The 144,179-nt window shown below is 45.5% G+C and overlaps 1 pseudogene; it reads right to left on the bottom strand.

The window, feature by feature from the left end:
- Positions 1 to 1,872: 1,872 nt before the first annotated feature.
- Positions 1,873 to 101,031, bottom strand: LOC134369995 (sortilin-related receptor-like; annotated as a pseudogene).
- Positions 101,032 to 144,179: the final 43,148 nt, after the last annotated feature.

The raw sequence follows: 144,179 nt of genomic DNA on the forward strand, positions 1-144,179 counted from the left end.
GGTGTGCCTGGCACTGGTACAGGGGGGTCCATACCCTAAATAACAGCTGTTTTGACTAATGCCATTCAGGCTTCCTGGAAAAAATTTCTCATCTCTGTCTCACATTCTTGAAAAAAAGTGGTCAAGTCCCAATGCTAAGACAGTGTGTATGCTGTCCTACCGCAGCTGAGAAGACACAGTGCTCTTGAGTGGGGAAAACTGGGTCACGCAAGCATTTGGGTGAGAAAAGAGACAGACTGGTCACTTAGTCACATTCTGCCTCTTGGAGAGTATGACTTCAATACGTTCTTGAATATTCAAGAACAATTTCTTGGTTGGGCTGAATGTGCATTTTCTTGCGTCTTTGCCTTTTCAAATTCTTGAATCTGGAGATCTTTCACAATTGCACATGGTGGCCAAGGAACATGTTGTAATACTGAATAATTTGTAGCTTTTTTTCTCTCTCTATGTGTACACAGATGCACGCACACACATACACACATGCCCTCTCTATAAGAATTAAAATCATTTCTATATATATAGTATCTTATACTCCCACACACTATTCTCTCTATAAGGATTAAAATAATTTTTGTACATATAGCATTTTATACATACTTACACGTCTAAACATAACAGGTATAAAGCACAATTCTATCTCTTTATATTAGCAACAAGACTGTGAATACTAAATTTGCATATCGAGTTATTTTTATTAAAACATTTAGTAAGATTTAATTAGTGAAAATAAATTTAAAATTTCAGCTCTGTGTAATTTTGATTTAAAATTCTGAAGCCATTTATTAAAACTTTGTCTTTTAATTTCAATAGATAATTTTGAATAGTTTAGAAGAAAAATATTTTTTGAAAACCCACGAAAATAATTTTACACTTGATCTTAGCCAAAAGGCTGAGAAGTTGATGAAAATAATTTTAGATTTTTACCTTCATTCAATTCATACTCTTGAGGAAAATAATTCAAATTCGTGGAATGCAATTAAGTTTTACTTTTTCATTAGTGTCAATGGAATACAATTCATGTTGAAAACTTTTTTCTTTAGCGGCTTTATAGAGGTATAATATACATACCATAAAATCCACACATTGTAAGGGTATGATTCACTGTGTTTTTAGCAAATGTTTACAGCTGTGCAACCATCAACACTATTCAGTTTTATAATGTTCCTATCACCACCAGAAAGATCCCTCACACCCATTTGCAATCAATCCCCTTCCCACCCCGGACCATGTACATTTTAGTATTTTTACCTTCTTAACATTCCCCAAATCTTGTATTGTCTTGAATGTTTTAAAACTATAGATAGAATCACACTTTTGAGATCTATGTGGATGCATGTAGCTTCAGTTCATTTTCACCACTGTTTAGCATTCCACGTATGAATCCCCCCTCCCACCATTTATTTGAGCTCCCATTGGGGACTTCAGGATGTCCCCGGCAGTTAACCATCTCATAACTGCTTCCTTGCACACCTGCCCAAGGTAGAATTACTGGGGCTTTGGCTTTGCGCATTTTCAACTTTGCATTTGCATCCCAAGGAGTAGTGGCTGTGGGTCCCCTTTGCTCCGTGTCCTTGCTAACACTCTGTATTGTCACACTTTCCAGTTTTTGCCAATCTGATAGGTGCAAAATCGTATCCCAAGTAGGTATTTGTTCACATTTCCCTATTTGCTGATGAGGTCGGGCAGCTTCTCACACCTTCCCTGGCCATTTGAGATTTTTCTTCTGTGAATTGCCTGTTCTGATCCTCTTCCTCTCCTTCAATATATTGGGTTATTTGCCTTCTATCGATTTGAAGGAGTTATTTATACATTCGGGACACTAATCCTTCTTTGACACAGGTGTTGTTCTTCAGCTGGTAGTCCTGAGGGCAGTCACACCACAGCTGGGCATCTGCAGCTTTTGCTGGTGTTGGCCTTGGGTGGCCACAGCAGGTGCATGGCCTGGCACACAGGCATTGCTTCCGGTGTTCTTCCCCTTGTAATAGCCCTGCGTGTCCATCAGCCCTGTGAGCTGGCCCGCCAGAATCTCCATCTGGGACCCACAGTATTTGGGAGCTTGGAATATGCTGAGCTGTGGCCAGTCATCCCAGTAGATTTTATTCTTAAAGATAGCAAAGGCATGGGGGTGTGGGATGCTGTTCAGGATGACTGAGTGCTGCTGGCCACTGAAAGTCATCCTGTCAATACAGTTCAGATAGTCACCGGGCCAGTGGATCCATGGGTCATTCACGGAGATGCCAGTGGGCCACTTCACATCCTCTGACACATAGTGGAGCCATCCATATTGCTTCGATAAATACCAGGCTTCTGGTCTCTCCAGTTGGTCCAGAATATCACCCCCACTTGAGGCATGAGAACTAGAGCCCTGGGCTGATAGAGCATAGAAGAACCGGTGATTGTGACTTGGAAGTCACCATCTGGAGCAGCTACCTCAGTCTTTTCAAAGCCAGCATCTACCCAGTAAAGTAACTGGCTGAGGGGCTCAAAGCTAAAGCTTCTACAGTCTCTAGGTCAGCACCAGGGACCTCCGCTTGCCCTGTACTCCCATTCAGACAGAGGTGCTGGATGACACCCAAGGCCAACTGGACCGAAAAGAGCAGCTGTGCCCATCGTCACAGTCCAGGGCCACTGCTGCCCACAGCCTGGTGAGAGGAAACGCTCAGTGGCTCCTGTGGCCAGGTCACAGCAGCAGATGGACTTCTGTGTGGCATAGAGGATGGATTCATTCTCTTCTGCCAGGGGACAGGAGACCTGTTCTCCTTCAGTCATGCTTCAAAACTTCCTCCACTACAAGTGTCCCCAGGAATCTTTCAGTATCCTCTAGTTTTCTGGAATGGGAGCCCCCAGGACAAGGCTTGGGAGGGGAGTATGACTTCCCAGAAAATTCTGGAAATGCAACACAAACCACTCATAACAAGCCTTCACTCATGATGAAGCCAATGTCACATTCATAGTCTTCCCAGGTGCAGGTGCAACTGGACACAACCCCTGGCCTGTCAAAGTCTTACCCATTAAAGCATGTTGCATGAGGTGTGTGTATGTGTCCTGCATTTGAAGACAGCCTTGTGACCTAGCAAACACTCATTCCCCTGCTCATCAGACACAGTCTGTTGTCATTCTCAGTGCAAGAATCCCCAAGGCATCTGTGGCATTGGCCTGGAAGGTCAGCCAGCCACGGATATTATCTTTGTTCAAGCCAAAGATGGAGAAGACCACACTCTTCTCACGGGGTTCTGTGACGAGGCCACATACAGTCACTGGTTTCTCAGAGGAGATGAGCGTCTCCCAGGTCTCCCCTGCATGGCACTGTATTTCAGCTTGGTGGTTTCTACACCCTGCACAATGACCAAGCTGACGTTCTCCACATGTATAGTACTGAGGTCCAGCCAGTGCCCCTCGCCACCTGGCTCCAGCACTGCTGGAGTTGTGCATGTTTGTCTTATTGGCCAAGTTCAATCCCGCTGAGCCAGAGACAACGATGACACCGGAGCTGATACTTGGCCAGGACAGGCATTCCTGGGGCTGGAGGCTGAGCAGCTGATGGAGGTGCAGCGCCACATGGAGGGACCAGACCTGGGAATGCTCATGATTGATTTTCTCTCCAAATACAGTGAAGGCTGGAACCTGAAGGAATTCCCAGGTACCCCCTTTGTCAAAGGTGACTACCGACCTCATGTTCTCCTCATTTATAGAACCATCAATCAGAGTAGCATAAACTCCTTGCAGGCCTTCCACTAATGATTCATTTGCAAAATACTTCTCTGAGGTGTCACTGCCCGTCTTTCCTGGGCTGTAGTAGAGTACATTTCCCAAGGGCAGGGACAATTTCAGCCCTTCTCCCTCTGAGATGTATAAATTGGTGCAGTTATTACTATGACTGACACACACAAACACCTGGTGCTCAAAGCCATCCTTGATGTAATGTTCATTAGTGGAATGTCTTGTGACAAACTGGGCTGCTTGTAGGGGTTTCTGGCCAAAGGAGACCCAGAGCTGGATGGAAGACAGCTGCTAACTGCCCAGCAAACAGATGCACCACCTTTGCAGCAAATACATTATTAGCCTCAGAGCTGGACGTCTTTTCGCTTTTTCAAGGACCACTTCCTGGTTTTCCTGGGAATGGAAGAAGTCTGTACTCTGGAAAAGTGTGGAGGAGCCAGAAGGTTCTGGCTGCTCCATGTAGATGATGTTTGGCTGGTCATAGGGATCAATCCCCAAGAAAAGAACTTCACATGTTTCTGAATCATGATCTAGGTCTGACCAAAATCATCTGGCTTCCATAGCTTCTTGTTGGGGTGAGACCTGTGGAAGCCCAGAAGAAGGGTGGAGGCTTTACTATGTAGGAGGAGGTCGGCTGCCTGGAATGGGATGAAAAAGCCTTGGATAGTGTTGCAGAAGTCAAATGTGATCCAGATGTACCGGACATAAGCATCTGCAAAGAGATATGGCTTGTCTGCAGGGCTGTGGCAGAACTGGGCGATCACAGCTTCACTGCTATTTCCCATGTCGAAGTTAAATTTCTCTGAAATTTTCTTGAGTGATTCTCCATGGTTGTAGGATGAGTATACATCATTGCTCTTGGGCCTTGCGAATGCCAGGCTCTCTAGGCCTAGGGCCACAATCACCAGCCCGGTGCACCATCATCTGATAGTGGGAGTCATTCAGATTCACCTGTCCATGCACCTTGATGGGCAGGGCTGCAGGGCTGCACCTGGTCTCCTCTTCACTGGCCTGGCAGTCCTGCACCATGAGGGAGCCAGGGGCTGGGGCTTCCAGACTTTGCAGAGAGCCTGGGGTGGCGGCAGTGCGACCAAGGTGAACAGGCAGTGTTGCGACTCCTTCCTGCTGATCCCTGTCTCCACGTTCCCATGAGCTCTACAGCAAGTGCCATGGGGCTCTTGGAGGTGGCTTCTACCCAATGTGAGACTCGCAGCAAATTTTAAAAATAATGAAGTGATTTTTGTCTAAGGCAAGGCAAGAAAATAATTTTTATGGAATCAATATAACATCTTATTAGTCATGTATGTATTTGTTTTATGGCCTTCCCAAATATTGCTGGCTCAGCAAGAGAATTCCAGACACAACATGATCATTATTAAATTCAGTCTTTGATATTTGGCCAACTTCCAGTCAGAAAACCATAGCTTTATGTAAACATATTTACTTTAACAATCTGTTAGCTGGATTTATATCTTTTAGGTATTTACACATGTGATATATGGACCACCATTTGCACCCTGTGCTTCTGACCTTTTGTCTGGACATCCTGGTCAAGCCTTCCTGTTGACATGTCTGTCTCTGGTGTATTGATTGGAGAAGTCCTTTTTCCACCTTGATATAATATAAATCTTTCACTGGTATTTTTTTCTGTTATTGTTATGGCTTTGTTTTATATACTGGAATCCTTAATCCATCTGGAATCCATTTTCGTTGAAGATGAAAAGTAAAGATTAAATCATATCTCCCAAACTCTCAGCAAATAGTACAAATATGACTTGCTGGAAAATCTTTCATTTCCTCATTAATTTGTAACTCTGCCTTTGTAATGTGTTATATTCACTTGTTGCATGTGCTGAGTGCTTTGTATTTTGTTTGATTGTTTCTGGGCCATCACCGTACTCTTTTGATTGTTGAGATTTTTTGTTTTTTGTTTTTTTGGTCTTTGTTGTTTTGTTTTGTTTCACAATATTTTTTAGTGTGGAATATACTAAAAAGCATATGTACTTTACAGGGCCTGGTTTTCCAAAGTCTTGCAGTTTCAAATATTGACCTTGTGGAGGACTGGAATTTTTCCTCAGGCTATAAGTCTCTGGTGTAAGATAAAGATTTGTGGCACAGCAAGGTTGCTGGCTCAAGGACAGACTAGTTACTGATTGTTATGTAAAGATACTGATAAATTGCTGTAAGAAGGAATGTTTGCTGAAATCAAGATTTTGTTAATGGATCACTTAATTGCCTTACTGGAATGTCATCTGGCTTGTTTCACTGAAAGTTACCAGCCTATATTGTTAAACTATAACCCCACCTATGTCTCTTCCTGTAACTTCCTGGTCTGGAAAATAAATGCAGGAAGAGAACCCCAATTCGGGGTTAATTTCCCAAGGAAGCAGTGCTTCTCGCTTGAGGGTTCCAGTGGGAAACTAACCACTTCCAGATCTCTCACTGCTCAGAAGCGATGGGCTTTGAGTAATCCTTTGTGTCTCCATCATCCAGGGGAAGTGGGGTGACAAATCTGTGGGGGGTGAAGCAGCACAAAGCAACACTTTAGGGTACATCCTGTCTCATTGTCTTTACTTTTCAAATATTTATCAGATATTCTTGAGAATATACTTTTCAGGTGTACTTTAGAATGTTTGGCAAGGTGAATACAGTTTTCTTCTTTGTTATAACAAGAACAAAATATTTGTGAAATTTTGGAAAAAAAAGAGAAAGTCATGCAACAGCTCATCTGCTGTTATAGCATTATTTTCAAAGTCTTTCAGGCTTTGGAGATCATGGCAATACATTTTTGCATATTTATGAGCTCTGTTCTGCTTTGCTTTCTAAGGAGAACCTGCTCAGGCACGCCAGGAATGTGTGTTGGGGATGGAGCCCTGCGCCTGGGGCTGAGGGACTTTAATCAGGTTGGCGAGGCTGGCCTTGGCCATGAAACTGCGGCAGTTAGGGCTCCAGGTGGGAAGGATACAGGAAGCCCACTCCGACTGCCCTGGCTGAGCAAGGACAGTTTCTCTGAGGAAACCACTAGCGAGAAAGTAGGTGATGTTGTGTTTCTAAGGACGGGTTTTGCTATGGCAGAGGCAAAAAAGGACAGTGTCCGGGAAGAGTCAGGAAGGGAAGCAGGCCTGAAACTAGAGACACAGGATGGGGCTCCCTCCCCCAAGAGGGAGTTTGGGAAGGAAGGAAGCCAGAGAGATTGGAAACTGTCGACAGAGGCCAAGACCAGGTCTATGGGCAGAGCAGGGGGGAGAAACCCTGCAGTATAGGGGTACCAGGGAACTTGGGGCTGCTGCTGTGCTGGGATCCCAAGTCTGAGGTGTATCAAGGTCTGTAGACCTAGTGGATCTTCCTGAGTCCTCACTGAGTGCTGGAATGTCATCCAAAAATCTTCGACCTATTATAGAATTCTTTTTTCCCAGTTGTCTCTGTCAGGCATTGGAGATTATGAAGACATATTTTAGCATATTGATGAGTTCCAGCCCTACTGGAAATATGCCATTTTTGAGGCAGGCTGCTTAGGACACTTTCAAGAGCCTGACTACAGAGCCTCTACCATGAAAACCAAGCTGGAAAGTCAGCGACATCCTGCCCAAGCCTTGCTCAGATGGTCCTTTCTTGGTGGAGCTGCTCACATACAGCACAAAGTTGGTGCAACTTTCTCAGCATCCGGTGGTTAAAGATATGAGAGTATGGATTTTAGAAAATGCTCCTGTCTGAACAGAACTAGCTACGTAATTTGCAGGCCCCTGGGCAGAAAACATTAAGAAGTTTGAGACAGCAAGAGCAGAGCATTGCACCTGGCCCAGGCTGTCTGAGCTCATGCCCATGAAGTCTCCAAAAGTGACTTGATGGTGTATGACATATACAAAAACAACACATTCCAAGGATTAGCTGTTTAACCTGCATAAGGAGAATCATAATTGTCCTGGGAAAAATGATTTGGCTCGAGAGTCTCAACACAAACAAGCTGAGAATATTTAGAAATCAGCATTGAGGGAGGTGGAAGATCATGTGAGAGAAACTGAAGAGTAGGGAGAAGGGAAAACGGGCCACCTACCCGAGTGCTTGTGGGGTGTACACCACGGCAGCCACACAGCAAGAGAAGAAGTATCAGTGACATGGACCAGAGTTAGTGACACCAACCAAATTACAGAGAGGACCAGAGGCAAGAGATGATACATGGTACAAGGAACGAAATACACAAAATACAGGAAGCAAGAGAAATACAGTTTGAAGTAATGAAAGAAAAGATTCAAATATTTAGACAGATAAAATCAGATTTCTAGAAATAAAAGTAAAGGAGTAACGACAACACCATCGTATTAGGGTAAAAGAAAGTAAAAAGTGAGAGAAAACAATATAAAATATTTTAAATAATAATATTAATAAATAAATAAACTTAAAATTTTTTTTAAATGATTGTAGTAGTTTTCTAGAGCTGTCTTGGTAAAGTACCACAGGCTGGGTGGCTTGAGCAAGAGGGACTTCTTCTCTCATATTTCTGCAGACCAGAAGTCACGTCAGCAGGCCTCGTGTGTGTGTGTGTGTGTGTGTGTGTGTGTGTGTGTGTGTTTTCACAGACTGGAACGTAGGCAAAGTAGCTAAATTGACCCTGAAATAAAGAGAAAGGTGTCCAGCTCACCCCAAGAGAATGTCACAGTTCGAGCAGGGAGGAGACGGGAAAGTGGAGAGTCACACCTGCCAGGTTTCAGAGAAAGCTTTGCAAGGGGCTTCTTGGGAGAGGACAAGGGCATTTTAGGAAGCAGTGGTCAGTTTTAGAGAGAGGTTAAGAATGACAGAGATGGGGAAAGAGGTTATTAAAGAAAGCTTGCTTCTCAGTGTTTGTTTACTGTCCCTGTGCATGTTTTGAGACACTGAATTATCGATCTGAATTCCTTTTGCCTTTTTGTGTCCTGGGGTGTGACTCCCTGCCACTCGGACGACTGAGGTGCTTCTTTATACCCATTATTTTCTCAGAGTTATTTATGTACCTACTGAACACCTCCTGGGGCAGGAGGTGGAGACAGTAGTCACTGTGAAGGGCATGGCCAGCTCTCGGGAGGGCGTCTTCTGGTGAGCATGTGTCGCATCGTGGGCAAAAGCCGAGTCCACGTTCCAGCTCTTACGTGCATCACCTCCAAACTGTTTCTTACTCTCAGCGCCTCTGACACCACATGTGTGGGGGCCACACCAACCAGTTCTCCTGTGCCAGCTGCTGTCCTACAACTTGATCCAGTTCTGACGCTGTCCACCCGCAGTTGGCACCAGCTGCCCGAGTCAAGGGCTCAGTCTCACAAGTCCGCCCCGCTTTCAGCTGACAATTGATCGCAAGTCCCAGGCCTCCCATACTTCTAACCCACCAGCTAGGAAGCGAGTGTTCCCAAGACCTCCTTAGGTTTGATAACTTGCTGAAATGGCTCACAGAACTCAGGAAAGTGCTTTACTTACTATTACTGGTTTATTATAAAAAATTCAACTCAGAAACAAGCAGGAGGAGGAGACACATGGGTGAGGAATGGGGCAGGGTGTGGAGCTGCTGTGCCCTCTCTGCCACCCCCTTCCACCTGCGTGTGTTCACCAAGCCAGAAGCTTAGGGGTTTAGAGTTTTTATGGAGGTTCCGTTATGTACGCACCAATGATTAAACCACTGGCCATTGATTAGTTCACCAAGCCAGAAGCTTAGGGGTTTAGAGTTTTTATGGAGGTTCCGTTATGTACGCACCAATGATTAAACCACTGGCCATTAACTCGATCCCCAGCCTCTCTCCTCTCCTTGGAGGTTGGAGGGTGGGGCTGAAAGTTCCCACTCTCTAGTCACATGGCCGGTTCCTCTGGTGACCAGACCCTATCTTGATGCTGACTAGGGATTCACCCAGAGTCACCTCATTAGCATAAACTCAGATAAGGTTAAAAGGGTTTACTATGAATAACAAGACCCTCCTATCCCCCATCATTCAGGAAATTCCCAGGGTTTTAGAAGCTCTATGTTGGAACAAAGACCAAACATATATTTCTTTTTATATCTCAGTATCGCATACCTAAGTGACTTTCTTCCATAAAGTTTTCAGATCTTCTCATCTCTTTTCCTCATTGTCATGAGGACAATTAATAGTATTGAATTATTATAATATCACTTATTAAGGTAACAAGTAATAACTCTCTAATGGGCTCCTCATCTCACATTACAGATGGTCAAGCTGAAACACGAGTTGTTACCATCTGGAGTGGGTAAAAAGGAGATGTCAAATACACAGGTTACTTATAACAGCTCTACACTGGCAGCTTCTAAAGTTCTTAGTCCATTCCTGAGTTCGCTTGGTGTGAAGTTGACTCTGTTTTCCCACAGGGGTGCTGTATCGTTGTGACCACTGTTATGGGTTCCACCTGAGCGGTTTCAACCTGGGAAACTCCAAACATTTAGTCTTGGCCAATTATTATTCATCTCACGATCTCAAACTTTCAAACATTGCCGATGATGTACCAAATGAGTTATAAGGACAAACTTGGGGTAGGACATAGGGTACATGATCTCTGGGTCACCAGGGTGTCCGTGGATGGTGAGACAGCCAGCTGCCACGGTGAAATGTCACTTAGCAAAGAAGATGTTGGTTTGTACATGAGATGGAAGGGACACGTGTTAACTTAGACACAAGGAAAGAGAGAAAAGGGAGCTACGTTTTTCAAAGAACGGAGATGGAGGACAGAGTGCAGGAATGGAAGAAAGAATTTCTGGCCTTCCTGGGCCATGGGACCTTGGGAAATTCACAATTTTCTAGACTCTGCTTTCTGCCTCTACTGCCTCTTCTCCAGCCACCTCTAATTCCAGGCTCTCATTTGGCCCTTCCAGAAGGAGAAATAAGAAACAGCTTAGGAAGCAGAATGAGCCTGCTCAGAGAGGGTAAGAACTTAATTATTAAACAAAAGGACTAGAATATATTTGAATGAATCATGAGGACAATATGTCCATTTTTATCTTACTAGAGTATTTGAAATTCAAGATCACTGGTGTTTATACAGCATGCATTGTATGTCCTAGTCAACTGTACCATTTGGAAAGATATGTGCTATCTAACTAGAGGCAGGTGCAGAAGTGGCTTATGATGGATCTGGAGTGTGCTTATCCCCTCCGTTCCCATGCCCCCCTGCTAGGAGTGGGGGTAGCTATACCTGCCTTCTAATCCTCTCAATTTGCCCACTGTGTAGAGTGGCCAGGAACAGTCCTTAGGGGATAACAATCTACAAACACCCATGGGTGATATCAGTCGGGGTGGACTGGGTATATATTTGTGAATGTTGTCAGAATCAGAATGGAGTCACTTATGTCAAACCCTAATAAAATGGAGCCAAGAGACCTTGAAGGAAGAATCCTCATGTGTATTTGCCTGAATACAAAAACTATCACAAGAGACTCTGCAAAACCATCTCTTGCGGTTAAGTTCACATCTATGAGGACATCTTTCCAGTAATAGCCAGTTCTTACCACAGCCTTGCAAGTGGTCTTACTAAACCAGAGCCTTGCAGTCAGGGCTGCTTCTATGAGGACCCTCCACCAGCAATGACCGGTACACATATCTCCACCTGTGATGAGCTCCTGAAACTAATGAACTTTTGTTTCAAAACAACCTGCATATACTTCTTTTTGCCTTTAAAAGTTTCCCCTCACCTCAGCCTCCCTGGATATGCCTATGGTCTGTCATAGCATATATATCCTGGATTATATTATCCCTCTGTTTATTCCTGAATAAGCTCATTTCTTTGGGGAGCCGCTCTCTCTGTTATTTTAGGTTGACATATCTGTTAAGCAATAAAGATTTTTTCTGACTCATATTTTTTTACCCTTACAAACAAACTTTTTTCTGTTATGATATTGCCAACATTTTTTATGGCTTCTTGTGGCAGCCAATGAAAGAAACTTTGAGTGTAATTGTCCTCATTGGAAAATATATGAAAAGTAAGGTAATTCTGACCCTCAGTGAATTCATTTAATTTTCTGCAATATCCAAATGTTTCCAAATCAGAGATCATTTCCAAAGATGCCTGGTGATTTCCATCTTATTGCATAGTGGAAATGAGAAGAGGATATTCAGAAAATAATTATATTTAACATAATGTTTCCTCAGCAAATGACTTTGCCGACAATTGCCATCTCTTTTTGGTACCACCTCCCAACCCACCAGTTTCCTTCTTCTCCATCTCATTGTTGGGGCTGCCTGTGAGGTCTGCAGATATTTCTCAGTAAGGACACCCACAGAATGTTCAAACTGGGCGGCTCCCAATAGTCAAGTCCATAACACTGGCAAAGGCTTTTGGAGTCATAGAAACAATCTGAAAACTTTGACCTAAGAACACTTACTTGACATGGCATTTCCCTAAGAACTTTTAGTTCTAAAAGAATTAGAAATGTTTCTAGGCAAAAGCCATTGGGATCACTGCAGAGAGAAGCAGGGTGGTGTTGGCATCAAACTCACAGGCTCTGGAGATAGACAGGACTAGGTCAAAGCTGGCATCACCACTGCTCAGCCACGTGACCCTTAACAGCTCATGCCACCACACCAAACCTATTTTTCTTCTTCAGAAGTAAAGATGATGAATGTTGAATATTGAACTGAATACTGGCTCATACGGGGATGAAATGGAATAGTACATCAGGCCTGGTACACAGCAATGACTCCGCAGAAGTGAGATGTAGTTGTGGTTGTTTTGGCTTTAAGGAAATAAGCCCATGCTCCCCCGGAGAGACTCAGTGGTCAGAGATTTGCCTTTCATCCATTGGTCTGCTGGTGGAGGGGACGGCAGAGTTGTAAGTGTTACACACCCGGCAAGAGCTCCTCTCCCCCAATTAGAATATCTCCAGCCTCCCAATCAGATGGGAGCTGTTGCAGACTGGCTCCTCCTTGCTTTGCGGGCCAGGCATTGATGTCCAGGGCTGAAGGGCAAAGATGCCTTCTGGTTAATTTGTCCACCACCATGAAGATGCTTTTACAGGCTGAATTGTGCCCTCCAAAATTTATATATTCAAGTCCCAGCTCCCAGTACCTCCAATGTGACTGTACTTGGAGACAGGATCTCTAAAGAAGTAAATTTAAGTTCAAATGAGGTTATTAGGGGGGGTCCTAGTCCGATAGGACTGCTGTTCTTGTCAGAAGATTAGGACACACGGAGAGACACTGGGGGCACACTCACACACAGGAAAGACCACGTGAGGACACAATGAGAAGACGGCCATCTGCAAGCAATGGACAGTGGCCTCAGAAGAAACCAACCCTGCTGACATCTTGATCTCAGATTTCTAGCCTCCAGAACTGTGAGACAATAAATCCATTGTTTAAGCCACCCAGTTTGCAGTATTCTGTTATGGCAGCCTGAGCCCACTAAGACAGGTGCCCTCCCACCTTGATGGAAGTCCTAGTGGTGACAGTGTTGGTGCCCCCAAACCCATGAATGAACAAACCTCTCCCCCAGAATGTTCTGCAGGGGTGGCAAGTCAACCATATGGGCTTTTTCAAACTGGGTCTTCTTCCTGGTTCCTTATCTCAGTTCAGTGCCCCCTCCAGCTTCAGTGGCTGCGCAGTAGAATCTCCTAAAGAGCTTTTGACAAAAGTAGCAATGCCCTTGCATCACCACTTAATTGCTCTGGATGGAGTCCCAGGTGGGCACTCAGGGTTGTGAGCCCCTGTCCAAATCATCCTGGCCTTCCTTTTCCTTCTTCCTGGCAGCAGGTGAGTGTTTTATCTGAACTCTCAGGACCATGGCATTGGCTTCTGGATGCATCTGCTTGTGTCTGGTGCCCACGTCTCTAAGCTGCCCCACAGAAGGGTCCTTCAAGCACCCAACTGTATTTCATATAATTTCCACCATTGACTCTTTTATGTTAATTTTGGGTCTGACAACTTATTTATCTTTCTTATTAGTATTAATAACATGTAGTTAATTTACTTTGTTTTTTCAGGTATGAATTTTTTTTACTGTACCTCTCTAGTCCTCCACATGGTACAGAACACAAGATAGGTCCTAATACTTATATGTTATATGGTTAGTTCAGAAATAAATGTGTTCCTAACTGTCATGGTCTCATCTCTCAGCTTGCTGTGTACCCCACAGAGGTCATCTAAACCCTAGTGTCATATGACACCATTGGGCAGTCCTTTCTAGTCCACAGAGCCCTTAGATGCATGTCAGGTTGAGCTAGAGTGATGCCAGCCTGGATGCTGTTTAACACTGCATAGACAATGCAGGGGTGGGGTGGTGGTGGGGGCACCCTATCATTTGGAGCAACCTCCCCCTCTCCCCGCCTTACCCTGAGTCTCCGTCCTCAGAGGGACTAACTCTTTCTTGTAGAGCAGCAGCGGCAGCTAAAAGTGGGGCAAGGTTCACCTGAGCACAAAACTGCACACAGCCTGGCTAATAATTTATGTAGAGTTTCTATTGCTCACAACCTGAATCCATTATTCAGCCTTAGAACAGGAATAAACTCTGCAAATGCTGCATGTGGGAGCGCATGCACAGCAACCCTGGGCTTCAGTCTTGACAATCACTGGGCCTACTGGAGCTCTAGAAAGAGAGCGACGCTTCATTTCTTCTGCCTGCAAGTCTATCCAGAGAGAACTCAGCCATGGCCTTGGGTGTTCGTCATACCAGAGCGCCGGGCTGCTGTTGGTCTTTAGACCTGGCTACCCTCAGGGGCACACAGCAGGGAGAACACAAGGCCAGTCCCCAGGGAGAGGCTTGGGTCGGCCCAGCCTCCTCGTTCCCCTGAAAGAGGAACTCTCAAATGCCAGTCCCACTTTCCTGTAAAATAATTATATGGATGCCATCTGCATACGAATGATAAGCCCCTTAGAAATTTTTTGTTTGGCTTTTCAGGTGATTGCATTCTGCTACTTATTGGGTAAAGTAGGCATGTTTTCTTCACTCTGACGTTGACCTCTATCAGATAAGTCACTGAGAAGAGGTCTATGCTCGCTTCTGCACCCCCAGTCATGGTTTTAGGGTCCTCATCCATAATCAGGCCTGCATTCTTGGTTGTAAAAGCTCGTCTTCATGACAACTCCTTGACTCTGGCTTCTGCCTCTGGTTCTTCTCCTTTCTGTGGTTCTTCTCCTTTCTGTGGTTCTTACATCCAAAATGGAACTGGCTTGGTCGTATGTCCAGGCTGGGAAGATTTTATCTCACTTAAAAAGTAACTTATTTAATGAAAAGAGGGCTGACTTTGACATCTCAAAATATGGGCTCAGGGACAACTCATGATGGAGCCACCCCAGTGGAGTCATTTTATGCCCTGGAGGGAAATGGGCAACAGGTAACTCAGACTATTGGCGCAGGAGTCAGATGGGATGGTGGGTGTGAAAGCCTTTGGCAAGATGTGTTCTTTACACTGATATCCAGAGCTGTACCCCACTGACATGCTCCAGGACACAGTGCTGGTTATTAAAATGTTGAGGTATTTCTGTACCAGTTTGTAAATAGTTCCCTTGCCAAGCCCCACACCCTTCCTACTCCCCAGGGCTCCCACAGTGCTGGCTGCCCGTCCTGGCTCTATTCCAGAGACTCACAATTTTCTGCCTTTGGCTCCAGGCAACATACATTTATTTTCAGCATTAACTAGAGCTTAACCCCAATGTTAAAAATTAGAAAATGCAGAAATTAAAGCTGGCCGCTTCAGGCAAATTCTCCCTCCCTCTTTCTGAAAGTATGAATTACTGCTTCTACCTTCTGGGTAAGACGAACTGAATATAATAGCCCTGATCTTGTTTGTTCCAATAGAATAGTTCACACGGCAGAGGAAGGCTAAATTATGCGTTTTGAAATCCCCTCAAGCTGCAATTCAAGAAATGTATAATTAAGCCCTGGCATTATCAAAGAGTAGAAAATATTTTTCTTCCAATTTTCGTATGGTTTAGAAACTACTAGAGGTTTTGATTTTTGTTGCAGCAGAATAGGTAACACATCACATCTCTAAGCACAACTGTTAAGTGGCGAACAAAGTCAACAAATGTGACCATGCCTCTGGCAGTGAGGACACATTCTCACAAATCTCGTGTGGTATGGATTGAAGATGGTCTCTCCTCCAAGGTAGCCCTTTGAATTTGTGACAGGTGCACAGCTTTTGAGCCACAGTGCCTGGAAAAGATGTAGTTCAGCCTTTGGACCCCTTCCTGGTGGAGGTAAGACTAGAACTGGCCGTGACAGTCATTAAGTTCATTGCCTTGGTGAGATCCCAGCACCTCCTTGAGGACTGTCTATATTTCTCTAAAGATAAAACTTTACTAAAAGGTGAAACCCTTTAAGGATGAACAGCTAAGAACTCAGGCCGAGTTACGGAGGAGGACCCTAAAATCATGACTGGGGGTGCATAAGGCGAGCATAGACCTCTTCTCAGTGACTTTCCTGATAGAGGTCAATATCAAAGAATAGAATCACAAGAAAAGCATATATTCTTATATCACTTAAATGCTATATTAGTTTCCTAGGGCTGCTGTAACAAATTGCCAAAAACCTGGGGGCTTAAAAACAACAGAATTTTATTCTTTCATAATTCTGTAGGTCAGAAGTCCAAAGTCAAGGTATCATCAGGGCACAGTTCCTCTGAAGGCTCTAGGGGAAAATCCTACCCTGCCTCTTCCAGCTTCTGGCAGCACCAGGTGTTCCTTGGCTGGTGGCAGCATCACTCCAGTCCCTCCCTGTGTCCTCACATAGTCATCTTCCCTGTGTCTCTGATCTCCTTCCTTCTCTTCTGTAAAAGGACACCTGTCATTTAGCGTGCACCTGTCATTGCATCTCATCTTGAGATCCTTAATTACATCTACAAAGACTCTTTTTCCAATTTAGGCCACATTCACAGGTACCGAGGGTTAGGACATGGACGTATATTTTGGTGGCCACAAATTAACAACTCAAGAAAAGTACCTAAGGGATTGATAACAATGGTTACTTACTTGGGGAGAGTGGTAGGAAAAGGGAAGACACAGGGGAGGGAAGGAGAATTTTGCCCCTATTTTATTTTTAATAAAATAATAATAATAACAATAATCTCCCTTACTTAAAGTATTGAGTCCAGTAAATCTGTCACTTATTAAATATTAAGCAAAGAAATCTAATTTGAAATGATAAAGCAGGGTATCGCCACTTATGGTGTCCAGTTAGATATTTAACATAAAGCCTAAAGACAAAATACATGAATTCTTAACCGTCATGATGAAACATATCAGCATTAAAATTTTTGAATAAAGGAAGGCGAAGGTCTTAAACATTGACATTCATTTTACATACTGCAAGCTACACAAAGTACCAGCAAAATAGCAAAATAAAATAGCGGCCTACTGATTTTTGTTACGACTCCCGTTGTTATTTATTCGGCAAGCATGTGATGTCTACGACGAGGCATCAGAAGTTGAAGCAGGAGGCCCTGAGAAGCCGTACTTTTCTTTTTTTATTTTTATTTATTTATTTATGTATTTATTTATTTGTGATGAATATTCATGAGATACAAAGCTAATTGTCACCACTCGTGCCCATGATGTGAGGGCCCAATTCATACTGGGGGCATACCCATGACCAGATATTACTCTTGTACCCCGTGTCCCCCACCCAATTATCCCCCAACCTTCCTCCCCTTCCCCTTTCCCCCCCACTCCACTTTGTAGCCCTAGGAATGTTCCCTCCCTCTGTAAGTCCAACACACCACTGTGGTCTTTCTTTCCTTCCTTCTTTCTCTCTTAGCTCCCACATATGAGTGAGCACATGAGGTATTTATCCCCCTGTGCTCTGCTTATTTCACTCAACATAAGATCCTCCAGGTTCATTAGATCCAGAACTTGTTTCAAATGCAGGAAGAAGTCAATGGACCATAAGAAACACATATGACCAAGGAAGCTTGACATGATACTTCCCCCATCAGCCAACCGCTTATGTCAAAAATGAGGACTTAGAGGAAAAGGGCAGAAGAGGAAAACCTTCTCCTTTGCTTTCAGTCCTTGTTTACTCATCAGTAAGCCAAAAGTAGAGCATGTTGGTAGAAAGTGTGCATATCAAGAAGTGAAATAAAAACAGTTGAGTTAATGTTTGCAGCATTTCCAATGTTCTGGTAAAAGTCAAATACATACTCATGTACGAGCTACGAAATGCAAATTGTGTGATTTTGGAAATTCTGCATGACTTAAATGCCCTTATCTTGCATTTAAAACCAGAATTGCACAATATAAAGTGAAATGGTAAAATTCATGCTAATAATTTAAAGTTTTCTTTCTTTAAAATGACATTAAATAGAAAATAAAAAAAAAGACCATAATTAGTCAAGAGAGAGATTGTGGAAGAAAGGGAAAAGCTTTATATGTTATTACATTTAATGGCCCTTTTCTCCAACTTTTTAAACAAGAAGAACCACATTTTAATTTTGCACTGGCAGCACAAATTGTATAGCTCCTCTGCAGGGAGCTGTATCAGAGTATTCCCATCAGTCTGTGGGGGGTGCATCCTCCTTTAGTCCAATCAGCTTGTGCACTGAGGGTCACATGACACAATGTTTGCAGGCCTCTGAATGAGGCTGGGGCAACTTCCTTAGGTAGTTCCCCTTAGAAGGGAAGGCAATTTTTTAAAGCAATAGTATTTTGACAGTCTCCCCCACCTGTCTTCCCCTGCACGGTGCTTGTTACACTGCTGGTGTACAATACCCTGCCAAGTGCGGGGTGTGATGTTTCCTCAGCCTGCTAAACTTCAGTGTGTTGTTTTTTAACTGCTTTTGAGAATGTAGCTATTAAAATAGGTGGCACCTCCCTTTTACTGGCCTACACTACACTATTCATACACCAGGATTTGCATTAATTAGAGGTAACCACTTATTTTGAGTAAAGGCAAAAAAATGAAATGATTTGAGGGTATTTAAGCATTTCAGGTGAAGCTCAGAGCAATGAATGATTTAAAAGATGATTTCCATGTAGTCTCTCGAAAGGAAGAAAAATGTATCTCAATGACATTTTAGGACTTCAGTTCTTTTTTTCTGTTTTGTCTTTGTTATTTAGACATGCAGACCTGTGAAATAATCCCCCTTCTCTTTCACAGACAGTAGGTTTTAACTTTGGTACCTTCTGAGCACACAGAATTGAAGCTGTGTAAAGCTTCCCTCTCTGGCTGTTTCCTGCTTTTGCTGCAGGAACATTCCTCTAACTGGGCAGTCATGAGGATCCCATTAGCATGCGCATGTCTGTGCATTTCCCAGGCTCCCTCATCCACACCCCTCTCCCCCGCCCCCCCCCCCCCCACCCCCCCCGCACTCTTCCCCCAACCAGAACGGCCATCAGGGACTACTGCTCCAATCCCAAATGCTAGTAACAGCGGAAAGCCCAAAGTTTGAAGGGAATGAGAGATTTCCCCTTCCACGAAGTCCCCCAGGAGCAGATTTTCTAGAAGATGCTATAAATCTCTTGATAACCCCTGTTCTTTTAGGGGAAAAGTGAAAACGTGGACTCATAAGTTGCAGTGGATTGAATTTGTGTACCCCAAAGTTCATGTATTAGAGACTTAACCCACACTGTGACAGTGTTAAGAGGGTGGGAAATCCTATTATGGTAATTGAAAGGTGGGGCCTTGAAGAAGTGATTACATTGTGAGGACCATGCCTTAGTAATGGAATAATAAGTTGATGGTTTAATAGTGGTCATGGGTGTGGTTCTAAGGGCTGTAAAAGGAGAGCACACGGGGAACTCTCTCTCTCTATGCTCTGTCATTCTGCCATGTGAGACACCTGTGTCACTGTCACCACTAACAAAGCATTCACCAGATGTATTCTCTGGACTTTGGGCTTCCCAGCCTCCAAACTGCAAGCAGTAAATTTTGTTTTCTTACAAATTACCCAGTTCCACGTATTTTTGTCATAAGCATCAGAAATAAACTCACACATAGGTCCTCCCCACCAGGTTCCACACAAAGCTGATGTTAGCATCTCTGCAAGTCCAGAAGGAGATTGGGTGACCTCTTTGGAAGCACAAGGTTTGCTTTCCCTGGATTTTCATTACTTGTTCTCAGCTCTTTGATGTGCCTCCAAGCACCTAGTTTGTGACATCATAATTGCTCACCCAGGACAAGTGCAGAGATCTGATTTCATATCATAAAATTCAGTGCACCTGGGTGCCACATAATAGCTCTACTGAGATGCGCATTACATCAGCTATGATTCATTCTTGTGAACTGGTTCTAGGCCAGAATCTGATAACACAAACCAAATACTTCAACTCTTAGAAGATGCTTAACTGGAAAAACCAAAAGAAATCTTTAGTTTTCCTCCCAGCTTTAGTCTACACCATATATGTATATATTCCAAATACTGCACATGACCTTTAAGGACAACAACAAAAACTCAGGGGAATAGGATCTAAAATATATTTTCTATGTTGAACTTGGATGGACTTCAGGGCCTTTAGCAAGCTGTGCCAAGCAGCATATGAAATCAGTGGGATAAGTTTGGATGCATATTAGCTGTGTGACCTTAAGGCAAATGACTCATGCTCTCTGAGCTGAAGTGCCATTATCTGTGAAATAAAGATAGCAATGCCTACCTCAAAGGATTGTTGTCAGGATTAAATTAAGTGATAAAAGCCCTGTGCATAGTGTCCAATAGAGGCTCAGTTCATGTTGGTCTTTTTCTCTTTTCCACCCATGGAAAATACTCATGTAGTGGATGGAGTAGTTTCTCCCCACCATACCTGGCAACCTCTCTCCCTGTGCAGCAGTTTAAGCTCGGTTGGGATTGGCTCCTCTGGGGTATTAGGGGCATGTCTTGATTGATTTCAGCCAATTACAATTATCCTGATCCTCCTCCTGTCAGAGAGATTGGTTCTGCTGACTGCTGGCCAAAATCTATCCACATATGTCTATCACCTGGCCACAGGTATTGGTTCATGGGTGACACAATCAGTGCAAAGATGAGCAATTTATTTTTCTCTATCTGGATGTGAGCTCTGGTTATTGTGGAAGTTGTCTTGTGACCTTAAGAAAAGCCTGCTGGAGGACAAAGCCAAGGACAAAAAGAACAGACAGAATCTCCAAGAAATGGGCAGAATCCCTGTTGGAATGAAGGCTGAGCAGGACTTTTCAGTTATATGACCCTTCTGCCACCCTCTAATATACCACCTACCTCTCTGAGCTTCCATAAGAAGAGCCAGTCATGGGCTCTTATCTCCATGTTTTTTGATCCTGAGCTACAACTAGGCAAGAATGCAGCTGAATCAGATAGGACCCATTCTAGCATTTTCACCACCTGAATCTTTTTCTAGTGGATTTCAAGACCACAAGCTTCACATTAGCTGCATGAGTGAAACTTCCACTATTAGATAACACTCAACTGAATATGGCTGCCTCTATTTTTACCTGCTGGTAGGAACCACAAATCAGAATGTTAAACCTCTCAAATCCCTTTAGACCATGAGAGTTGACACAACACTATCTAAATCATGCCATCTAGCCTGTCAGAGCCCACCACAGCAAATAGTCATAGACAATTAGCCTCAGAAAGGCCATATTTGTAGAAGACAGCTTTAAGCAGAATGCTAGCCTTAAAGAAGTCTTTTTGTAACCTAAGCTCACAGCATAGCTCATGGGAAAACGCTACAGGACTTAATGCTCAGGAAGAGCAGGATGACAAGAGCTAATCAGGAACTTGGTGAACTAACTATTCTTCCTTTGGACTCACAGCTGCCTGGGAACAAGATGGCATCCAACTTGTGGGAGCCAGTTAACACCCAAGCATCACAGAACTGGATGAAAGAGTTGCAATACTGGCCCTAACGTAAAGAAAGCCAAGAATCTGCAAAATTTCACACAGCGGCTTTCTGATGGGACTAACCTCCCCCTTTTGTTTCCCACACTCTTCCCTTTAAAAACCCTTTCTGAGGCTCTCAAGCCTCTGAGACAGTTTGCAGCCTAACTGTCTCCCAGGTTGCGCTTCCTGATGGTAGAGCTTCCAACCTTGCATCAACATCAGACTGTCAAGTCTTTTCTTCTGTGTGAAGGAGTGGCCATTCTTGGTTGCGAGATCAGTTAAGCAGACGATACATGTTAGAAATTTATTATTATTATTTATTATTTATTTATTTATTTATTTTTGATTACATATATTTATGGGGTACAGAGCTGACTATTAGTATTTGTGTTCAGATGTGATAATTAAATCAATATTATTAGCATGTTCATCATTACAAATCATAATTACTCTTTGCATCCCTTACCCAGTTACTCCCCACCCCTTCCCCCGCCCCATCCCCCTTTCCCACCTCTAGTAACTATAGGTCTGTTCTTTCCTTCTGAAAGTTCAACATTTTATTGTGTTCTCTCTCTCTCTCTCCCTCTCTCTCCTTCCTCCTCCCTCCCTCCTTCCCTCCTTCCCTCTGTCCCACTTATGAGTGGGGACATGCAGTATTTCTTTCTATGCCTGGCTTATTTCACTTAACATAATTTTCTCTAGTTCATCCATGTTGCTGCAAATGGCAGAACTTCATTCTTTCTTATGGCAAAGTAGCATTCCATTGTGTATATATACCATACTTTCCTTATCCAGTCATCCAGTGATGGACATTTAGGTTTGTTCCAAATCTTGGCTATCGTAAACAGAGCTGTGATAAATGTCGGAGTGCAGGTATCCCTTCGACATGATGATTTCCATTCCTTTGGATATATGCCCCAGTAGTGGGACTGTGGGATCATATGGAAGATCTATCTGTTGTTGTTTGAGGAATCTCCGTACTGTTTTCCATAATGGCTGCACCAATGTACAGTCCCACCAGCAGTGTAAGAGCGTTCCCCTTTCTCCACATCCTCGCCAGCATTTGTTATTCACATGTGAGAAATTCTTGTACCTAAAAATAATAGTCAAGGGTAGGAAAAAGATGAGGAAGTGGAAATGAGAGGAAAAAGACCCACAGTTCAAGACACCCCACATACACGTCATAAAGGATAGGACAAATGGAAAAGAAGCACTCAACAAACAGAAACCTTTTTGAGTTAAAGAAAGAATTGGACCTCTGGGCTGAAAAAGTTCATCAAAACAAGCAAAATTCATTAAAGAGCTCAACACCTAGACTTAGCTTTGTGGCACTTCCATATTTCAGGTGCACACACACACACACACACACACACACACACTCTCTCTCTCTCTCTCTCTCTCTCTCTCAACAAACAGGAAAAAAATAAACAAAAGCAACAACCACAGCAAAAACAAAAGCAAGTAAGGTAACCCCCAAAGAACCCCAAATCAGTTTGGCTTTAGACTTTTCCACAGAATCAAAACCCAGCAGGCAGCGAAGTTGTGTCCTTAAAACTTTGAGAGAAAATGATTGTGAAAAAAATTGTCTAGAGGATAAAGGTAAAAACATCCGGACAAGTAAGTTAAGAGAACAGCTCAATGTTAGAAATGTAGAGGGAAAAATCTCCTTAATTCTATTTCTTCACGGGTGCAAATTTCAAAGCACCTCTTACAAATAAAAATATTAGTCAAAAAAAAACATAAACACCAGAAAAGAGAAAAACGTAGTAAAACAGTGAAAATAATCTTTCCGTGTCAGATAGCACAGAGAGACGGCAATACTTTTCTTTTAAAGCAACTCAGGGACAATCCCTTTCTTTTTTCTGTTTGGCAGCTGACTGGCACTGGCATCCCAACTCTTGACCGTGGTTTGGTGTTATCAGCACGGTGCATCCAACCAAGTGAAAGAACCAGCAATCCATGACGGATTTTCGCATTCTGTTCAGAAGTAGTCTCAGGAAGCACCCCAATGCATCTCCTCCTTTCTGACATTCCCAGGGCACATCGGTGTTGCCAGGGCAGCGTCTGCACTTCTGCTTGGAGGGAAGCTCAGACCTCCTGATTCAGCAAACGCAATGTTTAACTGGGGAGTGCTGTCCTGCCGGAGAGCACTGAGAGAATCCCATCTGGGTCACCCTGCCTGTGATTCTGTTCCAAAACGGTACCCCAGTGAGAGGCAAGTGGTGATGGTTGAGAAGGGTGTTTTCAGAGCCCCCCCCCCCCCCCGGACCTGCTCAGCTGTCCTCTTTGTGCACCTCCCTCTCCCCTCCCAAGGTGCAGGCTACACCTGAAAATCTCTTTTGTTCGATGTGACCTAGACACCCGTTGAGCTTTTCAACCTCCATTCATTTTATTTCCACACGTGGGATCCACTTCATGCTCTCAATCTGACGCACCAAAATCCTACCCAGACTGGAAATACCTGCTGTGCTTGGTAACCACGCTGAGCGGGGGCCACCCCTGGGAGCTGCATCCTCCCTAGCCCACCTCCTTAACTTCTGGTTGTGAAACAAAGCTAGTTTGGGGACATGTTTTTCAAGGAAAAAGCCTCCACTTTTATTCTCAGAATCTTGGTGTGTTTTTTGGTGACAAAGAATTTCTACTTCATATCTAATTTCTCACATAGTTCGCAACTGGTGCATTTTCAGCTGGCTCAGCGCCTTCCTGCACCTGTCCTGAGGATCGTGTCAGTCCCTATCTCCTCAGAGCTACGCTTCTGCAGGGGGCCAGGCGCAGCCCCTGAGGGCTTTGTCCTGCTAAGTTTCACAGCTAATGCTGACCCTCCTGGGGGCACCCCAGGAACAGAGGCTCCCAGCCATGTGTCCTTACCCACCCTCCCTTCTTAGCGCAGCAGCTGGGCATTTTCTACTCCCACAGGGCTTGTCCTGGCCACCTCTGAGCTGCGCTCTGATTTTCTGAATACCGCTGTTTTCCCAACTCTTGGCCTCTGCTCTGACCCTGAACTCTCTTCTCTGCACCCTCTCAGGGAGACCTTCTGCCATATTCTGTGTATGGAGCCACTGTGACCTTACCACGCACCCTCCTACACCATTCAGGTCAGCCTACGATGAATTGGGTCCCTTACACCAGTTTGGACTGGACATGGCTTTGTTTTCTTTCCTGCGCTGGCTGTATTTTGAAGTCCCAGTGCCTACTGGCCAAACCTTGTCAGGCTGTCCTATCTGTTCTACCACTGACACTGAGGTCCAACCAGATGTCCCTTGAGGACCAGATTTGAGTCATTTCTGAAGATGGTCCATTGCCAGTGGTTTCAGGCATGTTTCTCTTTCTCTCTGACTGGCTGAATTCTCCAATACCTAGGCCATCTGCTAGATTATTCATCAGGAAGCGGGGTTACTGCTCAAGGTGATGGGCTCCAAGGGACCTCCCTTTGTCCTTTACTGAGGGAAACCACCTGCAGGAAGCCACACGTGGGTTCCAATCCTGAGTCTACTATCCAGAATGACCTTGGACGAGGTATGAAATGTCTTTGAGCTTCCATTTCCTCATCTGTAAGAGAAAAATAACAGCTCCACCTTCTGGGATTGTGAGAGTTAAATGGGGTCAAAGTGTAACAACACAGGAGAGTCAGTAAGTGTCACTTCTCTGTCTCCTTCTGCCATGGCCAAGGCGCACACATCCGGCTTTTCAGATATGGACCCAGAGATACTGTCCTCGGTTTTTAAACACAGTCAGAGAGACTGATGTAAAGCTGTTTTGTATTTTTAAAATATTGGTATTTATAAGAAAGAAATAATTACCTTAGTGAGTTTGGCAAGTATTATTTTTGTATTTTCTGAGATGTACCATTAATGTCGCTGTGGGTAATCCAAAATAAAAAATTACATACTTTAGAATTTCGTGTAATCAGATTCAGGAAGAAAGCAAACTCTGCTTTTTATGCCATTTTAAATGGGACATCGTGAGGTTTATCTAGGTGATTGATTGTGAAACATTTTGCAGCTCAAAAAGATGCAAAAACCAGTTACGTTTAACAGGAGGACACAAGGGGGGTCATCGAGACGTAGGGACCACATGGAAAACAATGTTTTTGAAATGTCATGGAGATGAAATCTGTGACCACCTAAACAAGAAAGAAGCATGGTAAACGAAGACGGATTTCTGTCTCTCGCTCTCAGAAGAGTCAGAAGATGGTCAATTTAAACTGGAAATAGGAATAGTTTCAGTGTAGACTCTAGCAAGCATTTCTTCATATCCTACAAGTAGAAAACAGCTCAGGCAGCACACCACCGTTCTCAGAGAGAAATCAGGCCCCAGAGGTTGACTTAACTCCCACGGAGTGACATCGCTGCCCCTGCACTGAGCGCGTCAAAGAGGTTTCCACACCAATTAGTCTCCCTGCCCCACAGCTCTGAAGCTTTGCTCTGATTATATTCTTTTAAAGAAAACTTTTTAAAGGAAGACTAGGTAAAGCTTGTGAAGGCAAAGCAACTGACAGAAAATGGGGGCAAATCCCTGCAGATTTGGAACAACCGAACAAAGGCAGAGTTCGAAGAGCCTCTGGCTCTAACCCACAAAACTCAGAGATAGAGGCAAAAGCCACAGAGTGAGCATCGACACTTTTTTTGGGTAGAGAAAACAGTGTTGTCTGCAGGGTCAAAGGGGAAAAAGATCATTAGAACTGCAGCCTTTTGTTGTTCTCGGTGCATTCTTCAAAAGACAATGCAACATAAAACAAGAGTCAGTATTAAAGAAGAGCTCCTGAGTCTCTGCTCCCTGGACTGTTGTCCTGGAAACACTGTATGGAACCACGTATGGAACCGGAGAAAGTTGAGCTCTCCTTCAGGGAAATGAGTTGGTCTGAGCTTTGTAATGAATTAACTACGAGAGGAATCATGAAGGCCTGAGATTGTCAGAATTTAGAATCCCTCCTGCTCAGGCCTCCATAAGCTGAGGGAATTGCTAAGCAGGAGCCTTCGTGTATTCAAACCAAGAGCAGCGATGTCCCCAAACCGTCCTTACCAGATCTGATGAACCGACTCAGGCCCTCCCACCAAGATTTATTATATCCAAGGCCATGAAAAGTTTAAAGTAAGATTAGAATTTCATAGAATCCTGAATAATTTCTTGAAGATTTTGTTTTGATTACACCTCTGTGAAATATCCAGTTTTTTCTCTTTCTACCAAATATTCTCCATCCAAACGGATTAGAAGGGCAAGTCTTGAGTTGATTGATAGACAGAGTTGATTTTAATTGCTTGGCAACACATCAGTGGATGTGGACAGGGAAAACTGTGTTTTCTGGAATCGGAGAAATAGGAAAATAGGACAAGGTCACCAGAAACAAGTTTTGACTCTTTTCTTCTCAGCAGTCGATCCAGGAGTGCAGCACACACGGAGCCAGCTACGCCAAGTTCAGTCAGGAGGAGAGTGAGCAACGTGTACTTGGCGTCTCCGGACAGCCTCCGGAGGGAGGTAAGCCAGCCGGGTCTGGGTCTGGGTCTCATGGAAGTGTGTCCGGACCACGGCTTCTGTGTACGTACAAACCCAGCGAGGAAGTTTTCATAGGTGGACACGTCTGTCTGTAGAATGAAGGCCACAGGGAAGTTGTCCTCCTGATTCAGGACTGTCTGTTTTAACCTTTCCTGAGTGCTCAGATGACCCTTCTGAGAATCTAATAAATGCTACGAACCGTTTTTCCTGAGGGGGGATATGCACATCCCAACACATAATATGTTGCAGATAATTTTGAAAGGATTCAGGTGTGCCCTGAAGTGATTCCAAGACTTCATGTAAGAATGACTAATAATAGCGTGACATTAGTATCATTCCCATTTTACAAATGGAACAAAACGATTTTGGCTATGTCTACATGCAGAGAATGAATGGACAAAATCTGTGAAATAAATGAAAACTATTGCTTTAGTATGCGTAATGCAAGCTGGACTGAATTTTTCCTGGCAGTTCATTGACTTGGCTTTGGAAGATGTAAGTCTAAGAACGGAGGAAGGCGTAGCTGCTGTCACTGGGACTGCCTGGACACGTTTGGTAAGAGCTGTTTTATGTCTTGAATGAGGAGAAATTAAAATCTAAACCTATTCTCTTAGAAACCCTATAACAGAAGAATATCAACAACAATCAAAAAGCACAGATGAATTTCAGATTAGGAAACGAATAAAACGTAATATATTCAAATAAACTACAGCAAGAGTAATTTTTGAAATGCTCCGTCACAGTTGTGAATGCAATCGTTAATCACTGTGGATACTTCATTAGTTTTGTACAAAAGTCAGGTGCTTCAGTGCACAGATCTCTCAGATAGTTTATGAACCAGTCAAGGTCTGTTCAATGTGCTTTGACAGAAAAGGGTTCAATTTGTGCCCCTCGGAAGCAATTTGTATCATAATTGGAAAGATACGATTCATTACAACTAAACCAGCCTTATAAATGTCCTACAGTTTACATTTACTGTGAATACCATTCCTAGTTTGTCTTAGCAGTCCTGGCTGGGGACTGTTGTTCTGACATAATTAAGAGTGTCCCATTTTGCTCTAAAAGGTGTCGTAGATAAATGATTTGGTCTTTTTACTAAGAGAGTAAGTGGGAAAGACTATTTCTAAATGGGTAGAATGTGGATTTATGTAACTAAAAAGGAATGATTTGGAGATGAACTTATTTTCTAAATATGTTCTTGCTGCTAATTTCTCAAGGGACCAGTACAGAAGAGCAATATTTAAGAATTGCCACCTTTCATGCACTTTTTGACTCAATTATGATACAATGATATTTTCTGTGTCATGTTCCTCATGCTCAAAACAGCGCAACTAGAAAGATTTCTAGAACAGGTATATTTTATATGGAATCATGGTCCTTTTTTGATAAGCTTCTTATATTAAACAAACCACAGAATTCTCCTGGTCCTTAAAATGTTTGATTAATAGATACATAGTAACACAGTTGAATTAATTACAGACATTATTTCAAGTCACAGCCCCCTCCCCCCAATCTTACAAGAGGAAAATCAGGAAAAACAAGCTATAAGAAGTGTGACTGCCCTGAGCCTGCTGTGCTAAGAGGCCTTATGTGGACCTGAGGGTGGCTGGCAGCCACGTGCAGCCCTGCTGCCTTCTTCGAACAGCCCCAGAGGCAGCTGACCCTCATTTTTTGCAGACTCTGTGTTTGCAAATTTAATGCTCACTAACATTTGTTTGTAACCCCAAATTAATACTTGCAGCACATTTTTTGTTGTATCTTTAAACATTTTAAAAAATTTTTTATTAGCATATTTATTGTTACAAATCATAGTTATTCTTTATGCCCCTTACCCAATCGCTCCCCTCCCCTCCACCTCTCCCCACAGATTTGCTCTCTCCATCTGATAGGTTAACTGTTCCTCTGTGGGTTTGTTGCCTGGATGATCTGTCCAGTACTGAGACAGGTGTGATCAAATCCTCCCCTGTTATTGTAAATCAGATGCTTCTTCTATTACGCTGGAGAGTGCTCTGGACCTATTCTTTTTTCTTTCTTTTTTTGGTCTCCACTGGTGCCTCTCCTTGTGTCAATACAGTTGAGAGTCTGGCTTGCCATGTGCATGGTGGCTGTGACCGCTGCTATAGAGACTAGTTGCCTTTGTGGCAGCCACGGCAATGGTGGTGACGATGGAGGGCTACCCACGTGGAAATGGTGATTTTGGTGTGCTCTTTATCTGCTTGTGGCTGGGTTCAGCTTCCCCCGGCTCCGTACCTCAGGACCCAGGTGGGGCCGCAGGGTGGTGTCATACTTGCAGCACTTTTGTAGTTATTCACGAACATATGCAGAGCGGCAAAAAATTGAGTCTCCCAATGTGCGTGTTCCAGCTGAGGTCAAACAAGGCGATGCTCTGCCTTCATGTTTCAGCTCTCAATACTACAAACAAGCGTCCTTTCTGCAATCTGTTGGGTGCCATGGTTTCTAAATCTTTGTGCTTTTTGTTGGTGATTTTGCTGTTTAAAGTGGCTTTCAAGTATAGTGCTGGTGTTCCTTGTGCCAGAAAGCTGTGGAGTCTTACGGAGAAGATAGTGTGCTAGAGAAGCTTTGTTCAGGCATGAGTTACAGGGCTGTCGTGGGCTGTGAGTTTAATGTTAATGAATCAACAATATGGTGCATCAAGGAAAAGGAAGAGGAAATTTGGCAATTTGTAAGTGAGGCCACTCTGCAAAGTGCTTAAGATCGTTAGTGCATCATGAAGCAATGGACAAGATGGAAAAATGGCTAAATTTGTGGATTTGTGAGATAATGACCAATAAAAAAAAAAAAGAGTAGCAGACAGCGTTGTGATGAGGCTGAGAGACAAAGAAACTTGTGCTCACGTGACCCAAGATCAGGAAAACAAACTTTTCTCAGCTAGCATTTTATTATAAAGCAAGCACTTCGTATAATCAATTCTTTTAAAGTAGTATATATTCAATAAGGTGTCTTTAAACAAAAACATGCAGAAAACAAAGCTGCACATTGATCAGATGACAGAAATGTGACCTGAAGCTCACGGGCAGCTGATCCTGAATTCCCCTGGGAGCGATGGCTCAGTCCTGGCTAGTTCGGTGCTCATGCAGTTCTAGGGAACGCACCTACTGCAAGTGACGAGCAGTGACCGTCAGCAACGCTGTCTCGTACCTTCCGGGCCGGTCCATCACCCGCAGGTACTGCTGAGCGACAGCAGTTGACACATGAGGACTGATGAGGAGTCTCCAAGCCCTGCCTGGAATTCTGACTCACAGAATCTGAGAGATTTCATCAAACGGTTGCTGTTTAATCCACTCTGTTTGGGGGATAGTTTGAGATGCAGCCACAGGTAATCAGAACAGAGTTTGGTACCAGCTGTGGTAACTTTGATAGATATTCTCTCTTTTGTTTCTAACTATTATATTGCAAAGTATTTGCAACAATTTACAGACGAGGAAGCTGAGATTTTGAGAATTTAACTAGTTCTAGCTCTCACAGTTCAGAAGTGGTGGAGTGTTGATTCAAACCCAGCACGGACTACTCAGGGCTCCCTCGCTGTCACACACTGTCTGCTGAGATGCCTACAGACAGCTGATTCCAATGCGACCATTTAATGCGGTAATGATTAGGCCACGTTTTCTCTGTCATGTCGTCAGGCTGTGTGGCTGTGATGATGAAGAAGACTGCAGAGTTGACCTGTTTCCGTAGGCTGGGAAGTGGAGATCCTTAGCAGCACCTTTGGTTCCCCGGGGACCACACGCCTGCTGAGCGCGGTGCACGTACGGAGCAGGAAGAGCTCTTGCAAGTTGGGCGCCCTGTCAGGTGGGAATTGCTTAGGCTTTGAAGGACAAGGATGGCTTGAGGCAGCTCCCGAGGACTGTGGGAACAGCCATGTAAAGACAGACCTGGAGAGAATGAAAATCGGGCTTTACTATACAACCATGTGCGGGGTCCTGGGCCACCACTGTGTCAGGGAAGAGACTGGCCATGTAGCTGTCTCCTGAGGGCTAGGCTGAGTTACTCCAGGTTATACAGAAAGGGAGTGTCTGCTCCTGGAGGGGCCCTGGGGTTTGGCTCCCAAATGCCCGAAGGGTACTTTCCTGGATGTGTGGTCCAAAGTATTGTGGAATTCCAGAGGCGATGCTGCTCAGTTAGGGTGGAAGGTGACGGAGTGGGTTTGGGCGTGCATTTGTTCATCATTCTGATTCCAGACAGAGGCAGAATGGAGGCTGGCTGAGCCATGGCAGATGACAGCCCTGTCCTGAGGTTGGCAGGTGAGGTGGGCAGAGTTGCATAGTGTCCTCACTGGGACACGCAGGTCCTGCGGGACAGTGCAGGATGGTGCACGTCTTCCAGCTTCCTGGTGCGGTGTGTGCCCCGGTGTATCCAGCTTCTGGGGAAGCCACTCAGTTATGTGGCGGGCATTCTGCTCTTGTCCTTTTATCACCCCCACCAGCACTCTAGGAGAGCTATTGTGGTTGGCAGAATAACGGACCCCCCAAAATGCCCACGTCCTAATCTGTGGAACTTGTGAATATGTTACCTGACTTGGCAAAGGGGAATTAAGGTTGCAGGTGGAATGAAGCCTGCTGATGAGCTGACCTTAAAACAGAGAGATTGTTCTGGATTATCTGGATAGGCCCAATGTAATCACAAGGGTCCTTCTAAGTAGCAGCAGCAGCAGCAGCAGCAGCAGCAGCAGCAGCAGCAGCAGCAGCAGCAGCAGCAGTCAGAGTAATACGTGGGAGTGGACTCAAGTGGCCACTGCTGGCTTTGACGATGGAGGAAGGACGACGAGCTGAGGAATGTGGGCAGCCTCTAGAAGCTGGAAGGGCCGAGGAAACGGTTTTCTTCTAGAACCTCCAGGAGGAGCGCAGCCCTGCTGAAATCCTGACTGTAGCCCAGTAAGACCCACATCAGACTTCTGACCTCCAGAATGATAAGTTTGGGGAGTTTTAAGTCGTCCTATTTGTGATAACTTATTACAGCAGTGATAGGAAACTGATACAGGTATTATTAGTCACACTTTAAAGATATTGAATGGAGACTTGGAGAAACTAAGTTGTCCAAATCAGCGACACTCATAAGCAGAAACAACAGAGCTGCCATTTGGTACTAGATCTGCACAACTGCAGAGTCTTCACCGTGCAACCCAGTGATGTTGGTTCTGCACCAGGAACTAGCATTGTTTTCTCACTCTTGGGAATTAGATCTGGCAAATGTCAGGGCTGCCCATGTGCACGGGAGCTAGAGGATTACCTCAGTCACTTGGGATGCATCCTGACAGGGACATTGTGTCATTGCCTCTAGACAGAGTCAGAAATAACTCAATATAAATGCAAAATGTGAGTTTTGGGGGGAAAGGATAAAATAATAATAGAATTCAACTCAACATTTTACAAAACTGCAAGGGTTGCATCTCACTTCAACCCGGCTTCTTGTCCCGGCAGTGCTGAGGCTGAGCTCAGATAACTGCTGAGCCAACGGTCATTAATATTCATGAGGTGTCAGAGCTTGCTGGGTGCTGCCACGTGGGCTCGCGGAGCACGATGTTCCAGGTTGGGCTGCTCTGCCCTCCCTCCACCACTGCATAAGCAGCGAGAGGATGCCCTGGCTTCAGCCTCTCATCAATCCGTATGCTAAGCTGGCATGAATACTTCCCCAAGGGGCCTCCTCTCTGATTACTGCGTTTTTCCCAAGTGCTACTTGAGGGAAAGGTCATGTGGACAGCTTTGTCAGCTTCCTTTTTTACAAAATGACCATATTTGTGTTTCAAACTGTGTTCTTTGTAGCCCAAGAAGCTCCCTGGAGGATTTCCAGCCCCAGCCAAGAGGCATGGGCTTGGGCTAGGCTTGGGGTTGGGCTGGGTGCGGACTCCTCCCCCATCCCCTCTTCCGTCAGAGTAACCCCACTTTCATCTGTTTTGTATTTTGAGCTTCTCCATGAGTTTTTATTTCAAGAAAGCCATTTGCTGCTTCAAAAGCTTGAGAATTGTTGATATAAAAATCTATGGTGGTGAAGCTCTATGCGAAATGTATTCAGATAATAAGTACAAGTATTTACTATTGCTGCACACGAGGCACTTTGCAGAGGCTGGCTGGTTAGCTCAGTTGGTTAGAGCACAGCCTTGTAACATCAGGCACTTTGCTGGTCCCTGGAGTGGAGCATTCGATAAAAGACACAAAGATTCCTGTCCTCAAGTTATCATTAGGGGAACATCTGGATGTTCCTGTGTTCTGTGCTTTCCTGGGCCCCCAAGACTCCAAGTTCAACTTGGTGTAATTTCCACGCTTAGAACAAGTGTCTTCGGTCCCCTTCCCATCCTTTGGTGCCGTTAGGCTGTCCACTCCCCAGTAATTCTTGGGGTCTCCAGGAGCTGTTCCACTTGTACCCTGGCCGCCTCCACCAGGCACTCAGCTGCTTCCTCGGCCCTCCCTGCTGTGGTGGTCCCAACTGCTGGGGGGTCTCCCATGAGAGCTCAGCAGAGGGCTGCTGTGAGAAGTGGTGGGAATGAAGCCCCTCTCTTGTTACTAAAGTGAAACACGACACTTTTCTTATGAGGACATCTCTTTCTGTCTTGGTTCCCCATCTTCTTTCACCAGGATTTTGGCCAGAATCCCTGGGCTGTATCAGGGTCATGTGGGCTGGACTCAAAGTCTTCATCCTCCGGCGACTAAGGCTTCGTTCTGGCCTGGCCTTGCCTGTCTGGCTCTCTTCCCTTGGGAAAATTCTCTCCCAATAAGAAGCTCATCTGCAATTCCTTCTCAGAATGGGCTTTTGCCAGATGTTCCCACCAGTTTGCTGGACAAGCCCTTTCCTGCCCCCATGTCACCAGTGAATTTAGCTTTTCCTCTCAATGCATCCCCTCCCTACATGAGTCTTTTGCTCTTAACCTAGTGGGGAGGTCTCTCTCCTCGCTTGGCCCAGATGCTCCCAAATGACATTGTCATTTATAAGACAGTCACTACCAAGAACCATGAGCAAATCCCAGAAGCTTCAGAAATCTTTCAGAAAGCATCTCTAGACCTGTGGACTGTGGGGGAAAGAGCTTTGCCTTCCATTTTTAGATGGAACTGAAAAAATTTACACACAGTAAGCAAACTAATCCCAACTGTCCACATCTCAGCAAGATCTTATTGAATTCAAATATACAATGTAATAGTCAAAAGTAATTCAATGTTTACCTGAGCTTCTCAGGGAACACTAAAGATGATCTAATCTTAATTCCTGACAATCATTTCCCCTGACAACAACCTCTGTATCCACCAGGTGTCTTAAACATTTTTATTGCATTTAAGAAGTACATTTCACATAAAACCCCAGGTTTCTTCCTGTCTTGAGAAGTTGGACCACTTGGCAACTCCAAGTCCCCAGGGCACAGTCAGCTGGGAGGGTTCCCTCGGACCAGCTCCCTTCCCCAGTTCACACAGCCCTGCTCGGCCCACCCACTCCTTTTCCTGTCCAGCCCCTGGAGGCTTCTGCATTTTCAAGCCCTGCCTTTATTGTAATGGTTTTGGAATAGCTTAAGTTATTTATAGAACTCCCATTTATTTCCTCTAGGCCACACACATTTTGACCCAAGTAAGAACTGTGTACCCAAACATTACAAAGTGGGAGGGAGGACTTTATTTATTTAGTAGATATAGTAGAAAAGAAGGCAAGAACACAGGTCACCAATTGCCTGCCTCACCTTCTAGTTCCATACACCAGCCCATGTGGCTGGTGATAGAAGTGACAGGGCTATGGGTTAGATGCATGCCCCAAAAGATGGAAAACTTGACTCCAGTGTCATAGTCTTAAGATGGTGGGACATTTTATTATGGTCACTGAAAGGTGGGGCCTTCGAGGGGTGATTAGATGTGAGGACTGTATCCCCATGAATGGATTAATCCATTGATGGTTTAATGGGAGGTCATGGGCGTGGTTCTGATGGTTTTAAAAGGAGAGTGAGTGAGCAAGTTAACTCTCTCTTGCTCAAGCCATTTGCCATGTGACACCCAATGTCACCACCCGCAAGAAGGCCCTCACCAGATGTGCTTCCTGGACTTTGGATTTCCCAGCCTCTGAAACTGTGAGAAATAAATTTTGTTTCTTTATAAATTACTCAGTTTCAGGAATTCTCTCATAAGAAACAGGAACAGACTAATGCAGACAGTGTTGCCCTTCTTGGACCAAGTCCTGGCTTTCCTGGACACCATTTCTCTTGCTTGGCTTGAGTCGTGGGTTTGTGCAGGGTCTCAAACACCATCAGACAATGGCAGCCCCCCCCCCACCGGCCCTCAAACTGGGTGCAGCCTTCTTGCAGTGCTTTGCTCGGTTCTGCTCCCCTGTGCAAGGCATTCTCTTTAAGTCCCTGCTCCAAGGTTGGCACAGGAGAAGCGAGCAGCTAAGCCCTTGTGGGCTTATTTCCTCCAAAGCTTCAAGTGAAAGTAGGCACTTAATTCCTTTTGGCTCAGTTGTTCTTTCCTATTTAGGGAGACACAATTTGTACAGTAAAATTCAAAACACTTCTGTGGTTAGGTTGTCCTGAACAGTATAAAATTATCTCTCATTAATTAAGCATCTTTTCTCCCCGTCCCCCCACCCCACCCCTATGGGCCTTGACTCAGGATAATTAAGCATCTTAAAACAAGAATTTATCCTTATCTAAACCATGAACACTTCAATATGATTTAAAATTTTTTAAAAAATTTTGAAATAACTATAGATTTACAAGAAGGGCAGAGTGGATTTGTGTACACTTCTCCCAGTCTCCCCCAATGGTAATATCTTATATATTTATGGTATAATATCAAAACCAGGAAATCAACACAGGCACAATTCACAGAACATTTTCAGATTTTATGAACTCATTTTTGTTTGTGTGTGGGGGAGGGGGTTCTAAACAATTTCATCCCATGTGTAGTTTTGTGTAGCCACCACCCCAATTAAGATGCAGAACTACTCCATCACTCCAGAGATCCCTTGTGCTGCCTGTTTACAGTCACATCATCCTCTCCTGCAACCTCTAGATTGTAAGTGAGATTATATAATATGGGCCCTTTTAGAGATTGTCTGTTTTCACTTGGCATAATTGTCTTGAGATCTCTCCAAGCTGTTGCATGTATCCACAGTTCATTTCTTTTCGTTGCTGAGTAATATTCCACTATATGGACATGCCACATGTATTTAACTCTTCACTTATTGAAGGACACTGGGGTTGTTTTCACTTTCTGCCTATTATGAATAAAGCTGCTATGGACATTCAAGTACAGGTTATTGCGTGGATATTCCAACATGACTTTTCTAATTTTCAGAAAAAAATACATTATTTTTTATAGGGAGATTTCCACAAAAAGACTGATCCTTGATTTATCTTTTACAACCCACCTTCCATCCCCCACTTACCCCTTCCCCAGTTAGATTTTATTGAGCACTTATTATAGGCAAAGTACTCTATGCACAGGGCTCAACAGATTCTACTTCATGAAGTTTACTTTCTAAACACACACACAAATAAGATAATACCAGGTAAGTGCTCTGGAGAAAATCAAACCAAGTAACGTGGTAGAGCATAGGGTCAGCAAGCAGTGGGATGGAGAATCCCAAGCAGACCTTCCTGAGAAGCCCTGTGTAATTCTCAGGCTGGGGTGTTCACAGCACTTCTCAAATTGTAATGTGCAAATGAGTCACTCCAGGATCGGGTTGAAATGCAGATTCTGATTTTCTTGGTGAGAAAGGGGCCAACATTCTGCATTTCCTACAGCTTCCAGGGGATGCTGAGGCCATGAGAGTCAGAGCTCTAAGCTTGCAGCGCTAGGTGTGAGATAGGAGATAAGGTATGAGATGAAGCCTCAGGAAACACACAGTACATTAATTGCGCCTGATGGTAATTTTTTGAATGTTATTAAACAAACATATATATAACATGGAATTGGATTCAGGGTTCCCATGAATTTTAGATATAAGTGAAGAGGCCTGGCTGCAGCTCCAGCCCCCAGGATGTGTGTTCACCCCTCTGTCTGTGGAACGCTTTCGTGGAAAATTCAGGAGGCATTGCCTCTGGGTGCTCACTCGTACACATGCCTGGGAAGCCTGGCCCTGGCCGCTGACCATGTGGCTTCACAGGGCGTGTCTCCTCCGAACCTGGCCCCTTCAGAAGACTATTCTAACAGCATGGCCAGAGCTCAGTGCACCTCTGAAGGCAGCTTGCTGTGGCTTTTGCCCTTGAAGCCTGAGGCACGTTTATTGAATCTCCTCTTTGGGTCAAATTTTCATCCTCTGAGGATCCAATTAGACTTTAAAGAGAGACTTGGCTTCTGAACCCTTTGTCTTCAGAAGGAATTCCCAGACCCCTTAGTAAGATTTGAACAATGAACACATTTTAGTTTAATATCCAGTTCTTGCCCAAGAGTTCGCTGTGGGCTCAGTGTTAGTTCACCCCACGCCCACACCTTCTCTGCCTTCTTTTTCCTTTGGGACCTCACTTGGGCAATCTGTGTGCCGGGGAAGGCTGTGCCAGTTGCATTCTTCACGCAGATGATATGGCCTGATGTGGTTGGGCATAGCCATGGGGAGGCCAGGACAAGGGCTTTGGGGGTGAAGGTAGGAGGCTTATTCTTTCCCCCAAAGTACCTGGAACTTGGTGGCGCAGAGAAAAAACCTGGCTCTTGGTCATCCACTTCCTTGCTATCGATAGCAAGGTCCAAATCCTCCTGTTCCTTACAGCAAAGAGAAGCGTTGGAAATGGGATCAGAGACCATGTCTGCAGCAGAGGATCCCCGGCAGCGGGAAGCCTGACACAAACCCAGATCCAGGCTGCCGAGGGTCATGGACCAGAAATAGCCAAGGTCTGCCTTGTAGCTGGTGGGTTCTGCACAGCATCCAGCAGGCAGGCCATGAGCAGTGGTGGCAGCTGGCCTCGCTCCTCTTTCCCAGCCTGGGACTCCGCAGGCCCCGGGGGTACGTGGAGGAGGTGCCATTTTGCATGAGGGTCTTTAGGCACAGAATGCTGGTGCTCAGGAGAAGCTGCGCTTGTCCCCTTCTTCCTGGGCATCCGGCTAAACTACACTTCCTAGGCTCTTGCAGGTGGGCTAAGATGGGCTGATGGAACTGGGGCAGAAGTATTGAACCCCACTTCCAAGCCTGGCCCACAAAATCTCCCGCAGAAGATTCTCTCCCCATGCCCTGAGGGCCTTGTAAGCCATGTGTTGAAGATGGCAGCACCTCCAAGAGGAGCAAGTTGAGTCCCTGAAGGAAGGTGTGGGACAGGGCCCCTTCCCCCATGTGTCTTCCCCAGTCTCTAAAGACTGAGCTTGAAAGAAACCAGCCTTGCTCCTTACACCAGTCAGCATTCCCGACCTACAGCCCTGGATGGCTTTCCTCTGAAGTTAAGGGACTGGATGGGCAGAAGCCAGCTGGAAACGCCACTGTCCACAGGCCTTCATGTTCCTCAGATCCCGGCTGCCCGTCATGCCCGCGTTCCTCCAGGCACAGGGCAAGGACGGTGCTCACGTGGTCTTAGGTGCTGTTTTCAGAGTATTTCCTCTATACGCCTCCCTGTTCTTCTCTTAAGAAAATTACAATTCTTAGCTGAATGTAAAAGTAATCCTTGTTCAGTGTAGAAAATGTGGGCCTTACATAGAATTAGAAAGAATAAAATGAAGATCATCTGTTACTTCCTTATTCAGAGGTGATCACAGGCAACAGCTGGTATATTTTTTTCCATTCTTGTACATATGCGTGTGTGCGCATTATGTGTGTGCTAGATAATGCACATTTATATATAATATCTCACATTATATTGTGAGCATTTTCTCATGTCATTAAAAAACTTGAAAGGATAGTTTTACGGGGGGAATAGCATTCACTTCATGTCTATATCCTAAACAAGCAAACTGTGCTGAGCATCTTTGTATACAGATCTTTACTAAAATCTCTGCCAGAGTCCCAAGATGCACCTTCAGGCTAGATTCCTAAGAGTGGAGTTGCTGGATGGCAGAATGTGATAGTTCCAAGTCTTTATGAACTGACAGCTGAACTACTTTCTGAGAGGTCATATGATTTACACTCTTACCATCTGAGTATGAGGAGATCCATCTCCAATCTCTCTAGAATTGAGAATACCTTTATTTAACTTTTTCTTTAGGGTACCTTATTGACACACTGCAATACAAATAAAAATCTCATTCTGAGCCACTGGTTCTTAATTTTCTTTGGGGCTGGGTATAGGTTCATTAAGATCTTGGAAAAAGAGATGAACTCTCAACTTTTCTTCATCCCCCGACCCTGCCCTCCATGCATGTATTCAGTGTTTAGAATGGATTAATGGGGGGGGGGGGTGTCTGGTGAGCAATGCTGAAGGGACAGTGATCATGGAAGAAGGAGACATGACTGAGTGACAGCAAGGGGTCCTGATGACCTTCTGGACCAAGCGAGGGGGAAAGGGAGAGAGAGGAGATGAGGATTACTCTTTGGGCTATGGGCATTTCTAATTATTATTATTATTATTTTTTAAGATGACCGGTAAGGGGATCTTAACCCTTGACTTGGTGTTGTCAGCACCGCGCTCAGCCAGTGAGTGAACCGGCCATCCCTACATAGGATCCGAACCCGTGGCCTTGGTGTTATCAGCACCGCACTCTCCCGAGTGAGCCACGGGCCGGCCCATGGGCATTTCTAATTATTATAAGCTGTTGGTTACTACTTAGCTCCAACCCTCACTGCCTCACTGGTTCTGCCCCAGAGTGATTTTCTTGCCTCCCTCCCCCTCTGTCCTTCAATGTATATTCATTGTTCTCGAGCCAGGCCTCAGGCTAAGTGTATGAATTCAACATTGTGTGCACCATCGTGGGGAAGAGGAGAAGCAGCAAACAAAGAAATAAAAAATGAATCACAGCTTCCACTCGTGGTAAACTGCAGTGAGGAGAGAGACTGGGTGCTAGAGAATGCTGAGGGGTGTGTTCGTTATCTGTGTCTGTGTAAGAGATCGCCCTGCATTTAGCAGCTTCAAACAACAACCACGGATTACCTCCATTTCTGTGATCAGGAATCTAGGAGCTGCTTCCCTGGGTGGCTCTGGCTCCAGGGCTCGCATGAGGCTTCAGTGTGGCCCTAACCTGGGCTGAGATCTCATCTTAAAGCTCCACGGGGGCTGAAAGATCCACTTCCAAGCTCCCGCATGGGGTTGCTGGGAAGCCTCAGATCCTCACGGGCTGTTGAGCTGAGGGCCTCGGTCCCTGCACTGTGTTGCTCCAAGGCCTCCTCAGTTCCTTAACATTTGAGACTCTCCACTGGGAAGCTCGCAACACAGCACCTGTCCTCTCTTAGAGCAAGTGATCCGACAGAGAGGAGGGCGAGAGACAGCGTGCCTCTGAGGTGGGAGCCATGGTGCTTCATGACCTGATCTCCGAGATGACATGCCGTCACTTCTGCTGTGTTCTGCCTACCGGGACTGAGTCTCCAAGTCCAGTTCATATTCAAGGAGAGGGACACCAAGCTCCATCTTTTGAAGCGAGAAATAGCAAAGGATTTGTGAGCAGATTTTAAAAACCACAATAAGGGGGAAGGAAAGGGTTGACATTACTTTGCAAAGAATGGTCCTATACAATTTTAAAGATATACTTCAAATATTATTTATAATTTATTGCAATAAACGTATACTCATCCAAAGCCCCCTAGTTAAAAGCCTTAAGGCAGATATGTTTCAGATTTCAGAATTTTTGAGATTTTAAAAAAAGCAATACATTGTACACAACATATGTTATATAAAAACCCCTAGTGAGTTCTGGGACTACAGTCTGTAATTAAATACATTAATATTTGTACAGTGAAACCTATGAATATTCATAACATGCAGGATAAACATAGGCTCTGAACAACCTCCTGTCAGTTAAGGTCAGATTTGCAGACAAATTTATGCCAAGCATAGGAAAAAACCTTTTCTTCCCAGAGCTTTTGAATTTTGCAAGTGCAGGTAGGGAGCTGTGGACCTTTATAAATCTCTCTATAACATACTCATCTAAAATAGAGTAGTTACCTTTTACTTGCTGTGGTCTGAATGTTTGCGTCCTTCCGAAATTCATATGTTGAAAACTAATCCCCAGTGTGATGTTATTTGGAGGTGAGCCTTTGGGACGCGATGAAATCATGAGGGTGGAGCCCTTATGCTGGGATTAATGCCCTGATAAAAGAGGCCCCAGGGAGCCGCCTTGGCCCTTCTCCCATGGGAGGAAACAGCGAGAAGGCCCCATCTATGAACCAGGAAGCAGGATCTCAGCAGACACCGAATCTACTGGCAACTTGATCTTGGACTTCCAGCCTCCAGAACTGTGAGAAATAAATTTCTGTTTATTAGCCTCAGTCTATGACATTCTGTTGCAGCAGCCTGAATAAACCAAGACATAAATTATTTCTTTATCAATGACCATGCAAAATGAATGAAATGGTTTTTAAAAATCCTAAGATCTCTCAGGAGATTATGGAAAGGGCTTGTTATTCTGAAGGTTGAACCTCCTGGGGTGGGGGCAGAGAACAGTGTGATGAGAGAGAGACACTGCAGAGATATCTGGCCCGAGATCTCTGGCCTCGATCCCAGACGTCATGGGGAGTTGCTGAAGAGTTTTGATCCCTGAATACAGAACAATGACTTCTGAACCAGCAGGGATGCATGGGAGAGTGAGAGTTTAATGAGCCACCTTACAGATTTCAGCACAAGCTCCATCCACGTCTTCTCTGTCAAAGCTGTGGCCAGCGCCACTGCCCTGCAGTAAGGCTGTCTTGCTCCTTGAGGGCTTCTGCTCTGCTCTCTCTGCAGTAAAGGAGTTGTTGCAATGGAGATCTCTTCACACAAGCCCCCCTCCCCTCATCTTCCATCTTTTAACTTTCAAAACATCTTCCCAGAGCAGAGACTTCCCCACATGGACCAGAAGAGGAAGGGATGGAAGCTGAGACAAGGCAGAGCCTGGGGGCAGTCAGGGGTGAGGAGACCGGGGAGGCAGGTGGTGGGTGTTGGGGGGATAGAAGGGTGGGAAGCCGTGAGGCGCCATGTGGGCTCTGGGTGTGGTGGGTGAGACAGAGAAAGGGCAGACACACCCCAACTTCATGCCAGGGAGAAGGAAGTTCTCGTAATCGGAGTGGCATCTTCCAGACTCCTGAGAGAAGCTGGACTTGGGTGCAGGACTCTGGGGTTAGACACACCGAGTGTGAAGAGCTGAGGGCCTCTGAGGGAAGAGGGGCCAAGTCACTTGGCAGTTATCATGATGCAAGCCCTGAACCAGGTCAAGTGGCTCCACTGTGGCATGTCCCTTCCATGGCTCAACTGCAGGACTTTGGTGAGGATCAAGGGAGATCTTGCTTAAAAAGAAGCCCAGCATAAGCAAAAGCTAGTTTTGTTGTGAGCTAAGCTGATTTCCAATCTTTCTTTGAATTGGAAAAGAAAGAAATCAAGGATGTGCTAGGGTGTGTCCTGGTGAGGCTGGGAGGGGACCCCCTGTGTCCCCGACGGGGGATTTTCCAAGTCTTTCAGAGAGAAAGGGGTGGGGAGGAACATGAGGAATCAAACCAGTGCGCCTTTCGCTAGCAGCTCTGGTGACAGGTTTACAGAGAAGTTGAAAAGTGGCAGGATAATTTATTGAGATGTTAATACATGTTTTGTTTTGCCTCTGCGAAAGGGTCAAGAGAAAGGAGACGCGTTCTTCTTTCCCCACTCTAGCCTGCTACCCTTTTCTGCCTTAAGTTCCAAAAATTCTGGACACCTTCAGCACCCAGGTCAGAGGTAAGAGGCTTTTGTTTTAGAAAAGAGTTGAGCTGAATGTCCCAGAGGTCGTGTGGGGCTCTGGAGACACAGGACATGGAAGGATGGGGCCAGCTGGCTTTACCCAAGATGGAGCCAAGCAGGTACCTTGCCTTGTTCCCCACAGTACGAGGGAGGCAGCTGGCATGTGGCTGGGTGATGCTCCTAAGGATGGCTGGACCCCGAGTTAGAACATCCCAGCCTGGATGAAGATCTCCTTGTCAATGCTTGAACACTGAGCCTGTCAGAGGTGACCAGTGGTCACGGGCATGAGAAGATCTGGACACAAGCTTCTGGATAATTGCAGTTCCACAGTTGACTCAGAAAAGGCTGCCATCGGATTTAACCTCAGCCCGGTACTGGGGACGAGGAGGAAATTGCACTTGATTTATAGAAATAGAAAACAAAGGCATGTCTTACATCCTGTGCACTACAGGACCCTTTACTCCCTTAGTCCCTGGGTAGCTAAGACCCGTTAGCATTCTGCATGGGCCATCTGCTTCCCTTTCCTCCTGAAGCCTCCTGAGCCTGTATTTGCCCCCTGGTTGTCATGTTCCAGAAGGAAACTTTAGTGGTTATGAAAGCAATAATCTTGAAACAGTGGGTACCAAAGTCCGGTGAGCCTGATTGCAGGAACGACTGCAGTTCTCCACGGCTCCCGTGTGCACAGCCTTTGCAGTGCGACCTTGCAGCCCTTCCTGTCAGGACTGGCATCTCCATCCCTGGCATCTGGACTGGCCTTGTCCCTTGCTCTAGGGTCAAATGCGACAGAAACGAAGGTGGGCTAGTTCTGAGTTAGGCTCAGGGGGCAGGGGGCGCTTCCAGTCTGTTTTGGAAAACTCCAACTACCACGAGAACAATCCAGCCTCGCCTGCTGGAGGATGAGATGCCACATGGAGGTAAGCAGAGGAGTCCCAGCCGAGGCCATCGGAGACCAATCAGCCCACAACTGATCTACCTGCTGACCACAGACACTCGAGCCAGTGTAGCTGAGATTAGCCCAGCCGGGTCCAACCACCCTAAAGACTCATGAACAGCAAACTGTTGTTTAATGTCATGAAGTTGTGGGTGGCTTGCTGTGACTGATACAGCTTGTATACCTGGGCCATCCTGAATTCTCCAGGCTTATGGCAGACAAGCCAGGTAGACACTCATTACACCTCAAAGCAGCTTGCTTTTTCATTATTTTTCTAAAATAAAATTTTTATAATCTGAAGTCTTCACGGTCCTCTGTAGAATTCTTCGCCACACTGCCTTCTATTTTAATAATATAAACTCCAGGATTCAGACGTACCAGATGCAACAATTGATGAACGTGTAAAACTCCACTGCCTTCATTTTCCAGATCTGAGTTGATCTATGATTCTCTTACAGAATTATAACCTCCATGTATTTATCCCAAAGGGAGCTTAAATCAGGTGCTTTGTTATCTGCGGTTCCCAGGGAAGCACACCGCCAGCCAGGTGCTTCGTAGATTTATGTTTCTCTGGCATCTGGTGCAACCGACAGTCAGAATTTCTAAATTAACACCCAAGATGTGCTCAAGGTAGCCTTAAGTTGCTTTCCTTTCTCTTTCTGTTTCTTCCCAGCAATAGCTCTGAGACGCTGGTCCATGCCTCCGTGAGGTTCAGGGCCATGCTGCGTGCCCGGCACTTGGTTCCCAACACATGGGTTTTTAGCTTTTCAATTATCAGTGAGGCAAGAGATATATTTTACCTTCGGCTCTTTGAATGTTAAATAAAACTAAACTGTGATCCTTCTGGTAAAGGAACAGGCTAATATTTCTGGGAAAAATATGAAACGTAAAGCAATGCACTGGATTTTTTTTCTTTTTTTGCAGCAGGACTAAAATGCTAAAGTAAACACTCTTGAATTTCTTTTTAATTTTTTTAATGCCTTTCTGTTTTATCTAGAAATGGAGGTTTAAGGGAAATGAAACAAAGTAACAAAATATACAGAGACAAGAGGAAAAGAAAACTCATTCCTTTGATTCCTCTCAGTAGCTTTAGAACTCAGGGCCCAGATCTCCTGCAAGACAGAGAGTAAGAACGGATGCTGTGAACCAGAAGAGGAAGAGAAAGAGAAGTGAACCAATGCTTACTGAATGGTATTATGTAGCAGAACAGGTTTCTGGGTTACAAATATTTTTCCAGCAGGACGCCAGGAAGCTAAATATCACTGACCACTGGGTTCAAACCAGATGATGCTATGGACTTTAAAACGAGGGCATGGTGGAATGCCAGCAGCTATGGTTTTGATATCTGGATCTCTACGGAAAAGGGAAGCATTGGGCCATGTTTAGAAGCCAGAGGCCTCCCACTAGGATGAAGAGGAGCAAGATTTGATGAAAACAGTAAAGTGAAATTGAAAACCCAAATAGTGAGTGGTAGTTCTGAGGTTTCCAAAGAATGCAAGTTAAAATTTCTGATGCTTATGAAAATATCTGTCCTTGGGATTGTTCTATATTTACACCACCACAGCCTGACCTGAAAGTGTGAGTCAGATTGCATTTCAAAGCACTTCCTTTCCAGAACATTCTTAGCAAAGGATAAAAGGAACAGGACAGAGCCCGCTGTGTAGAAGCTGAGTGAGCAAAGAGAGTGAATTAGCACTCCAAGGTCCTGGGCGAGCTGAAGAGAGGCCGCCATGGTCTGCGTGGGTGGAAGAAGTCCTTTAGGAATACAGCAAAGTTCACTTCCAAACCTGGCTAGTGTTGGAGCCTCCTATGGTGGTAACAGCAGGCAGCCCACCCATGCTGGAGCCAGCCAGGATGGAAAAGGAAGCGAAGACTGACTTTGGGCTAGGAACTCTGTTAAGTGCTTTTACATTTATAATCCTATTTAACCCTGAAAGGAAACCCTATCACATAGGGACTGTGCGAAGACTTAATGAATAAGACCCCAAAAGCGCAAGCAACAAAAATAAAAATAAATAATGGGACTATATCAAACTAAAAACTTCTGCACAGTAAATTAAACAATCAACAGAGTGGAAAGACAACCTACAGAGTGGGAGAAAATATTTGCAAATTATGCATCTGACAAGAGATTAATATCCAGAATATACAAGGAACTCAAACAACTACACAGTAAAAAAACAAATAAATAACCCAATTAAAAAATGGGCAAAACAGCTGAATAGAAATTTTTTGAAGGAAGACATACAAATGGCCAACAGGTACTTGAAAAAATGCTCAACATCACTAATTATCAGTGAAATGCAAATCAAAACCACACTGAGATATCATCTCACTCCAGTTAGACTGGCTATAATAAAAAAGACAGAGAATAACAAATACTGGTGAATATGTGGAGAAAGGGCAATTGTCCTACACTGTTGGGGGGACTGTAAATTAGCACAGCCACTATGGAAAACAGTATGGAGGTTTCCCAAACAACTACAGATAGATTTACCATTCAATCCAGTAACCCCACCACTGGGTATACACCCAAAGGAATGGAAATCATCATATCGAAGGGACCCCTGCACTCCCATGTTCATTGCAGCTCTATTTATAATAGCCAAGATATAGAAATAACCTAAATGTCAATCTGCGATGACTGGATAAGGAAAATGTGGTAAATACACAATGGAATACTACTCAGCCATGAAAAAGAATGAAATTCTGCCGTTCACAGCAACATGGATGATCTTGGAGAAATTATGGAAAGTGAAATAAGCCAGGCACAGAGGGAAAAATACTGCACGTCCACACGTGTAAGTGGGAGCTAAGAGAGAAAGAAGGAAGGAAAGACCACAGTGGTGCATTGGACTTACAGAGGGAGAGAAGAGAACTGAGGTTGCTGGGGTGGGGGGAGGGGGGATGCGGAGAGTGGTTGTGCAGAGAGGGGGTGGGTATGCTGACAGTATTGAAGCACTGTGAGGAAGGCTTATAGCAGGTGAAATGGGCAGAATACCAGTGTGCAGGTTCTGCCTCCAAATAGCTAACACTGCATTATTCACATTCAACAGAACCACCATTTATTCAACATCTACTATGTGCCAGGCACTGCACCAAGTGTTCTCATGTGCCTTTCTTGTTAATGCTCATGGCAAGCATGAGACAGTTATCATTACTTCTGTAAATGGAAGGGTTCAAGCTGAAGATCGGTGTTGGGATATGTGGAAGCAATTCATGTGTCTGGCAGAGATTTGAGTTACAGGACACCAAGATCTATTCCAGCCAGAGATTCCATGATCCAGCCATGACTGATGTGTGAATTCCACCCATCCCTCTCTGGGAGCAGGATTCTGTTCACCTCTCTCTGGACCTCTTTGCTCCCACCACAGCCCTAGTAGTAAAGCAGCTCTCAGTCCACAGAAAGCACAGAGTGTGTCTGGGAGAGTTGGCCAAAGGTCATGGATGAAGACTTTCCTTTATTTATTTATAAAATTTAAATAGGCAGTGTGCAAACCATGTGCATGATTCAGAAGATATAACAGGGGTACAAAGTAACTGTTAGGGTCCCTCCACTGACCCCAGACCCCACATCCCTGGTCCCTTCCCGAGTGGCAGTCACTGCTGTTATTTCTTGTATCACCTTCTGGAGGAAGTCCAAGCACACAGAATACATCCTAAGGACAACTGTCTTTAACCTCTCCCTTTGTATACCCAGAGACTACACACTTCCAGTTTTCCCCCTGCTCTGGTATTTTATGCTACATCTTAGAGCTCATAGCACATAAGGGCATATAGTCTGCTTCCTTCTTTTTTAAAGGCTGCATAGATTCCATTTTATGTGCCCTAATTTATTTGACTATTGCTTATTGAAGGATATTTATGTTGTTTACAATTTTTCCTAAAGCAAACAATGCTACAATGAATAGCCACAAGAATGCAATTGTATAGTAGATTCCTAGAAGAGAAATTGTTTTGTCAAAGGACATGAGAATTTTTCATTTTGACAGATCTTTCCAAATTGCTTCTCATAGAGATTGACATAGTTTAATCCCACTCCCCAGTGCTATTTGAATTAGGCTCCAGACTTCATATTCTGGCTCAAATATTTGGTAGTGGACTGGAAAAAGCACAGGTTGGTCCCAGTGGAATGAATCTGGGCAACTCCCCCGGCTCTGTGAACCTTGATTTCCACAGCCATAAAAAGTAAGACCAACCTGTCCAAGCAGCGTCACACCTCCTGCACAGACTGAGTTAGGAGGTGCTCGGGGTCGAGCTTCGTCCGCTCCAGACGTGTTCGGCATTATTTTGTCTTCTGTAAAGCTTAAGGGGTGTCCACTCAAGGCCAGCAGGAGGTTTTGTCCTCTCTTTCCCAAGCTACGTAGGTTCTGCTCTGTGGGAGTCACCACATGAGCATCAGAACCAGGTAAGTGGGCCCAGTAAGGAGTAACACTTTGGAAAGGACTAGAAATCATAGGTCGGACATCCCTCATAACCCCGCAGAGTGGCAAGCCCAAGGAAGCCAAAGCTGCCAGGGGCACCTTCCCTGCCCCCTGGACATACCTGGTGAGATACCACAATGTCACCTGCACTAAGTAATCAGTGAGGGGACCATTGAACCTATCTTGGCTGCCAGAAGACCACAGCAGAACCGGGAACCATAAGTTTCAGATTTTCATATTGGCCTTTTGGGGAGAAAGAGCAAGCTGAATTCTAATTTGATCATTCTTTTCAGAGTGCAGTTATTAGACGAGTGAGTGCTTGTTTCCTTGCAGATTTCACCCTAGTGTTACAAAAAACAGAGTGTAAATAGTTTTGTTTTTTTTAAAAAAGAATCATTGAATGACTTTCAGAAGTCAATATTTTTATATCTTCGTTTTAAAGATAACACACACTCATTATAAAAACTTCAGTCAGTAGAGAAGTGTGTCAAGTGTGAGATCCCCCAATCCCTTGCCCCCATCCCCAGACTCACCACCTACGTGTGATGGCAGGGAACAGTTAGGCATTCACCCTTTGAGGGACTTTTTTCTGTGCATATTTAAAACTATGTGTATACACATGTATATGACTATACATATAGAACTTTTTACAAAAATGGAACTGGTGCTGTGTAGCTTGCTGTTTTCACTAGATGCTGTCTTAATGTAGGTTGGTAGTTTCAGAAGCACAGCTCGCAGGACAAAGGACGTGGCGTCTGCATTCTGCTCGGTGCTGACCCTGCCTGTGCAGAGAACGGTGTGGACGCCTCCTGGATCTGAGCGAAGGATGTTTACTGCAGAGAACAGAAGAGAACTCAGGGGGCACGACAGCTGCCTTCTATCTGAAGGATTGTTAGAGGGAAGCACTACTGTTCCATTCCGGTGGCCCCTAGAGGGTAGTGACTGTCACCAGCTGATGGAAGCTTCAGGGAAGCGGAGATCAGCGCATCCTATGTGGCATCCTAAATGAGCCGGATTTTTGTTTTTTTTTTTTTAAAAGATGACCGGTAAGGGGATCTTAACCCTTGACTTGGTGTTGTGAGCACCACGCTCAGCCAGTGAGCGAACCGGCCATCCATATATGGGATCCGAACCCGGGGCCTTGGTGTTATCAGCACCGTACTCTCCCGAGTGAGCCACGGGCCGGCCCAGCTAAATGAGCCGGTTTTCAGTCAAACTGCCTGAGTTCTAATCTTGACTCTTACCTAGTAGCTGAATAAAGTCTGTGCCTCAGTTTCCTCATTTGTAAAATGGAGTAATCAAGCACCTATTCTGTGCTATTTCTGTGAAGATTAAATGAGATATTCCACGAAAGCTCTAGGAATAGGGTCTGGAGCAGAGTGAGCTCCACATGAACACACATCACATTGTAGTGCATTTGGTAGTGACCTATATGACCATGAGCTTTCTGGACACCGAAGGCCATATTACCTTTCAGTGCTCAAATGAGTCATTGTCTATGTCCCTCTCCAGTATGACTTTAGAAAATCTTGTCTTTCACTAGCTATCCCTCTCCATACATTTCTGGGAGGCATACCTGATTCTTAATCTGCCCAGCTCTTTCCTGTCACCTCAGTGGCTGCCTGGAACTGACCACTCTGCTCTCCTGGGTGGGCTGACCTTTGCTGAAGCAAAGGTGGCTTCCTCCAGGCTGAGTGGATCTTCCCTGCTCTGCTCCAGCAAGCATGAGCCCAGCCTTCTGGGAATCCCCTAGAGCACAGCCAGGAGCACACTGCATCAGTGAGTAAAACTCACACAGTGTGGGAAGGACCTTGGTTCCTGTGCCCAAACCAGAGGCTTGCTGGTTGCCTGTACGATGGTCATGGCTGATGTCCACTCGTGGGGCTGCATCTTGAGGTCTGGTGATGCCACCAAATCAAGTCTGGGTTCCTCACACTCTTTAAACAGTGATGACTTGCCTCAAAGTCCTGCACCTTGGCCAGATCCATCTCAGTTTTCCTGCTTCTCCAGCTCAGGCAATGGTGGGCTGGCAAATTCTCTCAAAAAAACAAAACAAAACAACCCAGAAAGTCATGATTTGTAGCTTTTGCCGATTTCTGTGGTGTAAATACTCCCACCACCGTCTATTTCAAGCTACCAACCGTTTAACAACTAGCCTGGAATATTCTTACACACTTGATTATTGGCTCTCGGAGGTACGCTGCGGGGCACAGGCTGGTGCAGCATGCCTCATGGCAGAACTGGTTCTGGCTGTGCTGTGGGGTGTTGATAAGCAGGAAGACAGGTAGCTAGGAGCTCACTTTGCACTGCAGAGAGTTTCTGTGGCAACTCCTGTCAAGTTTCAGAACTAGATTTCTGAGGTTGGATGAGCAGAAGGATCTAAACTATCTTTTCCTCTTCACTTTAATCTCCTGTGTCATTGCCACAATTCACACTGGCCCTTCTTTTTGTGTGTCTGTGAGAACACTTCCTTGAATGGACTTGAAAGCTCTAGTTTGGGGGTGAGAGATCAGCCACCAGGGCCAGTTTTCTAGAACTATCTATGCTCTTTTTATTTGCTGGCTATAAAAGAGAGAATCATGCCCCTTGACCTCCATAGGTATCTGTGACCATCACAAGTGCTCCTTTCATAAAGTCCTGTCTATATCTTATTATCAATCAGTTGCAATTTTGTTGAAGAGATAAACAATAACACAAGTCTTTGGAACTGAATACTGAGGACCATTTCTTGTTCTCACGCCTTCCCCTGTGAGAATCCACGTTAGCCACAAATCTGGGTTAAATTACTTCTCACCCAGGATTTTCAGTCTCCAAAAGAATAAAGAGCAACCTCAGGAGACAGACACATCTGCAGCCCTGTCAAAGGGTCACATTCCTTCTCCTCCCCGTCTGGGAGACAGCACTGCCATCCCCATGTCCCCCAGACAGACGCCAGATGCAGGGGAGTTTCCACTCCTTGGCTCCTCTTCCAAGCAAAGTGAGGAATTCTTGGAGCGTGAGTCATCTGTCCTGACTCCAGGCAGGACTGCAGGGCCTGGACCTCCTGGGCAGGAGGAAAGTGAGAGACAGCCGAGCCCGTGTTCTGTGTCTCTGAGAAGGGCTCCCAGCTGCCGCCCGTCTTCTCCAGCGTCCTGCCCACATTTTTTTTTTATCATTATGGTAAAACATATATAACAAAGTTTGCCATTTTAAGCATCTTTAAATATACAGTTCCATGGAATTAATTACATTCACAATGCTGTGTGACCATCACCTCTATTTCCAAAAGTCTTTCATCATCCTAAACATAAAGTCTGTTCTCATTAAGCAATAACTTCTCACTGTTCCTTCCCCCAGTTTCTAATCTACTTCTGTCTCTGGAATTTTTTTTTCTTTTTAATTTATTTTTTCTTAATCGACTCATAATAATTGTATATATTTATGGAGCACACTGTGACATTTGGGTACATTTATATGATGTGTTATGATCATATCAGGGTAAGTAGCGTATCTGTCATCTCAGACACTTGTCCTGCCTTTGTGTTGGGAGCACTCAAAATCCTTTCTAATAGCTACTTGAAGTAACACAGTTATTCGTTGTTGACTGTAGTCTCCCTGCAGTGCTGTAGAACACTAGATCTTGTTCCTTCCATCTTCTGCCTGCTTGTTTCTCACATGAGGGCTGTAGTTTTCAAAGTGAGACTAAAGACACGGGACCACGTATGAACCTTTAATGTAGAACCCAGGGTTGTCATGAGACCCAGGAGAAGAGGAGAAAAATCTGTCCCTCTTCTTTCTGCCCTGGTCAGAGCTGAGGGCCATGTCTGATAACAGGGCATGGCCCTGAGGGGGTACAGCTTGTATTTCAGTGAAAAATCTACCGTCCTGCAGAGTCACCAGGCAAACCCAGGGGCTCCAGAGAATGTTTTTGTAAAGGGGAGTGAGAAAATTTTGGCCCAGATTTCCCAAATGCAAATATTCCCCACTGGTAAAAAGAGCCCATTCAAGGACAAATCTCCTTCATTCCGAGTCGGAGGCAAATTACTACTCTTTGTGGTCACCAGACAGTAGTTCTGCCAGTTTGTTTTATAGCAGATATGTAATTTAGGAGGTGAATATGTGTTCTTCACTTTACCACCAGATTCTTTACACAGGACTGCATAGAATTTTTGAGGGTTTGCTTCAAGTTTATTAACTTCTTGGATGGCCAGAAAAGCCCACAATGTCCAAGTCACTGTCCACTGAGGTCAATCAGGAATAAAGGAATAACAGAGGCCTCTGGAATCCCCATCCACGTCTTGGGTGGCCTTTCCAACAAACTAAGTTCCGCAGAAGCCAGAGACTTAGGACATCAGTGCGGGCTTCTTTGTCACTTGGGTTTGGAAATGCTCCAGTGTATTTCTTTACTGCAAACCTACTCAGGACTTTGCATATGAAAATTTGCTTGTGAGGGTCCTGAAGCCAGTATGTTGCAAGTCCTGTCATCCTATTTGACTACGTAACCCTATGTGTTTGTGTCTATTCTTGCTGATCTTGTTGTGAGGAATAGGATTAGGTGGCTCACCCACCAATCATGATCCACAAACACAGCTGGTATTGTATGCAAGAAATGCTTTTCTGCAAAGCGTGCTTGTTTATTTTTATGCAGATCATTGAAACGCTGAATAACTCTCATATATCTGCTAACGGCATCTGAAGACCCCACCTGGAGAAGCCAGAAAACCCCAGAGAGGGATTCCTTTCCCACACTGTTTCCATTTCTCACCTGGGCTCCTGTCCCCCCAAGAAGCTGGTCAGGACATTGTCATATTCAACATCGTGCCATCCGCCACTACGACCCCTTCTGAGGAAGATACTACCTCATCTTCTTCCAAAGCCTGATTCTGTGTTAGCCTGGATTCTGTCAAACAAAGACAGTGGCAGAGTTTTGGTTTTGCTATAAAAATAAACATTGTGTTGCATAAGTGGTCCCAGGGTGCATGTCTGGTGTGCACTTTAAGCCAATGATCGGTGATCAGGAGGCTTGACCTAATTAGTTTATGAGAATCAGGCTTGGGTGTTCTTTCCCACAAATACCCTTTCCACTGCCTGGGGGCCTGTCACATCCTGGTTTTACCACTCTTATGGGGTTTTCTCACCATAGGCGCTAAGTGTGATAGGAGATTTGATGGCTCACAGAGCTGGTTTTTTAAAACAGGCACCCAGGTTAGGATTGTTGCACATATAATATGCTTCAGAAAGATTGTAAAATTATCCTTCCCTTGGTCATCTCTGGGAAATCATCTTCTGAAGGTCATTTTGAGGAATATAATCACAAAATGAATTAAAACAGCTCACCAAATGGCCCCCGGGATCAGAATCCACATGCATTTGTAATCCTGATGGACTCTTAGAGGCAGGTGTGGAGTCAAGTGCTGGTAATGTGTTCTGGATGGTTTATCTGGCTCTCCATGGCCGCGCATTGTTTGCTGGCAGAACTCTCAGCCCTTCCTACCATCAGTCTTCAGAGTGTGCATGTCTGTGTGAGTTAATCAAAGAATAGTGCAATGAACAGCATCTTTGGGGAATATACTTTAAGGGTTTTGACATAATTATTTGGCTTGGAATTGACTTGAATGGAAATTCCTCTGCCGAACGTGAGAAATTATACACTATGCATTTTTAATTCTACACTGCAATGGACAGTTAAGCCTCTTTGATAACGATTTGTGTAAAACTCACTATAACTGCTGCAATATTGGGTTTGCAGTACCCCATCTGCTAATGCTGGGGAGTATTTGAAAACACCACTAGCAAGGATCACAGCGGGACTGAGGTGGCTAGGGGTTGGGACCAGGAGTCACATGGACTCGGGCTGGGTCCTGGCCCTCTGTTTAGCAGCTGTTTGATCTTGAGCACTTTACTGAAGCTCCCTGAGTACCAGCCCCTTTGTCCGTGAAGTGAGGATGGCACTCATGCCAACCTCATTGTCTAAGCGTTTTTCATTGCCCCATCTCACAAATGGTTCTGTGCCTGGCGCTGGCCTCAGCTCGGGGAAATAGTGCAGAGGAAGCTTCTCACGAATATTCAGTGAATATTGGCTCTCACTCCCAAATCCTGAAAAGAAGGGACAGGTGCTCTTGTCTTGTAAATATCTTCCCTACCTCCTGGGGTTTTCTTGTCCCATTATAATTTCTGTAATAAAGAACTTCCACTGCGAGGAGGCGAAAGCTGCGAGATGCTGTCCTGAGAATTAGAGCCGTGACAAAGTGCTTTCAAATAGCATCCTGTAAGAGCACTGTGTGAGGGACAGTTCTGGGGCTTCTGCTCCGAGGGTTTGTGTGTTTCGTGCCCATCAGGCATGGCGCTTGCCAGAGCCCCTCTCCAAGGCCCCTCCTGAGGCTGCAAGAGTCCTGTAGACCTTGTGTAACCCCACACCGTGCAGCTGCCCTTCCAGCCCAGGAAAAAGGCTGCAGCCTGTGACCTAGGATGACTTTGGACACCAAATACAGATGCAAATCAGGAGAGGTGAGAACGTGTCCCACATTTGCTCACAATAAAGGAAAACTCTGATTTCAAAGCTGACTACCCCTAAAGCCCCTTGATTTTTCACCACACTTCAATGAGTTTTGGAAAATGCAAAGACGGGCCTGTAGTGCCATTTGTTCAAGGTGCGTAGGGGCTCATCTGTGTTCCTAGGAACCTAGGAGGCTTGAGGCTGGCTAGGAATGGAGGAGAAAGGGAGCCCCTCGGAAGCACCGGGCAGAAGCCAGGACCTAATACTGCAGCCGTAAGCAATGCCCTGTGTCAGGCCGCTGCCTCAGGTGGGCCACCATTGGCCTTGCAGTGAGGTGCTTTGAGGGACTGGGGAGGGAGGCTGGCAGGGGCTGCGTGGCTGAGTGCCAGGTTTAGGAGCAGCAGAGAGACAGGCGGGGGCTTGGGTGGCTTAACAGAGGAGAGATGCCTCCTCCCCACGAGGAGGGCAACCCTGGGGAGGGGTGTCCCAAGTCAAAGTGGAAATACAGTCGCTTGGGAATAGCCACATACATGGACACGCTCCTCTCCTCATTTATAATGGCCAACACTTAGAAGCTCTGGATGTCTAACAGTATTGGACTGGTTAACTAAATGTCAGCGTTTGGTAGTCGTGGTGTATAATGCAGTCATTAAAGACAATGGTTATGAAGACTGTGGAGCAACACGGGAGAGCTCATGGCATATGAACGAAAAGCAGGACATAGCATCTGTCATGCAGTATGATGGCAGCTAACAACATCCAGCAAGCTGTAATTGAGCACCTACTGTGTACCAGGGAAGGATGGGCTCTGGAAGCAACACAGAAGTGCTTGTTCTCTTTGAGAATGGGGTCCCCTGTGGGGTGATGAGGCAAACGAATGCACAATAAAAAATGATGGAAAATTTTAAATAAGTAGCCAAAAAGGTGCCTATGTAATGACAAAGTATCAGAGTTCTATGCAATATAAGAAAAGGGCACAGTGGGTGATGGAGTTTGGATGTATTGTCCCCTCCAAAACCCATGTAGAAATTTGATCCCCAATGTGGCAGTGTTGGAAACTGATTGAGTCATGGGGGCGGATCCCTCATGAATGGATTCATGCTCTCCCTGGGGGAGGGGGGAGTAGTGAGTGAGTTCTCGCTCTATTAGTTCCTGCGAGAGCTCGTTGCTTAAAAAGACCCTGGCACCTCCTCTCTCTCTTGCTTCCTCACACCATGTGATCTGCTTGTACTCACCGACTGCTACCACTTTCCGCCATGAGTAGAAGCAGCCTGAGGCCCATGCCAGAGACAGCTGTCCCAGAATCGTGAGCCAAATAAACCTCTGTTCTTTATAAATTACCCAGTCTCACGTATTCTGTTATAGCAACACAAAACGGACTAAAACAATCCCTGAACCTCACTCTTCCTCAGTTTCCTCATTTGTAAAATGGGGATGCCAGGAGCACCTACCTCCTAGCATGTTGTGAGGGCTGAATGAATTAATGTAGGAGCCAGTACTGGGGTAAGTGCTCAGTAATTCTTAGCTATCTTTCTTATTGTGCTGTTGTTTTTCCTAGTCTTGACATTTTTGATAATGTATTGATATTGCATGGATAATTATAATGTCTGAATATAAATAAAATAATTTTCAATGCATTAGTCTGGATCCTCCAAGGAGCAGAGGCCATGGCAGATGAAATGTGCAAGGATCATATGATGGAGCACACCACTGAGAGAAGACGGGGAGGGAGCTGAAGGGGTGGCATCAGACTGCAGTGCAGGTCTGACTGCCAAATAAAGGAGAAATATAATCACAGTCATCCCAGTAATGAGGGATTGGAGTCTGAACCATCATCGTCATAAAGAAACGTAAGAAAGGAGTGGATTCAAGAGATGGTGCAAAGAAAAATATTGACAAGGCCTCATGGGCGAGTGGAGAGCAAGAGAGAGGGCCGCTCCATACCTGGGAGCCTGAGGGGTCACAGTCCGCTGGGAGCGTTCCAGCCTGCTGTGCAGTCTAAAGAGAGTTTGGCAAGGCGGATGGGGTCCTCGGCCAAGGTGGCTGCGGGAGGAATCCTGGGTCTCCCAGCACTGGCTCTGTCTCTGTCTCTCTGCTGTACCCAGACATCGGTGGGAGCAGCCTGGGGGAAGGGTGGCCTCCAGCAAACCCTGCAATGGATTTCAGAGTGCAGCCACTGGGGTTCTTGGGGGTCTGCGAGGCACATCCTCATGGCCACCATACTTAGGTGATGCTAAATTGCTCTTGTCCCACAGTGAGAGACAGGCAGCACTCTGGAGCCAGACTGCCTGGGCTCTTGGATCCTTCAACTTACTGCTTTTGAGACTTTTGGAAAATGAGTAAACATCTCTGAACCTCAGTTTTCTCAGCTGTAAAACAGGGATAATTATGGTATTAGTCTCGAAGGGCTGTTGTGAGGATTAACTGAGTCAATAAATGTGGGATCATTCAGTAAAGGTTACGAAGATGTCTGCAGCTTGAGCTGCCCACATAAATAACAGCTCTCAGATGTTTCCTGCATGCCTGGCAGCATTCTAGGCAGGACAAGTCAGGAGGACAGCCATCTCACAGCTACTTATTGCATGAGGACAGCCATCTTACATCGTGAGGACAGCCATCTCATTGCATGAGGACAGCCATCTTACATCATGAGGACAGCCATCTCACAGCATGAGGACAGCCATCTCATTGCATGAGGACAGCCATCTTATATTGTGAGGACAGCCATCTCACAGCACGAGGACAGCCATCTTATTGCATTAGGACAGCCATCTCACAGCATGAGGACAGCCATCTTACATTGTGAGGACAGCCATCTTACATCATGAGGACAGCCATCTCATTGCATGAGGACAGCTATCTTACATCATGAGGACAGCCATCTCACAGCATGAGGACAGCCATCTTACATTGTGAGGACAGCCATCTTACATCATGAGGACAGCCATCTCATTGCATGAGGACAGCTATCTTACATTGTGCGGACAGCCAGCCTGAGGATAAATCCAGCACATGGAGAAGAGTGGAAGGGATGGCTAAGAAGCAGAATAAGAGCCTGAACTGCATTTCCCTCATGCGGGTCATTAAATTACATTAATTCTTCAATCCAAGTCGAGAGGGTTTCTGTTAATTGGATCATTGTAAAACCTGACAGATACAGCATAAGAAAAGGTACTCGGGGAGCCCCATTTCGTCTGAGGCTTCAGTGAGTGGCTGTGGTCACATTCCTGGCTGTGCAGGCAGCAGCTCTGGTTTCCTGGTTTCTTCGTTGACTCCATGCAGAGCTTTCCTGCCTCCGTCTCTGCTGAAGCTACCTCCATCCTTAGATGTTTTTTTCTAAGTTTTCACCTGCAGTCAGCACAGCAGACTTCTCCTGATCTTGTGGACTTTGAGCAGAAATAGCTCCATCCCCCACTTCTCTCCCAAAACACTTGCAATTGTGAAACCGGCGTGAAGGGAGTGACCTGAGCTGTTCATGCTGCAGCATCAACCTTCTGGCGAATGAAGCCATCATCCTTTCTGAGTTCCCAGGAATAAAACTCCCCTCTCTCTTGCTCTCCACTCAGTCGTGAGGTCCTGTCAATACTTGTATTTGCACTGTACATTTCTTTGTGACAGTGATGGTTCAGACTCTCATCTGTCACCACGCGGGTTATTGTGATTTTATCTTGAATTTCTACGAGTTTCACGTCCATGGAGATAACTTACGTGCCACTGCCTCATTGCCTCTATCTGCATAACCCAGGACTGCAGGCCACCCACAAGTCCCTTCCAAGAGTCAGGTGGTTTCAGTGAGTGAGTCATGTTCTTCTGTGTCGGTCTGTTCCTCCTACCTCATAGCACGCAGCTGTTGGCAATTCTTCACCCACAGCAGGTAAAGCTGTGTGACTAGAGGTGGCTCCACTGTGAGACTAATGAAACTGAGCTTTGCTTGCATGGAACCCTTCTAAGGTCCTGGAGGGATGCCAGCTTTACATTCACATGGTCGTATGTATTTGAAAATTTGCTAAACTAAGATATGTGAATGGCAGTAGTTAAGGCCATCGTCTCTCTCCACTTAGACTTCGCCTTTGCCACACTCCCTCCTGTCAGGTGGTGCTGGAGAGTCTATGGGTATGTTAGGGATCCTCTAAAGAAAAGTTGAGTTGTTGGGGATTCATTTAGTTTTTATTCAGTGGGGTATATATGTGTGCAGTTTGCAGTCAATTTCATGCAAAGTCAAATTATTCTTAGCAAGCTAGTAAACTCGTTAGTGGCAGAGATAGAACTCCCAACCTAGTTGAGTCTGATTTCAGTGATAATGACCTTAGTGTTCGCTTTCATGTGCTTAGGTCTGAAAACTGGCCTTTGGTTCCTTAACTTGAAGGATGACGGTCTGTCTCAGCCATGTGCCAGCATTTAGCACTACTGTCCATGGCCTTACTTGATCCCAGCAGTTTCTTCGCTCTGTCTTCCATCATTGCCCTGTTGTGACTACGTCCCATGGAACTGGACACCTCGCTGTTGCCAAACCGGTCATGATGAAGAACATGTTGTGATGCTCCTCCCTTAGCCTGAAATGGCCTTGTCCAGTCACATCCCCATGGGGTCTTACTCATGGCTTCCCGATTTGATGCAAAATGCCAACCTTGATGAAGATAACATAAACTCATTATCCAACACTACGGTGAAGACGTGACTGCAAGCCGCTTAACAAATGTCACCAATTCAGAGAATATTTACCATAAGTGATTAGACTAGAAACCTTGAAATGCCCCCAAATCTTTCTTACAAATCATAGAAAAATTCCCCCCAATGTGATAATCTTTCTGAAAATTTACATGAGATTATCGATAAAGATTTGTGAAGATGAAAGAAACTTTCGTAAACAACCCACATGAAAAAATAAACTTCCTTCAATCATGCTAGAACAAAGACTAAATTATCCCTTTTTTCTTTCTATAGAAAATGATATTATGAAGTTGTTGACAGATTAAAAGGCTGTGAGAGTATACAGCCAAAAATGTCTGGAAAAAAAGAGAATCATTATACAAGTGGGTCAGGTAGTTAATTAATAAAATATTGTTATTCTGGATTGTTGCAATGCTTGCCTTATTTATTAGTTGTTTAACAATTATAATTTATTATAATTTCCCTTCTCATTCAATATAAGTATTCACTTTCATATCTAATTATATTGTAATTTTGTATTCTTTTTCTGAAAGCAGGCCACTAATGAACCAGTGTCAGCCCCCACATGACCTGTAATCTCCTCTGTATGTGGCCCCTGGCGAGGTGCAGGAAGAGGGTGAACACTCTTCCCTAATCACATGTCACCTGGTTCCCTGGTGATTTAGCTGACAGCTGAGGCCAGCCCAGATCCCTGCAAAGGCCCTCGCAGGAGCAGCTCTTCTGGGTTCTGCATGCAGCCCCTGCTCCCTCATTCCTGGGGCCGGTCTGGGGGACAGAGATTTTGCTGCTCTCCTCTCTGGTCCCCCTTTCCAACTCCAGGTGCTTGAGCACAAAATCTCCTCCTGGAAGGATTCCTGTCTCTTACACAAACCCACTCCAGCCCACAGAGCCCAGTGTCCCTTGTCTCACGTGCCACAGCTGGCCCAATCGATGCCACTGTGCTGTTCAGTTTTAATGAGTTCTCCACCATTTCCTGTCCACCCGTCACCTACGGAGCACTGCAGCCAGATTCATTTTCCTAAAACACCATTGTTCATCCTCATCCTACCACGGGGTAGAGGTGGACAGGATCCTCACATACAAATAAAGTACATATTTTATTTGTTGTGCAATATTTCACTATGAGGATATAGCATAATTATTTTTGGTAACAGCTTTAGTGAGATATAATTCTTGTACCGTAGAGGTCACCCATTTGAAGTGTACAGCTCAGTGGTTTTCACAAGGTTGAGCAAGTCTCACCGCTATGTCAGAACGTTTTCATCACTCCGAAGAGAAACAGTGCTCTTTAGCTAGTCCTCCAACCCTCCCACTCCAGACCTAGGGGAGCACTGGCATAATTAATTTTTAAATACTTGCATTGCTGGTCATTTGGGTTGTTTTCGGTGTTTCACAATTATAAGCAATGCTCCCTAGGACACCTGTAAGGGAAGAACACATTTCCCCTCATATCCACCGTAGCTGTGGTAGCTGTCAGGTGGATTCCATAAATGGAAGCACCTGTGTCCTGCCAAGTCCCCTGCTGGAGCTGGTGTGCACAGGAGGGCCTGGAGAGGAATTTGGCTGCAGGATGGGAGTGAGTCCTGCAGTAATGTGAGAAACGTTTCCAGACTGGGGAGAAGGTGAACAGCGTTGAGGAAGCAAGATGGGAAAGGACGAAAAAACAAGCAGAGGATTCAGTGGACATTCTTCAATGGTATGGTGAGTTGGCCAAAGGATATTTTAAAAGCAGGAATGCCCGAGACAACTAAAAGTGAGTTGTGTGGCTATGATGCAGACCCTTTCCCACATAGTCCCCTTCCCACCCAGGCCAGTCTTCTGTGATGGCCCTTCTGTGACGTGCACTCGTGAATGCTAGGAAAGACGTGCGTGTGTGTGTGTGCACGCGCGCATGCACGCGCATGCATGTGTCAATGAGGAAGACCCTGAGTTTTCTTTCAGAGTGGACGCAATGGCAGTGAGGTGTGCAGAAGTAAAAACCCAAGGGCTGTGCCTACCATGAGAAGGGACGTCCCTGTAAAATCCACAAAGTCCTGGTGGGGCACAGAAGAGCCCAGGCAATACTGATGAGATCTCCAAGAGCAGCGACGCCCTGGGCGGCATCTGGATGACACATCTTCGTGAATAGATCGCTTCCTTCTAAAGATGCTGTTTCTGAAGGAACTTTCCCCAGGACTGAATCTATTGATCCAAAGTGAATCAAGAGTTTTGTAACTTTTGACATGTGAATGGTTTTTGCAAAGGGAATACTCCATGTCCAGGGCCACCAGCAGTATATATGTGCACAAGTTCTAGTGCATCAACTCCGGACACTTGCCCATTTAATAGTTAAAAATGGCTCCCAGTTTTGATTTAAATGTTGTGTCAGTCATGGACACCAGGATATTCTTTATTTCTAAGGTAGGAAATAGTTCTAAAGAACTATCACCCTCATACAAGGTCCCAGGAGAGTAAATTAGCAGAATTAAGTTGACAGATGTGGGTCTTAGACTCATGTTCATTTGTGAGTTTTTCACCTCTAATTCTTAGGTAAAATTCGGCCCAGATTGTCTGGAGAGAGATATTTGGAAGAGAGAAATGGTTTGGATGAGACTTTACTTTGACAGGTGATATAAAATGGTGCTTACGTCCAAGAGCATCAGGGTTGTTAGTGCTTCTGACAATGGCTTCCACTGCAGGAAATTACATACACTTTTAGAGAAAAAGGAAACAAATATTTCCACATATTCAAACATAAAGTCATTAACTAGAAAAGTGAAGAATGTCACAGATCTTTCTACACTTGATTTCATATTGTAGCTTTGCTTATAAGACAGTAACTTGGACTTAATCACATATTATGGCTTCTTCTTTCCAGAAAGTTCCTTTTAGAATGTAATAATTGCCTAAAGAAGAATTATGCTCTGAGCAGAACAGAGTCTGGCACATAGCAAGTGCTCAAGAAATTATTGGTAAATGAATAGATGACCGATGTAACCAAAAATCAAGACTAAAATCACTTCCCAAAGTCGGGGATGTACTTCTAAGTAAGTAATTTTGGTTATAGTCTCTTTGGCCCTTAAGAAAGACTTCTGAGTGTACATATTGTCTCTTCCTCAGTTCTAACACTGGGCTCCTTCTGCAGCCCAATTTGATGGTCTTCATCTAAGTAATGCCAATAACAAGAACTTTTGAAGAACCAGTTGAGAATAGAAATGCTTCTGTGTATGCAATGAGATCTCATTATTAATAAAACCTTATGTATAAATGCCTTTCAAAGACATCTAACTTATTCTGTAGCTGGGAGCAGATTCCATGTTCTGACACTGTCTTTTCAGGCCAGTGCTCCTGCTGTGTGGACCCCTTTAGCACAATTCATGTGAAGGTATCATGGAGGTATCATAATCTCTATGCACAAACTAATGTCAGCACATATTCATTTAAGTCCTCAGTTGTCAAACTAAAACATTTCCTCCTTTCAGGAGTGTTTTTCTCATCTGGATTCAATATAGATCTGCTTTTGCACAGCATCTGAGGAATAAGTCTGGACATCTGGAGGAGGAGGAAAGTAAGAGTAATGGCTGATCATTAAGTTGTGGTGTGGGAGTTGGGTTGGCCGAGGAATGGACACTACCTCTGTTTCACAGACACGGACGGTGACCCCTGTGGTCTGGCCAAGGAGCCACACACTTTTGGTGACTTCTTTGTTTATTCTTGGAGCTTAAATATGAGGCAAAAATGACTTCTTTGGCGAAGTCTAGATTTAATTAAACATGACTAATTCTAATTTTGGAATTGAGCTTGGACCTTTCTTCTAGTCATTGGTCCAAAGCAGTGCTCAAAGGGAAGGGAAGAGGCTTCCTTATGCTCAGCTCCCTCGTGCACACCAAGTGCAGCAGGCACAGAGGAGTTGGGGTGTCTGCACCAGATCAGTCAAGAAGTCCTCTGAACTGTGCAGCAGGGATCCTGCAGCAGGCGCGATCACACCTGAGCAACAGAAAAAAAGAAAAGGGAAAGCATTCAAAATCGCAAATATCTGAAGCCAGATTTCAGTTGAAATATATAAGTTAACATTATCAAGCAGGAAAATCAGGCCTTGGAAGGCCAGTTTTTGCTTCACACTTATTTGGTGGAATTTGGACTCTGGTAATGTTAAACATCATTGAACCTGCTGAATTTAATATTAAGACAAAGTGTGGTAGAGTAAAAGGACTCCCAGAGCTACTTGTTCATTCAGTCAGTCAGAAGACATTGACTGAACACCTTCCTATGAGCAAGGCACTTGGCTTTGTCATGGCAACCTGTCAGCCTTCAGACCCACAAGCTGAACATCATCATAAACGATATCATCACCATCATCATCATCATCACCAACATCATCCTCATCTCAACACCAACACCACCACTAACACCATCAAAATCACCAACGTCATCTCCATTTCAACACCATCACCAGTACCAACACCATCTCCATCTCAACACTATCACCAACACCAGTTCTATCACTAACACCATCAAAATCACCAACACTATCTCCATCTCAACAATGTCACCAACACCAACACCATCTCCATCTCAACACTAGCACCATCTTCCTCAGGAGCTCCAGGCTTTGTTCATACACTAACTCTTTTTATTTTCACTGCAACCCTGTGAAGCAGTAGTGTAGTCCTTATTTGTTTTTGATGGAAATGGAGGCTCAGAACAGTGACATTACTTGCCTGAGTGCCACACTAGTAAACCGGTGGAGTTAAATCAGTTCTTGACTTCCCCGGATTCTCAGTTTGCTGTGGGACGTATCTGGAGACCACAGCATGACAATGAGGATAAAACAACCTTGGTAATCATGTTTAATGTTTAGTAATAATACATTATGTTTATATTTTGAAGTACATTTACATTTACAACATCATTTAAGCATATAATAATCATTGTAAAATAACAGGGATGTATTATTATGGTCAAATTTAAAGCGTGCTTTGCTGAATATCAGTTCCGAAGCAAAATTGCAGTAAATTAAATATCTGACAGGACTTTTCCAAAATTAATCATTGAAGCATGATGTAGATACAGAAGTTATTCCAGGGCTGTTGGCCCATTCTGGATTAGTTTCCTCTTGGAAACTGTATGTCTAAAAAGCTAATCTGAAAGGTTTTTTATTCAATATGGCTAAAGGATTGGGATTTTGGCTGAATTGAAAATGTTTCCTCCCCACCTCCAACAAAGGATTATAAAAAGGCTTCCTGAATATTGGTTCAGTTAATTATTGATTGACCACGTCTTATGGGACACCGGACTGGACACTGTGGATACACTGTGGATACAGCTGCTGCCCCTGAGAGCTTGCCATCTGGTGAAAGAGGCAGATGCACAAGGAGAAATGTCCAACATGGGACAGGGCTGTGATGGCCGTGGCCCGAGAGTCCCATAGGCACATAGGAGGGCACGTAGCTCAGTTACCTTTTAACAGAGGGAAGCCGAGAAAGACTTCCAGGCTGAGGTGCCTCTGGAGCTGAGTCTTGAAGCATGAATAGGAGCTAACCAAGTAAACAGGGGGACCAGAGGAAGGATCCAGGCAGCATGAACAGCTCGAGACAACACTGCAGGTGGGGAAATAGCAGAGGGTGTACTGGGAGCCCTGGCAGCTCAGCACTGCTGGAGTGCATGGCAGCTTGTTTGCCTTGGATTTCCTGGTTTTGTCACAGAAAGCCCCACATCCTGGGAATCTCCTTGGTCCCGGGAATACTAGGTTGGGTGGTTACCCTAGGTGGCAAGGAATGAAGTTGGAAAGATAACCAGTGGCTAAATTATGAGGGTTTGTATGTCAAGTGAAAGCACGTTGGGGTTCATCCTGTGAGCGACAACCTTTCAATGAGAGATATTGCATGGCCACAGAGACTGATGGACACGAAAGAGACAGGTCTTACCAGAGGGGACGGGCAGGTCTCGTAATAAATATGGAGAGGAGGGGGCAGATGAGAAGACTGGGGGTTGGGGGGTAAAAGCAGTGGGATCTGGTGATTGAATGTGAGATGCCTGATTGGGACAATGATTTGGGTTGGGAAGAACAGGTGTATAGAAGGTTGATTAAACGATGATAGTTTGGTTTTGGAAATGTTGTGTCGAAGGCATCTGTGTGACCTTTGTGTGCTTACAAGTGCGACCGAGCAGCGTCAGCCACCTCCCCAGTGTGCCGGTTCCTGTCGCTCTTTTAGGTCCGATTCACCAGGAACTGGAACGATGTGAAATTTCATCTTAACAGCATTTCTTGAGAACCCACACTGAGCTAGGAATTATGTTTCGATGCAGGGGATACAACACTGAAAAGACACCATTTAAAATAGGGCTGAAAATTTCTCAGATTGGAAACATAATGCAATGATTAGATTAAAGCCTAATCTTTAAACCAACATTTTTCTAAAGGACTTCCTCCAGCGCAGAGCTCCTTGAATCCGTTTCCTTTTGTGAAGCTCAAATGCATAGGGTTTGTAGGAATTACACCACTGGGAGTAGGCTTGGGTTTTGGAAGGCATCTGGAGGACAGGCCCGGCGTTGGCATAGCTGGAGTGGGCTACAGGACACGCAGTCTATGAGCTGGGGTGTGGGAACAGACCTGGTGACTGAGCACACTCAGGTGCAAAGCTCTGCCCACCCTCAGCTAACTGGGACTCCATCCTGAGCCATGGAACTGACACTCAGACATTGGTCCGCGCCTGGCCATGAAGGAAGAAATCCAGGTAGTGCTCTACAAGGGGGACAGGGGTGTCATAGACTAGGAAACACAGCAGGTGGGTTTGGGCTACATAACTGAGGGAGAGAAGCAGACAGTAAGCCTGAAAGGCCACATGAGGGTAGATTTCTGGGCAGTGATGTCAGTGTCTGGGAGGGCGATGGCAGTTTCAGGCACCAGTCATGGGCTCTGCTCAGCTGTCACTGTCGCCTTCCAGGCACACATCTGTCGTTGGACTGAACAGGGCTTCAAGGAGGCAGTCCTTGCTTGACAGGTGACCAGGCAGCTCCAGCTTTGGGGATAAAGGGCTGGAAGTTCCAGCATCCAAGAAGCCGAGTGGCCCCCACGACTCCCCTGGGCTCTGTGACTGCTCTGCGTGCCCTCCTTATCTGCAGGGGCTACACTGGCTCTCACAGTGTCCCAAACCTCATGGCTGCTCCTTTTCTGCCACCAGCACCATGTGGGTCACTTGCGTAGGCTGCCAGGGACAGTTACCTAGTTCAAACTTATAAATGGATATTGTGGGAAGGGTACTGAGGTATCACACGTAACTGGGCCTGGGCCTCAAGTGACACTGCTGGAGCAGTCCTCTGCTCCTTATTGCTCATGGCAACCTCAATACTGCACCCTGGAGATGGGCTTGCTTCACCTGGTGGGGAGAGAGGCTGCTGTCTGCTCCCTGTAATCATGTCCTGCTCATCTTAGCTCCAGAACGACACGGGCCACTGTCTCCTTTTGATCCCAAGTCTCAGAGAGAGCTGTGATTGGCTCAGTTTGGGTCACAGGTCTACACTGGAATTATCAGCTGGGGCAGAGGGGTGGGTCTGCCAGTGAATGGCAGTGAACAGGTTTGAAATCAACAACTTTAAGATTTTACACACACACACACACACACACGCACACGCACACACAATTCTCTGTTAATTAAGGTTCCAGGTGGGTGGCCTGGATCCTGCGCGTTGGTTCCCTTTAAAGCCATCCTGGGAGGGGACGCACAGAGGAAGCCTGCTCTTGCCGCCCATCTTATTTTGAGCTTTATCATCATCATCATTATTAATTTGGTTAGTTTTTTTTTTATATATGAAAAGTGCTTTATTCACATGGAATAAAGTCGGTGAATTTGGACATCAATGAAAATCTAAACATTTCAAAGTTTTAAAGGAAACTTCACTTGGCAGACAGGAAGAAACTTTTTCTTTCTTAATGCAAAGAGTGGAGGTAAAGCTGGGGGGGATTTTTGCTGCAGGGAGTGGCAGGCGCTTTTGTTTACAGTAAATTCTAGGCAGGCATTTCTGGCAAAGCCGGATGCTAAACAAGAGCTTCTCGGCCTGTGGGTTTCCTCTTCCACTTTGTGATTGATGAAGAGACCGAGATGTGGAATCTTTGCCCACCAAGAATTGCTGTGACATTATTTATCAAAGGGAATACTTCAAATTCCAGGGACTTTGAATGCAAATTAAAGGGCATTTTTCCTCTTCTCCACCCAATAAATTTATGGTTCTATGTACACATCAAACTCTAATAAAACAGAGCTACTTGGGTGAACCAATTACTGTCCTGCAAATAAGGGAGAATGACTTTACTACCACGAATGCACACCAGAAAATCCCTCCCACAGTACAATCTGACATTTTATTTTTATTTTTTTTATTTGTAGGTTAAAGAAAAAAGGGTAAGTTCATTTTTCTAACTAGCCTAAACACAACCTTCTTTTTTCTTATTCCAGAGTCTACTCATAAAACATACACAATTCTCTAGCACCACTACCTTAAGCAAGGGAGCCCTGCAAATGACAAATGTGAACCCCAAATGAGGAGACTCAATGAAGTGAATATTTGGAATAAATTGAATAGTCTCCTAAAAATAGGCCTTTACTTTTCCAGTTATTTTTCAAGTATTTAAAACTCTAGAACTTTTAGATTTCTTTCTTTCTTGATCTTACTAAAGCATAACTGAGTATCCTTGTCCTGTTATTAATTTAGTTTCACAAAAATCTACTTTAGTAGTCTGCAATACTATAAAATATTTTAAACTAGCAATAGATGGGGGAAAAAATCCCAGTACAAATGCTAGGCAGGGAAGTAAGTTGAGGTCCAAAGAACCCCATATTAGAAATCAGAAGACGGAGATATTAAGGATTTTACTCTGAACAGGAACTTTCCTTCAAGGTGGGAGATTTCTGATTAAAGTTTTCAGATCCAAATGAGCTAGCTTTGTGACATTTTATCCTGTGGTTCACAGCTTTGCCTAAGGACACAAAAAGCTTAGGAACTTTTTGAAGGCATGCTTCCAAAGTGCAGGCCTGAGGTCTGTTCTACGTGTGGGGCTGTGTATTCCACCGTGTATCATGGCACCAAAGATATTTTTCCATCTGAAATTAAAAACAATTCTACCCTCATATTGCTTTAGCAGTAAAAGGGGAACCTCACTCCAAGTAAGTCCTAGACACCTAGCCTAAGGGCTAAGGGACTGCTTATCATCATCTACTTGGCCCTTCTGCTGGGGACTTGGAAGAGGAACCCAGTCTGGGTCAGAGCTGACAGCTTCAGAGCCAGAGGTGACACTCCAGAGGTAGCCTGAACATTTTAAAATATGCTAAAAAAAGCTGAAAAATGTGAGATTTTTTCTCCAAATGCCCTTAAAAACTTATTGACACATTGCCTTGTAAACAGTGTGAATTAAAAGTAAGGTATTTTTCTGATTTGCATAATAATACCTGTTTATTGTGTGAAATATTGGCAGATCCAGAAAAAATATAAAGAAGCAAATAAAATCACCAGAAATCTCAGCACCTGGTAGAATGCGTATTTCTCCTAGTGGCTGGTTTCTAGGCACTTGGGGGTAGAAGCACCTGCCCCAGCCCACGTGGATGGACTTGTGGTGGGGGCTCCTTTCACTTGTCACCTCCCTCCAGCCCAGTCTCCCTTGCTCTCCACATCACAGGGATCTTTGAGACCACCGTTTTCCCAGAGCCATTTCCTGTGAATTCTCATGGGTCCAGGTCTTTTTTCTTCTTCTGGTAAAGGATTCTGACCTTGCATAGCAAACTGAATTTTGATTTCCACATTTAAATGTCATAAAACTAATTTTAGGTGGGGTCAGTGAATACAGGATGGTTAAAGAGATGGATGTCAGATGCTGGCAGAATAGCCTGGATCCTAGGCAGCAGCCCCTGGGCTTGCTGAGCGACTGCTCCTCGCGCCTGTGCCTCACCTTGCTGATTTCTGTGGGGCATATTTATACCCCTGAAGCACCTTGGAAACGTCCGGAGGCTGCAGGAAAAGCAAAACAAAACAAAACCTAACTAAGCAAATACTCCAGAGGCTTCCTGCTCCGTGTCCCTGCCCCTCCCCCACTCATCTACAACAAAATTAATTTAATCATATCTGGAGTGGAGGTGAAATCAAATTTGCTCTTTAGTTCTGCCATTTGGGTAGACACCTTGTCAAGGGGACAGGAAAGAAGTATCTTGCCCTTTGAGAATTCAAGGGACTTTCCTGGCAAGCTGTATTTTCTCAGATCAGCAGTTAGTTGAAAAGAAAATTGTGTAGGGGTCTGAAAAGAGATAATAATTACTCCAAGGAGATCGGCTTCTACATGGCACAGTTAAAATCTTCCAAGAAACCCTGAGGTTGGATGTCCCAGAATTGAGTGGTGGCAGCTCAGGACAGACACCAAGGATCCTGCCTCTCCTTGCCTCTGTGTTCTGAGTTTCCTTGGCTGTAGGCTTAAAGCTCAGGCCTGTCCCCCAGGGTCACAGGACAGCTGCAGTAGCAGCTCTGGCACCTTCTCCTACCACCATGTGGAGCGGCAGAAAAGCACCTGCTCCTTCCTAGTTCTCTCTCTCTCTCTCTGTTAAAATTGTGATAAAATACATATAACACAAAACCCCCCATTTTAACCATTTTAAAGGTACAATTCAGTAGCATGTAGTACATGCACAACATTGTGCAACCACCACCATTATCCAGTTCCAGGACATTTTCATCTGCCTGAAAGAAAATCTCTACTCCTTAAGCAATCTCTCTCCATTCTTCCCCCCTCCTAGCCCACAGCAATCACTGATCTGTTTTCTGTCTCCACAGATTTGCCTTTTCTGGATATTTCATATAAACAGTCATATAGCGTGTGGGCTTTTGTGTCTGGCTTCTTTCACTTAGCATAATGTCTTAAAGTTCACCCGTGTTATAGCATGTATCATTCCTTTTTATGGCCAGGTAATATTCCATTGTATGGATATACCACCTTGTGTTTATCCTGGTTGTCTCTTTTTAAGAGCAACAAAGTCTTTCTCAGAGTCCCTGGCAGATTTGTGTCTCACCAGCCTGAATCTGAAGCTGGTGCCTAATCCAAAGACCAGCAGAGAGATGGGATTATGGGGGTGCTCTTTTACACTGCTGTTGGGGTTGCTGTCCCTTCCTTGGGCCCACGGTAGTCTGGAGGGAGCTCCCTGAGTAAAATTGGGAGTCTGCTGTCTGGAACGGGTGTGGGGAGTTGATTTGGTTGGGCAAGAAACAGCGGCTGGTACAGCATCCGCCTCTGAAGTTTATGACTTGCTTCCCTCGTATCCACAGCAACTATCATCAAATAGGTTATTAACATGGAGAGCTGACAAGGCTTCCAATGTGATGGATGTCATTTACCAAATGGCACACGAGGCCAACTCCTCAGAGGCAGAATTTACAAAAGGAAGTCTTAAAAACAAGTTTTACAATTTCTGCACTCCAACAGAAGGTGAGAAAAGAGATGTATGAAGAGACATGGAAGAAAACTGCTGTGTTTTGTGGTTGTCATGCACCCTGTCCTACCCGCGGTCCTCCTCCCATAACTGGGGAGGGGACAGGTCATGTGCAGGGACAGAGACTGCTCACAAGGCCACTCTGCTTTTTGAAATGTGTTCACTGCAGCTGGCAGATCCAGACGTCTGTGCCTGTGGGTGGGAGAAAGCCCCGGATCCTGTGGCTGCCGCTGCTGAGGCCAGGCTGGGGCTGAAGGGCACTCCCAGACGTGGTCAGGACGAGGAGCTCTGTGTTAATCACGTTTTTATTTTCTGTATTTTATGATACTCTGACATCTTGCAGAGTTGCTGACCTGGGGGCAACTGCCCCTCCCAGGCAGACTGATTCCTAGAGGTAGCGACTCCTCCCCTGCAAGCGTGCCTTCCATATGCAAACCAACCAACCCAAAGTTCTTACTTCCAGCCACCTCCTTTACCCATCTCCCCCACTGCAGACCAATACCCCGTGTCCTAATCACTCCAGGGCCAGGTACCAGCCGACTCAGAGCAACCTGTCCATCCTAGAGCCTGCTGAAGTTATTCCAACTAGCACATCCTAACCCTGCTTACCCTGCCTCACCCATTCCGTCCCATGAAAACCACAATGAGGCTCTTGGCCATGCTTTCTCCTGCTCCTTCTGCCTCCTGACCAGCCCTGGTGCATCCCTGTGGGCCCCTGTGGCATGGTGTGACCCCTCCTCTTGGGAACTGTGAATAACAAACTGTCATTCAGTGGCAGTCATCTCCTGATCTGTTGGCCTTACCATGCCTGAATAATAAAGCCTCATTTTATTTTATTTTACTTATTTATTTTTTTCCTTTTTCGTGACCGGCACTCAGCCAGTGAGTGCACCGGCCATTCCTATATAGGATCCGAACCTGCGGCCGCTGGGAGCGTCGCCGCGCTCCCAGCGCTGCACCCTCCCGAGTGCGCCACAGGCTCGGCCCTAAAGCCTCATTTTAAAACAAGCATGGAAAAGCTTCCTGAGGGCCTGATGTGGCCACACAGAAGAGACAATTGTGAGTCACCTTGAGTCCTGCCACCAAGAGGCCACTAAGAGGGTCAAAGGGGCTCCAGCAGCATGGGGAGTGGCAGATATCTGAAGGAGGAGTGAACACAGGAGTCAACCTGCTCATAACCCAGGTGTGTCTACCTGGATCACAGGAGCTGCAGGAGGAAGCAGCCCAGGAGACAGTCAGCCCTAGCTATGCACAGACCCAACAAAGACAGGGTCACCCTCCCTGCTCTGAGGATTTCTGCACAGGGTTGGTCCTTTCCTGGCATTCTTTCTATTTTAAGCATTTTGACCAGCAGAAGGTACTATGTCCTATGGGTGGCACTGCCTGGGGATGACTGGTCAACCTTCATTTAGTAATATTTCACAAGTGTGTCTGGATGTCCAGCAACTGAGGAAGTTTTTGTGTTTGTTTTTTACTGAATGACTCTTTCTGTTGCTCTAACTTGGCCTGGAGCATGAATAAACAAGTCCAGAGATCTTGGAAGTCGCTAGTGCGATCATCTCTTGTCACCAGTGAGGGGTAGAGGTCTTGGGGCTCCGAGGTTTCCCTGCTCACACAGCAGGACTCAGCCCTCTGCTTCCCAATCCAGTGCACTCTCAGCCTCTCAATGTCATCATGTAAGGAGAGTAAACATCGTTAGGTAATGGAGTAAAAATGATACGGTATGCATCATTGTGTTCCAGAACTTGGGACATCTAAAGCACTGGATGTATTTCGTTACAGGAATGAGAAAACAGTGACCAGCCTGTCCTCTCCTCCAGAATGTAAACTTCAAAACGGCAGCCACCGGATCTCTCAGGGGCCTTGTTACGTCCCTAGCCATGTGCCAGGCATGTTGTAGGTGTTGCAAGAAATGCTTATTCAAAGAAGGGATGAAGAGTGCTATGTTTGAGTATATGTGGCCTTCTAGAATTCATATGTTGAAACCTAATCACCAGGTGACAGTATTGAAAGGCAGGGCCTCTGGGAGGTGGGAAGGTCATGAGTTCCTCCTTCACGGATGGGATTAGCGCCCTTATAAAAGGGCTTGCGGGAGTGGGTCCCCCCTTTTCTGGCTTTCAGTCCCTTTTACCCTGTGAAGACACAGTTTTATTCCTTCTGGAGGACACAGCAACAGGGCACCATCCTGGAAGCAAACAGCAGCCCTCACCGGACACTGTAACTACGAGAAAATAAATTTCTTTTGTTTAGAAATTATCTAGTCTCAGGTATTTTGTTGCAGCAGCTCAAATGAACTAAGACAAAGGCAAATAATAACATGTTTGAAATCATTTTTTCTTTTACCTGTAAAGTTATTTCATGTCTGTGAAGGGATTCTGTCACTAGAAATTTTGTTTTAAAGTTAGTTTGGATTTTATAACATCATTTTATTATCCCTTCAAGAATATACCATGCTTGCATATTCTTGGGTATTTTTATACCTGCTTTCTAGACGTTTTAAAGTCATTTGCTGTGATTAACTGTTACCTTAAATACAAGAAGGAGGTGGGTGCTGGGGCATGTGGGTCAGGGAGCTTGTGTTGGGCCATGCCTGGCTACCCACCTGGTCCTGGAGCTCAGGCCTGAAGTGTGTGCATGTGTGTGAATATCTTCTAGGTGTGGGGTGCCTTTGTGGTTAATTTGGTTAATGTAGTAGGCAGAATTAAAGCCTCTCAAAGATTTCTATGTCCTAATCCCTGACCTGAGAATATGTAATGTCACATGGCAAAGGGGAATTAAAGTTGCAGGTGAAACTAAGGTTGCTATTCAGTTGATCTTGAAATAGGGAGATTTTCCTGGATTATCTGGGTGAGCCCAAAATAACCATCAGGGCCCCTCAATGTGGGAGCGGGTGGTGGGAGAGGCAGAGTCAGAGAAGGAGGGATGACAGGAGGAGTCACAGTGCTGAGCTGTAAGAACTCAGCCCAAAGTAGCTGGCTTCAAAGGTCTAAGGGGGCCATAAGCCAACGAAAGCAGGCAGCCTCTAGATCCTGAAAACGTCAAGGAAACGCATTCTCCCTTAGAGATGTCAGAAAGGAAACTGGCCCTGCTGACCCCTTGATTTTAGCCCAGTGAAACCAGTGCAGGACTTCTAACCTACAAAACTGTAAAGTAATGAATATGTTTATATCATTTTAAGCCACTAAGTTTCTGCTAATTTGTTACAGCAGCCTCAGGAAATTAACAAAGTCAATTTGGATTGAGAGTGAAACAGGCACTTCAAGTCCACAAACACAAGCAAAGATCGATGTGTAAACGCCAGAGTTGAAGCCCTCTATGGCCACTGAAGACGGTTGCACATGTCCAGACACTGGAAATATCTGGAACAGAATGCTGTATGTTACAGAGAGTCGTTACCTGTCATCCTCGTTTTGTCTGTAGAAAAGGTGAACCAGCCAGAATCTTATTATGTTAGGTCTTTCCCAGAGGATAAAGAAAACCTGAGAAAGTGTGGTTTAGAAATCTGAGATCCATGTCAATCACAACTTTTGTGTAAGTGGCATATCACTGCCTTTATCATTTGGATGTGATAGGGCTGTCAGCTAACGATGGGCAGGTGTGTGCGATACATTCTCTGCACTCTGAGAAGAGCATGCGGGTCCCCAAGTGTGCAGAGGCACATGCCAGCTCCTAGGGGCTTTCCCAGTTTGCTCACAATTTCTGTGAAATGAGAAGGAAATTCAGCATGAGGATTTTCCCAAGCTGCTGTAGGAAACCCTTGGCAAGAATGAAACTGTTTCTTCCTAAGTCTTGCACCGTTGGTCTTTGAAGTTTGTAACAATATGGATCACATGTTGAAAATGATCTATTATCAATCTGAGTTTTTAAAACTTTAATACATTTACCGTTTAGCTAAAGTTTTAAGAACATTCAACATTTTTGATTTTCTTTTTTTAAATTCAGTAACATGTTTTAGATAAGCTTAGTTGGCTCCAAGTCAAGCTTCGGCTGCCAATTTTCAGTGAGGCCAGTTTCCTAACCTCAGCTTTATTGATAAGGACAGTGAGGCCATCCTCAGCTCAAGGTTTTGCCCTGGGTGACAGGAGAGCACTTTATCAGCCTGCTGTGCTCGTTGCTTAGGAACTTGGAGTATTTAGACAAATAAACCACATCTCTCCCGAGCTTCCATTCATTATTTCTGAGGCCAGGACCCGGCTGGGGAAGGGTGCTTTGGGGCTGCCTCCAAGTCATGAAACTGTCCAAACAGGATTTCTCAGAAGTCCCGAGAGAGCCAGAGGGAAAAGTAAATAAACCACGTAATGCCCATCTATTTTCTTCCTCCACACGCATTCCAGATGATGAGAATCTCACTTGCTGGAAGGTGATTCTCATTTGTCAGACAAGCCAAACTTTATAAAAACCTGGTGACTTTTCTGAGCTCCACACAGGCTGAGCCGCGTAGCAGTTAGCGCAGCCAGCCGGGTTGCTCCTCCCGGGGTCCTGTGCCAAGGGAAGGCTCTGATCCAGGAGGGTCCCACTCATTCTGCATGTTGGTGCCATGCTCAGCCTTTGGGGACATGTTTAATGATGGTGGCGATGGCGGCAGGGTCTGTTCAGTAGCTGAGGGTAAAACCTGAACAGAGCAGGCTCCAGCTCTGATCTCTCAGAGGAAACAAATTATAAGCAAGTGAACGAGGCTCTGTATTAGATTAGGTGGTCGGGAGAGTTTGGATGGAGGGGAGGTGACATCTGAAGATACGAGAGGGAAGGGAGGGTGTGAGCAGAGTGTACGCCTGTGGGAAGAGGACACAGCCAGTGCAAAGGCCCTGGGGTGTGTGCGTGGGTTGGAGGACAGCAAGGGGTCAGCCTGGCTGCAGCAAGGCCAGGCACAGGGGAGGCATAAAGGACTTCAGATTGTGAGTCTGATGGGGAACCGTTGGAGCTTTTGAAGCCGTGTAGGGTTGTGATTGGATTCATGTTTTAAAGGGCTCCTAGTGGTTGCTGTTTGGAGAGAAGATTTGAGGAACGAGAGAAACCGAATGCAGCAAGGAGGAAACAAGAATCACTTGGGCAAGAGGAGGTGGAAACCCGACTGAGGAGACAGAGCAGGTGGTCAGCGATGGGCCAGTTCTGGTTCTGTTGCAAAGGTTGGAGGCTCAGGATTTGCTGAAGGGTGGATGTGAGGGGGGAGACAGAGAGGGAGACAGAGGTGGGGGAGAGAAAAGAAAAGGAGGAAGGGAGAAGACATGGAAGGAAGGAAAGGACTCCGAGGCTTTTGGCCCAGAACGTTGCAGAATCCTGGTGTCCATTTTCTGAAACGGACAGACTGACAGTGGGGAGGGTGGGCATGTGTGGGAGTGGGGGGTCGGGAGTCTGCTTTGCCATGTTTGCATGACATGCTTGTGAGCTGTCACGTAGCATCCACAAAGTCAGATGTGGAAGGACGTTTTCTAGCGCTGTTTCCAAGGCTCCTGGAAGTCTCTCATTTGCATGTGCTCTTTCCTGCTCCTGTCACCCATTCCAGGTGTGCCCAGAGACCACCAGCTGCCTCCTCACTCTTTCGCTGCCTCCTGGCTCACCTTTCCCCACCAGCTCCTCCTTCACTCTGCTGCCCAAATGATCTTTCAGAAACATGATTCTAATTGTGTTACTCCTGTCCCGTGATCCTCTGAGGCTCAATTCAACAACCTCTGGAATCAGGTTCTGACCCAGGGCCCCTGTCATCCTGGCCCATCCCTCACCCCTCTCTGCAAGTCACACTCCAGCAGTGCTCAGGAAGTACCATAATCATGATTAAAATAACACAGTTTCCTGAGTGTTCCTGTGTGCTCAGCTCTGCGCTGGGGACTTTTCATGGATTATCTCATTTAATGCTCAAACTCTATGAGGTAGTGAGTAGCAGCATTATTCCCACTTTTCAGTTGAGGAAATTGGCACTCAGAGAATTGACAATTAAGTAAATTTCTTAAGATCCCATGGCTTGTCAAAGACTATCAGGACTTGATCTCAGGCTCATTTGAAGTCCAGACCTCTTGACCTCCATGCTCTTGACCTCTGTACCTGTGATTCTTAGACCAGCAACACATGGGCACCCGTTAGAAATGCAAATTCTTGGGCCCCACCCCAGATCTCCAGAATGGGAAACCCCAGGGTGGAGCAACTTGGTCATGCAATGGCAAATGCTTTTCCCCATGTTGGCCTGGTGGACTCTGGACCTTCCCTCAAGACTCATCTCCCAGGTAAAGAGAAGTCTTCTCTGGTCCCTGACCCATGAGGAATCCCCTTTCCATGCTACCAGAGGATGCTGAGCATAGCTGTCTCCCAGGGCACATCAGCTGTATCCCAGTTGCTGCCTTATGGGTCTGTGTTCCCATGAGACTGTATGTTCCTGGAGGGTAAGTGTTGGTTGTGATTCTGCTTCCTGAATATAAAGCACTGATATTGTAAGAACCCTAATGCCTCAAGGGATCACACCCTGATCACATAAGCCCTTCTCGGCCGCACCCCATCATGGCGCTGGTTGCCCTTCTCTTCCGCATTCTCCTTCCCGCAGGCGTGAATCGCACGCCAATCAGCTCCCCCCCAAGCCCCATGCGGTATGCTAAACAGGGCTTGTATTTTAAACCAATCAGCTTTCCCTTAAAACCCTATATATATATGTGTGTGTGCTGCCTAATAAAACGAGCTCTCTCCAGTGGATGTCAACTGGTGTCGACTCATCCTTTTCAGATATAATTTTCTGAACCACCCATATTGACATTAATTATCTGTTGCCACAGTGGGGCTGGGTAACAAACAACCAGCAAGTCTCAGGAACATACAACAATAAACTTTAATCTTTGCTCAAGGGTCTGCATGTTGACTGGGCCATTCATTTGACTGAGCTTGGCTTAGCTTTGTGGCTCTGCTGCTCCACTGAGCTCTCTACCTTATTTGGGCCTCAACTGGGACAGCTGGGACGACTGAGCTTTGGTCCGTGAGGCCCCCCACATCCCTCCAACAGATAAGTGCAGGCTTGTTAGTATAGTGACGGCACAGGTCCCCATGAGCCTAAGCTCAGGACTGGCACAGTGTCACCTCTGACACATTCTATTGACCAGAGCCCACGTGGCCAGCCTAGATTCGAGGGCAGGGAATAGAACCCCTTTCTTGACAGGAGAGACTGCCAAGTCCCATTGCAAAGGGTGTGGATACCATATTTGCAATAAATTGACCAATTTGTGATAGAGGATAAGTGTTCAAAATACATATATTCTATTTTGTTTTTGAAAGAATGAATGAATGAATTTTCTCCATGGGCAGTGGAGAGAATTATTGTTTTGAAGATCTTTGGGGAAAAAACCCAACCAGGTACAGTTCAAATTTCATTAAATTGAAAATCTATATAAATCTCTCTTATTCGAGCAATGTCCAATAAAGTAGAATTCCAGCAAACAACAAGAAAGTGATTGGAAAAGCCATTTGGTGTTTGCTATTTGGAACCTCTGCTATGTACAAGTGTCAAAACCTTTTTTGGAAGTGGTTGTCTTAGGGACCGTGCTTTGGGAATGGCATTTGGAATATCTGAAAGAGGAGGTGACTCGATCTCGTGCTAGGTCCTGGGCAGGAAGGGAGGAACCTGAGCTCTCAGGAGGAGAGTCTGATCAGAATCTGAGGACGTGCAGTGGTTATTTCTTCATATGGGTGATTTGGTGGTGTCACCAGCACCAATGCTGGTTGTACTTGCAGGTGATTGTTTGGAACTAAGGGGGAACCCATTACTGCCAGGAGATGTTGGGTGGGGCAAGAGCAGAGGGAACTTCGTAAGAGCAGAGTCACGTGGTGGTGGTGGTGGTGTAGCAAGAATCCTCTGGAGCTAGGCAGCAGTGGGCCGCATCGTAAGCATCTCTTGCTGTCACTAGATACAGGGCTTGCTCCAGTGACTTAGTTGCTCTGAGCCTCCTCCACTAAGGGTCTACAACTATTCTTGCCCACCTGAAGTCTGGCCCAGGTGATTTTCTAAGTTTCTTCTTGCTCGAAGAGCAATGATTAATGCTTCTAGATTAAAGAGTAAATTTACAACAAATAGCCTCCTTCTTCCCAACAAAAACAAACAAACAAGGCTCTTAACACACTGGGCGGAAGCAAAACAACACATCTTTAGAATCTGGGTGGAGAAAAGCCGTCCTTAGCATGACACCGAGGCTAGCGTAATTGATATATAACTACATACGACTTAAAAAAAAACCAAACCAAAATAAAACAAGAACAACACAAAACGTCTGAATGGTAAGAGATGCCAAAAATATGTAAGGTGCATAAAAACTAGAGAAAATATTTGAAATGATAGGCAGATCAATGAGAAAAATAACAACCCAACTAAAAATTGGTAAGGACCATAGGAGAAAATTCACAAAAAAACCCCAAATGGACAATAAACTTATACAAAAAAATACCCAGTGTTACTGATAGTCAAATAAATGGAGCACTGGAACAGTGAGGTCCTTTTCACTTACGTAGGCAGTGACGCAGCAGGTGAGAACTTCTCGGGGTTGGGCAGGTGAGAAATGCAAACTCCCCTTCGTGGCCCGCCTGGGCTGCCTGTGCTCTTGTCTCAACCTTGGTGGAGAACTGGTGGTGCCTGTTCCCTGGCGTGGGCGGGAGGAAGAACCTCTGATTCCATCCACCGAGTGCCTGTTACAAGCCTTGAGGCCCAGCACCCATGAGCAGCACAGCCTCCCGGGCAATCGTGCGGCTCCTGGCTCCGGCTGGCCCTTTGCTTCCCATGCCCCTCACTATGCTGAAAGCCTTGTCATTCTTATACTTGGCAACAAAACCCGTTTCATGCCAATCCCACTGTTCTCTCATTCCTGGAGCTCCCTGCTTATTCTTTCATGAGGGGTCTTCAAAAAGTACTCGGAAACACTCCTATTACCTTCTAATTTCACTTTTCCATGAACCTTTTGAAGTACCCTCGAACCTTTCCTTCTCTGACTAGGCTTCAAGGAGTGAGAGACACGTTAGCAGGAATGTGAGCAGGACAGGAAGTGCCACAGAGTACAGGGGAGCTGAAGGATGCGTGGATAGAGAGGTCTCAGGAGGACCCGGACAGCGGAGGTGGGGTTCTGAGGTGCAGACAGGAAGAGCTTTCGGGGGTGGTACGTATCATGTTGACCGCCAGTGAGAGCAATAAAATGAAGCCCTACCTCTCATTTTCTCTCTGCCAACTCCTGTGTCCCTCCAACCCCCAATAGAGAAGCGTGGGGTGACTGGAGCCTCAGGAAGAGAGGAGGCTAGAGAGGCAACAGGGGAGGCCGGCCGGTGACCGCTCAGAGGATGGGGCGTGAAGATGCTACGTGATAGGTTCTGAACATAACCGGCGCCATTTTAGGAAAACCAACACAAAATGGCTACCAAGACTCCCTCTGACTCCTTTTGCCCCACTTCCTGCTGCCCATATTTCCCACTTCAGCGCACCCTCCACTCAACATGTCCCAAGTCAGCCAGAGCTTCTTGCACCCTCATAGTCTTACAAAAACCCTTCTACGTACCCACCCGCTGCAGCCCTCCATTTTGAGCGCAGCCTGGCAGATTTTCTTTTAATAAGGCTTGATGGGTACCCGGCCTTTCGGCTCACTTGCTTTCACTACAGACCAAACAGCCCGGAGTGCGAGGCCAGGCTGGGGTGGAGGATCCCTCCTCTTGACTAGACTGCTCGTGTTAGAAATTCAGTGCGGCGCAGGCCTCTGAGGAAAGGGAGAGCCTGGACATAACACACCTAGAGTTTCACTTGCCAGCTCTAGACAAGGAACCGCATCCAGAGCAGGCACAGCGCCCAGTAGGTTCTTAGTAAATGTGTGCTGGGTAAACGAGCGAGAGGCTGCCGCTGAGATGCATTCACACAGGTGCAGACGCAGCTATTGCCTGTCCCCTTACCGCCCCCGTCTTTTGGCTCCTGTGTTTCCGTGTGGCCTGTAGACTTCTAGCTGCCACCACTACACCTCTCCGCCCACTCTGCCCACACACTGGGTAGGCTGGAATGGAAGTGCCAGGGAAACCTCCACCCCACCCTGGCAGTGGGAGCTGGTGGATAAATGTCTGTGCCTTCGCATGGGATAAGCCCTTGGAATGATCCCAGCTGGCTCCCAGCGTTCCCCGGGGCATGAGGCCACAGTGGGCACGGTGGCAACTTACTTGATAGCAAATCCTTCGCTGGCCCATCCCTGTCTCACTTCTCCCTCCTGTGCCTTTGTTTCCACTATCACTTCCCAGATCCACTACTTGCACTTGAACATGTCTCTCTGACTCTACCTCCGGGGGAGCCCAGATAAAATGTCTTGTTGTCCTTAGGGGTCCCAGAGCTGGAAGAGCACCCCCAACAGCAGTGGCACAGCCGGGCGGGAAGCACATGAGCTGCGACGCACAGAGCCGGGGGCCAGAGACTTTATTTCCCTGCCTGAGAGTCTTCTTAGGGATTGTCCTACCTGGCTAATAATAAGACAATGTCTGCCACTCAGCACAGGGACTGCACACAGGAAGGGCTTAATGAAAAGGGATATTTCATTTTAGAACCTACTCAGATTGATGTAGGATGGGCAGAACATGCCATCACCGGTGTGACGTGAGAACGGGGACTCTGTTCCTCTCAGTCCTTGTGTTCCCAGTGCTTAGGACAGTGTCGGGAACAAAGTAGATGCAGGATGCGTGTTGAAGGAATGAAATTCAACCAACCAAAAGGCCGTGTGCTTTTTTCCTATCCAGCATTGTCATATTCTGTCATTTTGCTGTGTCTGTGCCTGAATTAACCATCAGTTCCACAACATGAGCATTTCTTACAGTCACAGGTCTCAGTGGCTCTGACCAAATCTTTGACCAGCTTTCATTGTAGAACTGATTCTGTGATTTACAAAACATCTGTTTCTACCAGTTTTTTAAAAATTATATTTGTAGTCTTTTGGACACTTTTAGTTTCATTCCCACGAAGGGCATGCACTTGTAGAGATAAATTCTAGAAACAGAATTCTTTTTCTAAAATTTATTCTAGAAATATTTATTGAGCAGCTGCTCTGTGTGGGGCAGTGTGCTTGGAACCACTTCACAAAGGCTGGGCCGGAGTGGCCCAGCTCCCCGCTGTCACGGAGCTTACAGTCTGTTAGTATGGAAGCCCCCTTATCCACAGGGATGCATTTCAGGACCCCATGGGTGCCCGAAACCACAGACAGTAGCAAATTCTATACGGGCTATGTTTTTTCCTGTACATACATACCTATGATAAAGTTTAATTTATAAATTAGGGACAGTAAGAGATTCACAGAAACAACTAATAATAAAATAGAACAATCATAACACTATACTGTAATAGAAGTTATGTGAATGTGGCTTCTTTCTCTCTCTCTAAATATCTTATTGTCCTGTACACACCTATTTTCACACTGAAGTTCTCTGTGGGTAACCGAAACTGCAGAAAGTGAAACTGTGAATGGGGGAGCTGCTGTACAGACAGACAAAGAATTGCCCCGTGGCAGCCAGACTCCAGGCTGGCCCCAGCGATCTGCATCTCCTGGCATTTGTGTCCTTGCAGAGGCCCCCACACTACGATACTGTGAAAATAGTGCTGGGCGACTTCTGAGGCTGGGTTCTAAACAGCTTTGCTGCTTTGCTGTTTCCATGCTGCTCTCTCCTGGCTCACTCGAGTCGGGGAGGCCAGGCTGTATCCTGAAGCACTGTGGAGAAGGCCACATGGCGAGGGGCTGAGGCCTCCCGCCTACAGCCTGCACCCACTTGTGGCCAGCTAGTGAGCTGTCCCGCCCCAGGCAAGCCTCCAGATGATGGCAGCCCTGGCCGGCTTGGCTGCACCCCCGTGAGTCATCCTGATCCAAGACCAGCTGGCCAAGCCACCTGCAAATTCCTTTTGCAAGTTTCTATGGGAAACTTTCCCATATTTTGTATAATATGCAAACGTTTCCCATAGAAACTATGTGAAGTAAGAGATGTTCATTACTGTTTTAAGCTGCTGAGTTTTAGGGTCATTTATTTCACAGCAGCAGCTAACTGATACACGTCCTAGTAACTAAGTAGGTAGACAATGAGAAGAGTGCTCTGAAGGAGAGGAATACAATCACACGAGAGGAAAGAATACAGGAAGCTGGCCCTGACATATGCCCTCGCAGGGACAGGGTTCTTACAGGGAATCTGATGGTCTCTGGGTGCCAGTCTTGACTGACCATCACTGAAGATCCTCCATGACAAGGAACCAATAATCAATATTCGCTCAGTGTTTTTAATCGAGGATGTGTGAAAATGACAAAATATTTTGTGGATAATGTACTGCACTGAGTTAAGAACCATACCCTGTATGTGAGCACGAGCCCGGACAGCAGCCAGGCAGACTATCCAGCGGGCCCCATTTCCTCTGCCCTGGGGCAAAGGGGGCTATCTGAGTGCAGAGCAGCTGGTTTTCACTTCTTCCAATTTCTGTTGATTGTTCTCTCTGTACCTCCCACTGTTCTTACCCCACAGAGACCGTGCTAAGAATATACCACCTTAAAAAAGTTTCCTTATAGCTCTTCGGGAATAGCTCTTAGTCTATGCTAATGCAATAGCTCAAAGTTGACTTTCAGTGGAAATCCGTCCACCTCTCCAGTCTGCCCTGCAGAAGTGCTGGCTGCCTGCTTGACTTTTTTTTTCCCCCCAGGCAAATGATTATAGCAGCTTTATGCATAAAAACAAAACAAAACAAGCAAACAACAACAACAAAGCTTTATTTGAACACTGTTTATTATTATACCTGCCAATAATTTCAAAATTCTAAGTTAAAATTGAGAAAATAATACTAAAAGTGGTTGAACAAAAATGTAGCAATTGTTTGTGAAGAGTGCCTTTGTACCTATCTGAAAGTGTTATTATCATCAGTTTTACAGAAATAGATAGATTTCTATTGTCTTCATATATATTTCTAAAATTACTCCTTATTCAACTGCGCATTATGAAATATCCTAGACTGACTTGTTTTTACCACATAATTTCTCTCTTTCATCTGAGTGATCTTTGTTAGGGTGTCTGTGTTTGTTGGGTCTGTTCATGCCCTTTAGGAAGAAGTTTCTCGAGTGGAGGTCCCAACTGAAAATGAACCCTTCTTCAACGTGGACCATGTGACCCACATAATGACTGCAACACTGCCCAAGAGCTGCAGCGCTGGCCTGTTACGGTGGCCCAGCACCACGCATATGGAAGTGTCCTGGCATACAGAAGGGGCCCAATAAATGTTGACTGCATGGCTGATGTTCAAGCATTTCATGCCCAGTATGGTGTAGGTCACCTGTATCTTTTCTCAAAACCTGCATTTAATGCAACAGTCAGCATATCTCTCAAATAATATTCAGCAAATGTTTAGTGAATCCCTACTGTACTCCAGGCACCGCTGGTGGTGAGGCTCCTGCCTGTTCTCAGTCTTCCCACCGACCACAGGAGAAGAACAATACCAACCTTTCAGGGGTGTTACGAAGAGCAGAGGGTGTGCCCATTAAGGTGCCTGGCACCTAGTGGGTGACCAGTCCCTACAGGTTATCTTAAATAACAGTCGTGCTGTCTGTCTGACTTGCATGAGTTGTTTGGTTTTCTGGCCACACAGGTCTGCTGGTGCCAGGTAAGTCTGAGCAGGAGACATCTTTAGATCCCTAATGACTGAAAGGAATAAAACAGGTGAACAAGCTGCACATGTGCTGTCCATGAGAGGATATTTTAGAAATCCTGGGGAGAACCTGGTACACGTTTGTGGGATTGGCTACATAACTGGCATGTCCCAGTGCAACAGAAACACAGGGCCCCTGGTTCAAACATGATTAAAAAGTTTCAGATGGCAACAGCGGAGCCTTAAACCAAGCATGGGCCCTTCTGAGCCGGAGACCTGCGAGCTGCACAGGACTTTGCTCCTCTGGGCATGAGCAGAGAGCTCAGGGTTTGCCCTGGATGGCCTCATCTGTGTGGGCTGGGCAGCAGTTATACGGGATCTTAGCATGACAGCCACTGAGTTTTGGGCTTTAAAATTTGAGTGGCTGGACCAGTCTATGACGACTCTGCCCTCTTCAAGCAACTTTATGATGATCCAGCCAGGTCCCTCCAAAAGGCTGGGCTGATCCCTGCGGCAGGCAGCCTGCCTGGCTGGTGAGCCAGGTGAATAGTCAGGGGGCAAGGGAAAAGGGGGCATGCTCTCACCTGCTTTCTCTATGGCTGGTCCTTAGTGGTCCCACCCCCTGCTGTTATCTTCAGTGGCTCATATAATGCCACCCCCTGCCTGGCTGCTGGTTCCCTAGGACAGCTGGGCTCTTATTAATCCCAGCTATCCCATTCTGAGCACTTGACAGAAAAGCCAAAAGATGTGTCAACCTCCTGAAAGAGGGGACCAGAGACGGCAACTCTGCCCCATCTCCACTACTGGGTTTGTGCCCAGCTTTGTCTGGAGGAACAGCAGGCAGCCAGGCCCCGCCTACCTGTCTGGGCCATATTCACGGCCCAGGCATGAAGTCACTTTGCTGTCTGGACCCAGGCCCAGTGGGTTTATGTACTGATCAGCAGTCACGAATGTTCGTTCATTTCACTGATATTGATTGGGCATCTACCAAGTGCCAGGCACTGTTTTAAGCCATGAAGATACAGTAGAGAACGGGAGAAGCCAAAGCATTTGTCCTAATGGAGCTTGATGGGGAGACCAACTATAAATAAAACAATAAGGACATTGCAATGATTCAGCTGGAAGAGCTGGGCTGATCTCCAAAGCAGGAAACATATAGGATGTTGGACGACAGTGAAGGAAGAAATAAAAATAAAGCGAGGACGGTGGTTGTAGGTGTTGGTGGGGAGGTAGAATTTTAAAGAAGCGTGGCTGGGAATGGGCTGTCTGGGGGATGGTGGAGTAGACCTGGAGGAATTGCAGGTGGATAGGACCTGGGTGCATGGTCGAGAGGCTATGCTTGGGAGCAGGTGTGACAGGTGACACAGAAGTGATGTGCTCTGTAGCCACAATCTCCCCATTTGGCCTGGGCACTGACCCTTGATTCTTGGGATCCATGATCCTACGGTGCTTGGAGTCTGCCCTACCGCTGGTCCCTCCAGGAGATAGTCCTAGCATCTTGAGAGCCCTTTGCAGGAAAGCTGTCCATGTTCAGGCCACAGGTTGAGATTTTGTAATTGATGGCTGGTGTTCCAGCGCTGCTGCTGTTGAGGGAAGGCTGGAGCAGATTTTGAAAGTCCAGATATTTTCAAGAATGGACCTTCAGGGGTGTACAATCTTGCGTATCAATAAGTGCAAAGAATGAAAGGAATCTTCCAAACCTTATCTGGCCCAGCTTTGCTCTGATAATGTCCTGACTGTTTGGTAGAGAAATGGGGCTTTCCTTTGTTGGCCATAGACTTGGCCTTGTAGAGACCAGGGTGTGTGGTCCTGCACCAGTAAAGCCTCCCAGCCTGACGACCATGGAGAGGCAGGTAAAGAACAGGGAAGGACACACCAGATTTCTGGGGACGTAGAGATCTATCTGTACTCATGCCTGGCGGAAGACCATTTGTAGAAAGGCAACATAGTCCACACCAGCTCTCCTAGTCTCCTCCTTTTTTTGAGAATGTCCCTCCCATTATAGGCTGGCCTTTGTATTAGCGAAGACTAGATTTGGCTACCTAGGACAGAGAAACCCAAGGAAAAGAGGTCTGACACAAGAGAGAAGTTTTTTACTCTCATGTAGACGCAGTTCAGAGGTAGCAAGTACAGCCTTAGCGTGGAGGCTCCATAGGTTTAAAGAGATGCAGCCTCCTTCCAAAGCCATATCCCTCTGCCACCTCTAGGATATGGCCAAAAATGGCAGCTGGACTTCCAACACATGTTCGTTGCAGGCTGCTCAAAGGAACAAGGGGTAAGAGCAAGCAAAAGTCACATTCCTGCGGTCTTTTGTGATTATTTTCTGAAAGCTGCCATTCAATGCTTCTGTTTTCATCTTGGTGGCCCGACTTTAGTCATGAGGGGTGGACCCTCACCCACACGGGGCAAGTAGCTTCTCTCTCCCAGGAACCTGAGACTGGGATTCAGAGGCACAGATCAGTCTCCTCAGGAAGGATGAACTGTGGGCAGGTGGGCTTCAGAGTAGGGTGTTGTCTCTCTTCCTGGGGAGACAGAGAAAGCTGGACTGTGGTGAAGAAAGAATGAGAAAGGGCAAAGGGAAAGGGGGAAGGAGCAGAGGGTGAGAGAGGAAAGTGACTGGAGGGGGGTGTTGATGTGTCTGCTAGTTTGAGAAAAAGCCTGACACTTCTGCAGGACTTCACTGTGAGGCCGCCCATCCTGTGGAAGCTTCCTGGGTGTAGTGGGTGGAATGGTGGCTACCAAAAAGATATATCTGTGTCCTAATCTCCAGAACTTGTGAATGTGACCTTATTTGGAAAGATTTTTTGCAGGTACAATTAAGCGAAGGATCTCAAGATGAGATCATGCTGGATTAACTAGGCGGGCCCTAAATCCGATGGCGATCGTCCTGATAAGAGAACAATTCAGAGGAGAAAGCCACGTGAAGACGAAGGCAGTGATTGGAGTGACACAGCCACAAGCCGAGGAATGCCTGAAGCCACCAGAAGCTGGAGAGACAAGAAGGACTCTCCCCTAGAGCCTTTGGAGATGAGCGTGACCCTGTGGACACCTTCATCTGGACTTCTGCCCTCTACGGTGAGAGAATAAATTTCTGTTGTTGTAGACCACTGAGTTCACGGTCCTTTGTAATGGTACCTCTAGGAAACTGATGCACCGTGTGTCTTGTTTCAGATACAGCATCTCTTCTATAAACTGGCATCTGGACGGTCCTGTTTTGGATGGTTAGGCCACTGCTGCCTGGTGGATGAGAAGCAGCTGTGGGTTATTGAAGGCCTGGGGATTTGATGCTATTTGTGCAAATCTTCTTTCCTCCTGTCACTCCTGGCCCAACTCCTTACCCAGAGGGGACACAGGGATTCAAAGAGGAAACCATGGGATCAAAGGGACAGAATCTGTGGCTGGTGTCTCTACATTCTCAGTTTGTTAGGTTCTATGTGCTCCTTTGGCTTTTCTAAATCCTGCGTTCAGGAGTCTTGGCTTCATTAACTGGTGGCTGAAGGAAGCACTCTGTCCCCAGGCTGCAGCTGTGCTGGGGGCCGGGGAGGTGGTGGCAGCTCTAGGACCGCACACTCCACCCTGCCTTCTGTAAGGCTCTGTTCTCTACTGAGGCTTCCTCGCTGGTCACAAGGCCTGAACTACTAAGACACCACGGGAAATGGAAGTCACTGTGGAGCTGGACCCTAGGTGTCCTCCTGTCCCTGGCCAGAGCTCGTCCTCGCTGGTGGAGCTGTGCTGCCTTTTGTGGGAGACCATCCCCACAGACTTCAGTCTCTGTTCTCAGGGGGCTACTGAATGTGCCTGAGGTGACTCCATGGCCCTGTCCGGTCCTCGAGTACTTTTTGTTAAGTTAGCAGAGCTGTGTGATGGGAACACTGTGCGGCACATCGGGAGTGATCTCAGACCTATGCTGTGATGGCTCAAGATGTGAGCTCCTCCAACTGTCAGCACAACTCTGGACCTCCTAAGAACCCACGCTGCTCTCTTCTTTTCCTCTCCTCTGGCCTGTGCACAAGCTGTCTGGTGCAGTGCTCCTTCCCCAGTGACAGTGTTGGCTCCATGAGGGCAGATGTCTCTTACTCTTGTTTTATCTCAAGCACCCAGCCTAGGGCCTGATGCAGTGAAGGTGCTCAATATGTGTTGGGTGAACTGGACAAAATGCCTTTGCATTCCCCAGGCCTACTAAGTACAGTGTCTCGTACATAGTAGGTGTGCAATAAATGCACATTATATCACACTGTCTTCTAGAAAGACTCTTATTGATGAAAATATAGCAGAGCACAATTGCTCCTTATCTAAGGGTCTCAGGTTTGGTTCCCCAGAACCTGAGCTAGAGATTTGTGTGCAGGAGGGATATTGGGGACTGCTCTTGGGGAGTGCTGGGAGCATGACTGGGCACAGGGAAAAGTTGGACTGCAATGCAGTTGTACCAGAGGCCTCACTGACCCTGCAGGAAGCTCTAGTCAGGCATGGTTGGTCAGAGTTGTTCTGAACAGACTCAAGGGGCTGATCCTAGTACTTTTGCATGGAGCAGTCATTGGATGCAGGCTGTGCCCAGGAAGGGTTGTGACCGTGAATGAGGTAGCTCCCTGTTGCTGAGCGTAATTGCCATAGAGGAACTCACTGGGGAATCCTCATCAGTCTTCACTCCTGCAACTGGGGAATGAGGCCTCGGTCCTGAAGGGGGATCTGTGTGTCACACGACAGCATCCACTACAGTCCACCCTTTGTGCCAAAGCTACATGTTTCATGTGATGACTTTGCCCAGTCTGAGAACAGCTCCTCCAGGATTTTGGTTTGTCTGGTTGTCAGAGGGGTCTTAGAAGAGGAAGGTGAGTGGGACAATTAATATCCATCTCTGCTGCAGCTGGTCTTGAAGTCTCAACTGATGCTCATAATGTCCCCCTTTTACTCCCACTCCAAAGTGCCCTGAGCTGGCACCTCTGTTTTTCTGTGTGGTTTACCTGGAGGGCTGACCAGGACCCTCACTCTGAGGAGTTGAGCCCTGGTCACCATGTCCTTCTTTGGCCATGTCTGCTGCACCTGCCCACTTGCCATTAAAACCTTTAGCTGAGTGTGGCCTCACTGTCCTTATTAATAAAGCTGAGGTTAGGAAACTGGCCTCACTGAAAATTGGCAGCCAAAGCTTCAGAGCCAACTAAGCTTGTCTAAAACATGTTATTGAATTTAGAAAAGAAAAGAAAAAACATATGTTTTTAAAACTTTAACTAAAAGGGAATTAGTTGGGCACCAAATGCATTCTTCCCTGAACCGACTGTGGAAGAGTAGCCATACCTCCTATTGATTATCACGGTCAATGCCATTATAATGACATTTTTTTTTTTTTTTTTTTTTTTTTTTGCCTGCTGTGTTCTTGACACGAGGAGCCTGAAATGATGGAGCCTAAAGTTTACAGAACTCTTGCCATGTCTGTGGTGGAAGCACTTTACCTCGGAGAACCGGGACCACTAGACCCATAGAGTCTAGTGGTGAGGACAGAAAAAGCATATTCCCCCAAGTGGGTCACTGAGAATAACGGTGAGAGGAGCCACTTCTACTTGTACCTGTTAGTTCCTGGAGCTACATAGTCTACCCACTGGGAACACAGTGTCACATGATACTTGTTGTTTAAGGGTAGATATTACATGCTGGAATATGGAGTCCCATCTTTGCAGGGTTTCATCTCCAAGATGGAACCTTGGCTTCACCTTAAAAAGGCCATTTTGCCACTCAGGCCAGGAGATCCTGGGTGGTTCCGTGTGTGAAAGGACCCGTGGGTCCTGTGGTCCTGTGCTCTGCTTTGCTTTCGTATGTGCCCCTTGATTCAGAGGGCTGCTCTGCGGTGTCTCATGCAGATCAAGCATTTCTAAGTCCTTAGATAGTGTTGACCAAGGCCTTACAAGCAAAGGTAAACTCACACCTAGAATACATGCCAATTTCAGTCAAGACAAATCATTGTGCTCTCCATGGTGTCAGGGTACATTTCAGTCAGCTTGCCCCCAGGTGGCTGTTTGGACTGAAATTGTGCCACACCAGGGGCTTAACGTTGGTTTCTTTGGCTGGCAGATTAGATATTTGGCTGTGGCAGAGCTAGATTAGCCTCGGTGAATGAGTGCCCCTGGCCATTGAGCCATGAACAGCCTCCATCCCTGCCACTGTGGCTCTGCCCTTCCTAAACCCACTGGGCCAGCACTGGGGTGGGTAGTGACAGAAGCTGCCCGAATCATTCTCTCTGCTTGGTTTTCTGTTCCTGCCCTATAGCAGGTGCTCTCTGGTGAGCGTGAGCTTGTGATCAAAAGGTCTTCACACTTTGTGTCCACTTCTGTAGGCCCATCCACATGCCTCTTTCCCAGACCTCCTGCCTCTAATCTTCTAGTCTTCCCAATTGAGTCCCCACCTTCCAGGCCACTGGTCATCCAGGTGAGCCATTTGCCAGCTTGTATACTCTCAGCTTGGGCATATTTCTTTCCACACGACGTGGGTGACCAGGAAGGCATTTATACATTTAGGATCTCCCCGCCACTGTAATTCAATCTTTAGAAACATGTCTCTCATATCAGCCAGTCATCTGAACAAGCTAGCCTCCAAAATGTTCTTTCAAAAAAGGGATCTGTGGTCAAAGACATTTGGAAAATCCTGAAATGCCAGGTCCCTCATGGAGATGTACAATTCACATTAGCATATCTACCATTCCAAGAAGTTCTAACATAGAGACCTTTTAAATACACCATTTTCCTTAACTTTTAATCATAGAAATCTCTCTCTCGCTTTCTTTTATTAAGAGAATCAACATATGCTGAAAACCACTACTTTTAATTAACCCCTATATTCCAGATTTAAAAACGCACATACTCCCAGGCAGGTTACCACATTATGTCTCATATTTTTGTGTGGATGGATTTAATTAACATTTTCTTTACAGACTGAGTGAGTTAAGCCAAAATAAAATTTCTGGTTGGTAGAGTAGGAGTAGGGGGCCTTCAGCTAGAGGAGGGAGAGCTATCCAAGATGAATTTCTCCCTGTTCACTGTTTCTCTTCCCTGACCCTCTGCCAGTCACTCTTTGTTTATTAAGAGCAGGCTCCACTGACGTTTGTGCAGTGGTGGCAAGTTGTAAGAAGACTTTTCTGAGGCTGAGATTAGCAGCAGAATTGATAGCAGTGCTGGAAATTGCAGCATACAGAACAGGACTCTAAATTATGGCCAGGGCTGTTAATAGGGAGGAAGATTCTTGCGGTGTAGGATCACCTTGGAGACTAATGGAGGCTGCAGTCTGGCCATCCTCTGCAAACTGGGGAGCTGGAGGGACCGTGAGAACAGGCGCTATCAGCCAGGTGTCGGCAATGGCGCAGCGTAGCTAGCAACTGGCATTGTGGTTACGGGGGCAAATGTGAGCCTCTGTCTGGCTTATGCATTGAGCTGATTAGCTGGGTCTCTTTGGTGGGGGCTGCCTCGTGGAATCCTCACTGAAATTGCTTGTTATAAGCACAAGCTTTTTGCACTGGTTACTATCTCCCCTTTATCTGAAAGAGAATGTTTACGACCTGAGGCTATACTAGATCTGCTTCATTAACATTGATAACCAGAAAATAAATCTATGCCTGCAGAAATGAGTAGTCCCCCCAAATGGTGACCAGATTTACATTTTAGTTTTGTTTAGTTTAGTTTAAAAAGAGGGAAAACTTTGGAAAGAATGTAGAGGGCAGAGTCTTATGTCTTAGAAATGCATGCTTTAGGGCATGGCTTGGACTGTACAACCACAAGCAGAGTAGGGTGCAAATAGTAAGCCAATGTGTATACACACACCAAGGCACAGAGACTCACGGGCTGATGCTACGTTCCACCTAATACTTAGCTATACATACCGTGCATACATATTAAAATCCTGTCTGGTCAGCAGCACAACACAGTGTTTCAATAGGTGTTAATGCTACTCTTTAAAGCCAAACCTCAGGCTGCCACAGAGAAGAGTGAAGTGCTTGATAGACACGGGAAGTAACTGAGACCTCTGTGCGGCAAGAACTCAGCACCTGATCTGCAAATTCTCTTCCCATGAAAACACACACACACACACACACATAACAGCGGCCCATCTCAGTGCTTCTGTCCCAGCCCGGAGTCCTGGAGCCAGGGGAGTGTGGAAAGCACCGTGGACAGCTCACCTTCTGCTGTCAGAACACTTAGGAGGAGAATAAGCTTTCTTCGATTCCTGTGCTGCACGTAGCAGCTTTAGGGACTGAAGAACCCAGAGCTGGAGGAATGTGTGCGATGGAGACTTTGGAGCTGTACTTAAATTGTGACTTCAAGCAGTTGAGAGATGGGGCAGTGGGGGAGGGAGGGAGAGAGAGATGGAGAGAGAGAGAGGGAGAGAGAGAGAGAGACAGAGAGAGAGAGACAGAGAGACGGAGAGACAGAGAGACGGAGAGACAGAGAGAGAGAGAGCACGTGCCCCCAAAACAGGGAAGGGGCTGTGATTTGTGTTAAATTCTTGAAGTGAAGAAATCCAGGTAACTGCGGGTCGCGGAAGGCTGTCATGATGTAAACAGAACCAGGAGGAGGAGTAAGGAGGAAAAATCTGCTCCAGAGAAGCAGGGCAGGGGGATTTCTTTAGTTGATAATCTGTCATTTGTTGTGGGCATTATCATACTTAGATGTTTCATATATACCCTTCATATCATACCAATCCTTTCTGCTATCTTGGCAAAATTTTGTGTTAAAAGAACTCCTTTGGGGAGCATTAATTAATAATATCGACCTTTTATTGAGCACTTACCAAGCACCACTGGGCTAAGCACACATCACAATGAATTCCCACAGCAACCCTGAAACTAGGCACCGTTCTGTCTAGTTTAGTTGAGAAAATGAAAGCTTAGGGAAGTTAAGAAATTGGCTCTTAGGGCTATGTACTGACAGAACTGGGAAACTGGGATTTGAACCCAGGCCTTTGGATAAGGGTGAGGGGTCTCACCGAGTGGTCCTGACTGGCAAGAAGAGCTGAGACTCAAGTTTCTAGAGCGGGCGAGCCAGGGAAGGAAGGTCCTTCCAAAGCAGAGCCTTCGTAAGTCTTTCCATTTGGGTTTTTCTCACCTTGCATGAATGTGGCGATGAGCTGGTGATTAGTGCTTTCAGAACTGTGCTGCTTCCAAAAATAGGAAGAAGTCGAGTCAGCAGTGATGGTGCAGTCTGCTTGTTTCAGTCAGGCGAGAACCTATTGTTCTGGAACAATGCATACTTAGGGAGATAATTCTGCACCAAACACAACGCCTGACTTTTAAAAGTTGTTGCAAGTGGTCTGACACAACCAACTTATATGACTCTATGGATCTTACAAAATGAAAATTTCAGTGCATAAATTCTAAAAGAAAGACCTTGGTTTCAGCTCTTTAATGATCCCCATTTGCTGACCAGCTTTTTAAGTCCAGTTTAATTGTAATTTCTGCCTTTGTTTCCCCTTTGAGTCATGCCCTGTTGCGTTCCCTTTGATACTGCAGGATAAATTAAGTGTCTTTGGATCACCAACTATTAAAATGGGTAATGACCACGTTAGGCTTGGAATATGTTTCTCCTCATAAGTGATCTATTTATTTCAAATTATAACTCCCTGTTTCCCAATTCATTTTCAACAAACTAATCAAATCCTGGTCAGCTCAAAGGTATGTGCAAACTCCAAGCATTCAGGAAAGAGAAATAACAAGATACTAATGAAACCTCGTTGTGTAATCAATCACTCCTGCGAGTTCCGGACCCGCGCTGGCGCTGCTGCAGCTCAGCAGGAGGTTCACCGTGACCCACGCTGGCGCTGCTGCAGCTCAGCAGGAGGTTCGCTGTGACCCGCGCTGGCGCTGCTGCAGCTCAGCAGGAGGTTCCCTGTGACCCGCGCTGGCGCTGCCTGCAGCTCAGCAGGAGGTTCGCTGTGACCCGCGCTGGCGCTGCTGCAGCTCAGCAGGAGGTTCACCGTGACCCGCGCTGGCGCTGCTGCAGCTCAGCAGGAGGTTCACCGTGACCCGCGCTGGCGCTGCTGCAGCTCAGCAGGAGGTTCACCGTGACCCGCGCTGGCGCTGCTGCAGCTCAGCAGGAGGTTCGCCGTGACCCGCGCTGGCGCTGCCTGCAGCTCAGCAGGAGGTTCGCCGTGACCCGCGCTGGCGCTGCTGCAGCTCAGCAGGAGGTTCGCCGTGACCCGCGCTGGCGCTGCTGCAGCTCAGCAGGAGGTTCGCTGTGACCCGCGCTGGCGCTGCCTGCAGCTCAGCAGGAGGTTCGCTGTGACCCGCGCTGGCGCTGCTGCAGCTCAGCAGGAGGTTCACCGTGACCCACGCTGGCGCTGCTGCAGCTCAGCAGGAGGTTCCCTGTGACCCACGCTGGCGCTGCTGCAGCTCAGCAGGAGGTTCACCGTGACCCACGCTGGCACTGCTGCAGCTCAGCAGGAGGTTCACCGTGACCCACGCTGGCGCTGCTGCAGCTCAGCAGGAGGTTCACCGTGACCCACGCTGGCACTGCTGCAGCTCAGCAGGAGGTTCACCGTGACCCACGCTGGCGCTGCTGCAGCTCAGCAGGAGGTTCACCGTGACCCACGCTGGCACTGCTGCAGCTCAGCAGGAGGTTCGCTGTGACCCGCGCTGGCGCTGCTGCAGCTCAGCAGGAGGTTCACTGTGTCATGTCCAGTGTTTACGTGCTTGTTTTCCCCATGAGACCCGGAGCCACTCCAGCGATGATGAGCTGTGTCTAGCACGTGGCCTGTCAGATGGTATGTGCTCCATCAGTCTTTGGCAAATGAAGCAGTGGATACAGCAAGCAGGACTGAATTATGAAGAAAGAAGAAAGAAGTAAATACAGGCCATGGGGGGCTCAACTTGATCGAACCAAAGGGTTTGAGGGATGAGGAAGATGAATGGACACACGCACAGACATGAGCTGGTATCGGAAGAGGCACTGACTTAAAAGAGAATTATGATCTCTCCAGAGAGAATTCCCCTAGACGACTTCACTCTCGGTTCCAGTATAATTCTGGGATAAATTACAACCACCATGAGCACATCAAAACACGAAGGCATTCATGATAAAAACCTCATGTTTCTGCAGCACTCTGGTTTTTGCAGCTCTCTTAGAGACATTTCGCTGGAGTGTCTTAAAATATGTTATTATTCCCTTCTGAGGATGAGGAAACTGAGACCAAGAGGGATTAGGAGGGAACCCCAAAGCCACCCGTTTAGTGGGTCAGGGTGCAGCTGGGACCACAACACAGGTCTGATGCTATTTTCACTGCCTGAGAAAACTGGGCACCCCCAGGGTCAGCCTCCCCACCCTGACAAGCATGAGAATGCAGGAGAGCATTGTTATTGAAATGCTCTAATGCTCTTTTTGGGAAAACCACTTTTGAAGGGCTTTGAAAGAGGAAAATTGATGGGGATAATTATGCTCCTTTCAATGCTCCCAGACATCTGTTGGGCTCGCGGATGTCGCGGCCCCCAGCAGCGTGTGTGGCAGTGTCTGGGGGCCCCGCTCAGCCAGAGGGAGCATCTGAGTCATTTTGCAGGTGGCTTGCCAGGGCTCTGCATGCTGTTGTCCACCTTTGTGGGCCCGAGCTCCCCCGAGATGAGATGTGTGCTAAAGGAGGTCAGCAGAGAGGCCTCCGCTGTCATTTTTTACTGCCATTGCCTTGTGTACCTCGAAGTGGTGTCACCCAGAAAAGCCACCCGTTTTCTTCCCACATGACTAAAAAGGGATTTTGGTAGCCGTCTCTTTTCAGGTTTTGCTTCGTAAAACGGATGCTCCCTTTTATGTCTCTCCAGTATCCCTGTGCTTTCTCCATCAGGATCTTACCTGAGCAGCTGAGCCATGTGTGAATTTTCTTCCCTTTCTCTCATCCTTTCTTGCTGCTTTTTCTGGGTTGTAAAGGAGCAACTAAAACAAAGTAAAATTGTAACATGTGCAAGTGGTCAGTTATTGAAATGTACAAAAGGGTGTTTGTGAAAAGCTAGGGTGGGTCTGTTCTGTGGGGCCAGAAGTTTACACCATCCAGGTCTCCTCCTTAAGGAAAAGAACACAACGAATGTCTTATTTTGGCAAATGTAACAAAAATAGATGTCCACATGAGCACATCACAAGGACCCCAGTCCCCCAACTGGGGCCTTGATATTGCTTGTATTGTGAGGGGCCCCTAAGCTTAAGTCTTCACAGTAAATTCTCCTTTGGGGAATAGGAGACCCTCCCACCCCACCCTCTGTCCCTAGTTACTCCCCATACAATCACTGTGGCCACTTTTCAATGCATCACTCCAGAAAAAGCCTGTGCATACACAAAGCAAATATCAGTTTTGACCAATTTTCAGTATTTTTAAGGGGCCTCATGCTGCAGGTGTTGTTTTCAGAGGCCTTGGTGGTGGGAGCAGGAGCTGCTGAGGCAGGGTGGCGGGCCACCAGGACCCCCAACACCCTTTCTACTACTCTGATGACCTGCAAGTCCTGGCAGAGTGACACAGAAGGGAACATATTGTGCAGGGACCTTGGAGTGTTGGCCATCCTGGGGGATAGATATAGACCAGGGGTCAGCGTCCTCACACAGGCACCTGCAGCAATGACAGAGAGAGGGGCCCTGATGCCTGTGGGAGGAGCCCTGCATCATGAGAGACCTGGGGGAATCTGGAGGAAGGTTTGGGATTGTGGGTTAGGGGCTGCCACCAGCAGGGAGGCCTTTGTCATCACATCTGAATTTCTGCTGCCAGGCTGACCAGGGCTTGGGAATTCAGGTTATAACATCAACCAGATGCTCTGTACTCTGACAGTCAAGACAGACAATCAGAATAAGGCTACTTCTTGATAGCTTATTAGCAAGAGCAGGCATCTGAAAGTCATGTACAAACTCCCTTCTCAGGGAAGTCTTGGGGAAAAGGGCGAGCCATTGGCGTGAAGGAAGAGACTCTGCAAGGGTGGAGCCAGGCCTCCCGGGGAGTCATGTCCCCCTGCCCCAAACCCCCATGGGGGCCAGGCCAGCCAGGGAGGAAGAAGCAAAGTCTCTTGCTCAGATTCTGACCGTGTTTGGAACTGAAGGTCCTCTGCAGACCAACTCCTATAGAAGTACCCAACCCTAGGGCTACGTTTTTAATATTTTATGTCTCTCCTTTGTTATGGGATGTCATTTGAATCAACAGAAGAAGGATCAGAAGGGAAAGGATCTTCAAAGGCAGCAGGCAGGCCGATTCCTCCCTCCACGGACGGACGTGGCACGATCATTAGCGTTTCAAGTCCCCAGTGGACGCTTCCTTCTCATTAGAGTTCAACTTTATGTCCCGTTTCTCCATTTAATCTCCTTCACACCTTGGTAGGCTTATTCTCAGTCACGTGAAGACCAGGGCTGAATATCATGTTAAGCTGTACCTTGACTTAATTGAAACTCAGACGTTGGCTGGATCAGGGAATATAACCACAGTGGGTTTGGGACCCCGAAGGAGAATTAGGAAGTGAATCAACACACTGATATGCTATTAAAAGGATTTATTTTTAAAAATATTCAAGAGGATGTGCCAGGTGTCCTTCTTTTTGTTTCTTACCCCTCCCCCCCGCCAGCCCCTCCCCCCACGCCTGCCCCTCCCCCCACGCCATCTGCTTGGCCGTCCCAGCAGTGCCGTCCACGCACGGCACACCCCCTTGACCCGGCCCGTGGCTCTGGGCTGGCTTATGATCCCGTGGGGGCAGAGGAAGGGGGTGTCCCCAGGACCCCTCAGGTGACCTGCAGCATTCTGCACTCTGGAGAACGGAGAGCACTGGGCTGTGTGTTGGCTGATGCTCTTCCAACTCCACCACCTGGGCATGGGCTTGGACACATGAGGCAATGTCCGTGCACTTCCTGTCAGCTTTGAGGGGTGACACTGCATTTTGGAGCATTTCACCCACAGCATCCAGTAAACTGGCCACTGCCGGGGTTCACTTCAGACATTAAATGACAGTGGGTTCGGTACATGGTGAAGCGCAGGTGAGCAGCTTTGCTTACATGTGTCGGTGCTGCTCCTGCCTCCCTGGGCATCCCTGACGGTGGGGAGGCCACCGGAGCAGGATGACCTGGCAGAATCCTGCATGCCCCCCATCATCTGTCGCTGACACACAGAATGGCCGTCCCCACGGCCGTGGGAACAGTAGAGCTGAGCTGTGGTGGTGGCTAATGTGGCACTCTATAAGCAACAAGGATCCATGGAAAGCTGACTTGCCCGTAGATGAGTGATATAATGAAATAATTAGGTTAGACAAAAATGCCCATGAGCGGGAGAGGACGAGACAGGGCTGACAGCTTGAATCAAGTTACTTCAAAAGACAAGAGCTGGAGACTCGAGAGCAAGCCTTAAAAAAGTCTGTAAGATGTGAGCCGAAGTAACTAGTGGAGATGGGTCATCTCTGCCACAGGAGCCCTGAGGAGGGACTGATGGCTGTCCCATGACTTATCCTGGGGAGGGGTCTTGGGTTCAGAGTGTATCACTGCAGGATCCTGCCCAGAGCAGCTAGGGGCAGATGGACCCATGAGCGGACTGCCTCTGCCACCTGAAGGGGGGACCACCTGACCCCGGGTGTGGCATCAAACGTGGGGCTCAGAGGTGAACAAGAGCCTCCATAGTAGATGGCACAGAAGGACAGGAGCCAAGAGACCAGGGCAGGCTCGGGAAGGGGTGTAGGAAGTGAGCAAAGACAAAGAATGGACCAGAGTGTCAGCCGGGAGCAGAGGTCTGGGGACTTTCTCTTGCTGAATGCTGGCCACGATGCTGGGGCTGCTCGGCTGGTCTGAATTCACTGGGAAGGGGCTTTGGCGGATTTGCCGACTCCAGTGCCTGCAGCTGAACGTGAGCGCAGGCAGAGAGGGCTGCCCTAGCCTGGTGTCAGGAGGACAGAAGGATGGGCGCAGTACGAGGGGCTCTACCCTTTGTTGCCCTTGAGGTTGTGGCTCAACATTGCCACCTCTTCCAATTTTTAAAGAGAAACCAGAAACCCAGGTTTCCAGGTGAAATCAAATAATGTTTAAATGTTGGCATTTAATCCAAGCGTTTTAATTTTTTAAAACAGTGTTGGAGAAGAGCACTCATCGTGACAGCACAGCTCAATGAATTTTTACCCATTGAATTGTTCCATGTTCTCAAGATCAAGATTAAGAAATAAGACATTTCCAGCATCTGGAAAGCCTTCCCCATGCTCGAACCCAGTCATCCCCATTCCTGCCGGGCGTGACCACCATCCTGCCTTCTACCACCACACGTGAGTTTTTCCTGTTTTTAAACCTTGTGTAAGTGGAATTGCTTGTGTCATTCGTGCCTGGCTTCTCTCACTTATCATTACGTTTGAGAAATTAATCCGTAACATAACATTTAGTTTGTCATTCAAATGTTAGAAATCATTGTACAGGCCAAAAGGGAAAAAAATTGTTTATGCATCTGAGTCTTCTTTGCAGGTCACCCGCTGGCCACTGCTTTCGTCTCAGTGTAGACTTTGGAGCAAGGTCAGGACGGGGAGGGCCATCCTGCAGTGCACACATGGTAATGTTGGTGACCTGCTTGGGGACAGGGGAAAAGAGCATTTGGCCCCAGCAGAAGATCACGAATGTCAGGGTTTTGGTGCTCATGACCACTCCCCAACATTTGAGGTTTAACATCAGCAAGGGCAAAGAAGCCAGGAGCCCAGTGTCACAGTTGTGGCAAATCAGACAAGAGGCATGACAAGTCTGGCCATACGAGGCAGTGAGGGTGATAATAATAACAGTAACAGTAGTAGTCATATCAATAGCTAACATTTGCATGTACTTAGCACAACAGGTCCTGTAAGGTTTTGTATATAGTAAACTCATTTAATCCTCGTAACCTTATGAGTAACCCCATTTTACAAACGAGGAACTGAGGCACAGTGGGATTGAGTAATTTGCCAAAGGTTACAGAGCTAGGAAAACTCAAACCCAGACGGTGTTGAGCTCTGTACTGCTTTATGATGAATGAAGTGGGTCTGGATACAGACCTGCTCTTCAGGCTGGGCTGACAGGAGAGGGTGAAACTCATGTGAGCCCAGCTCTGGCCTCTTGCTGATAGATGCTTTGTTGGGCTATCAGAGTAATTCAATGGGATCCTGAAAAATTTGCCCTTTGGGTGTATGTTAGAGGGCTGTTGTTCTTATTGAAAATCCCCCCTGTGGGTGGAACCACACTGGCTGGTGTCTACCGCTGTGGTACTGGAATCCCCGGTCTGTGCACAGAGGTCAGAGTGTGTTGGAGGAGCCAGGGGTGGGAGCTGCAGTGCGCCGTGTGATGGTGGTCAATGGTGGTCAGTCCGGAGCCCGCCTGGATCGGGGTGGACTCCGTCTTTGAATGGGCCTCATCCATCCCAGAAAACAAGTGCTTGGGGGTTACAAACCCTCCCAATGGGCTGTGGCCTCCTGATCTAAAATGTCCCAAGATGTATTCATCTGCCTCTCTGCTATGGGCTGAACGTTTGAGCTTCCCACACCCCTGCTATCAGAAGCTGAAACCAAACCTCCAAGGTAATAGTATTAGAAGGTGCGGCCTTTGGGAGGTGATGAGGTCGTGAGGGTGGAGCCCTCATGACTGGGACTAGAGCCCTTACAAAAGAGGCCAGAGAGCTCCCTTGTGCCTTCTACCACGTGAGGACAGGGAGCAATCACCGTCTATGAATCAGGAAGTGGCCCTCACCAGACATAGAATCTGCCCGCGCCTTGATCTTGGATTTCCAGCCTCCAGAACTGCGAGAAGTGAATGGCTGTTGTTTCCGAGCCACCAGTCTGTGCAGTTTAGTTCCAGCAGCCCGAGCTGACATCGCTCTGATGCTCCGCGGCGCACGCTCATCTTCCCTGGCTCTGCTCCTTAGTGAGCTTGTTCTTCAGCTCCTGGTCCTAACCAGGACCCTCTCCTGACAGCCCCATTAGGACAAGCTTCCCCGGCTCCCCTTTGGTACCATCGCTGGGACACCATGCTACCATTTGCTCTGTGAAGACAGCTCTGCTTCCAACCCTACCGGGGCCTCCTGAAGCCCTTTGACTCCTGCTCCAAGCTGGACCCGTCTCTCTTTGTCACCTTGGACTTTCTTCTGGTGAGCTATGGGTAGGATCTGTCTTTTTTCCTCAGTTTCCTTACTTGTCCTGCTGTAGAACATCCTCAAGAAATTTACTCAGAAAAGGTGCCTGGGAGAAAACGCCAGCCTCGTGGAAGCAGAGAGAGTAGGAAGACAGGAGACCCCCGGGCTGCCCTGCTCACCTGCCTCCTCTTCACCCTTTGGGGAAGGGAAAGGGAGACCACGCCCTTGTGCATTTAACTGGGACACCCTGGAAAAAGTCGCTCTGTGGGACCATCAGTGTTCTTGACTTTGATGAATGTAAATAAGCATTTCTTACTGGGGGTGAGGTAGAGTGAGGGCAGGGGACTCTGAGCTTCCCCCATAGCCAGTGAATCCTACAAGAGGCCAACATCGTGAGGATTAACATCACGACAGCATGTGAGATGGCTCGGGGACATCAGTGTGTACCACAGGGCCGAGGGCAGAGTGAGGGAAAATGCTGTCAGGTTGGGGAGCAGGAGAGGAGCCCCCCCCAGAAGCAGTGACGGGATGGTCAAAGGGACGAGGGGTGGAGAGCGTGGCTGTGACGAACCAAGGAGGGGAGGATCTCAGGGGGAAGCAGGGGATCAGGGGTGAAGGCGATTGTCGGTGACTGTTGGGGGCTTTTCCTGGGGAGGGAAGAGAGTGTTGGTCACACTTGGTTTGCCTCTAACTCTTTTTTGCCCACATGAGGCACTTTTACCACCCTTTGTAGTCTCGTCTTTTTCTATCTACTAAACCGGGTGCTGTTCTCCCTTTGTCTCTGTCCTGGAGTGTTTTGCCTTCACCTTTCCCTAGCTGACACACGGAAGGTACCGAGTGTTGATCTTTCTCCATCACCAGAGAGCACCCCATCTTCTCATCCCTAAGTCCACCAGCCACCTGCCCCGGAGCCCTGCTCACGATGCTATAGCAGTTCCTGGGGGGCCCTAACAAAGTACTGCAAACCGGGGGGCTTCAAACAAGAGGAATTTATGCTCTCACAGATCTGGTGGCCAGAAATCCAAAGTCAAGATGCTGGCAGAGGCACTCCCTCTCTGGGGGCCCTAGAGAAGAACATGGTCTGTGCCTCTGTGTGGCTGGCAATCCTTAGCACTCCCTGGCCTGCACATGCGTCTCTCCAGCCTCTGCTCCATTGTCACATGGCCTTCTCCTTTCTTGTATCTACTTGTCTTCACATGGCCTCATAAGGACACCAGTTATATTGCATTAAGGTCTACCCTACTTAAGTATGACCTCATCTTAAACATCTGCAAAAACCCTATTTCCAAATAAGGTCACATTCACGGGTACTGGGAGTTAGGAATTTAACACATCTTTTTAGGGGACACGATTCAATCCACAGCAGACACCTCTCTCGTTCAAGTGGGTGAAGTGTCCCTGCTCCTGTCTGCAGCCAACCCCTCTCATCCACTGCACCCCTCCATCTTCACTTCTCAAGATATTTCTTCTTGCGATTATCCCATGTCTCCCGTCTATTGGATCATTTCCACCTAAATGAAAACATGCTATAATATCTCTCATCCTAAAAGAAAGTGAAAGACATCATAAAGCTACTTAAATCTTATATTCTCACTCCAGGTTCTGCCCCAGTTTTTTGCTCCTCTTTATTCTCTTACTCCTCAAAAGTGTTGTCTTCTTTCTTATTGTACATTCTCTTCTTAAATCACACTAACTTGCCATTTCACTGAAACCACTGTTATAAAGCATGAAGTCTTTTTGAGAAAACAGAAGACTGCATGTCTTGGTTTGCCTGTTACGATCTTGACTTATGGTTTCTGACTCTGGCTTAATTAATTGTGACTCCCTTCTCTCTCAAAACAGTCCCAGTTTGTATGATGACTTATGTGGTCACCCCACTGTTGACCCACATTGCCAAACCAAATGGTCATTTTTAGCCCTCATCTTACTTGACCTCTCAAGAAAATGTGACCCAATTCATTACCCCCTCCTCCTTGAAATACCATTCTCACTTGGTTGTTGTAACACCATGTCTCTGCATCTACTGCAATGCAGCAAAAGATGTGGTTGCAGTGGGGATGAGATGCTGAAACTGGGAAAAGATTTATGATATGCTGAGGCCAAGGGGCACATTTTTGGTGTTCATAAACTACGTAAGTTAGGGTTCTTTGTTTGAAGCAAATAAAATGGACTATTGCTATTTTTAAACAAAAAGAACAATTTTTAGAAGGCTGTAAGAGCTTATGGGAGCAATGGGAGTCCAGAGGCCTGGGCTTGGGAAAAGAGGAAGAAAGCAAAGGAACAGTGGATGGTTCAGAAATGAATGGGAGGGAAGAAAGTGGAGACAGCAAGTGTAAACTATTCCTCTGAGAAGCTTGATGAAGAAAAGTAGGGGAGAGACAGAGAGTAGTAGCTATGGTAAAGTGGGGTCAAATGATGGGTGTTCTTTTAAGAATGGGTGGGGCATGAGCACATTTATTGGCAGAGAGAAAAGAAAAGTATGAAAAGGAAGAGCTTCTCTGATCACCATGGAATTAAACTAGAAATTAAGAACAGAAAATATCTGGAAAACCCTGAAATATTTGATAGTAAACAAGAAACATTTAAATAGCCAACCATGGGTCGAAAAGGAAGTCACGAGGGGCATTAGAAAATATTTTGAATTGAATAAAAATAAAAACACAGCCTATCAAAATTTGTGGAATGCAGCTAAAGCAGAGCTTAGAGGAAAATTAATAGCATTAAAATGCTCATATTAGAAAAGAAGAAAGGTCTTAAACCAATAACCTATGTTTGCAATTTAAGAAATTTAAGAAATTAGGAAAAAAAAAGAGTAAGTTAATTCTAAAGTAAGAAGAAAGAAAGAGCTAGTAAAGAGCAAAATCAATAAAATTGAAAACAGAAATTGTAAAGAAAAGTCTATGAGACCAAATGGGGGTTCTTTACAAGAGACAGATATGTTTGTGTGTATGTGGCAGGGGTTGGGGGCAAGATCTGTGACTAACTAATGAAGGAATATCTGATTTATTATTTTTCTTGTGAAATATTAGGTGGGGTAGTCCACCGAGGTGCATGAGGCTTAGAACTGATGAGGAGAGAGGTGATGTTTTGGTGTATTTCCTGGGAGAATGGGAGAAGTAACTGTTAGTTTCCTATGCCTGCTATAACAAATTAACACAAATTTAGTGGCTTAAACAACAAATTTATTCTCTTACAGTTCTGAAGATGAGAAGTATAAAATGAATCTTACTGGAATAAAATCCAGGTGTTGGCAGAGCTGTGTTCCTTCTGGAGTTTCTAGAAGAGAATCTGTATTCTAGCATTTTCCAGCTTCTAGAGGCTGCCCACACTCTTTGGCTCATGGCCTCATCCTTCCTCTTCAAAGCCAGCAGTGTAGCATCTCCAGACTCTCTCTGACCCCTGCTTCCACCAGCACATCTCCTTCTCTGACTCTGACCCCCTTGCCTCCCTCTTATAAGGATGCTTGTGATGACATTGGCCCATGGGATAATCCAGGGTAATCTCCCTATCTCAAGTTCCCTAACTTAATCACCTCTGCAAAATCCCTCTTGCCATGAAAGGTGCTATGTTCACAGCTTTCAGGGATTAGGATGTGAACATCTTTTGGGGGGGGGGGTTAGGGGTGGCTATTACTCTTCCAACACAGTAGCTAACCAAGAGTGAGTGAAAGAACTGAAGAGTGCTGAGGCTGGAGACCACGAGCTAACTGCGGCTTGAATCTACAATGTAGGACTTGTAGGAATTGGGATAAAGGAACTAAGTTGGCAGACGGTGGGTCTAGGCCAGGGATTGGAATTTTTCTGGGAATGTAGCAGAAGGACAGGGATATAGGGAGTGGGGCTTTAAGAAAAAAAAACTTATTTGCTAAACAGTGGGATCCAGGTTGGGCAAGCAGAGAGGGGAGAATGCTTATAGCTGGGAATGACATAAAAGTACCAAATGATGGTAAAATGCATAATCCAGGGTTTCAGATATGAGAGATGGTATGATAAATGGATACTAACAACTTAGGAGAAACATTCTTAATTTAGAGGATCCCCTCCTCTTCCATTCCAGTATATATCAATTCATCAGACTCCAAAGCAGAATTTTCTGGTAGCATATTTTTCTCCTAAAGGAATGCACTTCATCTACTCTTGATACTGATCATAGGTCTCAGAATAAAAGAGGAGTCCATCTTCTAACACAGTAATTTATTGCAGCCTCTCTGTGCACCTAATTGTGTTCATCCATCAGATATGATCTTGTCACTTCAACATCTTAAGAGAGGTGCAATTTGCCAAAGATCAAACAGGTCTATTTGTCCTGTGTGCTATGAGCAATAATTTAATTCAAAATGAAGACATGTTTATTAATAGGCTACAGAGTATATTTCAGAGCCAAAGAGGAGGAATTGATGACTGTTACCCTGAAGGTGAAGATTTTGTGCTTAAAGAGTGTGGTGGTACAGAGACAGGGTGGGGGGAGAGAGAAAAAAGAAAGACGCAGGAGCAAGGGTTGGGGGAAGTAATTAAGAACCCTGAAGAATAGTTCCCTGCAATTTATTTTAAAAATAGAGACTATTTTTTGCTCCTTCTGCTCCTCCTCGTTTTTCATTTTAGAGGCAGCAGTGTGGAGCCTGGGTTTGGATCCTGGTGAACGTGGGTGGTCCTCTGTCACTGGTGCCATATCTGTAAAACATGAATACTACCTACTTTACAGTTTTATTATGAGGACTACTGAGTTAATATTTGAAAATCACTTAGAACAGTATCTGGCACATATGTGTCTGTTAAATAATTTTTTTTTTTTTTTTTTTTTGCCTCACAATGAGATTCACTGAAAAAACTTCACCATACATCAGAGAAAACTTTGCATTAGTTCAGAGCCAAGAGTGACTTATATATATTGTTGAACTTTATCTGGAAGACAGTTGATCAGTGCTCTTCATTTGGGTCAAATGTTCTGGACAGTTTTCTCTACCTTGTCCGTGATAGTGAATTTATTTCCCCCCATTTGCCTTCGAATTGCAGATAGTTGGCCAGTTTAAAAAACCATCTGTGTTGTTGACCATCCTCTGCTTTGCTGAAAACAGAACCTCATCAACCCAAAGGCCAGCAGCCAAGCTGGTTAGGTTGTTTAAGTCTTTTATGGCCTGCAATCTAGACATTGTTAAAGCAAGGTGAGGGATGTGGCAGGTCAGTCTGAGTGGAGCTAGCTGGTTGGTGTCACATGACAACGACGCGGCAGCCCCAACACAAATCCTCCCACCCCCATCAATCTTGCAGAGAGGGGGCAGCCACGGAGTGCGCATCCATGACTATCACGTGGCTACTGAATTGTGTGCCAAAGAGAGGTTACAGTTGGGCACCAGAAATTTAACTGGAGAATAGTATTTCTTCAGCCACAGCTGTCAAGACGGGTTTTGCCAGGCCGTTGAGGCCAATGCCACATATCATTAGAACCATCGGGGCAGCAGTCAAGCGACTTCAGGTGTTTAAGATGATCTCAGGGTTGAGTTCTTTTCTCCCTATAGTTTTTAAGCTACTTGGGCAAGTTATTCAACATCTCTGAATCTCAGTTCTCAAAAGCTCAAATAATACCTGCCTGGAAGGGCAATTGTGGAACGTCAGTGAAGGAATACCTGTAGCTTCACTGTGCACAGCGCTTTGTGTATAGCAGATGGTCAGGAAATGTTCCTTTTCTCTCCTACTTCCATTTCTGCCCCTCTGCTTCTTGTGTTTGCAGCAGGAACAAGACCTAATGACTTCCCTGATTCTTCAGGAAGTGTTGTATTAGACTGACAAGGCCGAGCCCTTTCTCCTTTAAAAGGTCACTAACTGTAAGCAGTTAGTCCCAATGGCAAGGGAGCCAAGCCATCCTTGCCTCTCTTGTCCAGGAAATTACACGTGAGGGGCAGGAGATCTGGCAAGATGGGGGTTGGCATCAATGTGGTGGAGGTGACGGCTGTGACTTTGCCATGGTCGCTGCCGGACATTATTTCAAGGTCAGGGGAGCTAATTCCTCAAGACAGGCAGGTACATTTCCATAACTCCACACCCGTTTGCAAATTTCCAGGAACTGCAGGTCACTGGGCTCCCTGAACCCTCAAGGGCATTGGAGTGTGTCTGTTCTCCTCTGGGGATAAATCCATTTAAATTTCAGTGTGGGCTGGAGAAGGTCTCAGCGTTGGATGACATTACATCTTGTCCTTCCCGTTTCTTGCTCCTCTCCAGTGCCTCCTCAATATTCCCGCTCTCCTGTTCATTCCTGGACAGCACAGCCTGGTGGAGCCCAGCGCTGGGCTCTTCTGGAGGGTATCTTGCATGTATCCAAGAGGACAGGAGGAAAAGAGGTTTCTGCTACTTTGGGGAAGAGCTCAGTGCTATGAATGCCAGTCTGGGGGTTTACCTGGCCTGCTTCATGGCAGTAATTTCATTCTGTCAGCCCATCAGTGCCCTGTTTAGTGGTGAAAACATCCAAAAGGGGAGGAAGATCCACTTAAGAAAATTGTGACAAGCCTCTAAGTCCATCCCTGCAGCCTTGTCCTTCTTGGATTTCTAATTCTTAGACCAAACCCAGCTGCCTGCTGATAGCTCCACTAGAGCCCGAGGATGGATCTGGAACTGAATTGGCCAAAACCAACTGCTTAGTTTCAACTGTACCCCCTCTCCTTTCTGCACCCCATAAACAAGTACTGTTTCTGCAATACTTCCCACATCTCTGTCTTCTCTGTGCCCCACTATCATCATATTGTCCAAGCCACCATTACACCCCACCTGGATTTCCATGGTAACCATCTAAAAAAAGTCCCTGCTCCTGTTCTTGCTTGTTGTTTGCTAGGGCTGCTGTAACAAGGTACCATAAAGTGGGTGGATTAACAAACAGGATTTACTGTCCTGGTTTTGGAGGCTTCAAGTCCCGGATCAAGGTGTCAGCAGGGGCAAAGCCTTCTGAGGGCTGGGAGGGAGAGGCTGTTCCAGGCATCTGTCCTGGCTGCTGCTGTCACCTTCATGGCATCTTTCCTCTGTGTGTGAATGTCTCTGGCCAAACTTCCCATTTTATAGCGACGCCGGTCATATTGGGTTAGGGCTTACCTGAATCATGTCATTTTAACTTGATCACCTCTGTAAAGACCCTGTCTCCAAGTAAGGTCAGTGAGGAACTAGAGGGCTAGCACGTAAACGTATCTTTTCTGGGAGGACACAGTTCAACCCATACCACCCCTCTATGGTCCACCTCCACACTGTGGAGGGCAGTCTTTGCAAACATAAACTGGAGCCCATCACTCCTATCTCAAACGTGCACCCGGGTGAAATTCTGAGCCCCTTGCTCCCGGCCCCCATGTTTTGTCCCCACCCACCCCTCTTCCTTCATCCCTCCTCCTTTGGCCTTTTGTCTGTCTTTAGACATATCAAGCTCCTCCCTATCTTGATGTCTTTGCTGTAGCTCTCTCTTCTTACAAAGCTCTGCCTCCTGATCGGTCTATGGCTGGCTCCTTCCTGTGGCTTAGATCTCTGCTTAAAAAAGTTGCCTCTGCAGGGGTCCATCTGGACCACCAGATCAAAATCAGACATCTCATTCCTCCCTATTATACCACTCTGAATTCTCCAAATGGCTCTTATCAGCGTCTTGCATTTCTATGAATGGCCCTTGTCAGCGTCTGGCATTTTTCTATTTGTTTATTCCTTTTGTTTCTGTCTTCCACCCCAGCGGGCCCTAGAACATCAGCTCCAGATGAGCAGGGACTTGTCTGTGTGGCTGATGGTTACATCTCCAGCAGTTACAGGAGTGCTTGGCACATGCTGGTGCTCACTAAATACTGGCCATGAATGGTGAGGGCAGTCTGTGCTCTTTAGCAGCATTTTTGGCTAGTTTAGGATACCAGTAGGGACTTTGTTCTGGCAGGACCTCACAGGGCAGGGTTTCTCAGTCTCATCAAGGTGGACATTTTGGCTGAGTAATTCTTTGTTTGGAGGCTGTCCCATGCATTGTAGGATGCTTACTAGCATTCCTGGTCTTTATTCACCAGATTCTAGTAGCATCCTCCCCTCTCCCAGGCTGTGACAACTCAGCATGTCTCCAGCCCTTTGCCAAATGTCTTCTGGGGTTAAAATTGCCCTTCCTCCTGGAGAACCATGCTGTTGTAGAGCCACCTGCAGCTAGCTCTGTGTGGCTAATTACACCTATCTCAAAGTGGGGCTCCTTTGGCAGAAGGATGATGACCACCAGTGGGTGACCCAATTAGGAAGCTGGTGGCCTGTACTGAGAAGGAGCAGAGCCCAGGCTGTGGGGCAGACAGGCCTAACCTTGATTCCAGCTCCATTGCACACTGTCTGGGTGAACTGGGGCATAGGTTTCTTTATTTTCAGAATGGGGATATGATTCCTCCTTGTGGGTGGACAGGAGATGGTGGATGCAAACCTGGGGTCTGGCGCAGTGACCACACCCTGGTTGGGTTAATGCACCTCCCAGCAGGGAGTCCTTTTTTGGAGCTGGGTATTCTGTATGACAGCCACGCATGGTGGGATGGCATGGGGGGTGGGGGAAGGGAGCTTGGCAGAGCTTCACTGAGGCCTATGTGCACATCCAATCAGCAGGCTTGCTCTAATTCCTTAGTCCTTTGATGCACTGATTTTCTGGTTTCCACAAAGCCTGACTGTGCTCTGAGCAGCTGCAGCTGGTCAGGGCATCAGGGGGGCTGTGGGAAGGGTCGTGGGAGGTCTCCTGGCAGCTGCAGGGAAGCCTCGCTGCACATATCTCTTCTTTATCAGGGCTTAATTCCCCCACTAGTGCATACCTCGCTGCAAAGGGGCGTGGGTCCTCTCACTCCCAACTCCTGCGCATTTTCCTTTTGTGAGTTCATTCCCCTTCCTGGATGCTTCTTGGAGGGAGCCGAGGGGCAGAGGTTAGTGGGGGAAAAGAGAGTAAAAATGAAAACATAAGAAAGAGCATCTGATTCTCCTGAAAGACCCATTTCAAACAGTTGCCCCTAAAGGCCTCTGTGAGGCCTGAAATATTTATAGCCAGCGGAGGGTCTTTGGAAACTGTCTGCCGCTCATTTATAAAGAATTTTGGGGAGACTTTCAAAGTGGGAGAGCAAAAGGAAGCCTCATTCTAACTTCTCTTGACTAAAAAAAAAATTAAAGTCAAGGTCTACCTAATCAACTGAATTCTAAGGAGATGAGCAAAATCATTGTTCATTGATTTTAAGTGGATGTAAATTGTATTATGCCTAATGTATTTATTGTACCTTGTTCTGTGGGCAGGGTATGGAAGGGGATGGGGTGTGGCTGGACCCGGACTGTCCTGGACAGATGGTGTCAGCTCTACTGGGTCACATCCAGGGTCAGCTCTACTGGTGTCAGCTCTACTGGGTCACATCCAGGGTCAGCTCTACTGGGCAAGCCTAGCAGGAGTGAAACTCCAGGGGACAGTCAGGGGCTGTGTCAGAACTGAGGCACCGATCGGTGGAGGGTCTCAGGAATGGAACAGGGGCTCCACGAGAGCTCATGGCTGGCTGGCAGGGCTGAAGAGCCAGGCTTGGGGGCTGGGGCACCTCAAGGAGACTGGGGCAGCTCTCAGACTCTGCTGTCTCTGACCCGCCACAAGTCCCTTCCTGGCCTCACCTGCTCTCTTTGGGAGGGACCTTCTTCTTGGGAGCAGGAAGATGACGAGCCTAGTCCCAACTTCACAGCATCCCAACTGCAACCACAGGAGGCAGTACTTGCCGCTCCCAGTACACCTACAGCAATCCTGGGAAAGATTGGATGGACTCTGCAGCAGTCATGGGCCTAGCCCGGGACTGGCCCTTGTGATTGCCATTGTAATGGCCAGGACTGGCTCCCATGTCCCCTCAGGACCCCTCTGGACCCAGAAGGGCTGGTTTGTTACAGGAAGAAGAGAGAGTAGAGAAGTACCTGGCAAGCTGAGTGTGCAGCTAGCACTGCCCTGCAGGACTTGCTGCCGAGAGGGCAGGCCGGTGTTCCAAAATTCAGTTTATTCAGGGAGGGAAGAGTCAGCCACACTTATGAATTGCTTTTGTGTAAACCTAAGAAAAAACAAGAGTACTTGACTGATTTTGTAGAAGGTCTGTGTGTGTTGTCTTATCTCATATTGAACTGCTCTTAGAGACCCAGAGGCAAAAGGTGGGATTGTAACCCTTCCTCAGTGGCTCCCGAGGTACCTGCAGAAGGATTTGCTCAGAGCTCATCTGCTTGCTCTGCTCTCCCTGCAGGAAAGGCTCTGCAGATGTTCCAGTGAGTGGCTTGAGGCAGGAAGTGGATGGCTCCAGTGTCTGACCAGGTGACATTTGCTCTATTAATGACTTTACTGTTGTCACTAAAACATTTAAAGAATGAATATACCATCTGTAATGAGTTGAATTGTGTCCCCCCAAAAGATATGTCCAAGTCCTAGACCCCAGTCCCTTAGCATGTGACCTCGTTTGGAAGTAGGGTTGCTGCAAATGTTCTTAATTAAGACGAAGTCATACTGGGATATGGTGGGCCCTAATCCAATAAGACTGGTGTCTTTATAAGAAGACATACACACATACACACGCACAGAGACTGAGAGCACTGTGTGTAGACACAGTCCCCTGGGGAAGAAGCTGTGTGAAGACAGAGGCAGAGACTGAGGGAGGCTGCAGTAAGTCAGGGAACGCCTGGAGCCACCAGCACCTGGAAGAGGCAAAGACAGATGCCTCCCTAGAAACTTCAGTGGGAATGTGGCTCTGCCTACACCTTGCTTTTGGATTCCAGCCTTCAGAACTGGGAGAGAATAAATTTCTGTTCTTTTAAGCCACCCAGTTTTGTGGTGCTTTGTTACAGCAGGAAACTCGTGTACCACCACAGGAAGTGTCCGCTTGCAGGAGCGTTCATGTTTGACTGATGTGCTTTGTAACCCATCAGATCACATCCTCTCATTCTAGCACTTCAGGGTCCCCAATAACCCCCCCACTTTTGTAATTATGATTAAAAAAATACTTTTTATTTATGTAGTGCTTTGCTTTTTAAAGAGAACATCTAACACATGTTCTATTTCTCTGGTTTTTAAAAGTATTTTCTGCACTTAATGGGACCCTTGGGGAAGGTGGTTTTGGGCACAGTTCACATGCGCTCAGCTCATTCTCCACCACAAGTGCTAAGATGTCACAGGAAGTGTTGACACTCCCAGCTCACAACGAGGCCCAGGGGACTGACTGGCTCAAGTAACTTAAATGTACCAGAGTGACTCTGTTTTCTGACAATGGAAACCCAACTCTCGTTAGCTCCAGAAAAGGGGCCATTGATTTCCATGATCCAGGAAACCTGAGCTGGCCTTGGGGACAGTTGGACGTGGGCTCTGAACCCAGTCTCCATCCTTACTCCCCGTGTCTCTGGAAGCAGGCTGGCCCCTTTCCTCACAGCTCCCCAGGGTGGGACCTGAGTGCTCACCTCACCTCACCTCATCTGGGCCACTTGGGGGGAACTGACCCTCTTCCCTTGATTCCTGTTAGAAAATCCTGGAAAAAGCTGGTTTGAATCATGGTATGTAGGTTCCTGGTCCTGGATCATCACTCATGACAAGATTGGAGCTCTGTGGTTATGCAGATGGACACTGTGTCCCTAGACCATCACTGTGGCCAGGCAGCCGGGGTCTGTGGGAAGATGGTGGTTTCCATTAGAACCACATGGTCGGATGGAGTGAGTCCCAGAGACGCAGACAAATGATGGCTGCTTCTGGGAACAGAGCTGGAAGTGGCGGCAGAAAGAGCTGAGATCCTTCCTTACATATAGATGTTTGCCAGGTCTACTATTATTTCACTCCAAAGTCCTCAGCAAGCCCTTAAAAAAAAAAAAATGATCCTGGTGCATGCCCAGTGATCTTTTGATGATTTTGATGGAATTTGCTAGAAGCCAGTGCCAGGACTGCAGGGAGTAGATGCTCAATTGACAGGGATTAGATAAGCTACAGGGTGGTCCCAGCTGTGTCACATCCCTACCACGCTGATGTGGTTCTTCCCCATTTTTACTCATTGAATGGGAATGTCCCCAAACTAAATTTTAACCACTTATGTATTTGAAAAGAGAAACATACCTTATTTAGAATCTTACAAAAGATATGTATTAGTCAGAAATCTTCAGAGAAACAAAACCAATGGAATGAACCCCCCCTCACATACATATATAAAGAGAGAGAGAGAGAGAGAGAGAGAGAGAGAGAGAGTTTAAGGAATTGGCTCATGCGATTGTGGGGACTGGCAGGTCCAAATTCTGCAGGGCAGGAGGTCAGGCTGGAGACCCGGGAAGAGTTCACGTTGCAGCTGGAGTACAAAGACGTCTGGAGACAGAATTCTCTCTTCTTTGTGGGACCTCAATCTTTTCTCCTAAGGCCTTCAACTGATTGGATGAGGCCACCCACACTATGGAGGGTAATCGGCTTTCCTCAAAGTCGGCTGATATAAATGTTAATCACATCTAAAAAACACCCTCATAGCAACATATAAATTGGTGTTTGACCAAACATCTGGGCACTATAGCTGAGCCAAGTTGACACATGAAATTAACCATCACAGATATTGAAAGTGGATTTCTGCAAAATCAGACATTTTTAGTCTTAAAGATAAGTCTTTCCTTGTTTGAATTAGTTTGAAGGTAAATCAGATAATTTTTGCCATCACATGGAGTTGTGGTTTCTCTATTTTACACACACATAGTAAGCTTTATTATTAAAAGACATAACTGAGATGTAAAGTTTGCAATTTGCACAATACAGAATACTAGTTTCTTCTTTTCTTTTTTCTTTAATCACATGCCTTGCCTTTACATAATGAACTTCTTAAAGTTCTTTCTTAAGAAGAATACTATCATTACAGAAAGAAGGATAGCAACCACTGTAGTTAAGGGTGGAGACATTTCTACAGGGTTAACACTTACTACGTATGTCTACATATTTCAAAAATCTTTCCCTTTAGTCTTCTAACGTTTATAGGTAATACATTTTTAGGCCAAAAATAAATTTGAGCATTTACTCCCAAACATATAGGACAAAAAGTGATGATGGTCCGAATGTTGGAATGTAAGGTAGATTCCTTCACCATTCATTCATCCCTCCGTCCATGAATTGATACTTCCATACATCCATCCTTCAAATATTTATCGAGGACCTTGTATATTCCAGGCACTATCCTAAATGTTGGGCGTGCAACATGAATAAGAGAGTCCCTACCTTCAGGAGGTGTATACTCTAATAGGTAATAAAAACAAATAAAAATAATTATTCTATGTGATAAATGCTAGAATAGGAATACGGAGATGTTACTTTGGGAGCACATTGGGAAAGCCTCTAAGAGTAGCTACACCTAACGGAGCCCTTATTATGTTAAGTGGTTTACATAGATTACCTCATCTAATCCTCACCATAGCCCTGTGATGTAGGTGTGCTATTATCCTCCTCCTTATTTTGCAGGTGAGGCACCCTGGGCACCGTGAGGGTCAGAATATCTTGCCTGAGAGCTGACAGCTGGAAGTGCAGGAGCTGCCCCTCTCTGGTCCTGTTGGAAGAAGAAGGGAGGTGATGGGCTCCTCGTGCTAAACTCAGGGTGGGGACACAGGCAGGTGCTGTTGCGATAGTTCAGGGGGAGTTGATGAAGGGATGAATGAAGGTGGTGGGAGGTGTGCAAAGAGATGATGGACTAGCTGCGGGGCATGAGGGGGCGGGAGGAGTACAGCAGGACACCCCTTTATGGCTGGAAATGCGGTCCAAGGTGGGACTGTTCACTGATTCGGGAAGGTGTGCAGGAGGTGGAGGAGGCTAGGTGGGAAAGCTGGCAAGTTTCAGCTGTAAAATAAGCCTTGTGCAGTTGATGGAAACACACAGACTGGCTGCATGCTTTGAAATCCCTGCACACTTTGAAACCTCTGAGAAATATTTTTGCTGGGTCCCTCTGCAGCTGCTCTCAAGCCAGGAGCCGTAGGGCTGACCCTGAGTCCTTCTCCCCCAGTCTTTCAGGTCATCTTCAGACTTCACATGAGCAGGAAAAAAGGCCAACACAACTAAAAATGGTCTGGAAAAGCCAGCACCCAGGGCCCATATGGAGGGAGAGTGGGAATCTGACAGTGTCCCTGAGGGACTGGGGAGCCCACAGGGGGGAGGAGGCAGGGGCAGAAGAGAAAGGGCTGGGGAGGGGACAGCTCTTCCCAGCCTCACCCATGGGGAGCTGAGATCCAGGCTAAGAATTTCACCCAGATGGGCACTCAGAAGATTGGGAATGTGTCTTTATATTAAAGGTACTTACCCGATTCACCTGCCAAACTCTGACTTTATGTCAATTTACATATCTCATGTTAATTACCTTTCTTAATAACAACATGCCCTAGAGTGTTTGCAAGATACTATGTCTGGGGAAAAAATATTTTCTTGTTCCAAATGAGATGTACTCCCAAACTCATCACTAGGTAAACAAAGGGGATAGTCATAAACATATACCAACAGGGGGTCTTCAGGGCAGGAACCAACAGCAAGGAAATGCAATTATGCAACATATTGCAAATATATCAGATCTGATCAAACTTATTTACATGGCTTCTAGCCTACATTTTCTAAAGTCTGTAACTTACTTTTAAGATTACAAAGATGTTTTCAATAACATGGGCTAATTTGTAGTTACGGGTTGAATTGGGTGCCTCCAGAAGATGTCAAAGTCTAGTGCCCAGTATCCGTGAATATGGTCTTATTTGGAAGTAGGGTCTTTGCAGATCATCAAGTTAAGATGAGGTCATTAGGGCTGGCCCTGATCTAATGTGACTGTCCTTATAAAAAGAGGAAATTTTGACATAGCCCCAGACACAGAGGAAAGACAATGTGAAGAGACACAGGGAGAAGCCTCCATCTACAAGCAGAAGAGAGAAGTCTGGAGATCATTCCCTCAGCCTGCAGGAGGAACCAACCTGCTGGCACCTTGACCTCAGACTTCCAGCCTCCAGAACTGTGAGATAATAAATGCCTGTTGTTTAAGCCACCTGGTCTGTGTGCTTTGTTACGGCCATCCTGGCAAACTAATACATGGGTTATCTCAAAATCTGAATTCCTAGAATCCAATATTCCCACATCTGTGCTGGAAAACTGTAATGGCTGCAGGACTGGGAGTCTTAATTATGCAAGAGTGAGCAGAAACGTATTGGCTCCCCAGAGTTTACAGTTAGGGGCAAGAGAAGACACCTCTGCTGTGCGAAGCTGGAAGAGATTGTGGGAGACGCTGCATTGTGGTCACACTCCACTGTGCTGTGGCCATGCAAGCCCGACACGCTTGCTTCCCAGAACCAGGGGGCTTGTGGTGCTTCCTGCATGTGGAGGCTTCTAACAACGATTTCCTACTCTGGCTCAGCATCGGAATCACTGGGATGCTTGTCCAACATGAGGTCTGGGCTAGACGGTTAGCTCAGTTGGTTAGTTACAGCATGGTGTTGTCACACCAAGGTCAAGGGTTCAGATCCCCACATTGGCCAGCTGCCAAAAAAAGAAAAGAAAAGAAAATGCAGTTCCCGGAGGGTGGGTTGAAGGTGTGCCTTTGAACAACCACTCCCTAGGGAGTTGTGTGTGCGGTGCATGAACAAGGGCCAGCGTTCTGCAGTGCGCAAGACTCAACTTTGCTTCTGTCAAAGAAACTGCAGTGCAGAGGAGGTAAACTTTAAGGAGGGCTGCCTTCTGCTCCGGTTATTTCTGGAATCCCACGACTGTTAATTTATTTAATCACTAATTTGGCATTTCAAAAAATTGTCAGGATTCTTTTCTCTTCAGCAATGAGACACTGCTCTTCTCTGTACATTCCTACATTCTTTTCAGGACCAATTAACATACTTTATTTAATATAAATCTAGACGGCAATGGAAAAGTCAAATCTGCAGGCGTAGTGTGTTTTAAGTCAACTCTACTTCAGCTTAAAGTAAAGAGAAACAACACCATGATACCTCGAGAACAGTTGTTTAACCAAGGAATGACATTCTCATGCCACATGTTGGTTTTCTCACGTTCTGAACAGAAGCCATGGTAACGGAGCCACATTGCTCCGTGCAAGATTAAGCTGAAATTATTAACTCAGAACTGAGGTACGTGTTGCAACAAGTGGAGAGAAATTGTTAAAAATTCAATAATGAATATTTTGGATAAAAATAAAGACTGGGTGATGGTGAGGAAGAGCAAAGTAGGAAACTGCTCCCGGGCAAGGTGCAGGTGACACAGCAGAAAGAGAGAGGTGTTTGGAGGCAAAAATTCAGGTTTGCATCCCAGTTCCAGCCAAAGCACAAATTCATCTGAGTCTATATTATCACTTATAAAAATGAGAGCAGTAAGAACTAAATAAGAGAATGTTTGTGATAATGTGTATCACAATACCTCTCTCAGAGTAGACTGAATTGAATTTCAGTTTCTTTTATTATTAAAAAAAAATAAGCAACATTTTACAAGGGTAGTACATATTTTGAGAAATTACTAGGAATGTTTCTTCACTAAAACCATGTATGGTGTGTGTTGACAATCTTCCAGAAGTGAAAAGATAATTTGCTGACACCTAGATCTTCACTACTTGAGATGTGGTCTGTAGACCATCACATTGACATCACCTGGGAGCTGGTCGACATGCAGAATCTCTGGGCTCACCCCAGGCCCACTGGACCAGAACCGGCATCTTTAACAAGATTCCCAGGTGGATCACATGCACATTAATGCTGAGAAGCCCTGCCCCAGACTACTGGATTACTGGATAGGGGAGAGGTTGAGGAACATTTTCTTGGCCTATAGAAACATAGAAATGTCCCTGCTATTATAAGATAATGTAATGTAGTGTAGTGTAATGTAATATAATATAATATATTCCACTAATTCAAGAATTTCTAATTCTGATTTCTAATTTCTAACTCATCTTTTAAAAAGCAGGTGGAGGATTCTTGGAAGACGGCAGTGTGGTGGAGCATAATTTCTAGATCTTCCTGAATCCCACAGAAAGATAGAGCATCTGGATAGCAAAATTAAAATAATGAATGACATTCACGACAAAGTGAAATGACAAGGAGTTCCCATAACCTCCAAAATTCAGTTGATGGGGACGTGTTACCGATAGGTACAGGACCTGGGTGTTATCAGCATCTGTGGAAGATGAAGCAGGGTGAAGAGCCAGGGTGCCCCATGGAACCCAGAGCAGAAGAACCCACAGAACAGCCAACAGGTGTTCACTGGGCGTGTGGAGGGCCAATTTGAGAAGAGTCACACATTAGTCTGTTTTCCGTTGCTTATAACAGAATACCTGAAACTGCATAATTGATAAAGAAATAAAGTTTGTTTCTTACAGTTTCGAAGCTAAGAATTCCAAAGTCCAAGGAACACATCTGGTGAGGGCCTTTTTCTTGGTGGTGACCCTGTAGCAATGCAGGGTGTCACATGGTGAGAATGGCAGAGCTAGAGAGCTCACCTGCTCACTTGCTCTCCTCGTAAAGCCATTACAACCATGTCCATTACTCCATGAATGGACTAATCCATTCATGTGGGCAGTTCTCACAAGTTAATCACCTCCCTAAAGCCCCACCTTTCAAATACCATAAATGGATTTCCCATCCTTTAGCACATGGGGGTCAGCTTTAATGAGGTTTGGGGGCCATTCAACCGGCAGCAAGTAGATTAAAGTAGAATATTTTTCCCACTATAATGATGGGTAAATGCTCAGCACCCTTGGTAAGATCTCAGGAGCTGGTGCGGTCTGGGCTTCGTGAACACTTGCAGCTGGCCGGCTAGAGCTCTCTTTCTGGGTAGAGCCCCGCACTGCTAAAGCAGAATCATAAGGACACAGAGATGAAGGGAAAGATATTTGAATAAAAATAGAGTAAGAAAACAAAGCCAGAAAAATCTCAGAAAGCAAGTCACTATACATAATGTTTTACATATGTGTGTGTATCTATCTATGTAAAACACTATTTAAAACAATTCCTAAAATTTAGGTTAAATGAATTCACACAAAGATGAGTAACAGAAAAGCATCAAGATCAAATTCTGTACAAAGTTGCTACAGTAACTTATGAGAAGGAGAAGCAGAATAATATCCCATATACCATAAAACCTGCTAAAAACAAACGATCAAAACTGTAAAATGCCTTTTCAAAATGAGCCTAAAGACATTAAGAAAACGATACAAGATATAAATGAGAAAAACTCAGAATGAAGTGACAGAACTCGAGTTAGAAACAAGGACAATAATTGTATGACAAAGACTAAACTGGAAGAAAACCAGCAGCAAATGAATACAACCAATAATACCTTAAGAGAAATGTCAAGTGGAAAGGAGGAACATACTAAATAAAAAAGAAACGAAGACAGAAAATATTTAAGAGAAACTGACAAATATTAAAGGTAGGATCCAAAATACGAGCAACAGGGGCCTGTGAGAAAAGACAAACAGAGCCTAGCCTAAAAATTACACCAGGAAAACTTCTAGAAATTTAAAAATGTAAATTCGAAGCTGTATATTGAAAGGACTCACTGTGTAATTGAGACTATTAATATGGAACAACCAACATTAAGACATTCTAACAAAATTATTGGACTTTAAAGGAAAAGAAAAAAACTCTTTGGGTGAGCAGGCAGAAAGAGCTCTTGAGTCACAAGGGAAAGAAAATTACATGTCATTTGACTTTTTCACTTTATTGCTTTGTGCCACAAATAATGGAGTAGTGTAAAGTAAGGCAAATCACAACTAAAGCCAAAATGTTTCATTATTTTATTTATACTAAGTCTCCATTTATATTGTCAGAGCTAGGGCTCAGACCCTCCAAACCCATTGTATAGACTGGATCCCCAGACCCCTCACATGGCAGGCTGCGTCCCCAGACCCCTCACATGCAGGTCCATTCTAGGTAATTGGGAAAGATTCCAGGAGCTTTTTGCAGATGACATGAGCTCAGTCTTCAGCTTCCTTAGTGGCAGCAGCTTACAGGTCTGGCAGTGGCAGTGGCCTTGCAGAGGGTCCCAGGGGCACTAGCAGCAGCAGCCTCCAGCAGCAGTAGTGGCCTTCCCCATGGGGGGGCATCCCAGGGCTGGGAGGCACCATGGATCAGAGTCACTCATCCTTATACTTAAGTCCATAACCCAGGATACCTGGATTCACATGCACAATTACACTAGATGATAACCAGGAACACCTGAGCGCATATGCCTGTTTACATCAAATGCTCGGCAAGATTCTGAACATCTGAGGGGCCCTGACCATTTTTCCTATATTTTCCCAACAAGTAGCATATTTAATATACTCAAGAAAAGAAATGAAAACACAGGATTTTGTATCCTATAAAACTGACCATCAAGTGTAAAAGGGCATGATATACTGTTATTGACATGAAAACCTTACAGAATACTGTTTTCATGAGACCTTCCTAGGAAAGCTACTGAAAAACGGCTTTCTAACAACCGAAATGACTGGAGAGTCTTGAGGACAGGTGGTAGTCATTAACAATTGTATTAGTCTGTTTTGTGTTGCTGTACCAGAGCACCTGAGACTGGGTAATTTATAAAGAACAGAGGTTTATTTGGCTTATGATTCTGGGACAGCTGCCTCCTGCTGGGCTTCAGGCGGCTTCTTCTCATGGTGGAAAGCAGCAGGCAGCCGGCGGGTACAAGCAGATCACATGGTGAGAAGAAGCAAGAGAGAGAGAGAGGAGGTGCCAGGGTCTTTTAAACAACCAGCTCTCTTGGGAACTAATAGAGTGAAAACTCACCCATTGCTCCCCCCACCTAGGGAGAGCGTTAATCCATTCATGAGGGATCTGCCCCCAAGACTCAAACTGTCACACTGGGGATCAGATTTCCACATTAGTTTTGGTAGGGACAACACATCCAAACTCTATCTATGACATAAGTGCATGTAGGGTTATGGCTAAATGAAGGTTGAAAGGGAGAGAGTGTGATAAATAATGGCTGTACGGTCTGACAATTAAAATACGGCACAGCCATTAAAAAATGGGGGAGTAGTTTTTGCTGCTTTTAGTTATTACAATTGGTGGCACTAGTGTCAATGTTCTGAGCCTTGTGTGTATGACGAGGAATAAAACAAATGAATAATTATAAAATCTTCTGATTCTGTCATCTCTTGTGTCTTTGAAAATGTGGATTCTTTGTATGGAAGATGGGATATGCAGGTGTAATATAAAAGAAATTAATTTTAAAAACGCTTTAGTCCTGAGTTTGAATTTGAAACATCAGTACAAACTCAGGGAGTATTTAAGATGTGTGCATGCCACCTGCCCCGCTTGCCCCACTCCAACGTAAGGAAAGTGTACAGGTGTAAAGGCCTAAATTCTTCATTAGGTACATTATTACAGAAGCTGGGATGATGGTTACTTTTGACAGCAGTGTGGGTCTGAGTGGGGGTGGCTTGGGGCCCTTGGGAGTCTTCTGGGGGGCTGCAAAGTTCTGTTTCTTCATCTGGGTGGTGTTTTCAAGGTTCATACTAATTAAATCACACATCTGTCCAGTGTGAATCCCTCTGTCTGTTTTATTTTATAGTAAAAGGTGAAGCCAAAGAAATCAGCAACAGCACCAGCAACAACAAATCTCCCCGGCACGGCTGGCCCTCCCGCTGCCGTGCACGGCAGGTCAGTGGCTTTAGTGAGGCGGGCACGTGCTATGGTGCCCACAGTTCGCCACCAGTGCTTCTGTTCTCCCAGAGCCTTTGCTAGCTGGGTGGACTTGGGCCTCTCCAAACATCGGTTTTTCTTATGTGAAGTGCGCATAGCAATGCTAATACATGATTCACAGGGATGCAAAGCGGCTCAATGAGAAACTGTAGGTGCAAGTTCTTTGTAAACTACAAAACACCCTACAAACATCTCTTCATGGTATTGCTGTAAGATCAAAGGCAGTGAGTTCCCCAGAGCAATTATTTTCCTGGCACACTGCTGTGTTAGCATATTTCTCCTGGCCCTCTTATGAATACCTGATATATGGGGCAGGTATGTTACCACTCTTAGAAAAAGCCAGCTGAAAGGACATGTAATAACGAGGCCCTGCCTAGTTACAAACTTTAGAGTAAAAGTTCATAAAAACTAGCTACGTCCCCACCTGTGGATGTGGTCTTTTCATTTTATTTCATCCATCAGTGGGGGGAAAAATCCCTGCTCTTGGCTTATAAGAGCTTCTATTAAGGGCAGAAAGAGAGGGGAAAACCAACCAGCCAACCAACCAACCAACCAGCAATGCCAGTAATTAAGGAAAGGGAAGTGCACAGAACGTTTGAAGGTGGTAAGAATGACAGACGAAGAAGCAGCAGATCGGGGTTGTGGGGAACAGGACAGCAAAGGTGGAGTGGGCTGCAGTTTTGCCCTGTGTGGCCAAGTTGACCCAATTGAAAGGATGGCAGTCTAACAAAGACCTGAAGAAAGTGATAGGTTGAGCCATGTGGCTATTCGGGGAAGAGCATTCCAGGCACAGCCCATGACCAGTGCAAAGGTCCTGAGGCAGGAGCGCCTGGCATGTCAGGGGGGCGGGGGAGGCCAGTGTGGCTGGAGGGAAGTGATCATGGGGCTGGGAGCAGGGGCAGGAAAAGGTGAGACCAGGAAGAAGGGAGCCATATCACAGAGCTGGTGAGGTTATTGAAAAGACTTAAGACTTAACTTTTCTCTAAGGAAACTGGGGAGTCATGGAGGGTGAGGGATGGAGCAGGGACACAAGAGGATCTAGGTTTTCAAAGGATCCCTTTGGATGCTGTGTTGAGAGCACTGTAAAGGGCCTGGAAAGAAGCAGGGAGACAAGTTATGCGGCTAGTACGGGAACTCGAGCACGAGGTGGAGGTGGCTTGGACTGGCATGTTATTAGTTAAGGTGGGGCTCCCTCTTAGGCCCTGCATGCAAGTAAAGGCACCTGGGGGTGCCAGGTCTCGGCTGCAGGCTACTGCCTCCCTGGCAAGTGTGTGATTTCAGCCCGACTTCTCTCTTTTATGGACTGTGGCCTTCTTGGCTGGTCACACCTAAGCATCAGTTTGGGGTTTCATCTCCGGTGCTCGTGATGTGCACTGGAGTTTCTCTTATCCATTCTCTTATCCCCAGGCAACTCTGCATGGGGATGGTTCCCTGAATTGTCCCCTCACACCTCAAAGCAACAAATCTTGCTTCTCTTTGAGCAGCTCTGCCCTTTCCATTTGGCATCTCACCTTCTTTCTCCCTTTCTGGATTTTCTTTTTGTCGTCAGAAAGACGTGACTGGTGTTCTTTGCAGGCCTTTCCATCTGGTTACTTTGCAGATTCCAGACTTCACACTCACATGCTGGCACACGTGTGCATGCATGCACACACAAGACAAATTCCTGTGCTCTCTTGCACTTCTAATTGTTGCAAGCCCTGGCAAGATTGTTAGCTAATAAGAGAAGATCTTAATTATAGCTACATACATTATTATTATACTGTAATCCTTTCCAACCATGAATTACTCCAGTGTAAAAGTCTAATATTTGTGGATTTACTGCAGATTTTTATATCAAGCACATGAAAATCCCCAGATGGCATCTCACTTAGCTGCTGTGTTGTCTGGCTGCCCCTGTGGTCGGGCTCTGGGCTAAAGCCGGCTTCTCTCTCAGGCCTTCGCTGGCCAGCTCTTCTCACACGTCTTTCCACACTCTCCCTAAATCTTGAGCAAATACATCACCAGTGTTCTTTCTGAGTGTACATGCACGTTTATGTTATGTTTCACTTATTTTTCACTTTTTTACTTTAACTGTCTGCTATCTCAGGAGTGTAAAAGTTTAAAGAATTATACGTTCACTCAAGTTTGGATAAAGATGGAGTATGATCTTTGAACATATGATTCAAATCAGTGGGTCCTAATAGTTTAGGACTAGTGTTTGAAGACTAATAGTCCTAATAGTTTCAGGACTAGTGTTTAGTTAAATGAAAATCTATGTTTTTAAAAATTAATTTTATTTATTTTAAAAAAACGTTATGAAATTCATATGGTACAAAATTCCAAAATTGCAAAAGGCTGTACAGGGTGAAAAGGAGGGCTTTTCCCAACTGTCCTTATCCACCCAGCTTCTCTTCCCAGAGGCAACCTCTATTTGCAGATTCCCGTGTCCCTGGAGAGGTACGCTACGGACATATAAGCTAATGCATAATGTAATGGTTCAGCAAGGCTGTGCATATATAAGCAAACGCATAATGTACCAGTTCTCGGTAGGTCTGCCCAAGGTGAGAGTAGCAGCGTTGGTGGGCATTTATTTGATGTCAAAGGAATGCATAATTCATAAAATAAAGGAAAAAATACCCAAGAAGACACAAGGCTGGTTCTGTGAGTAACATGACAAAATTGCCCTGATATTCATTTTATTCAGAATACTGTTTTTTAAAATTCTATCTTAGTGATAGTTTGTAAAACAATATAACAGGCTGAATAAAAACCTTAGCACTTAAACATCTTTTCATGCCCCAAATGATTCAGGAGAAATAACAATGTATTCGCGTAACTAAATGAGAATGAAAGCACTGCACTCAGTGCCCGGCACTCTGCCTGTCGCTGCATGCGAGCTTCACAGCTAACCTTCTGGGGCCAGTCCTATCAACCCTGCTTTCCAGATGAGGAAGCTGACCTCATCCAGAGGAAGTCACTTGTCCCCAGTCTCACAGCTGAGAAATGGGTGACCTGTGCTTGGAGCTCAGGCTTTTTTACACTAGTCTCGTCTTTCTCCTGCAGGTGCCGTCTAGGAAGTGGAAGGGATTCTCTTCCTAATGGACGACTTAGGACCCAATGGTGCTGGGGAGGTCTTACAACACAAAGGCTCTGTTTCTTTAAAGTAAGGAGACTCCCTGTGATTCAGACTTATGGTTGAGGAAAGAACATCAATTTCAGGAAACGGGCATTTTGCAAAGTAAGAGGCATGAGTGGTTTTTTTCTCAGAGATTATTTCCATTTCTCCTAAGTGTTTTTACTTCCCCTCCTTGTGTATTTCAGTATTAGCACATGTCAAAATCAGTCCCGGATGTCTGGAAAGTCAAATTTAATTCCCAACTGTCCAATGACATGTTCATTGACATGGGGAGATTTGCTCCTTATAATGTAAAATGGAGATAGAAGAGAGTGCTAAGGTTGCATGGTTCTGGAATGGCAAGGTGGGTTTATCCTGACTGCTGGCTCCCAGCAGTCGGTGGTGGCTGCATGGAGAGAATGAGTTGCAGGCATGAATTCGTTACCCCTTAATACTTCAGCATGTTTTCTACGTGCAGGAATGCTCTTCTACCTACAAGGCTCAGTGATCAAAGTCAGTACTGAAAGACATGTGTTGAAATCCTCTGCTATGATAGTGAATATTTTCATTTCATTTGGTAGTTCTGTCAATTTTTGTTCTCTAAAATTTTAAGCTTTGTCAATAGGTACATCACATCTACCTGGTGAATTTTACTTTTAGCATTATATAGTAACCCTCTGTTACGATCTGAATGTCTCCCAAAATTCATGTGTTGAAACCTAATCGCCAATGTGATAGGATTAAGAGGTGGGGCCTTTAGAAGGTGATTAAGTCTCACAAGGGCTGAACCGTCATCAATGGGATTAATGCCTTTACAGAAGAGGCTTCACACAGTTTTCTCCGCACCCCCATTTTTTGCCTTTCCATCCCTTTCGCTATGTGAGAACACAGAATTCATCCCTTCTGGAGGACGCAGCAATGAGGCGCCGTCTTGGAAGCAGAGAGCAGCCCTCACCAGACACTAAACCTCCTGGAGTCTGGGTCTTGGACCACCCAACCTCTGGAAGTAAGAAATCAATTTCTTTTCTTTATAAATTATCCAATCTCAGGTGTTTCGTTATGGCAGCCCAAATGGACTAAGACACCTTATTATCTCCAGTGGTACTTTTATTTGCCTTAAAGCTAGTTTATCTGCCATTAATTAAATACTCTAGCTTATTTTTTGTTTAATATTTTCCTGTGTATCGTTTTCAACCTTTTACTTTAAAACTCTTTGTTGCCATGTAATTAAGTGTATCTCTTATAAATAGAGGTAGCTGGATTTTGAAAACATCCAGTGTGATCAAAAAATTTAATTTGACTTTTTTTTTTTTTTTTTTTTTTTTGTCTTTTTTTGTGACCGGCCGCATCGCGCTCATCCAGCGAGTGCCCCGGCCACCCCTATATAGGATCCGAACCTGTGGCGGGAGCGCTGCTGCGCTCCCAGCGCCGCACTCTCCCGAGTGCGCTACAGGGTCGGCCCTAATTTGGCATTTTTTAAACCTGGAGTATTCAAACTCCTTTAAAAATTGTAGTTATTGATTTATTTGGATTTATTTTTACCATCCTTGTTTGTGCTTTCTGTTTATCCTGACTTTTTTATGTGTTTCCCCTCTTTTCTTCCTTTCTTTGGATTTATTATTGAGTAATCTTCATATTTCATTCTGTCTCCCTTCTGCTAGCTTGTTAGTATACCCTAATACCCTCCTATTTGTGCTTACTCTAGAGATTAGCTTTAATATGAAAATCAATTATTTCTGAATCTTGAACACTACAAAGCACCAGAACACAATTCCAATTTCTGCTCTTTCTAATGATATATTATGCATATTACTTTTATCATTACAGATTCTCCTAGACTTATGATGGGGTTATGTCTCAATAAACCCATTGTAAGTTGAAAATATTATAAATTGAAAATGCATTTAATACATCTAACCTCCTGAACATCATGGCTTAGCCTAGCCTACCTTAAACGTGCTCAGAACATTTACATTAGCCTACAGTTGGGCAAAATCATCTACCACAAAACTATTTTATAATTAAGTGTTGAATATCTCATGTAATTTATGGAATACTGTGCTGAAAGTGAAAAACAGAATGATTGTGTGGGTACTCGAAGTACAAGTTCTATTCTACTGAATGCATATTGCTTTTGCACCAGCATAAAGTCAAAAAATCCTAAGTAAAACTGTCTTGAGTCAGGGAGTGTCTGTACCCTGTAGAGTATCATTTGTTTACCCAGCATCATGAGAGAGTATTGCACCACATATTGTTAGCCCAGGAAAAGATCAAAATTCAAAATTCAAAGTACAGTATCTATTAAATGTGTATCACTTTTGCACCATTGTAGAGTGAAAAATCATAAGTCAAACAACTATAAGTTTGGAACCGTCAGTATTGTTTTATATTGTCAATTTCTGTGTAGATTCATCTGCACATTTACTGGTGTCTTGGCTTATGATCTTTTTTCGTTTCATACCACACATGTGAAGTTACTTTCCTTCTGCCTGGATGACATTCAATATATTTTTTCTTTAGTGAACGTCTACTGGTTGTAAACTTTCTCAGTTTTTGATTATCCAACAATGACCTTATTTTGTCCTTATTCTTAAAAGCTATTGTTTTTATCCCACAGGATACACAATTTTATGTGACTGTTTTTTTCTCGCAGTTTATTGAACATATCATTCTACTGTCTTCTGACTTTCATTATTGCTGTTGAGAACTCTGATGTTACTCCAGTTTGTCATTCTTTAAAAAAGTAATCTGCTTTTATTTCTTTGTCTTTTGTTAGGTGGATTTCTTTTTATTTATCCTGGCTTGGAATTTATTCAGTTATTAAATTTTTAAATATTACAAATATTGTTTCTTTTTTCCTTACAGAACTGTGAGTTTGTGTTCCAGCTTTTCACTACATTCTCTATGCATCTTAACTTCTCCAATTCTTCATGTTTCTACACTGAAGATTTCTTCCAATCTACCTTTCAGCTCACTAATTCTCTTTTCAGCTGTGTCTAATTGAGTTTTTAATTTGAATTATTGTATATTTCTAGTTTTTTTTTTGTTTCTAAATCTCCTTGTTTATGTTTATTGCCTCTTGCACCAAATCTTATCTTTAACTTTCTTTTCCTTAAATTTATTAAACTACTTATTTGATTCCCTTTTTCAGGTAATTCAATGCCGGAAGACTTTGCAAGTCTAATTCAGCAGTCAGAGGATTCTGCTTTCTCTTGGACATGTTGCTTTGCTTCCTTATGTGTTTTGTGATGTTGAAAGAGCTCCTATTCCTTGGAACTCTATTCATTTTTAGGAATTCTTTGTGGCCTGGCTGTTGGTAGGTACAACAGAACAGATTTGCATATTCTTCTGCTGACACCTACGGGGATCACCAACCTCAGGCCACTTTAACCTTAATTCTCAGCATAAAAAGAAGCTGAATTCACCCAGGTGGTGTGAATTCAGATTTCAAACTGTGGTGAGAGTTGGTTTATTGCTACAAATTCTCTGTGGATTTTCCCCCCTCTTTACCCAGCACCAGTTTAAGAGACTGACAATTCCCTTTGGTGGGGATAACTTTATGGCTGGTTTATCCATACACTTATGAGGTCCTACTTTCATGCATCGAATAGAGATTCCTAGTCAATTTATCACACCGGGTGGTCCCTGGTCATTTTCTCCTGTTTGCTGTGTCCTTGGAGGGGATGGAAGCTGAGGCTCTAGGTCACGCAGGTTTTAACCAATGCCCTCAAAGTGAATGCTGGCTTTCATGCTCCAGCTACCTTTTACATTTTCCACTTCCACTTATCTTCTGGCCTCTGCATATGTTGTTTTAGATTCTCAGGGCTGCCGTAACAAATTACTGCAAAATTAAAGGCTTAAAACGACAAGATGCATTCTCTCATCGTTCTGTAGGCTAGAAGTCTAAAACCAAGGTGACAGCAGGGCCATGCTCTCTTGGAGCATGGGGAGAATCCTGCCTTGCCTCTTCCCATCTCTGGTGGCTCCAGCAATCCTTGGTGTTCCTTGGCTCATGGCAGCACAACTCCAGTCTCTGCCTCCCTCTTCACATGGCCTCCTTCCATTTGTGTCTCTGTATTTCTTTGTGTCCAAACTTCCCTCTTTGTGTAAGGACACCAGTCATTTGGATTAGCACCCACCCTGATCCAGTGTGATCTCATCTTAACTCGATTACATTTGCAAAGACCCTATTTCCATGTAAGGTCACATTCACAAGCTCTGGATGAACAAGAATTTTTGGAGGATGTTATTAAACCCATTAGATATGTCTAATTTCTTGCCAGCCTACCAGTGCATTTTAAATGACACTTAAGCAGGGAGGTGGGGGGAGTCCCAGTATCTTTTCAGTCATGGTTCAGAAAAAACAGTCTATATTTTTCTTTAACTTTTTGCTAGGATGGTAAGTACCGTGATGGCAAGGACTGTGTTTATTTCACTCAGCTTTGTGTTCTCGGTGCACAGTGCAGAGAGCAGGTGTTCAGCAGATATCGGTAGAATTAATGAATGAATGTATTAAGAAATGATTTTCAGAAATTAACCAACAACTGGGTTATAAAATTTGTAACAGACATTATTTGAGAGCCCCATTCCCAGCACTCTAGTTTAAAACTTGGGCTGGATGGTTTCTCATATGACTGGCATCTTTTCTTGGACTGTTGCTACCTGTCCCTGCCCAGATTCTTCTGATCTGCCCTTTTCCTGTAACAGCTGCTCATCACTCAAACTCCAAAAGTATCTCCATCTCCTCTTTTATCAAGAAGTAGCAGCCATGCATTTTTGTGCCTAAACATTTAGTGTTTCACACATTTTATCTGTCGTCTTTACCAACAGTCTTACAAAATAGGTATCATCATGATCATTATCATCCTTATTTTATTGATAAGGAAACTAAGCCTTAGAAAGGATAAGTAACTTGCCCGTGACTAGATGTTTAAAGCCAGAATTAGAACCCCACTGATCTATCTCCAAGAGAGGGACAACATTCTTAATTTACATGTCGTGTCTCCTTGGTCAGTCTTCCACTTTCCTAAGCCTCTGCTCCCTCTCCTTCCTAAACTCCTCTCATGTTCTGCTCTTTTTTGAAAAACCTTTTGACGTCTTCACCCCTTTTCTTGAATGAATTTCTACCCATCTGAATCGGAGTTTTCCTTGATGAGCCACTTACCAACCTCCTTCCAGGTGGATGCCAGTCTTCTGATTACCTGGCTGTAGAACTAGACAGAGGGATGCTGCTGTCCCCTCCTGTCCTGACTGCTCATCCTGCCCCGAGCTGTGCTTCTGTCGCTCAACATCTCCCCTTCTGCCCAAGTCCGCATTTTCCCCTTCTCTCACCCGCTCCCCACACTCCTTAGCACACTCTCCAAAACTCTAGTGTGCTCCCTACTTTGCTCAAATAATGTGGCTTCTGTTTTACAGTATTTCTGTGCACAGAACTTCCTACCATCAAACTCAGTGACTGTAACATGCACTTTGACAATGCTTCTACATCTTTGTGTCTTTCTCTTTCCCCTATATCCTGAAAACCTTAATTACAGTCTACCATGTCAAATTAAAACTCTTTTGTCATTGGATTTAATTCCATTACAGCCTGGACCTTCACTTGTCTATACCTCTCTATATCAGGGGGGAAAAATCCCCTAAAACTGGTTATACCCAACTTCTGGCCACTCCACACACGTGCCATGTCCTCTGCCCCCCTCATGCTTAGATTGTAGGGTTGAGCCAATCTAAGCAGCCTCCTGCTACTGGGGGTGAAGTCACATGTTAGACTCCCTCTGTCCCTTAAGATCCTCTGACAAGAAGGAGCAATCTTTGGGAAATCACCTTCCCTCCATCAAAGGGACAGCTTCCTAACTAATGCATCCATTAGATGGCCCTACCCCAACTTTTCTCTAGATACCACATTTTCTGCCACCACTCACACTCTGTGAGTGTCTCTTGTCACCGGTCTTGCATGTAAGTTCTCCCAGGACATACAGTATGTGAAGTAGAAATAACAGGAGGGAGAGAGGAAGAGAGAAAATTCAGGAGTAAGAGCAAGAGAGAGAGAGAGAGCACAACAGAATGCAAAGAGACAAAATAATAATCATAACTATATAGCTAGCAATTGCTAAGGATTTAACACATGCCAGGCTCTGTTCTAGGAAACACAGCCAGAGGAAGAAGCAGGTGCCAATTCATGAGAAAGTGCTGAACATTCCCAGAATAAACTGGAAATCGACGCAGTTAACTCAGATTTCCATCTGCAGCCTTTCGCGTAGTGAAAAACGTGAACAGACGCTATTCCTGCAGGAGCAGACATCGCCTTCCCGAGGTAACAACACATGGCAGGCAGCTTCTCTTGGCCTGGATCTGTCTTGCTAAGAACTTTGTGCAGCAATAGGTTTTGCCTCTAGCTTAGTCCAACTAACAGAAACTTTCTTGAAGTAAGCAGTTGTTGTCTCTAGAAATCCTGGAACCAAATGACAAATGGTGTGATTCTACTTAGTAGGAATGAATCGTTTATGTTGTCTAATTTAAAACATACAATATTCCTCTTAAAAAATGAGACCCGATTAGGGAAAGCATAAAAGAAAACAGAAAACAGAACAAAAACTATAGAAAATTGGGAAACACTTTGCCAATAGGAAAGGTGGGGAAAAAAGCATTTCTGAGAATATTTTGAATGAGACGGTGTAACTGCGTAAAATCATCTCTGCTCTCAGTAAGTGGGACTAAAGCAACTCACTTATGAGTGACAGGAAAACTGTCAGATGCAAGATAATTTCAAAGACTTAAAATGCTCTGTTATATTCAGTGTGACACAAATATAGTTGGCCCTCCATATCCATAGGTTCCACATGTGCTGATTCAAACAACAGCAGATCGACAGCATTGGGGGAAAAAAACCACAGAATAACAATATGACAATAAGAAACAATACAAATGAAAACCAGTACAGTATAAGAACTATTTACATAGCATTTGCAGTGTATTAGGTATTATAATCCAGAGATGATTTAAAGAATATGGGAGGATGTGTGTAAATTATATGCAGTACTATGCCATTTTGAATATGAGACTTGAGCATCAGTGGATTTTGGTAACTACAGGAGATCCTGGAACTAATCCCCTGTGGAAACCAAACAACGATTGTACCTAGTTTAGAATATAAAGAAGTATAAAAGTTTTATTTGTCAAAAATCAGTTTCTGTTTACTCTATTCAGCAGAACCCCTATATATATACATATACACATACATACATATACATACATACATATATATATATATATTTTTTAAAAAAATTATTATTTATTTATTTATTTTTTCCTACACCACTTACCGATCAAGCAGACCCATCCCCCTGGAGCCTGGCATTCTCCTGGTTAGGGACCGTCAATGATATCCGATGGATCTGAGGTTGCTGTTGACCCTGGCACCATATATCCCTCTGGGTATATGTCTTCCAGCAGTGGAATGTGGAGGTGCAGCCAACAGTCAGGGAACCAGGACTATTCCAAGCTTTCTGGTCTTCACCGACCAGAACAATTGATTGGATAATCAACAATGGTGCAATGAATCACTTTGTTGAAACTTACCAAATCCATTTCCTCACTGAGGATCTGCTCATATATTTTGGGCTTATGTGGTGCTGGGGGTGGTGGTGCGTGGCACTAATCCCAGCTGGAGGACAAGGGAGGGAACCAAGGCTTCCATCCCGAGAAGGTCTCTTCCACGTTTCTGAAAAAGGTGAGGGCGATTGCAGAAGTGCCTTTGGGAAGATTGTTGCTGGCCTGTTGTCACAGGTATAGCTTATTTAATAGTTCTTAACTGGAGCCAGGGATAACCTTGCTGTGCTCACAATCATTAATGCACTGACACAACCATTGCTCATGGTGTGGACAAGAAGGCTGATGTTAAAAGAGTTATATTGATCTTTCATGTTGGAAGTGGCACTTGGATGTGTCTATCTTCCTTTCTGAAGACAAAATCATTTCTGTCAAGTCTTCACCTGAAGAAATCCACTTGAGTGAAAATTTTGACAACTGAATGGTCAATGATCTCATTGCCAAGGTCAAGTGTGAGAAAGACAAGAGGGCCGTCTGGACTTTCACACTCTTGCTGCAAGCAGCTCACCGTGAATGAGATTGAGTCCCCCATGAAGGGACTGATCCTGCATACACATTCTCAATTTGAAGAACTGAATGCTCTCTCATCCACTGGCCCCTGGTGACCAGGCCCTTCAAAATGGCACCACGGTGAATCACAGATTCACGACACTGTTCTGGTGAGGCACTCTATTTGTATGTCCAAGAATCAGAAAACTCTGTGGGACTTCTCAGTGGTAAGATGGGGCTGTCACTTAGGTGAAGCTGTCCAGATTGCCATTTTATCTATGACAGACCTGAAAATGTTTAGGTGTTTTTCCTTTTTTTTCCTTGAGACTGTGTCTCTTGGAATAGAAGTCTCCGTTGGAATCTTTACTGTCCCGATCGGATGGGCCACCAAGAAGGGCAGATTTTTATTGCCTCATACACGCAGCATCATACACACAGGTGATTTTTTTAAAGTGAGAGAGCAATGAGCAGTGACACCCTGACTGGCAGTCCATGGCATCTTCAGGAAGGCCACAGTGGAAGGTGAGAAACTTCTAGGCAAGAACAGTGGAATTATCACCTAGCAGGACAAGAGTCAGTCCACTGAGATGAAACATTTCCAAAAAGGGAAAACTAGACCAAGAGGATGGCCCAGGAGGTTCTGAGGGGCACAGCTCCTTGCTCTGTTTCTGGATCCATCACCAAGAGCAGTGAAGGCACATTCCACCCAGCCGGACAAACACGTGAAGATGTAAGTTCTAGCCAAGTCTGTACAGGGGCAGTACTGTAGCTGTTATATGAATTCCTTGGCATTCTGATACTTGACTGTGCATACAGGAGAAGAAGTGAAGAGTTTTCCATGGCCAACTCTGCACAACAGTAGAAAATGCAATTCATGTCCTTGAGAATAAATATCTTTTTCAAATGACACCCTAGAAAAGGAAGAAATCAGTCCCTCTCCATCTCCCGAGTAAGCGTTAACAAGAACTTAAAGAGTAGCCATCAGCTTGAAGGATCCCCAAGTTTTTAACCTGTCTGGGGTGGACACAAAATTTGCAGCGCTGGAGCTGTGGCAAAGGTGCGGGGTCTGTAATTCTCGCTGCCAGATACCATGTGAGAAGAAGACTGACCTTCTCGAGGTGTTAAATTCAGAGAGGAATTTGCCTTGTGGGTCCTTCTGAAGGGAACATTAAGCAAGTTAATGAGTAATGTCTTTGGGAAGTTTTACAGAAAATTCATAAATGTTTTCAAGGAGGTGGTTCTTAAAGGAATCCCCGAGCAAATCTGAGGAAACTCAGACTCGAGGGGCATCACGTCACTGTAGTTCAAGTCGATATTCCTCGAGAAGCCACTAATGCCAGGTGCTGTGCCAGGTATTGAGACACAGCCATGAGTAACAAACACGCTTGACTTATGTGAAGACCTCACACGTGTGATACGATGTCCTGGGATTTACATAAAAGAAGCACAACAGATCAGTGTCAGCAAAACCTACTCACTGAGGAGAAAGTAAGCTAGACGTGGGTAGAAAATTCTGCAGTACATTAATTCACCTGTTGTTGATTTTAACTTTGTAAATTGTTCTTTATTTTAATAAAATTGAAGATTAAAAAATTTTTTTTGGCATATGCACGGTAATTTCCATTGTGACTTTCTATTGAAATTTTTAATTTTTAATTTTAATTTTAACATGTCTGTCGTTCAAAGGATCAAATGGTTCTTGGAGGCTTCTGATGAAACCAGCAATCCCCAGGCCCTCTCTTCCTCATCCCCATTTCCGCTCCAAAGGGTAATCAATTTCAGCAGTTTTAGTTGTCTTATTTTTTCTGGTCTTCCATATTTCTAAATAACAAGGATAGATCTAGCCCAGCATAGACCCAGCTGCTGCTGGAAGCCCCCCAGCTCCTGAGCCAGAGTTGGGGGGAGCCTCCCCCTACCCCAGGGCCTCAGCCATGCCCCTCAGACATCTGCATCTAGCCCAGTGAGGACCCGGCCACCACCGGCTCCTGAACCATAGGGGAGTGGGGGTGGGGGTGAGGGGTGAGGGGGTGGGCACAGGCCTCGGCCACGCCCCCTCCCCTCCCCTGCTCTGCAACAACATGTTAGAACGTAAAATAATAACAATAACACTAATATGAATAATAAATAAATAAAACAAAGATATTCTGCTATTTATTGATTCAAAAATGTGGACATTATCTAATGCTCTCCTCCATGAAAGAAAAGCATCTTTCAGCTTTCTTAACCCCAGCCTCCTCCTGCCTCCCCACATGACACCCTCTCGACACGTGATGTATCGTTCAGTCGGATCAGCCCCTCAAAATACAGAGCGCCCCATCCTGCTTCCTGCAGCTGTCTATTTAATCAGTGAGCAAGTTCCTTCATCAATTTATTCAACAAATATTCAAGAAGTGCTTTTTAATATCCCAACCCCTGTTCTGTCCACCAAGGATGCAACATTTTACCAAGCAGGTGAAAATCCCTGCTCTCACGGGGCCGCGTTCTCCAGGGCAAGGAGGGCACAAGCAAACAGGTGGGCACACGGTGGGACAGGCCGACTCCGGCCATGCAGGGCAAGGGAAGGGGACAACGGCCCCTGGGGCAGCTGCCTCATCTCCAGCGCTGAGGAAAGTCCCCTCTCATAGGGACCTGGGGAACGAGGGCACAGGGGAGGAAAGGACAGAGCAGGCAGAGGAGCCTGGGACCAGAAGGAGCCTTCTGCGGGCAAGGGCAGTGTGAGCCAGGCCGTCGAGCCACATCAGAGAAGGGGACAGAAGCCTTAGGAGTCCGTTCTCAGGGAGGTGGGAAGAGGTTGGAAGGGGTGGGGAAGGCAGGACACAACCGGGGTTTGAAAAGGGAGACTGTGGCCGCCGTACGAGGCAGCAGGAGCCCTGCAGGGCCAGCAGGCCCCTCGATGGGTCTCCTGCTCGTCTGGCAGCGGTGGACGGTGAACGGCTCAGGTTCTGGTTACATTTGGAAGGCGGAGCCGACAGGATTTGCTGATGACTGGGGCGCCGAGGGAGAGAGAAAGAGAAGTCGTGATGGTTCTGAGCATCAGGAAGGATGGGTCAACCTCTCCTGCTGCGGGAGGAGCCACTGGGGTCCCCCTCAGTGCGGGACGGGTCTGTGTGCAATGCCAGTAGACATGCAAATGCAGAGGCAGCGAGGACGGCTGCGCAGGTGAGTCCGGAGTTCCAGGGAAATTTGGGATTTTGGGATGTTGTCAAAATGTATAAATTTAGAGAAGTGGGATTGCGGTCCATACTGTTTTATAACCGACTTTTTTTTAAAGTTAATCTATTGTGAGCATTTTCTCCTCATTATTGGTACTTTGGATTCAGTTGGGAATTTTCTGTGGCTACTTGGTGAAATCTTGTATGTTTGTGGGGCTGGTATTTCTCCATCTCCCCGGCTCTAGCCAGCAACTGTTTAGCGTGTACTCTCTGTGGGGTTGGGAACATGGGTCGTACAGTACTCAGATGGCTGGTACAGTACAGTGCCAAAAGAAGGGCACAGGGTACCTGGGGGCTAGACAGGCATTGCCTGCCTGCTTGAAAAGCACAGCGTGGGAGGAAATCTGACCCAGGAGATGGCAACAGGGTCCCAGAGCTTGGAAACAGGCCCTGTGAGTGTTCTCAACAGGTAGGGGTGGTCTCCAGGGTGCCTGTGGGGGGTCCAGTGCACCCGCTAGTGATAGGAAAGAGTGGCTGACTTCCGATCACTGAGGGAAGGGACCGTGTGTGTGTGGGTGCACACAAGGAAGGCCCATCCCAGCCCCGAGACTGTGTCACTTCTGATGTAGGCAGGAAAGCTCCTTGCCAGAGCCCAGGGAAACCTGCAGCACAGCCTGTCCCTGTTCCTCAGACCCTCGTCCACACTCAGGGATGCCTTTCTGGGTTCCTGGTAGTGCTGCTCAGCTTGCGTTTGCTTTTCTTTGTCTCTCCCTTCGACTCCTATCCCCCTCCCTTTGGCTCCAGAGAGCCAACATGGGCTGAAGAGAGAGTCTGGACTGCAGTCCATGGAAGACAATGGTAGAAAATATTAGAGTGTCTCAGTCATGGGGAAGCAAGGGTGCACTGGGGTCTCTGTCTCCAGAACAGAAGAGTCCACTTGCAGGGATGTTAGCCCATGCAAGTGGCAGCCTGGACAGATGGCTGGATGGCAGGTTAATTGTACCTCCTAAAGTGGTCATTGATCGGGGCAGGGCAGCTGCCTTGACTGGCCAGACTGAGCCTGGAGCTGGGGTGAGGGGGCAGCGAGTGATGACAAGATCTTCTCAGTCTATCTCTGCGTGTCATTGTCATAGCTAGGTAGATCAGCTGAGAGAGAGCACACTGGAAAAATGGAAAGTTGCTTTCAGAAAATGAGCCAGAGAAGAACAGATGCCCATGTTTTGCTGTTGCCATCGCTATGTCTTCTCTACATAACATAGTCCCCGAAGATGTTTAAAAGGCTTTAGGGACACTGTTTCATCAACATCTCTTGACGGCAGGTGGGAGGTAAGGAGGCGGTGAGACAGCTTGTTCTGGGAGATGCTTTTTTTTCCAAATGGAGGATGAGATCTGGACCACAGCGGGGCTTGTAGGCGCGGGAGTTCTTCAAGGGCACTTGGCATGTGCAGACACACCAAAATGAGTGTCACCGTGATTCACTCACTTATTCGGCAAGTATTTACCGGGGTGTCACTCATGCTGGTCCCTGTGTCAGGTGCTGGGAGAACACAATGAAGAAGGGTGAGTGGATTCACTCAGGTCTGACAAAACAAAGAATATTCTTTCGAAGATGGAGACCTGAGATAAAAAGAAAGATATTCTGAAGGCAAAGAAACAGGTTAGATTCATAGTTTTGACACAGAAAAGAATCATGGGAAAAGGTACTGTGAACATAAATAGTAACTGTGAAACATGGAAAGCACGAATCAGAAAAACAGTTTTTGATTACTAAATGGGAAAGCAGGAGATTTTAAAAAATTAACTTTTGAATAGGTAGCATGTTTACATGATTTAAATATCCAAATAATACAAAAAGTTGTAAACTGGAAAGCCTTGCTCTCTTTCCCCCTTTCTTACATAAATGATAGCAGACTTTATAAAAATTTGACTTAAAAGAACACATACTTATTTTCTCACCATGTCTGGGGGTCAGGAGTCTGGGTGTAGCTTAGCTGGGTTCTCTGCACACGGTCCCACAGGGATGCGATTAACCTGTCACCATTGGCTGGGCTGCGTTTTCATCAGAGGCTTGACTGGGGAAAGACCTGCTTCCAAGCTCCCTTTGGTGGTTGGCAAAATCCACCTCCTTGCAGCTATAGAAACCATGGCAGTTTGCTTCTTCAAAGCCAGTAGAAGGAGAGTCTCTAACCTACAGGAAGGCCTGTTATAAGGGATTTCACCTAATTCGGTAAGGCCCTCCCAGGATAAACTCCTTTTTGATTAACACAGAACCACCTGATCTGGGATCTCAATTACATCTGCAAAATCCCTTCATCTCTGTCATATCCTACTGGCTAAGAAGCAAGTCAGGCTCTTTGTGTACTCAAGGGGAGCAGATTCTATAAGGGTACTGCTCACTGTGGGTCACCTTAGGATATGCCCATTGCTCCAGGGGTTGGCAAGCTACGGCCCATGGGCCAAATCCAGCCTGCTACCTGTTTTTGTAAATAAAGTTTTATTGGAACACAGCCACACTTATTAGTTTTTGTATTGTCCATGAGTGCTTTCTTGCTAATATGGCAGAGCTATGTAGTTGCAACAGAGAGCACCCGTGACCTGCAAGCCTAAAATAGTTACTATATGGCCCTTTACAGAAAAAGTTTGCTAAGCCCTATATACACTTCTGCACTATGATTCTCCCCTTACCATTAAAACTAGATGGTCTCTCTGCATCAGTGCACAGGTCTTCACCCGTTTTGTGGCTTCATAGTCATAGGATTCCATTTGTATGGATATACCACAGTTTACTCAACCAGTCCACAGCTGCTGGACACAAGTGGTTTCCTGTCTTTTGTTGGCCATGACCTTGGAAGTAGGAAATTTAAAACTTCAGATCCAGTGAAAACAAATACATTTGTTTCTCTCTTTATTATGCATTAAGTAAAGCTCTACTTGGTGTTAAAAATATTTATTCTTTTCTGATGAAGAGTATAATACAAAATTATACTAAGTTCAAAACTCCAGCAATAAAAAATGTCAAAAGTACAAGGCCTGGTCATTTCTGAGAAGACAGTAGAGAAAAATCTCACTCCTGGTGCTTTTTTCTCATAATCTCTTGAGTCAACTGTCAACTACCTTTTCTGAACTCATCAGAGGCTACAAGGTACAAGGCGTGAGGGAGGCCTGCAGGGTGTGAGAGGCTGAAGTTTGGTCCTCTCTGGGTCAGGGAGAGTCTGGGTGCCTGAGGCAGGGCCCTGGGGTGAGGCATATCTTGACTGTAGGGAGCTCATGGAGATCTGTGGATCTGTCCAGAAGGGTGGAGCCAGCCTGTATGCTCTGTCCTGGAGGGTCTGCTGGTCTCCCTGACCCCGAGGAGCCTCAGGGAAGCTGATCAGTTGATCCTAGTGGCCCACCTCTGAAACTGAGAGAGCAACAGCCTAGCAGCGAGGAAAGCCAGTAGCCCGTGCTGCTTCCTAGCTGCAGACAGGGAACTGAGCACCTCACGTTGCACAACATGGGCCCACAGCAGCAGAATCCATAGTCATGGTGCTCCGATCACCCACGGCTGCCACTGCCAAGGTAGCCCAGCAGCTATGCCTGGATGCAAGGTGAAGAGAGCTTCAAGAAGGCACGAGAGGAAAACAAGGCATCTAGGGCATCCCAGCAGGCAGGGAGAGGAAGAAGAAACAGTCACCTGGCACAGAAACAGTTCTGCAGCAGGAAGCAGATGGCAGCTCGAACCAAAAACCAGTAAGAGCACTGAAGAATTCAATTACAGCATGAACTGGAACCGAAGAATTATTTTTTAATGTTTAAAAATTTAAGTACATATCTTCAAAGGGACGACATCTTGTATTTAGACACAAATTAGTGGCCTGGAAGATTAAGTGGAAGACATATCTCAAAGCCCAGCAAAACATATTTAGAGATGAAAATTGTACAGGGAAACAAAATAAGAAACTCGGACGCTAGAACCATAAGAGCTAATAGACAAATGACAGAGTCACACTATAGGAGAGGTGTTAGCTAAGCTTGAAAAACTCCCCATGCTGAAAAAGTCTTGAGTCTATGGATGAAAACAGACGACCAAGTTCCAGTGAAGACTCTGGAGGAGACACCCTGGCCTAGGTTGGGCATGTCACTGCCCTCCAATGATCAGTAGAAAATCTTACAGGCTTCCAAAGGAGAAAAATTGTTATTTACAAAATTAAAAGAAAATGGGGCTGCTCCCAGATTTCTCATGTGAAGCATGAAAACTGGGAAATGGCAGGACGATGCCTATGGATAGTGGAAGGAAAGGGCTGCTGATCACGCCTGATGGGCTAGCAGCGGTCCTTTCGGTGTGAAAATCCGTCGGGACCGCACTCAGCTGCCAGTGAGAGGAAGCCCTCCTACCGCAGAGTCTTACTCAAGGGGCCTTCAAATCACTCACGGAAAGCCTCTGGACAGGTGGCTTGGGCACCCCAGGGCTCATGTGTGATTCGATGATAGAGTTTGAGATAATAATATATTTGGAACGTATTTATACTAATAAATTATTCTTTACCTCAAATTCAAATTTATCTGAGTGTCCTGTATTTCTTTTAGTTAATTATTTTCTGTTTATTTTCATTTATTTTTTTGCTAAATCTGGCAATTCTCTTCCATTGTACTGGAAGGGAATCTTTCAGCTCTGCCTTCGAAATGGCTGTGGCACCTGCAGGCATCACACGCAGTTAGAGAGGAGAAGGGAAGTGTTACTAGCAGATTTCTGATTATATGAGCTGACCAGGACAGTGTCACACGGCCACCTCCCCCAGCTGCAAGGGGAGCTGGGACATCAATTGAGCATTTATAGCTTCTAGAGAAAAGGCAGACAAGGGAGAGAGGGCTGGAGATGGGTCAGCCTGCTTGCACGTCCACAGTGCTTTCCAGGGCCACTGCACTCAGTGTGCAGGTTGCCCTGCAAAGCATGGGGGCTCTATTTTTACTGTGCTTTATGTGAAAGCTTCCCCTGGGGATTGTTAATCAGTTAACTATTTCTGAATATCAAACTATTCTACTAGTAGCTTAAAACAGCTACCATTTGGTCCTGCCTGGGCTTTCTGGTGCTTCTGCAGTGGTCTGCAGGTCAGCTAACAGGCTGCTCCAGGGTTGGCGGTCTCTAGCTGGGGTGCTTTGGTCCTCTCCACGTGGCCTCTCATCCTCCAGAAGGCTGGCTTGGCATGCTCCCTGAGTAGTCACAGGGCTCCAAGAGCACGACTGGAAATTCGCATGGCCTCCTGAGCCCATGCTCAGAACAGGCACAGTGTCGCTTCTGTGTCCAAAGCAGATCATGAGACCGGCCCAGATTAAAGAAGTGGAAAAATAGATTCCAGCCCCCACAGAGAACCACTGCGAAGAGACTTTCGGTGGAGAGGAAAAGCATTTGTCAAAGAGGTACTTACCTGTAGTTACTGTGTGTCCATGACTGCTCAGAAATCTGTGACTAATACAAGCCTGGACAGATGAAAAGACAACACTGTCCGCCCACAAGGGAAAAATGAGTTTTGTTTGTTCATTTGCTCAAAAGAAGGAGAACAGAGATGTGCATCTTCATGCTCCTTTCCCTCCAGGAAAAATTGCTCCCCACCCCTGCTTTTGTTCATTAAAGTAGTTTTTAAATTGAAATATAATATACACACAGAAGAGTGCATACATCAAAAGAGTGCAGCCTGATACACTTTTACAAAGTGGACACCCCAGGACAACCAGCACACAGGTCAATCTGCACAGGAACACCAGCACCCCAGAAGCCCCCAGCATGTCCCCAGGACTTCACCTCTACAGTAGCCACTAGTCTCATTTTAGTCACCACGAATCGGTTTTGACTGTTTTTGAATTTTATATGAATGGAGTCATACAGTGCATACTCTTTTGTGTCTGGTTTATTTTATTTAATACCACATTTGTGAACTTCATCCATGCAGTTGCGTATAGCTGTAGTTCCACCGTATTTATTATACAGAATTCCATTCTATGTACATCCCACAGTTTATATATCCATGCTACCGTTGATGGATATTTGGGTCGTTTCTGATATAAAGATATTGCGAATAATATTGTTATGAATATATTGGTACATACTTCTACAAAATCAGTTGGCTGTGTACCTGAAAGAGGAAATGCTGGGTCATAGTGTATGCATATATTCAACCTTAATAGATTCCTCTAAAGAAATCTCCAAAGAGGTGGTGCCAGTGTCCATGCCCACCAGCAGCCCATCAGAGTTCTGACAGTTCTTGCCAGCAATTGCTATTGCCTGTGTTTAATTTTTGGGGTGTAGTGCTATTGCATTGTTTTAATTTGCAATTTTCTTGATGATTGAGGATGTTAAGATCCTTTTTATATGTTTATTGGGCACTTTATATATTCTATGAAGTTAAATTCAGTCTTTTGCTCAGTTTTCTATTAAGTAGTCTGCTTTTTCCTTTTTTTAACTGGTGTGAAGACTGCCCTATCTATTGCAGATTTGAATTTTCTGTCGGATATACATATTGCAAATATTTCTCCATCTTTGGCTTGCCTTTTCACTCTTTAATGTTGTCTTTGTTGAACAGACAGATGTTCTTAATTTTAATGTAGTTTAATTTTTATTACTTTTTCTATTATGTTTAATACTTACTGTGCCCTGCTAAAGAAACTTTTGCTACCTAACATTACAGAGATATTATCTTAAATTCTCTTCTATTAACTTATTTTTTTTAACTTTCACATTTATATCTATAATCCAAATAGAATTGATTTTTGCTTAAAATGTAAGATAGGAGTTAAGATTCATTCTTAATATACTCATATCGATACCCAATTGATCCTCACTGCTTTGAAATGTAACCTGTCTTATAAATAAAATGACTTTGTGTGCTCAGGTTTTGAACTCCTTTTTCTGTTCAGTTTATCCATAGTATTTGTCCTTGTGTCTTAGTTTCCATAACTGTATAATAAGTCTTGCTATGTAGTAATTTAACATTTCCAACTTTGTTCCTTGAGGTTGTCTTTGGTGGTTCTTAGACCTTGCATTTCATAAACATTATATGATCAGTTTTTTGGTTCATAGAAAAAAAACTTTCTGAGATTTTTAAATCAGAATTGTACTGAATCTATAGATAAATTTCAAAGGAACAAATATCTTTCCATTTTGAGTCTTGTAATCCATGAACATGGTATATTCTTTCATTTATTTATATCTCCTTTACTTTCTGTCAGTGTTTTTTTGTAGTTTTGTATGTAGAAGGCCTGCAATCTTTTGTTTGATTTATTCTGTGGTATGTAATGCTTTCTTATGTCACAAATGGTATCATTTTTCTATGTAATAATTTACACATTTTGCAATTGTCCCACAGTTCTTGAATATTCAGTTTTTTATTCTTTGTTCTCTTTGGATTTCGTTTTATATGTTGGACTGGAAACTGGAAGTTTCTCTATATAACAGTATATCTGCTTGTGTGGGTGTGTGCGAATGCACATTTCATTGATTTTTGAGTGGTATACCAATCTTGTATTGCTAAAATAAGCTGGATTTGGTCATGATGCATTATCCTACTTATATATAATGATATTCAATTTTGTAGTATTTTGTTTAGGATTTTTCATCTACATTCATAGGAAAAATTAGCTGGTAATTTTTCTTTCTTATAAGACCCTCGTTGGGTTTCCATAACAAAATTATGCTGCCTCATCAAATGAATTAAAAAAAGTTTATATTCTATGAAAAAAATGTTTAAGATCAGTGTCATTTTCAATTATTTGAATAAATTTGAGCATAGAGTTTTCTTACAGGAATGTTTACACTTAGAGATTCAATTTCTTTAATAGGCATATAGAACTATTCATATTTTCTATTTTTTTCTTTCAGTTTTGGTAAGTCGTGATCTTTCTAAAATTTGTACATAATTTTTTCATATCATTTTT

Source organism: Cynocephalus volans, chromosome 1 (genome assembly GCF_027409185.1).
Source record: "Cynocephalus volans isolate mCynVol1 chromosome 1, mCynVol1.pri, whole genome shotgun sequence".
In the NCBI taxonomy this organism is placed as follows: domain Eukaryota; kingdom Metazoa; phylum Chordata; class Mammalia; order Dermoptera; family Cynocephalidae; genus Cynocephalus; species Cynocephalus volans.